This window comes from Microcaecilia unicolor, chromosome 8, assembly GCF_901765095.1.
Source record: "Microcaecilia unicolor chromosome 8, aMicUni1.1, whole genome shotgun sequence".
Lineage (NCBI taxonomy): Eukaryota > Metazoa > Chordata > Amphibia > Gymnophiona > Siphonopidae > Microcaecilia > Microcaecilia unicolor.
This window is the reverse complement of record NC_044038.1, coordinates 201,626,344-201,770,522: the sequence shown is the minus strand read 5'-3', so window position 1 is coordinate 201,770,522 and position 144,179 is coordinate 201,626,344. Positions and strand designations below refer to the sequence as shown.

The window sequence follows — 144,179 nt, the reverse complement described above, 5'->3', positions numbered from 1 at the left end:
CCACTTCCATAATCTCCAATCCTGGTTTCCACAGTCTTCTTGCCCCTTTACACTTCCCAGTTCTTGACTAGCTGCTCCAGATCCTTCATGCCATATTTCCACCCCTCTCTTTAGATACTTCTTCTGTTCTCCTTCGCTCTCTCCAGACACATTGTCCCCTTTTCATCTGTCTTCCAATTACTCTTCCCCGTTTCTCCATCCCCTCCCTCCAGATGCTCTTCCCTGTTCTCAATCCCGCTCCAGACACCATCTCCCCCTTTGCATTTGCTCCCTTCTTCCCAGACACTATTTCTCCTTTACATCATCCTTTCTCTGTATGTTCTTCACTCTTCTGAGCTGCAATTTCTAGATATTTTTCCCCACTTTTTAACTCTCCCTCCTGAAGATGATATCCCATTTTTACCTATTTCTTCTAGAGAGGTTCTTCCTTCCTAATGCTCTTCCTTCGCTCACCTGTCCTCCCTTAAAATCTCTTCCCCCATTTCTCACCCTGACTTGTTCTTCGTTCTTTACCCTTAGTACCTCCTTCCTTCTGTGCTTCAATTCTCCACCCTCCCAGGCATACCCCTCCTACCTCATATCCTTCCAGGCCAGCAGTTAAATCTGAAATTATCTCCTGCTGCCATGAGGTCAGATCTAGAAGCCCTTATCATGAGATTTGGCCCCGAGACAGCAGGAGATGATGTCAGATTAAATGTATCTCCTGCTGCCTGCCTGTATGGATTAGACTGGTTTTCGGTTTCAGTTACAACACCAAAACCAGCCCCAGATCCTTTTTCTGCCCGGTTTTAGTTTTGACAGAAAGGTTATTTTAATTTTCATCCATGTTTTTGGTTTCTGCCAAAAATGACGTGGAGGGGCATAATTGAACGAAAACGCCTATCTCCCATGGGCGTTTATCTCCGAGAACGGGTCAGTGAAGGGGCGGACCCGAACCGTATTTTCGAAAAAAATAGACGCCCATGTTTTATTCAACAATGTGTGAGCTGGGCGTTTTTGTTTTTCAGCGATAATAGAAAATGAAAGCGCCCAGCTCAAAAACGAATAAATCCAAGACATTTATTCGTGGGAGGGGCCAGGATTCGTAGTGCACTGGTCCCCCTCACATGCCAGGACACCAACCGGGCACCCTAGGGGGCACTTTTACAAAAACAAATAAAAAGGTCAAAGAGCTCCCAGGTGCATAGCACCCTTCCCTTGTGTGTTGAGCCCCCAAATCCCCCTCAAAACCCACTGCCCACAAGTCTACACCATTACTATAGCCCTAAGGGGTGAAGGGGGGCACCTACATGTGGGTACAGTGGGTTTGGGGGGGTTGGACGACTAATAAGCATTAAGCAGCACAATTGTAACAGGTAGGGGTGGTGGGCCTGGGTCCACCTGCCTGAAGTCCACTGCACCCCCTAACAACTCCTCCAGTGACCTGCATACTGCTGCCAGGGAGCTGGGTATGACATTTGAGGGTGAAAATGAAAATGTGTGAAACATCATTTTTTTTTGGTGGGAGGGGGTTAGTGACCACTGGGGGAGTCAGGGGAGGTCATCCCCGATTCCCTCCAGTGGTCATCTGGTCATTTAGGGCACTTTTTGGGGCCTTATTCGTGAAAAAACAGGGTCCAGGAAAAGTGTCCTAAATTCTAGGTAAAAACACATACTTTCTTCCCATTATCGGTGAAATGCGCCCATCTTTGTTCGGCAGATAACCACGCCCCAGTTCCGCCTTCGCCACACCTCTGACACGCCCCCATAAACTTTGTCCGCATCCGCGACGGAGTGCAGTTGAAAACGCCCAAAAATCGGCTTTCGATTATACCGCTTTATTCGTTTTTGTGAGATAAACGTCCATTTCCCGATTTAGGTCGGAACTTGGGCGTTTTTCTCGTTCGATTATAAGCTGGATAATGTTTTAAGTGGAAGCTGAAAATTTGTGCTTTATCCCATTGTCTCTCACCCTTCCCCCAAACAGGAGCTCTCTTTCCCCCCATCTGTAGACCCTCCTGGACCTCTTTTACAATTCCTGGTGGTCTAGGGGTAGTTGGGGCAGGAACAGTCCCCAGTTACTCCTGCCCATTCTGGCTCTGCTCTCAAAATGGCTGTAGTGATTGGGACATTGCTTCTGCCCAGACTGCTTAGGTGTTATCATTGATTCCCATCTTAGAGCATAAGAACATAAGAGTAGCCATACTGGGTCAGACCAATGGTCCATCTAGTCCATTATCCTGTTTCTAACAGTGGCCAAGCCAGTTCACAAGTACCTGGCAGAAACCCAAATCTTGGCAACATTCCATGCTACAAATCCCAGGGCAAGCAGTGGCTTCCCCACGTCTGTCTCAATAGCAGACTATGGACTTTTCCTCCAGGAACTTGTCCAACCCTTTTCTAAAACCCAGATACACTAACCGCTATTACCAAATCCTCTGGCAAAGAGTTCCAGAGCTTAACTATTCTTTGAGTGAAAAAATATTTCCTCCTATTTGTTTTAAAAGTATTTCCATGAAACTTCCTTAAGTGTCCACTAGAATTTGTACTTTTGGAACGAGTAAAAAATCGATTCACTTCTACTTGTTCTAGACCACTCAGGATTTTGTAGACCTCAATCATATCTCATATTTGTAGACCTCATTCGTCTCTTTTCCAAACTGAAGAGCCCTAATCTCTTTAGCTTTTCCTCATACGAGAGGAGTTCCATCCCCTTTATCATTTTGGACACTCTTCTTTGAACCTTTTTCTAATGCTGCTATATCTTTTTTCAGATATAGCGACCGGAACTGAACTCAATACTCAAGGTGCAGTCGCACCATGGAACGATACAGAGGCATTATAGTATTTCCGGCCTTATTCACCATCCCTTTCCTAATAATTCCTAGCATCCTGTTTGCTATTTTGGCCACCGCCGCATACTGAGCAGAAGATTTCAGCGTATTATCTACTATGACACTTAGATCTTTTTCTTGAGAGCTGATCCCCAAGTTGGACCCTAGCATCAGGTAACTATGATTCGGATTATTCTTTCCAATGTGCATCACCATGCATTTGTCCATATTAAATTTTATCTGCCATTTGGATGCTCAGTCTTCCGGTTTCCTAAGGTCTTCCTGCAATATTTCACAGTCTGCACGTGTTTTAACAACTTTGAATAATTTTGTGACATCTGCAAATTTAATAACCTCACTCGTTTTTTCCGATTTCCATATCATTCGGAAATATATTAAATAGCACCGGCCCCAGTACTAATCCCTGCGGCACTCCACTGATCACCCTCCTCCATCGAGAGAAAAGACTATTTAACCCTACCTTCTGTTTTCTGTCCAATAACCAGTTCTTAATTCACACCAGAACCTTGCCTCCTATCCCATGACTCTAATTTTCTCAGCAGTCTCTTATGGGGAACTTTATCAAAAACGTCCTGCAAATCTAGATGCACTACATCAACCGGCTCATCTTTATCCACATATTTATTCACGCCTTCAAAGAAATGAAGCAAATTGGTGAAGCAAGACTTCCCTGGGCTGAACCCATGCTGACTCTGTCCCATTAAACCATGTTTGTCTATGTGTTCCTTAATCTTATTCTTTATAATAGTTTCCACTGTTTTGCCCGGCACTGACATCAGGCTTACTGGTCTATAATTTCCCGGATCACCTCTGTAACCCTTTTTAAAAATTGGTGTCACATTGGCCACCCTCCAATCTTCAGATACTACGGACAATTTTCACTATAGGCTACATATTACTAACAGCAGATCAGGAATTTCAAGCTTGAGTTCTTTGAGTACCCTTGAATATATGCCAATCAGTCCAGGTGATTTACTACTCTTTAATTTGTCATTTTGGTTTAGTATATCTTCCACATTCACGGAGATTTCTTTCAGTTCCTCCGCATCATCACCCTTGAAAACCATTTCTGGTACATGCAGATCTCTTACATCTTCTTCCATAAAGACCAAAGCAAAGAATTTATTCAATTTCTCTACTATGGCCTTGTCCTCCCTGAGTGCCCCTTTTGCTCCTTCATGATCTAACGGTCCCACTGATTCTCTCGCAGGCTTTCTGTTTCTGATGTACCTGAAAAAGTTGTTACTGTGAATTTTAGGCTCTGTGGCAAGTTTTTCTTCATATTCTCTTTTAGCCTTCTTTATTAATACTTTGCATCTGACTTGCCCGTGCTTATGTTGCTTCTTATTTTCTTCATTTGGGTCCTTTTTCCATTCTTTGAAGGACAATTCTTTGGCTATAATAGCCTCTTTCACTTAAACTTATAACCACGCTGGCTGTAATTTTCTCTTCTTTCCAACTAGGCAATTACGTGGAATGCATCTGGTCAGGGCTTCCAAGATGGTATTTTTGAATAACGTCCACACCTGATTTAGTGTCCTAACCTTAGCATATGATCTCTTTAGCTTCTTTTTAACCATTTTCCTCCTTTTATTATAGTTGCCCTTTCAAAAATTAAATGCAGCTACAGTAAATTTCCTTTGTGGATTCATCCCAGATAGTAGCTCAACCTTGATCATATTATGATCATTGTTTCCTAGGGGACCGAACACCGTCAGCTCTCACACTATGTCCTGCATGCCACCAAGGACCAGATTTAAATGACTCCCCTTCTCGTCAGTTCCTGGACCAGTTGCTCCAAGAAGCAATCATTTATTACATCTAGAAATTTTATTTCCATGGCACTCCCTGATGTAACATTTATCCAGTCAATATTGGGACAATTGCAATCATCGATTATTATAGTGTTGCCCAAGTCGTCAGCTTCCTAATCTCAGATCTGCACTAATGACTATTGTGTGGTAAAACTCACACTAGTTGCTCAACACTGCTTAGTAAAAGGGCCTTGAAAAGGGATCACATCTCATGCTCAGATGTTCCTGGGTCAGTAAGAAAATAGGTAGCTACCTTCATTTCAAAAAAGTTCAACTTTATGTACTGTATCCGACATTGCTGCCTGGATGTCCAACCGCCACCTGAAACTGAACATGTCCAAGACCTAGCTTATCGTCTTTCCACCAAAACCCACTTCTCCTCTTCCTCCACTTTCTATCTCAGTTGATAACACCCTCATCCTCCCCGTCTCATCTGCCCGCAACCTCGGAGTCATCTTTGACTCCTCTCTCTCCTTCTCTGCGCATATCCAGCAGATAGCCAAGACCTGTCGCTTCTTCCTCTTTAACATCAGCAAAATTTGCCCTTTCCTCTCTGAACACACCACCCGAACTCTCGTCCACGCTCTCATTACCTCTCGCCTGGACTACTGCAACTTACTCCTCACCGGCCTCCCACTTAGCCATCTATCCCCCCTTCAATCTGTTCAGAACTCTGCTGCACGTCTCATATTCCCGCCAGAACCGATATACTCATATCACCCCTCTCCTCAGGTCACTTCACTGGCTTCCGATCAGATACCGCATTCAATTCAAGCTTCTCCTTCTTACCTACAAATGCACTCAGTCTGCTGCTCCTCACTATCTTTCTACCCTCATCTCCCCTTACGTTCCCACCCGTAACCTCCATTCACAGGATAAATCCCTCCTCTCAATACCCTTCTCCACCACCGCCAACTCCAGGCTCCGCTCATTCTGCCTCGCCTCACCCTATGCGTGGAACAACCTTCCTGAGCCCTTACGCCAAGCCCCCTCCCTACCCGTCTTCAAGTCTTTGCTTAAAGCCCACCTCTTCAATGCTGCATTCGGCACCTAACCCTTACCGTTCAGTGAATCCAGACTGCCCCAATTTGACTGCCCCTATCGGACCGACCGTTCACTTGTCTATTAGATTGTAAGCTCTTTGAGCAGGGACTGTCTCTCTTTGTTAAATTGTACAGCGCTGCGTAACCCTAGTAGTGCTCTAGAAATGTTAAGTAGTAGTAGTAGTAAACATTTCTTCATCTGTCTGTTCGTTCTGTCCTGGTGGACAGTAGTACAGCCCTACAAGAATGCTCCTTCCCTTCACACATGGAATTTTTATCCATAATGATTCCTTGCTGCTATCTGTTTCATGTGGAATGTTTATTTTATTAGACTCAATTCCTTCTTTAACATATAGTGCAACCCCCCTCCTATTTGATCCTCTCTATCATTGCGATACAATTTGTACCCTGTTAACACAGTGTCCCGTTGATTGTCCTCTTTACACCAAGTCTCTGAGATGCCTATTATATGTTCCTCATCGTTTAGTGCTATATACTCTAACTCTCCCATCTTATTTTTTAGGCTTCTGGCATTTGTATACAGGCACTTCAGATTGTGTTTTTTTCCTTGGATCTACAAGCTGCTTAGAAGTTGAAGGGGATAATATGCATCCTTTATCCTGCTCTCTCATTAAGCACGCGGCTTACTTTCAGCATTGTTGAAACCTCTCTACTGGGATTCCCTAAATGTCCCATTTCAATAGTATCCTTCAAGAATACTCCACACCGAACCATACGTTCCTGGGTGACTGTCCCCCCCCCCCCCCCCCCAATTTTAGTTTAAGAGCTGTTCTATTTCCTTTTTAAAAGTTAGCAGCAGTAGCCTTGTTCCATCCTGGTTAAGGTAGAGTTCATCCTTTTGGAACAGTCTCCCCCTTTCCCAGACTGGCACCCAGCTCCTAACAAATCAAAATCCCTCATCCCTGCACAATTGTCTCAACCATCGTCTTCCTTTTGTGAAACAGATTTCTTCTGTTCATAAAACGGTTATTTTTTTACTAAGACAATTGTATTCAGTTTGTTCATGTCTCAATTCAAATACATTACATACTCTATATCATGCTTATGTAACTACACGATTAGATTACTGTAATGTAATATATATGCTGATGTACCACAATCTGCTTTAAAGAGGCTTCAGTCCTTACAAAATACAGCTGCTCATTTTCTCTGCCGAGCCAAGCGTAGAGATCATATTACTTCTCTTTTCCTATGTTTACATTGGCTGCCTATTTGGTTCAGGATCCATTTTAACATTTTCTTATTGACTTTCCAAATGTTACTGATGGGTTCTCCAGATTATTTGTCTAACCTTGTCATACTTTATACCCCTATGCAGATTTTGAGGTCATTGAATGACCACTGGTTGGTTCTTCCTTCTCCTCTGCAGGCATGTTGGGAATCGACAAGGTCGAATGTTTTCTTCTATTTAGCATCTTCTCTCTGGAATTCTTTGCCTCTGGGAATTTGTGAGAATTGTCTTATAAACAATTTAAAATAAATTTTAAAACATACCTTTTTACTGAAGCATTTCAGTCCTATTAAGCAGCACTGAAGGAGGTCTGATGGGGGCAATCACTGTGTGTACGTATTATCTTTGATTGTTTTATTGTTGTGTGTTCTGGTTATATTTTGTGTTGGTTTTATTCTTTTGGGTGGTTTTCTTTTATCTGTCCTATTTATATTGGAGATCTTTTCATTCCTTTGATGATTTTATATTATATATTGCCTGGACTTGGCTTGTTCCAAATTTGGCGATTAATCAAGTGTTTATAATAAACATAAACTACACCACTAGATCACCAGGGATTGTAAAGAACTCCGGGGGGGGGGGGGGGGGGGGGGGGGGGGGGGGGGGGGGGGGGGCTACTCTTTATATATATATATATATTTTTTTTTTCACTGTGATTGCAAGTAATGCAGTTATGATCAAATAGAGTGCTCCAATTAAATGCTTTTGTTACAAAATTTTAGCAGGAATTTAAGTCTCTAAGAGGGTCTTTTATTCCTATGGGCCCTGCTGCAGATAACGTACTAATCTTTAGTAAAAGTCACCCTAAATTTGGGATGATAAGCTCCTTGGGAATTAAACTCTCTGTGGAGTTATGACATTAGCTGTGACTCTGAGTGTGGTTCAAAGTCAGCCACTTTAAAAGCACTGTGGATTTTTTAGTTTTAGTTTTCATTAGCTGCAGTCCATGTGTGTGGAGGCTATTTTGCATGGTAGTAAAGTATGGTCTTTCATTATTTAAATGATATTCTGGTTTGGATAACTGTGGGATTAGCAGAGAGATGCAGCCTGCACAGTGACAATCCCCAGCAGCTCTCACTGGGTCACATTCACACAACCAACCTTGAGGTTTTGGTTTGGGCTGCAAGCTTTCAGACAGTTTTGGTTTTGTGGGCAGTCTCATGGTGGCCTGTTCTACCTTGGAGGACAAAAAGGGCAGAGAACTGAGGCACAGAAAGAAGGAGGGACTTAGGATAAAGAGCTTGGAAAACATAAGCCTGAATGAGAAGGGGAAATAATATTTGGAGAGTGGTTGTTTGACACCTGGGCAGCTGCCCCATTAACCTCCCCCCCCACCCAACCCCAACCTCCAGTCTCAGCCCTGGGTCTGACTCTAAATCTTTCATGTGGCTGCATTAAGGTGTTATTTGTTGGAAAAGCCCACCCTGGTTAATTGGATTAACAAAATTGAATGTCTTAAACGAATAAATCTCTGATGCACAGCTGAGATGAAGCCATATCAAAAATGTGCACCAGGTTATATAAGCAGTGTATCAAAAGCAAAAACGCATATGGTGTATGTATGGACATGCCTTTAATATGTCTTTATTTTATCAACTAACTGTTCTGTAAAACATCTCTCTACATATGTCTGCTCATTATATCTTACGCAGGAATGTAAATACAGAACTACTGCGTGCGAGTAGTATGCAAACAGTGAAAGTATGTGAAGGTGAATTTTAACTTGCAAACAAGGCTTATGTTTACATTTTAATTTTGATTTGACTCCAACTTCCTTGTATTTGCTGCCAGTCCATCCTTTAATACTGATTACGCTCCTAGTACTGGAGGCAAACCCTACCATAAGGAATTAAGTAACCCAAGTGGAAGAATTACAATTACAATGTAAAACTACCAGGCTTCAGGCTGAATGCAAAGGGGAACATACACAAAAGAGAGCAGATTCAAATCCAATATATAAAATTATGATTTTATTTAAAATACCCGACATGGTCCACATTCCACCCATGCAAGGGCTGCATCAGGGGTTACAATACACCAGGAAGGAGGGCCTGGGATGCACACTAAGGGCCCTGTTTACTAAGAAGCGTTAGAGGCATGCTAATGTTTTTAACGTGCGCTTACCATATAGGCGCCTATAGTATTCCTATGGGCGCCTACACGGTTAGAGTGCAATAATTCTTAGGGCGCGCTAAAAGCAATAGTGCACCTTAGTAAACAGGGACCTAAATGTGTTAGTCCTTAGCACAATAGCTTGAAGCACAACTAAACAAAAGCTGTTTCCTTCACAGTTGCAGCAGTCAGTGGCGTTCCTAAGGGGGCTGACACCCGGGGCGGATCGCCGATTCGCCCCGCCCCCCGGGTGCAGCGCCCCCCCGGAACAGCACGACCCCCCCTGGTGAAAGAAACCCCGATACCCCGGCGGTGCACGCCGCTGGGGGGGTGGGTGCCGTGCGCCTGCCGGCTCTTCGTTTTCATGCTCCCTCTGCCCCGGAACAGGGAGCATGAAAACGAAGAGCCGACAGGCGCGCGGCACCCCCCCAGCAGCATGCACCCGGGGCGGACCGCCCCCACTGCCCCCCCCTTGGTACGCCACTGGCAGCAGTGCACATACCAGTGTTTGCTCTAACAGCAGAAACTAGTAAGTGCATGGTTGCAGCTGTGAAAGACACAGCCTGTGCTTAGTTGTGCTTCAAGCTGTTGTGCTGAGCGCTGAGGGTCCTTTTACCAAGCTGTGGTGAAAGGACCCCCGAGGTGGCGTCGGTGTATGGGTTTGCCGTGCATGGAGGCCCTCTTTTACCACAGTAAAAAAAGATTAAAAAAAAAAAATAAGGAAATGGCCATGTGGTAAGTTAAGCATTTGCTATGTGGCCGCCCTCAGCATTTAAAAAACTTTTTTTTTCCAAGTGCTGGAAATGGTATGCAGGACACACCAGAACTATCATTGCCACGTAAGCCCTATGAAGGGTCCCTTAGATTGGGAGTGTGCATCCCAGGCACTCCTCCCTGGTGTATTATAACCCCTGAAGCAGCCCATGCATGGGAGGAACATGGACCACATTGGGTATTTTTAAATAAAGGCATGATTTTATATATTGGATTTGGATCTGCTCTCTTTTGTGCCAGCTTTGTCATGGATCTGTGTGGCCTCTTTGTGGACTTCTGCAAAGAGGAACATGCCAGAGCCCACAGAAAGGAAGGGTGAACACATAGGAGCATACTGGATCAGCAGCGGCCAATGCAGGTCACAAGGACGGCTCCCAAGAAGTAGATAGATCTTTTGCTGCTTATGCCCAGGGATAAGCAATGGTTTTCCTTGGGTCTACCTGATTCATAACAGATTATGGACTTTTCCTCTAGGAACTTGCAAAACCTTCTTTTAAACTCAGCTACACATTTTACCACATCCTTCCACAATGAATTCTACACCTTAATTGTGCATTTCATCAAATAATATTTTCTCCATAGTGATTTTTCAAAATAGCAAAAGCTGCACCACATTTCTTCCACAGAAAGTGAGAAATATATATTTATTTTTTAAAAAGTGTTTCTTATCCACTTACCTACTAGGCGGAGAACAAGCATACATTCATAATTAATAAACAATTAAAAAAAAAGATCATAAAACCACCCCATCAAACTCATTAAAGATAATGTTAGCCAAAACCAAAGGCCTGGCCAAACAAATGAGTCTTAAGATATTGAAAATATTGGAGAGTAGGATAAAAAGCACAGAAAAGATACAACAGAACCACAAAATTGGAAACTTCAGACTGTGAGCGGTAGCTTGAGGGAAGAATAGACGCATATATTTTGGGTCTCTGGTAAAACCTTTACACTAAGTTGTAGAGAGGTTTTAGAAGCCATTTTAGTCCTAGACAAAAGTAGATTTCTTTTCAGGTTGTGGCTTCTTTTACTGACCAAATATTAAAATTATCCAAAGAAGCTCTTCTCTAAAACTGCTCAAAAAGGAATTAATGTGGTCCTGAAAACTTATATTCAACTAGTCCAAGAAAAGGTATCAGTTTTGCCTCATTTTAAAAGGGGGAGCTGTGTGTTCAGCAGCAGGAAGAGGAAAATCTTGGTGAGAGAAGCTTTGTGCTATTGTCCTAAAGCATTCTGGGATTTGTAGTGTTGCTTTTCCTATTCTGTAAAACCAGAACTGCAAATCCAAGGATTTATTGTACCAAAATCAGAATCTTTGAAAACTATTTTTTATTTATTTCCAGTACTTGATATACCGCAAAATGTCCATCCATGTCAACTATGTGGCTTACAGCATACTAAAACAGAGAAGCAAAAAAGGGAAAGAAGGGCCAGAGAAATTAGCAAGGGTGGAGACTGAAGGCTTCACAGAAGAGGAAGGCTTTGAGGAGAGATTTGGAGGTAGAGAGGAAGGGAATTCCACAGTTTGGGACCCAGGTTGCTGAAGGTGGTTTCCCTGGAGATCATGAGGTGAAGGGCAGAAAGTGAAGGAAACACAGGAGGTTGACATTGGAAGAACAGAGCGTCCAAGTGGGGACATAAGGAATAAGGAGATTGTAAATATAGGTAGGAGCAGAGGGGAGACAACCCTTGAAGATGAAAACAAGGATTTTGAGCCTGTTGCAAAAGAAAACTTGAACAAGGATTTTGAACCTGATGCGAATGAAGACCAGAACAAGGATTTTGAACTTGATGCAAAAGGAAAGAGAGAGCTAATGTTCAGATAGTAGAAGGGGACCATTAATAATCTCATGGAAAAATCACCCGTTCCTAATCCGAAGAAGAGCTTTATTCTTAATACCATCTAAAAGGAAGCCAGGGAAACTGCTACATCTGCGCTTCTAGGCAATAGCAAGTCCATGCCGTGCTTTTGAAGGTGCAAGAATGTTGCAACATTGTCTATTTGTATTATCAATATTGTATTCATACTCATTGCTGTTTCATAGATAGGGCAAAATGAATTTATAATTAAAAATGACTTTATTTATTTATTTATTTACTGCCTTTTTGAAGGAATTCACTCAAGGTCGTGTTCAGCAAGAATAAGTCAAATATAAGAAATAGACAATTACAGCAGTAAAAATATTCAAATAACAATACAAAGTATGGCGTGGAGGGGCATAATCAAATGGGGCGCCCAAGTTGTCATGAGGGCGTCCTCACAGGACGGCCCCATAAAGGGGCGGGGCAACCTGTATTATCAAAACAAGATGGGCATCCATCTTTCATTTCGATAATACAGTCGGGGATGCCCAAATCATGAAATTTAGGTCGACCTTAGAGATGGTCATCCTTAGGTCGTTTTTGAGATGGTCGTCCCCGGTTTTCGGCAATAATGGAAACCGAGGACACCCATCTCAAAAATGACCAAATCGAAGCTATTTGGTCATGGGAGGAGCCAGTATTCATAGTGCACTGGTCCCCCTCACATGCCAGGACACCAACTGGGAACCCTAGGGGGCACTGCAGTGGACTTCACAAATTGCTCCCAGCTGCATATCTCCCTTACCTTCGGTGCTGAGCCCTCAAAACCCCCCCCAAACCCACTCCCCACAACTGTACACCACTACCATAGCCCTAAGAGGTGAAGAGGGGGCTCCTACATGTGGGTACAGTGGGTTTTGGTGGGGGTTGGAGGGGTCAACATTTGCCACCACAAGTGGAAGAGGTAGGGGGGATGGGCCTGGGTCCACCTGCCTGAAGTGCATTGCATCCACTAAAACTGCTCCAGGGACCTGCATTCTGCTGTGATGGAGCTGGGTATGACATTTAAGGCTGGCATACAGGCTGGAAAAAAATGTTAAAAAAACTTTTTTTTTGGGTGGGAGGGGGTTAGTGACCAGCTTTTTAAAATGTTTTTTAGCATCTGATAATTGCATAAGAGCCTTGAATATCAGCCAACTAATAGGTTCACTTTCAAAATTTTTCCTATGGTCTCAATAAACATCAGTGATGTTACCTTTGTAATTAATACTTTTTATAGACCTTCTCACTTGTGTTGGCATTAAGGCCTACAGCAGGGATTCCAAAACCTACCCTGGGAACCTCATTACAGTGGGGTTTCAGGATAACCATAATGAATATGCATGTAATAAATCTCTGTGAACTGGAAACTGAAGGAAAAAGGTATAAACATGGTCTACCATTAAGACAGGTAATTTTATTGTTAAACTGGGTTATTAGTAACTAGGTCTCATTGCATAAATTGGGACCTGTGTTCAAATAGCACTAGTTGTGGCCTTAATGGTAGCCCACATTGAAACTTCCATCCTCGGTGTATGCAAATTTATCTCATGAATATTCATTGTGGCTATCCTGAAAATCCGATTGGCTGTGGGGTCTCTAGGACAGGTTTGGGAAATCTTGGCCTACAGACCAATAAATCCAAGCTCTTACATTTACTTTACTTTACTTTAAAACATTTCATTGTTCACCTCACCCAAGGCGAGATGCAATGAATAAAAATATGTATAGTTAATTATACCACATAGGTTTTCTTTGGAGGCCATTCTAGTCTGTTGAATGTGCTTGAGACCTTCTAAAATGGTGTTTCCCAAGTCTGGTCCTGAAGTACCCCTTGACAGTCAGGTTTTCAGGATATCCACAATGAATATGCATTAAAGAGATTTGTATATAATGGAAGCAGTGTATGCAAATCAAGTTAATGCATATTCATTATGGATATCCTGAAAACCTGACTGGCAAGGGGTACTCCAGGACTGGACTTGGGAAACACTCTTCTAAAATACACAAATTCTTTCAATTGAAAGGAAATTTTTTTTTCTTAGAACTTGCTCAAAACATATTGAAAAATGTCCACTATATCTGGCACAGTTACCAGATATCAATGAATCAGTCCCTGGCATTTGTCTAAACTTCCAAGCCTGGGCACATTGGGATATGGACTTTGATTTAATTTTTTACCTTTGCTGGATGTTGCATTGTCAAAGTGTTAGATTTTCTCCATTTGATATCCTGTGAACCTTCCTCCAGTACACACAATACTGAATACCTGTCTTTAAAGAACAGTCCAGGCTTCTTAACCAAGAAGTTTTCCTGAGTATTCCTATGGCATTTTGATTTCCTTTACAGTACATTCCTGAATTAATATAATGTTGACCCCATGTGTAAACAGAATACTTCAAGGTTAACCCTTTCTAACGTGGTGTATATGAGAGGATGTTTTAGAGTGAAAGACGGTGAGATGGGCTTTAAGAAACCTAAGACAGTAAAACTGTTGTCTGCACTGCTGTGTGGTGACAGCTAACTCCATTTTTTTCTAACACACTGCACTAGCCCTGGTTTTTATTCCACTACCTGTAAGGTAATATGCTTCAAAGTTTCCCAGGAAAAGCTAGACTGCATTTCCATGCATGCTGTGCTTGAAAACCAAGCCTGGAGCAGCCTTTTCGGGAAAAAATGGATCCTGTTGATGTTTCAAATGGGAATATTTGCAAGGCAGGCTGGTCCTGTGGGGCTGGAGAAAGAGAGCAACCCTATCCTACCTTGCTCTATACTACCCTAGTCTACCCTATTTTACTATCCCCTACCCTCTGTGTCCTTATAGAGCCTCGGCCATGCATAGGGACAGTTGAGATCACTAGCACCCAATTCTACCCTATCCTACCCTACCCTATTCTACCTTACTCAATACTACCCTATCCCATCCTGCCCTACTCTATTTTATTATATCCAAACTTATCAGTGAATGTGTATCTTCCTTTGAATATTGGCCCATTTAGTTCTTACAGTTTGTTTTCTAACCCCCCAAACGTGTCCACCTTGTCTTATGGCCTGATACATTGCTTAGAAAGTACCCCTTTCTCAGTTGTTCACAATTCTATTTCATTGTACAATGTATTGTTGGTTTTTTCAAATTCAACCGTCAAGCATTCAACAACTTGGGTTGCTCAAGGTAACTCAATGACACAAATTAGTCCCATTCTGAGAAGATATACATCTCATGAGTATTCACCGGAGATAGTCTGAAAAAAGCCACTGTTTGCTATGAGTCACTGTGGCCTGCATGAGGTTTTGAGGAGGGTCAATCAGCAACTCTTGGATTTTCATTGGTTTCCAGTAGTGGCCTATGGTAAAAGGGGAGGCACTGAAACACTTTTAATAAACATCAAAATGGAAAACTCAGTGCTGCACAATATTTTTTTCTCTCTCTGACAAATTAACTTGAAAAACTCAGGAAAGGGATCTAAGTGTCATCGTTGATGATACATTGAAGCCCTCTGCTCAGTGTGCAGCGGCGGTGGCTAAGAAAGCAAATAGAATGTTAGGCATTATTAGGAAAGGAATGGAAAACAAAAATGAGGATATTATAATGCTTTGTATCACTCCATGGTGCGACCGCACCTTGAATATTGTGTTAAATTCTGGTCACCGCATTTCAAAAAAGGTACAGAGAAGGGTGACAAAAATGATAAAGGAGATAGGACGACTTCCCTATGAGGAACGGCTAAAGTGGCTAGGGCTCTTCAGCTTGGAGAAAAGAAGGCTGAGGGGAGATATGATAGAGGTCTATAAAATAATGAGTGGACTGGAATGGGTAGACGTGAATCACTTGTTTACTCTTTCCAAAAATACTAGGACTAGGGGGCATGCAATGAAGCTACAAAGTAGTAAACTTAAAATGAATCAGAGAAAGTATTTCTTCACTCAACATGTAATTAAACTCTGGAATTTGTTGCCAGAGAATGTAGTAAAAGCAGTTAGCTTAGTGGGGCTTAAAAAAGGTTTAGATGACTTCCTAAAGGAAAAGTCCATAGACCATTCATTATTAAAATGGACTTAAATCCACTGCTTGTTTCTAAGATAAGCAGCATAAAATGTATTGTACTTTTTTGGGATCTTGCCAGGTACTTGTGACCCGGATTGTCCACTGTTGGAAACAGGATGCAGGGCTTGATGGACCTTTGGTCTGTCCCAGTATGGCAATACTTAAGTACTTATAAACTCTGTACCTAAGTGATCTGCTGCAACATATTGATATAAAACCCAAGTCATCACTCCTGATGTTATATGAAGCTGGTTAGTACATGTTGTTCCCAGAAGCTCTCTGTTATTTCAAGCACTAGGTACACACAGAATACACACCAGCAGGATCTCCAGACGTCTGTAAGACACATTAACCAGGTCTGACGCTGCCGCAGCGTCTCCAGCTTTTTGTATTTGTAACTGATAATGAAGGGAAAAAAACCTCAATGTTTACATTGAAATAATGCAGGGCATGATTAATTATGTTTGGGGGACTGTGAGTAATAATGAAAAATATTACATGCCTCAGCCGTGTCAGAGCTGCTTTCTTTTCAGTTTTCTGTAATCTCGCAGAAGCAAATATCCCAGGGCGTTGTCTCTGAAACCAGTCCTCGCACAGTCAGAGCTGACAGGAGGCCATTTTACCACTTTCTCGGATTTAACGGCTCAATTGTTTCCCAGCAAAGCCTGTGAGAAAATATAAAGTGTTAAATGGGTGTCTGGGTTCAACAAGTACCCCCTCCTTCTTTCAGAAAGTCAAGCAGCCTGTCCAATTTAAAATAATTTTGTGTTATTTGGAAAGATAAAGCAAGAGTACAATAGTCCAACACCTCTGCTCTGCCTGTGGTGTTACCAGTGTACTTCAACCCCCACCTGGCATGCAAATAGCTTTTCAGGGAAGGATTGCTGAGAACAGCTGAGGAGCTTCTGACCTGTAAATGACTCATCTTAAGATGCATAAAAAGGGCATTTGAAGGGCACCTAGATTGGGAAAGCACAAGTTGCCTATTGTATAAAGGCAACTTATGTACCTACTTGTCTTTATGAAATAGTCTACCCAACAGGTCCTGCTCAAGGTTTCATTTGCTCCGAGGCAGGAATAACTGTGTGTACTGGTAGGAATCCGTGCTTAGCACCTAAGAAAATTGGTGCTAATAAAATACCCACATAAACGGTGTTCTATAAGCCATGCCTAAAGTTCAGGTCAGTTTATAGAATACATGCTGAAGTGGAGAGTCACATGTAAATTTAGGTGTGGCCATTTGCACCAACGAAAATGTGATGCAAATGCTCGCACTTAAATGTGCGTGGGGAGCACCATTGTTCTTTAATTATGTGCATAACTCAAAAACCACACCCTCGTTCCACCCTGAAATGCCCATGACCCTCCCAATTCCTCATTCCCTGTTTTGGACCATATGTAAACATTAGGTACGGCCTAAAAAGGTCTTCTTCAGGAGTCTTCTATTGGATATGTGGTGATTCTTAGCTACCCTTAATGAAATACACGTGATGACATAAAAGTATAAAAACGCTTGAACTCTGCAGATTACAAATTAGCAATAGAATGTGAAGATCAACTTGAGGTATCCAGTCTCCGATGTTGCAATAAAGTCAACTGTTTTTGGACATTGTCTGCTGCTCTTTCTTTTGTCACCTTCGCTGTGTTTGACTTGCTTGAGGGAAAGTAATTGCATGGCGTTCATGAAGATGAAAGCCCACCTAATCCTGAATATGAGTTTAGGGTGGGCTATAACATGGAGTAGTTTGCATTTTCAAAACTAAGGGACCTTTGTACTACATTAGGCAGTTACCCCCGGATTCTATAAATGGTACTCAAAATTGCACGTGCAAATTTGAGCGCATGCCTCATTTGCAAATGCAATTTAACAATGAACCAATTAGTGCCAATAATTGGGCATTAAAATTGGCATTAATTGGCAACAATTTGGATTTGTGCTCACATTTTGCTATGTGCTATTCTATAAAGATGCATAAATGTTTAGTGCGTAATTGAAAAGGGGGCATGGCCATGGAAGGGGAATGCGCGGGTCAGGGGCATTCACTAAAGATGTGCACGGTTTTATCAAATTCAGGGGATCCGCACCTAATTTACATGCCAGGATTTACACCAGGTTTCAGTTAGTGTAAATCCTTGCACCCAGATTTTGGTGTGGATCCTGGCACTACATGCTATTCTGTAAGTGGCACACAGCTCGGAACACCGTTTATAGATTAGCGCTCAGACCTCATTTTTTTTTATGCCTACATTTTTGCACCATTTACTGAATCCAGCCCTTAATGCACACATATTAACTGCTACCACACAAGTGCGAGCACAACAACCATTACTGCATTGGATTAACAGTTAGCACCAAATTTGATTGTAAGCTCTGTTGAGCAGGGACTGTCTCTTCATGTTCAAGTGTACAGTGCTGCGTACATCTAGTAGTGCTATAGAAATGATAAGTAGTAGTAGTAGTAAATTCATGGGTTAACAGTATTTTGTGTTCAGGGGTGGTAACTAGGTGGAGCATGTGGAGAATGGGTGTGGAGAGCCACCTGCAGGTAACATGCGGCACATACTTCACGCTAGCTTGCATTTGTGAAGTTAGTACAGATCCATGTAGTGCCTCCAAACTTTAATTCTATCCCAAATGGACTACTGACATAACTCTCTGACATAACTTCCTGTTTCCTCAGAGGCAGACTGCAGTAGAGAGAAGAGGCCTGTGCCAGCAGCAGGGCAACCTATGGAAATTGCTGACATTTGAAAAACAAGAAAAGAAGGTAGATTTGGGGAAGGGGGTTGAGGAAGGAAGGAGGGGTGAGATACCAGACAGTGGCTGGGGGTGGGGGTAGTGGGGAGAGAAAGAGATAGTATGAATGGAAAGATGTTGGATGGGGGGGGGGGGCGGCATCTCATCCCTCGCATTAGATGGCAGATTGCATTGGGCTGCCCCTGTATCCATCTTTAAATGTCTGTGGGTACCATTTCCCTAGGCAATTCTTAAAGGCAAAGTGGATACTTCAACAACAACATTGATACTTCAAGGCAGGCTTTGAAGTATCAATGCTGTTTTTAAAACTGCCTCGAACAGATAGAGAACCCAATTTTATATACAAAGTGAAGATCAGACTTAAGATATCCAGACTGGGATGTATGTAAAACCTTTCTGAAATAACTGCACATGTAGTGGGAGTAGCCATTTTAGAAACATAGACACAAAGAAAATGAAGCTTTGACGTGGACATAGCAAATTAACAACTTCTGTGTCTATATGATGCCACTTCCATGCATAGCTGCTCCATTTTACAAACCTACACATGTAAATGCTGCCAATCAATTAGTGAGGCTGCAATTTTAATTTGGTTTCATGTTGAGGATAGAAAAAAAACAACAACAACGTGGATTAAGAAGAATGACTCCCTTAATCTCTTGTGTAAAGCCCTGACCAAAATGATCACTTTTTAAGAACCTGTGTGTGCCTCTGAGTTGGTTTAAAAACCAACAGTGAAATTTTTTTCCCATGCACATGTATTCCCTACATGTGTAGAGTTTTGTCTCATTCAAGCCTTATCCAAACCCCTTGTGTGACATGGATTTCCATGTGTAAATAATGGCTTTCTGAAATCAGCATTTACATCTGTGTGCAATCTACATATCCAAATGTCACTGTGAAGCCCCTGCTTATATGGACACCCTAATTAACCTGCCGCCTAGGAACTCTCACAAATCAGCTCGCTCGTACCTAAACCTCCATTACCCAGTTTTTTGTGGCCTCAAGTATAAGACCACTTATGCATCCTCCTTCTCCTATCTCAGCACTCAATTGTGGAATGGGCTACCCCAATTGGTCAAACTTACTCCTGATCACCCGACCTTCAAGAAGCGCCTCAAGACCTTCCTTTTTGGTAGAGCATACGGTTCAAACCCGCCTGGCATGTCTTCCTTCTGAATTCCAACTGATGTAGCGACACATTGTTCACCCCTACTCTTTCCCCTTTTCCTTTTACGACATTGATTGTTTGTTGCATTGTTGTATGTCTTTATAGACTGTTGTACGCCACATTGAGCCTGCCCATGGGTGGTAATATTGTGGGATATAAATGCTATAAATAAATAAATAAATAAATATGGAGATACTTGTAAATTAAAAGTCTGTATGCCACAAATACATTTTATCCTTATTATCAGACTCAGATGATCATGAGCTACAAAATAATTCTTGGTTCAAATTCACTCTATGTTTCACCAGTCCTCAGCGATACCACTCCAGCAGCTCACAATCTCATTCTGCCTAAGCTTTATGTGCCACATCATACAGGCAGTGCTGAGATTGTGAGCTCCTGGAGCGGTACCTTTGAGGACTGGTGAAATATAGAGTGAATTTGAACCAAGAATTATTTTGCAATACATGATCAGCCGAGTCTGATAACAAGGACTGTGTTTATTTACTTGGATAAAAAGTTTGAGATTTGCCTATTATTGTGAATCTATGAATCTATATTAGACTCATCTTTCGCATATCTAATCAGCAGGTTGGGAAATCTGACTGATATTAGGACGTGACCTTTTTATTTTTACCTACTATGTGGTTGTTATGTGGCCTCCTTATAAACTTGATTGTGGAATCAAGGATTTTGCCTCCCTCACCTGAATATAGTCGACGCTGCTTGCTGAGAAATACCCTGATTAGTTATTTCTGGATGGAGTTTGGATCGTGAGCAACCCCCACAGTGAAATTCTTCTCCTGGATTGCGTTCCTAAAGAGACTTCTCAGATATTCCACTTAGGAGATGTGCGGCTTTGCTGACAAACACACGGACATTTCCAACTTCATCCAAAGGTTACAAGCAGCCCTCAACATCTGAGTTACATGAAATGCCAAAATAACAGCAGTAATAGCACCTTTTTGATTTAGTACCATTCTCTATTTATAAGTTGCCTGTTTACCAAACAGACAAATGGCACAGGCCAGTTCCTGTCTGTAGCATATTTTTAGTTACCATTGTGTACTCTACAATGTTCTTTTCAGCATACCTATTACTCTGCCTCTAGTCAACCAGGAAACCTTCACATGCAGCAAGCTTTTGAAATTAATAACTTAGGGAGTCCTAAATCTGGTACTGGAAGCCATCCTTCCTCTTTCCTGTTTGTTTGTTTGTTTGTTTTACTTAGAGCATAGTAACATAGGGGCCTTTTTACTAATCCGCTTAGGCGCCTATGCGCATCCAACGCATGCCAATTTGGAGTTACTGCCTGGCTACCACGTGGCCCGGGCGGTAATTTCATTTTTTACGGACGCCCGCTACGTATATCTGAAAAATAATTGATATTTTCTGAGGTGCCGCAAAAGCGGGCAGTAATCGGCATTTGGCACACGTAGACCATTACCACCCAGTTACCATGTGAGACCTTATCGTTAAGTCAATTAGTTGCGGTAAGGTCTCAGACCCAAAACGGAAGCGTGTCAATTTTTATTTTGCCACATGTCCATTTTCGTCCAAATTTTTAAAAAGGCATTTTTTACAGGCACGCTGAAAAGTGGATCTGTGCACACCCAAAACACGCACCTACACTAGCCCAGGCCATTTTTCAGCGCACCTTAGTAAAAGGACCCCATAGTAATTGATGGCAGATAAAGAGCTGTATGGTCCATCCAGTCTGTCCATCAACACACATGACTTTGAATACATTTGTCAGGACCTTAAATGGATGCTGTTATCTGAAAGAATAGACACAGAGGCTGAGGTACTAAACTGTGCTGAATTACATGCAAGGCTGTGATTTTCTGTGTGCTGTTTTCTGATAGGATTTGTGTGGAAATGTGTATAATAAATGAAAGACAACATGCCTCACTAGGCAAAATGTCCTGGGAAGGCCTTTTTGTATGTACATTGGTGTTCATGAGCTGCTTTGCATAAAATTTCAGAAGCATAAACTTACAGGCATATAAAACCAAATGTTTTGCAAAGTCCATGTTTGTTTAGAAGGGGAACTAGTGTGCCCAAGAGCATTGTAGCCAGCCCCTGGCATCTTGTCAAGACTGAAGTCAGTGTACATGTGAAGGTTTAAGGTACTCACTTTTTCTTCCAGGATCATAAGAACATAAGCATTGTCATACTGGGACAGACCAAAGGTCCATCAAGTCCAGTATCCTGTTTCCAACAGTGGCCAATCCAGGTCACAAATATCTGGCAAGATACCAAAAGAGTAAAGCTGACTTTACGCTGCTTATCCTAGAAAAATGCAGTAGATTTTCCAAGACCACGGCTTATGGTCTTTTCCTTTGGAAAAGTATCCAAACCTTTTTTTAAACCCTGCTAAGCTAACACTTTTTACCACATTCTCTGGCAACAAATTCCAGAGTTTAATTACGTCTTGAGTGAAGAAATATTTTCTCTAAATTTATTACTTAGTAGCTTTGTTGTGTGCCCTGTAGTCCTTGTTTATTTGGAAAGAGTAAACAAATGATTCACAACTACCATTTCCATTCCACTCAGTATTTTATAGACCTCTACTCAGCTCAGTGGCGTACCAAGGGGTCTGCCCCGGGTGCACGCCGCTGGGGGGGTGCCGCGCGCCTGTCGGATCTTCATTTTCATGCTCCCTTTGCCCCGGAACAGGAAGTAACCTGTTCCGGGGCAGAGGGAGCATGAAAACGAAGAGCCGGCAGGCACGTGGCACCCCCCCCCCCCAGCGGCATGCACCCGGGGGGGGGGGTGTTCTTTCACCGGGGATTGCGCTGCACCTGGGCGGGGTTCATTCGCTGGGGGGGGGGGCGTCGCGCTGTTCCGGGGGGAGGCGCTGCACCCCGGGTGTCAGCCCCCCAGGAATGCCACTGACTCAGCTGTCTCTTCTCCAAGCTGAAGAGCCCTAGGCTCTTTAGCCTTTCCTCATAGGGAAGTTGTCCCATCCCCTTTCTCATTTTTGTCACCCTTCTCTGTACCTTTTCTAATTCTGCTATATCTTTTTTGAGATGCGGCGACCAAAATTGCACACAATATTTGAGGTGCGGTTGCACCATGGAGTGATATAAAGGCATTATAATAGTGCGAGGGGTAGTAAGGATCACTTTCATGGATACTTTACATCAGGGGCGTAGCCAGACACCCAATTTTGGGTGGGCCTGGGCCCAAGATGGGTGGGCAGAAGAACCCCGCCTCACCCCACAGATGATGTGGTCTCTCCTCTCACCTGCACGCCATATGGTCTCTCAAATATCCTCCCTCTCCTGCATACCTTTTTAAATAGCAGATTTTCACCGGCAACAGGCAGCAACAAATACACACTGTTCATGTTGGCCCCACACCCTTCCCTCTGATGCAACTTCCTGTTTCCGCCTAGGCAAGAATACATCAGAGCGAAGGCTATGGGGCCGGTGTGAGCAGTATGCATCAGTCACTGCTCACTGCAGGCGAAGATCTGCTATTTACAAGGTATGCAGGAGGGACAGTTGTTGGGAGTTCGGCTGGTGGGGCTTGGGGATCCCTGCCAGCCACATTATAGCTATGCTGGTACTAGGTGGGCCTGAGCCCAAAGTGGGTGGGCCAGGGCCCACCCAAGCCCACCCTTGGCTACGCCACTGCTTTACATGGCACTTGGCTGTTGTGTGCTCTCGCTTTCTCTCTTTTTATACTCTCTCCACTAACCCAAATATGATCAGATCCAGTATAGAAAATATAAAATCTTCACTGAATAACTAAGTCAATCAGATAAACTGTTATCATCACAGACAGTGAGGACAAACAGCAAACATATTTAGAGTTTTAGAACTCTTTTTTCTCCTCTCCTCATCCAAGAACCCCTTTCCTCTAGCTTCTAGTACAGAATTCATCCTCTTTCTGATGCCAGGCTCTTCTGACCTACAAGACACTCAAGTTCTTTTCCTATCTCACACCCAGAAATTTGCATATCAGGCCTGCAGTATACCTCACTAAGGGGCCCTTTTACAAAGCAGTGGTAAGCTCAATGCAGGCTTACCGCTTGCTAAAAAGGAAGTACTGTCGGGCTACTGGAGCAGCCTGGTGGTAGTTCCCACCCCCAGCATGCCATCATATCTGGCACTACAAAAATATATTTATTTTTATAGTGCCAGTGTGTATCCAGCAGTAATCAGGCAATGCCATGCACTGCCTGGTTACTGCTGGGTTAGCACGGGAACCCCTAAGGTGGCAGTAAGGGCTCCCCCCCCCCCCAAAAAAAATGGCCATGCAGCAAGTGTTTCTCTTGCCACACAGCCATTTCTGTAAAAGAAGAAAGAGCTACCATTTATCTGCTGTGGTAAAAGGGGGCCTCAGTGTGCATCAAAAACACGTGTCAACGCCAGCACAGGCCCTCTTTTGCTGCAGCTTGGTAAAAGGAGCCCTGAATCTCAACTCTCTTGTGACTTGCTAATTTACCTTCTTCACTGCTACAGGACTTGACTACCTTCACCTGCTCTAGTAGTCTAGCCACTTGACAAAGTTTCAGAACTATTAAGCTCTCCTTCCAAGTCCTGGATCTTCTTCCTTGCTTTGGTTAAAGGAATAGCTTTCTCCTTCCAGTCTAGAACTTCTTCCTTCCTTGACTCCTAGACTGGATTGCTACTTCAGGGCCCATTACCTCAAGGCCTGGAATTTAGTGTTCGTAAAGTTCAGTGCAGATAGACTAATTAGCAGGTACATGCACAACTTCCCTAAGCTGGGATTCTGCAAATTGTGTCTGCAAAATTCATTGGGTGCAATTGCAAGGGAGTGTGGACCTGGGAGGGGCATGCCTAGCCTTTATCCCTCTAATTCTGTAAAAGTTGCCAAAATTGTGCGTGCAAATTTGACATGCACCCAAATTTGCTTGCGCTATTTAATTAAATAACAAGCTAATTAGCACCAATAATTCGCTTTTTGACAAGCAATTATTGGCAATAATTAAATTAAATTGAATTTTGCACACATAAATCTAGACATGGGATCTGCATCTAAATTTTATGCATGAACTGAAAAAGGGGACAGAGAAATGGGAGGGTCATGGGCAGAACGGGGGTATTGCTAAGATTAACGCATGTTGTTATAGAATGTGTATGCCTAACGTAGATGAACACATTTGTTCCAGAAAAATGAAGCAGTAGATCTAAAAAAAAAAAACTTCAAGATATGCAAATTGTACAAAATGTTTAATTTATTCACCACTAAAATAATAAATTCATAAATAATTAAAAGCCCTACACGGTAATGTTTACAGTCATGGTCTGTATTCAAAATTTAAAGATTTTTTTTGATTTTATCATTTATACTAACATGTTTTCGTATGTTTATTGACAGTTCTGTTTCAAGCCCCTGACGCAGCCCTTTGAGAAGGTGAAATGTGGCTGTGTTGGGCTTTTAATTATTTTATTGGTGAATATATAGAACATTTTGCACAATTTGTACATCTTGGAGTTCATTTTTTTTTTTTTAGCTCTACTGCTTCTTTTTACCTTGCTTGATCTTGTAGATCAATTGCCTATTTGTTTTCTCATGCCTAAAGTTAGGCAAGTTTTCCAGATGTAAACTACGCCTAACTTTAAGAGTGGCTTATAGAATATAATGCTTATTTTGATTCCGATTTTTTGGCACCATACATATAATCTAGCCCTATGTACACAGTTACTAGAATACTATCCGTTATGCACCTAACTGCCTACATGTCGTCATAAGCGTTTATTATTATTATTTGTTACATTTGTATCCCACATTTTCCCACCTTTTGCAGGCTCAATGTGGCTTACATATAACCGTTAACGGTATTAGCCGATTACGGTTTGAACAAATACATAGTATGAATGAATACAAAGTGATATTGTGGTATAATGAGGTATATGTACGGTAGGAAACAGTTGGGGGGAACTTAGAGAGGGAAAGGGGGAAGAAGAGTCAGGTAATGTCCGTTGCAGTCTTTGGTTACATTGTGTCGCAAGTGTCCAGGTATTTTTATGTTGGGTCGGTGGGGTATGCTCTTCTGAACAGGTCTGTCTTGAGTGCTTTCCAAAAATTTAGGTGGTTGAGCATAGTTTTTACTGCTTTTGGCAATACATTCTATAGTTGTGCGCTTAGGTAGGAAAAGCTGGTTGCATAGGTGGATTTGTATTTATTTATTTATGGTACGCTTATATCCCACATTTTCCCACTCATGTAGGCACAATGTGGCTTACAGAAAGTTAATTAAAAATTACAAAGTAGGCAACTTAGAGACGTATACAAGGAGGAGACAGGGCAATGGAATCTAACAGTTTGAAACTAAATAGGGCAAGGGTCAGGTGGGTGCATCAATCAGCAGTGACAAGTGGGGAGTAAGAGGCAGATGCACTAAAGCTAAATGAGCCTTTAATGACCCTCCAACGAGGAAAATTTGATCCGTTGCATGCATCAAAGGGCTTTTACCGAGGAAGCCAGCAGCTAACGAAAACGGAATGGAGATGAGCAATTAGTGTGAAAACCCCATTGAAACGACATGCACTAACCTTTTCCGATTGCCTTTACGCAGGAAAAAGGCAGGAAAACTAACGAGAGGTCTGGACCTCTCGTTAGGACATCTCTGTGCCAGGAAAAATAGTAAAGTGAAAAAATAAACAAACTTTGAGCCAATCCCAGCGCATTAGCAGAGCTAAAAGCGCTGTGATTGGTCCAAAGGACGTCAGCAAACACATCAAATAAAAAAAATAAAAAAAGGATCGGGAGGGGGCAAGGGCGCTCATCAGGAGCGTCCTGTATGGACGGCCTTGCCCCCCCCCCCCCGCTGCTCCCCACTTTCCGCCGCTCCCCCCCCCCCCCCCCGAAAAAGCAAAATGCTAGCTGCCCCGGTCCCCCTCCCTTCCTGTTCCTGTGTTCTACAGAGCTAACTCCGCCTCCCGTCATTCTTCTGCCCCATGCCCCGCCCCCGCTGCCCCCCCTGAGGTCGACTACGCCGCTCCCCCCCTCCACCGAGACCCCCCTCCCTATTAACGACCCGAGCAGCGCCTCTCACCTCTTTCAGAAGCGCTGCACGGGCAGGAAGATCTATTGTGTTGGTTGTAGTCTCCATGACGTCTCTTCTTCCCTGGCCCAGGCCCCGCCTCCTTCTGACGTAAGTAACCTACGTCAGAAGGAGGCGGGGCCTGGGCCAGGGAAGAAGAGACGTCATGGAGACTACAACCAACACAATAGATCTTCCTGCCCGTGCAGCGCTTCTGAAAGAGGTGAGAGGCGCTGCTCGGGTCGTTAATAGGGAGGGGGGTCTCGGTGGAGGGGGGGAGCGGCGTAGTCGACCTCAGGGGGGGCAGCGGGGGCGGGGCACGGGGCAGAAGAATGACAGGAGGCGGAGTTAGCTCTGTAGAACACAGGAACAGGAAGGGAGGGGGACCGGGGCAGCTAGCATTTTGCTTTTTCGGGGGGGGGGGAGCGGTGGAAAGTGGGGAGCAGCGGGGGGGGGGGGCAAGGCCGTCCATACAGGACGCTCCTGATGAGCGCCCTTGCCCCCTCCCGATCCTTTGTTTTTGGATTTTGCTGACCGGGTAGCCACGTGTATTTGTTGTGGCTTTTTTTTTGTTTTGTTTTTACGTTTGCAGCATGCGCAGAGCAGCCAGCAAAACGCTTGGCTGCTCTGCGCATGATTTAGGGGCCGATTACCGATGTGTATTGTGATTCTTTGATACATTGTACGTTTGAATACCGATCTGAGCATGTGTGACTTTTTTTTTTGGTGCATTCTTCGTTTTTTAAAAATCGTTAGGGACTTTAACGATTTTGATTTTTTTACGTTTGGTTGCTGCATCTGCCTCTAAGTCCTAGCAAAGAACAAGGTCTTCAACAACTTCTTGAAGAGGGTGTGATCCGCTTCAGTCCTTTGCTGCTTGGGTAGTGGAGGTTTAGGTATGATCGTGCAGATTTTGTAGTGTTTCCGGTTGGCAGGTCATTGAGCTCTGTCATGTATCCCGGTGCTTCGCCGTAATTAATTTTGCGAACAGTTGTGCAGATTTTGTAAGTGATGCGCTCTTTGATTGGTAGCCAATGCAGTTTTTCTCGGAGTGGTTTGGCGCTGTCAAAACGTGTTCATACCAGCATTTGAGCTAGCTTAGGTGCTCACGCCTAAAGTTAAGTATGTAATTACAGAATAACGCTAATATTCTATAATGGCAATTGCACGTGCAATTGCTGTTATAGAATTTGTGCTCATCATGCATCATCCTGGCACTCAACTTTAGGTGAGCTATAGAGAATTACACTCTGTAGAGGGTGGCAATTTTCAGACAAGTTACTCTGCTCAATGCCTTTTCGAATTTGCCTTCTAAAGTGTCTCTTCGTGCACTGAACATCCCCGACGTCTCCTGAAGTGGCTGTAATCTCATTAAGTGCTTTCTTTCTAAAGGATCTTGACCTAGGAAAACATTAACGTTTTGTTTCTACACATTCAGGAAATGCTTTTGTTGGAAAAGGCTAAAATGTTTGTGCTGGGTTGTATTAAATCTTTCAGCAGTAAATCCTGTAGGAAGACGAATATTTGAAGGAGTTCTCTCACTCTGCAGCGTCTTTTGGGGCAGACTCCTGTACTCTCAGGGGAAGACGCCTATTCATCATGTTGGACAAGTGTGGTCTAATGGAAGCTGAAGTCAAAGCAGCAATACTACTAGGAATTAGTATTAATTATTATTATTATTTTAGAAGCAAAAGAAGAGAAGGATATTTGAGAAGCCCCTGATATACTGCTGTTGACCTCACTATAAGCTGGGCTGCAGCTCTCTATTTACCATCAGAAATTTGTGCCACAACCACAGAATGAGAGCAGCATGGCCAACAGAAGAGTTTTACGGAATAGTGAAAATGGGAGGAAAACATGATCTGGAAAAATAAAGGACAAGCAATTGAAATCAGAGACCCTCTATGCAAAGTCTGCCTCTGTTCACACCTACTGCCAAAGTATATGCCATCATGTCATGGCGCATACTTTTACATTGGTCTGTATTTCATAAGAGGCTATTATACAATTGTGACTTGGCATTAAAAAAAAAGGATATATGCAGTCATTACCCAATACTAACCACATAGGTATCTTTGTATGTTTAAATATTAAATTTTGTTTGTGTGTGTATATAGATGATACAAAGGAAATTTCCAAAAGCCATTACTCGGGTACATTTTTGTTTTTTTTGATCTGGTATGATCTTGAAGGAGCAAAAGGGGTGCTCAGGGAGAACAAGGCCATAGTGGAGAAACTGAACTCTTTGCTTTGGTCTTTACGGTAGAAGATGTAAGAAATCTACCTGTACCGGAAATGTTTTTCAAGGGTGATGATGAAGAGGAACTGAGCCAAATCGACAAATTAAAGAGTAGTAACTCACCTGGATTGGATGGCATGCCTCCAAGGGTACTCAAAGAACTCATACATAAAATTGCTGACCTGCTGTTAGTAATCTGTAACCTGTTGTTAATGTCGTCCATAGTACCTGAAGATTGGAGGGTGGCCAATGTGATGCGGATTTTTTTAAATGGTTCCAGGGGAGATCAGGGGATTTACGTACTGGTAAGCCTTACATCAGTACCGGATAAAATACTAGAAACTATTATAAAAAATAAAATTATGGAACACATAAATAAACATGGTTTAATGGGACAGAGTCAGCATGAGTTTCAGCCAAGGGAAGTCTTGACTTACCAATTTGCTTCATGTCTTTGAAAGTGTGAATAGACATGTGAATAATGGTGATTTGGTTGATCAAGGGTTCCTCAGTGGAGGAGGGTGAATAGTGGAGTGCTGCAGGGATCCGTACTGGTGCCAGTGCTATTTAACATATTTATAAATGGTCTGGAAATCAGAACAACGAGTGAGGTGACTAAATTTGCAGATGACACAAAACTATTCAAGGTTGTTAAAAAACATGCAGACTGTGAACAATTGCAGGAAGAACCTTAGAAATTTGGAAGACAGGGCATCCAAATGGCAGATGAAATTTAATGTGGACAAATGCAAAGTGATGCACATTGGGAAGAATAATCTGAATCATAGTTACCTGATGCTAGGGTCCACCTTGGGAGTCAGCCCCCAAGAAAAAGATGTAAGTGTTGTTGAAGACAAATCTTCTCAGTATAGTGTGGAGGCTAAAAAAGAAAACAGGATGCTAGGAATTATTAGGAAAAGGATAGTAAATAAGACCAAGAATAATATAATGGCTCTGTATAGCTCCATGGTGTGACCTCACCTTGAGTATTACATTCAGTTCTGGTCGTCGTATCTCAAAAAAGATATAGCAGTATTAGAAAAGGTTCAAAGAAGAGCGACCAAAATGATAAAGGGGATAGAACTGCTCTCATATGAGGAAAGGCTAAAGAAGTTAGGGCTCTTCAGCTTGGAAAAGAGGCAGCTGAGGGGAGATATGATTGTGATCTACAAAATCCTGAGTGTTGTAGAACATGTAGAAGTGAATCGATTTTTTTATTCTCAAAAAGTACAAAGACCATGGAGTTACAGGGCAATATTTTAAAACAAATAGGAGGAAATATTTTTTCACTCAATTAATAGTTAAGCTCTAGAACTCTTTGCCGGAGGATGTAGTAACAGTGGTTATTCTATTTGGGTTTAAAAAGGTTTGGACAAGTTCCTGGAGGAAAAGTCCATAGTCTGCAATTGAGACATATAGGGAAGCCACTGCTTGCCCTGGGATTTGTAGCATGGAAAGTTGCTATTATTTGGTTTCAACCAGATACTTGTGACCTGGATTGGCCACTGCTGGAAACATGATACTGGGCTAAATGGACCACTGGTCTAACCCAGTATGGTTACTCTTATGCTCTTAAGAAAAGTATTTTCAGTTTCAGGTATTGAACAAGCCACAAGTGGTATTCAGTCATACAAGAGGAAGAGGACCACCTCAGAACCTAATCCAAGGGGCTTGCAAGCACCATAACCTTTGTTGCTTTGCCTGAAGGTTGTCTCTGACCCAGGCTGGCAAACACACCTGTAGTTTTTTGTCTTCTTGCTTGTCTTTGTGCATAGCATTCTGCCACAGAGGTCTATCTTGAACCAATTCACTGCACCCTGTGTGCATCTGCTGTAGCTCTAAACTCCTAATATTACCACACCTCTTGGTCCACCTCCTTCTGTGGAAATTCCCTCTTCTGAGGATTCTAAAGAGCCATTAATCAAAATGGAAAGATCTGAAGGTCAGGGGAAGTTCTAGGATTACAGTATAAAATATAGACTCTACCTTCTGGACAGGTAATAGAGCAGAGAAATGAAAGATTATGTGACTCCATTAACAAGTCTGAAGCCTACAACAATGTCATTCTTACTGGTGTACAGCTGGGACGTAGCTATTGAATAGCAGTTCTCTTGTATGGCAAAAAAAGAGAAAAGAAACTTTGCTGCTTCCCCCTCTCCCTCTCCCCCCCCCCCCCCCCAGGTATTTATGGTTTTACCTCCAAGCAGCTTTATGGCAGCCACTTGAAAGATTATCTTCTAAATTTACAGGGAAGACAGGTCAAGAAACAGGTGGTAGGTTATATTTTTTTTATTTGACTAGCTTAATAAATTTGTGATGAACTTTTGAAGAGCTCTGTTCCCTTTCTCATGTGAGTACAAAGCTTTTCACTGACCAAAGCTCCCTCAGGTATTCTCCATCTTTACTTGCCACAGTTTTTAGCACCAGATTTCTGCCAAGGCTCTTACCGGTGACATTTGAGACCTGCACAGGTGGGGAAAGTTATGATATGTTTCTGCATAGTTTTGCACCAGTTAGGCCTGGGGAGGGGAAAGATTAAAAGGAATTTGGCTATTTTTTTCTGCTTGCTATGAGCGTCCTACCTTCATAAGCTTCTACAACATAATCCTAATGCTCAGTCTCTGACCATTTTCAAAACCAACACCCATACTTACAAAAAAAGCCATTCTCAAAGCCAACAAAACCTATTATACAGCCAGAATAATTAAGGCCTACAATACCACAATCCTTTACAAGAAGGTAAAAACTCTCACCACCTTTCAGATACATACTCCCCTAACAGAACCACCACCCACTCCACAGGCATTAGCCAACTACTTTCAAACCAAAATCACCAATTTAAGACAAACTTTTCAGTCCTTAGCTGAATCGTCAACTAAACTCCTTAATTTCCTACAATCACCTCTTGGCCCCCCTTCTCATTTCAACTAATCCCAATCACCTCCTGGTCCACCTTCTCAATGCAGCTTGTTAACAAAATTCAACTTCCATTCACCCTCAGCGTAAGCAATAAGATCACATCCATGCACATCACTACGTCTCCACAAGATCCAATTCCATATCATCTCCTAAAGAAATTTCTGACCACCTTTCTTCCCTTTATACACACCATGGTCCATAATTGTCTGCTCTACAGTATGGTTCCACATCCATGGAAATCAGCCTCAGTTTATCCGAAATGTAAAGATTCATCACTCTCCATTTCTGACCCTACAAATTATCGTCCCATAGCCAACTTACCATTCATTTCAAACATTTCAAAATCTCTAGTCCATACTCAACTTATGGACTTTATTTCTAAAATTAATACTTCATCCACACCAAACTGGTTTCCAACAGTTCCATAGTATACAAACTGCTCTATTAGGCTTGACAACTTTAATATGCACTCATCTTGACCATGCAAAAAACATATCCCTCCTCTCTTTAGACCTTTCAGTGGCCTTCGACCTTATTGACCATAATATTCTTTTACAACACTTGCAAGACATTGGTCTCGCCAATACAGTCCTGGACTGGTTTTGCTCATACCTCTCTAATAGGCGATATACAGTTTATAATAACTCCATTGCATCACCCCCATTCACTTCTGATTCTGGCATCCCACAAGGATCCATTTTATCACTTACACTGTTCAACATTTTCCTGTCCCCTCTTCTGACTCTGTCCCAGTCATTCAACCTCTATTTCTATACGCAGGTGACATACAGCTTCTTGGTACTCTCAATCATCAGGACCCTCTAGAAATTATGGGGCCCTTTTACTAAGCTGTGTAAGCATCTATGTGCACCCAACGTACGCCAAAATGGTGTTATTGCCTGGCTACCATGTGGCTCTTGCAGTAATTTCATTTTTGGCTCATGTCTGATACACATGTCTGAAAAATAATTTTTATTTTTGGACACACGTATCAGATGCACGCCAAGTGGCATTTGATGCGCATAAGTCATTATCACCCGGTTACCGCGTGAGACTTTACCACTAGGTCAATGGCTGGTGGTAAGGTCTCAGACCAAAAATGGACGCACGTTAATTTTGATTTTGCCCATGTCTATTTTTGGCAATAATTTTAAACAAGCATTTTTTGCAGGTGCGCTGAAAAATGGATCTGCATGCGCCTAAAACATGCGCACCTTAGTAAAAGGACCCCTCAGTCTATCAATCATAAGCTCTCCCAAATCACTCAATGACTGTACATTAAGTTTTGAACCCCTCTAAATCAAAATCCCTCCTCTTTACTAACACCCCACATAAGTCTTTCATTCAGCCCCTTTGTCGTAATGGTATTATAGTTCCACAAACTGCTTCCACTGGATTCTCGGAGTCATAAAAGATTTTGAACTTTCTTTCTAAAGCCAAATAGGCCAAGTTGTCCGCTGCTCATTTTACCAGTTATGTTTTATTTGATTCATTCAAGCCTTGATCCAAGCTACAGCTTTGAACATCCTTATACACTCATTAGTAATTTCACAATTAGATTATTGCAATTCCCTATGTCGTGGCCTTTGCAGTAAAGACATTAGTAGATTATAGTTAATACAAAACACAAAATAAAGTGGGTAAATATGATCACATCACTCCTCTCTTGAAAGCCGCACACTGGTTACCTGTCAGTCATCACATCACCTATAAACTTTTACTTATAGTCTTTAAGACTACAGCTTCGGGAGAACCACCTTATCTTTCTTGACATCTTATACAATATTAACCCACACATTCCTTATGCTCTCTTACTCAAAATTGTTAAAAATATTCCTTTTTACAAAGAGATACTGTAGCTCAGGAGCATACCTGTGTGGCCATCATCTCCATGCCACAATTATGGAATGCGTTACCATCCCATCTTCACTTACTCACTACCACTAATCAAAATGGAACTAAAAATCTTCCTATCCAACGATGCATTTAATTGACTTTTTTTTAGTACTGGACTCACTCAGGGATTCAGAAGTGACAGTAAATTATTTATGAGAAGATTTTAAAGCCTACCTATTGTGTTTTGCCTTTCCCCTATCTATCTTATCAATATTGTAGTTCTCCCTTCTCACCTCACAGACTGTCTGTCTGCACTATGTTTATTTTAAATTTTTATTTTTCCTAGATTGTAAGCCACCTCGAAGGTTTCTTGTAAGGTGGGTTGGAAATATTAATAAACTTGAAACTTGAAGTTGCACTTGATATGGAACTGGAACAAACTGGGGATGATGCCAATGCTGGACAGACTTCTATGATCTGTGTCCCACAAATGGCAGAAGACTGGTGAAGATTTGGCAACTCAAACATTGGGGGAACTAAGGCCGATGCTAGTCAGACTTCTATGGTCTATGTCCCATAAATAGCTATAGACAGGTGAAACTTTGACAACTCTAGTGTTGTAGATCACTTTATTGTCATGTGCTGCATGTGAAGGTGCTGTGCAGCTCAGGGGGGAGGGGAAGACATCTTGACTGGTAAATTAGATACCATGAGCAATACTTGGGGTTGAAATATGGTTATAACCATCATGTTTGGCTGCCTATATATGGTTGGCGTGGTGGAGACATGCCAATCAGTATTTAAGCATAGGTGGCTGTGGCTCGTGTAGAGTGGTGGGTTCAACTCTGGCCACCTGGTTGGGCAGACTGGATGGACCGTATGGGTCTTTATCTGCCGTCATTTACTATATTACTGTGTACCAGGAATGAACTAGGGAAGACTAGGGGTGGGAGTGAGTTGAAGTGGGATTCCAGTTCTTATCAGCCATCACATTTAACCCTTTTTAGCATTCTTCAAGTAAGGATTCCTTAGCACCTACTGTCTGAAAGTGCTGAGGGGTCAATTCAATACAAATCTAAAGCAAACAAATCAAGAATCCTGGAGACTCCACCCCTAACTTCAAACAACCCCAGGTAGCCTCTATTGTTTCACTGTATTAAAAAAAAAGGCAAAACAAATCTTATTTACCCTGTCACTAAAAAAAAAGAATCCTCAGCAAGTTATAACAGTTCTCAAGGTTAGACTTCAGAGAGACATGTTGGTTAGGGATAGGCAACCCAATAATGTTTGTTTCATTTCATTTCCAATGCTTGTTTTGGTTTGTTTGTTTGTTTGTTTGTTTATTTATTGGGATTTATTAACCACCTTTATGAAGAGATTCACCCAACCTTGGAGAAGATGCTCAAAGCAAACTGGGCATTCAATGTTTTAGCCAGTCTAAATGAAACATTAATACTGTGTGCCTTTGGCACTGCTTTTACTGTGAATGGAAGCGGTGATTGAAAGCCCTATGCAAATGAGCTCACTAGTTTTCAAATGAGGCCATTAGCGATTCCCTCCAATGCTCAGAGAAATGGCACACGAAAACTCCATGCCCTACCGATTAAAACCTAGCGACAGCTCTTTTGCTGTCGGTAGGCTTGGAAGAACGATTTGCTTTGAGTTTAAGGTTTGGAAATGTTTGCTCCCCTCATCAGTTTAAACTTGTAGCCATGCCTTCTAACACGAAGGAAGCATGACTGCATGGTGCATCTCCCCGCACCAATTCTGCCACCCTAACATTGCTAAGGAGCATCTGCTCCTCAATCACAGCTTCGATTCCCAGATCCCCCCCCCCCCTCCCCGCCGGGCCATGAGTTAATGAAAAAGTCTCCAGACCTAAGGAAGAGAACAGAGCACAGCCATTGACTGGGCATGCCCACAAGATCTGTGACTTCCACAAAGCTCTTGTGGGCATGCGCAGGAATGTTCCTCCCCCTTTAACCTCTAATGGTCAACACTAACAGTGTGTATAAAGTTTGTGTTGATCATTGGTTGTTATTTCGTTTTCATTGTAACAGGCAGTATTTTCCGGCTCTGTTGCCTACAGTGCTGGAGTCCTGTGCATCTCTCTCTCTCCCCCCCCCCCCCACTTGTCTCTTTTCTTCTGGCATTCCTAAATCCTTCTGGTCTGTGCCGTGAATCTGTTACGACACTTTTCTGAGCCAAATATTTGGCATAAAAGCAGCACCTAATGTTTATCACCATATATCACTAATTATCTCTATTATCTTCTACATATTGTTGTTTAAATGTTTACTATCTTACTTTTACACAGTTTAATTGTGCTTTTCTGTACTGTAGCCTTCCTACAGATTTGTGTAAGCCACATTGAGCCTGCAACTAGCGGTAAAATGTGGGGTATAAATGTGTTAAATAAATAAATAAATACTGTATAGAATTCCCCCGATGGCGCATACTTTCCCTTTGAAAATTGGTATAACATATGTATGTTCTGCTGCATAAATGAGACATTTCTATTATATTACAGCCCTAGTAGTTACCCTGTCTCTAGTCTTTGGAGTTTACAATCGAATACAGAAGAAAGAAATAGAAACACAGAAAATTAAAGCAGATGAAGACCACATGACTTATCTAATCTGCCTATCTACACCGGCTGCTAAGCTCTACGGTCCCTCTCCCTTAGAGATCCTCTCTGCTTGCCCCATGCTTTCATAAATCCATCACCTCTACTGGGAAGTTGTTCCATACTATCCTTTCCATAAAGAAGCATTTCCTTAGATTACTCCTCAGTCTATCCCCTTTCACCCCTTCCCCTGTTCCAGAGCTTCCTATCAGCTAAAAGAGATGTACTTCCTGTCCATTTATGCCACGGAGGTATTTCAATGTCTCTGCCATATCTCCCCTCTCTCACTTTTCTTCCAAAGCTTGGCAGAGTTTAAAAAGGGGTTAGATGGTTTCCTAAAGGACAAGTCCACTACTAAATGGACATGGGGAAAAATCCACAATTCCAGGAATAACATGTATAGAATGTTTGTACGTTTGGGAAGCTTGCCAGGTGCCCTTGGCCTGGATTGGCCGCTGTCGTGGGCAGGATGCTGGTCTCAATGGACCTTTGGTCTTTTCCCAGTGTGGCATTACTTATGTACTTATGTACTTAGTGTAGTGTCAGTACAGTGCTGTCTGAAGAAGCTCAGGAAGGAATTCCAACCCCAGGAGCCCAACTGAAAACCTTTTATATGAGCAAAAAGATTTTAGGAACAAAAGTGACCACAAAGAGATGAGTTTTTAGGCTGCACTTGAACCTGAGCAAGAGGGATCCTGGCACACATGTTTTGAAAGGCTATTCCAGGCATTCAGTGCAGAAAGGTGGAACATTGGGAGCCCAGATTTTGTGATGGGGAGAGGGGCACAGATAAGAGCATTCTGCCTGACAAATGAAGGTGGGAAGGGGAGAAAAAAATGAGATGCTGTGGATACCCAAATAGGCAAGAAGTCTGAATTTTATGCAGTAGTGGACAGGGAGCCAATGTACTTTTTCAGAAGAGGAGTTACACAATCTATAGATGAATTGTGCTGTTGAATTTTGAACAGACTGTTGTAGAGGTAATGGAGCAATACTGTTCCATGTTTACTTTTAGGCAGGTTGGGTGGGGGTTGGAATTAGGAGGGATTCAGAAATAACATATGAACGTTGCATTTTCAAATGTCTGCCTTCTAGTTCCTAGCCAAGCTGAGCCTGCATATCAAGCAGGTGCAAAGTGCCTACCCAGTTGTGCCTGTGGATAATTTGCACCTGGACTTTGCATCTGGAAGGTCAGTTTTCTTAATTGCTTCCACGAAATTAATTTCTATTAAATCTTTACTATTTCTGTGACCTTAAGATTTACACTTGAAGCATCTTAATTTTGAATTTAGATCATGCTCTGACCTGTCACTGCCTGAGATTAGAAGGATCCAGTGGGCAGACATAATCCCCGCATTCTATTTTTCACAAACAAGAGTGAAACTGCTTGAGTATGAAGTAATTTTATTGTGCCATTAATATGACCATAAACAAGAAAAACATGTTTATGGGTTCTGGAACTTCACTGCTGACAATGTGCAAATCACTGTCACCAAGAAGAAAGGGCAGGATGAGGTACTCTGCTCTCATCGTGTTGTAAAATCATCTGGGAAACGTGACCTTTGAACAAGTACAATTGATTGCATAGGAGCAGCTGTATAATAGGAAAGGGAACAGTTTCAGAGGCCGAAGTGTACACAGTAGCACAAACATTATGCATTGGGTTATGGCAAAATTGTCTTGGTCGATAAAACGCTATAGCCTGGACGTGGCGCCAACAGGGAAAAGAGGATGCAGAGTCACCACTAGGGGTGTGCAGACATGACAATACATAGCCTTGGGTGAATCTCTTCATAACTGCGTTTAATAACAGGTGAATTTTCGAAAGATAAGGGCGCCCATCTTCCAACACAAATCGGGAGATGGGTGTCCTTCTCGCAAGGTTGCCCAAATCGGCATAATCGAAAGCCGATTTTGGGCGCCCTCAACTGCTTTTCCGTCGCGGGGACAACCAAATAGTCATCGCAATCCCTAGCAGCAGTGCTGTTGTCCCATCATCCAGTACTCACAAGTTTTGCCTCCTGCATAGAAAGCTGACGGGATCAGGGACCCTTTGAGGCTTGGTGATCCTTGGGTTCACTTGCCGTCTTGTGATAACAATGTTGGAAACAGCTCTCTGAGGTTGGGTCAGTTTGGGACAATTATAGGTCTGCCAAGGGCAGTTCTATAACTGGGCATCTGCATTTACTAACCACTTATGTGCAGAATACCACAATTTTGTGGGTAAGTGTACACATAGATGTGTAAGTGGCAGCAAAGCGAATAAGCGCTATTCTATAAGGGCATGCATAAGTGGCATAGCACAAGGGGATGGCCACATGGGCAGAGTATGGGTGGTATTGCCACTTATATATGCATCTTATGGATGCCTTTACCACTTCTAGGTACCCACCAGTGGCGGCCTATCATTAGCCAACTGAGGCGGGAGCCTCAGGCGGCACTCTTTGTGGAGCGGCATCTTTCCCCCCTTCCTTCTTCAATTCCCCTCCCCAGCATACCTTCTTTTTTAGTTTTTCAGTAGTAAATGGCGTCAACGATCCCCACACGCTGCTCTGTCACTGGCACTGGCACCTCCTCTGTACTGTGGGCTGCCTCTCTGCCATAACTTCCTGTTTTCTCGGAGGCAGGCGCAGTACAGAGAAGATGCTGGTGCCAGCAGCAGGGCAGCATACGGGAATCGCTGCCACTGCCAACTTTTGAAAACAACAAATGAAAGAAGGTAGGCTTGGGGAGGGAGTTGAAAAAGGAAGGGGAAGGGAGGGAGTTGGCCGACAGAGTTTGTAAAGATGTTGGACTCGGGGGGGGGGGGGGGGCGCCATCTCATCCCTGCCTCAGGTGGCAATTTGCCTTGGGCCTCCCCTGGTACCCACTGTTATGTCAGGTCTATGGCTGGTGTAACCCCGGGCACAAAAATGTCAGCTGCACCAATGCTAGGTTACGCTCTTATTCTATACAGAATACAACCAGCTATAGAATTGCCCTATGGTACCCAGGAGTGCCAGAGGACAAAATCCATCAATTGTCATGAAGTGGAGGAGTAGCTTAATAGAAGGTTGCAAGCGACATGACCACATCACAACATTTTGCAAAAACTTCATGGCTACCAGTACAATACAGGGCTAAATTTAAAACTCTATGTCTAATCTTCAAGGCCCTTAAAGGAAATGGCCCTGAGTACCTGAAGAATAGGATGACCCTCTATACACCTCCAAGGACACTAAGGTCCTCTCAAGGACTATTACAAACCACACCCTCTCCAAAAGACATTACAGGATGTGAAACCCACAAGTGACCCTTCTCCAGAGTAGCCCCCACACTCTGGAATGCACTCCCTGAAAGACTCCGCTTAACACAAGACCAGTGTGTTTTTTTCTAGCAAAAAAGGTGCCGGTACTCAAATGCTAGGCCACCCTTCAGGAGTGGGATGATCACTGAGGGACCCACCCCATAATAGCCAGGCCCCCTGTAACCAGTCACAGAATCTATTACAAGACAGAATTGGTGTGTTAAACCTGAGCTCTATCATTAAAACTTGGGGTCCATGGGTCAATTTTAAGAAGCAATGGAAAAGGTGCCGGTACTCAGTACCCCCAAGTACTCCCTCAAAAAAAGCCCTGCACAAGACTATCTCTACTTCAGGAAGCAGGTGAAAGCTTGGCTCTTCAACCAGACTTTTAATGGAAGAAGTAACTAACTTGTTAGTCTCACTCACACACACAAGGAGTGACTCGGGCTGCACATACTGCAGCAGGACATGTTTATCCACTCCAACCCTAGCTGAGATAATATTTAACCATTTCTCTGACCTCATGCACATCTTTCTTTAAATTAGTCACCTTACTTTCTAACTCTTCTTACTCTCTTACCTATCTATATGATCCATCTTTGCTTATACCCTACGCTGTCAATTAAAATGTTCAATTACATATTTTGTTGACATTGTAAGTAGTATACTATGCCATACTTTGTATTGTTATTTGAATATTTTTACTACTGTAATTGTTTAGATTTCTTCTTACTGTACATCGCCTTGAGTGAATTCCTTCAAAAAGGCAGTAAATAAATCGTACTAACTAACTAACTAAATAAATAAAGCATTGCAGGGGCGGACTGATAGTGGTCGAGGCCCCTGAGTAGTAGAGGTCAGTGGGGCCCCCCCAGCCACTGCACCGCTGCCCCTGCTGCACATTACAGTCCCACCCCCACTGCCACAGTTGCTACCCCCTCCCACACACTACAGACCCCTGCAAGTGGTTCCTACCTTAAAGGTCCCTGGTGGTCTAGTGTCTTCGGGGGCAGGAAAAAGTCCCACTTTTTCCTGCCCATTGTTGCTACTGTGCCCAGGGCCGGCGCCACCATGTTTTCAAACTGGCTGCCGAGACTTCCCGAGGTAGTTTTGTGGGTGTCGGCTGTCTTGTGAGACTGCTGCAGGAAGTCTAGGCTGCCAGTCTTTAAAACACGATGGTGACAGGCACAGGCAGAATAGTGGCAGTGGGCAGGAAAGAGTGGGATTCTTTCCTGCTCCTGTAGAGGCCACTAGACTACTAGGGTCTTTCAAGACAGGACCACTGGGGAGGGCTGTAATGTGCGGTGGCAGCGGGCAACCGGGTAGAGCCTTTTTTGGACCCCTAGAGACTCTGGGCCCTTGGGCACTGCCCGTTTGCCTATTCAGTCCACCCCTGATGCAGTGGCTTCAGGTTCAATTCCCATTGCAGCTCCTTTTGACTCTAGGCAAGTCACTTAGCCCTCCATTACCCCAGGTACAAAAAAAAGTACCTGTATGTAATATGTAATCTGCTTTGATTATAACCACTGAAAGGTGACATTTCATGTCCCATCCACTTTCATATTTCAGTCAAAGCATCCTGGTAACTACAAGGATTTTGCTTTTCTCACTGTGGATTCTGCAAGGCATTGAATGTATCCTGTTGTTTCTAATAATGAGTAAATGTAGTTTTATCCCTGACAAGGGGAAGAGTCACTGCAGGAAATCCTCTGCCAGCTGAATGCTAAATTAAGGTCCTTCTCTGAAAGACTTCCTGCCCATAAATAGCTGTTTCAAATGTAATAATTCTTACTGAGAAACACAACATTTATTTAAAACTACCTATTTTCCTGGAATGGGGGGAGGGGGAGGAGGAGGAGGGGGAGGGAGGTACAACCAGGGAAATTGTCCTGTTTCCCCATATTAGAGGGAGACCCAAGAATGCCAAAAACTGGAGGAGAAACACTTTTCCCCAGATTTTTGCCCTAGGCATAATCATGCTTAACACCGGTCCGCATTCACCTCAGATTTCTGAAGTGCTGAGAAATATAAAGAAAGTGGGTTTTAACCCATGATCTGGCTGGGTCTTTTAGACTCAGTTCCAGCTCTTCCAAAACTGCTGTGGAATGAATTAATTTAACAACAATCTCACGTGCCACACACATGCCACGTTTTCAGGATATCCACAATGAATACGCATGAGATAAATGATAAATTTACATGCACTGCCTCCATTGTATGCAATTCTATCTCATGTATATTCTTTGTGGGTATCCTGAAAACCTAACTGGCTGGATGTGTCCTGATCAATGGGTTGAGAACCATCGCTCTAGAGCAGGGATGCAGGGTTTCAGGTCTTGAGTGCCACAAACAGGCCAGTTTTCAGAATATCCCTAATGAATATGCATAGGATAGATTTGCAAACAGTGAAGGTAGTATCCATGCAGACTATCTAATGCGTATTCATTAGGGGTATCCTGAAAACCTGGTCTGTTTGTGGGATGTGAACACGGGTGTCTGTGGTGCTCGGTTCACTGCTCTAAGCACTAGGCCAGTCCTTCACTATCTCTTTCTCTTCACCTTTTCTGCTCTATTCACATGTGCAATGCCAGATGTGCTTTGTCATTTCAGTGTGCATGCACCACTGTATATTCACATTCACTGCCAAATATATGTATAAGGACTATCTGATTCCTCTACTCATATATTTATTTATTTAGATTTTGCTCACACCTTTTTCAGTAGTAGCTCAAGGTGAGTTGCATTCAGGTACACTGGATATTTCTCTGTCCTAGGAGGGTAGGAGGGTTCACAATCTAAGTTTGTACCTGAGGCAATGGAGAATTAAGTGACTTGCCCAAGATAACAAGGAGCAGCAGTGGGATTTGAACCGGCCACCTCTGGATTGCAAGACCAGTGCTCTAACCACTAGGCCACTCCTCCACTATAGCAACATTCCATGTAGACCAACATTCCATGTAGAATCTCAGATATCAACATTCCATATAGAATCTTAAGTAGAGGAGTGTGGTAGCCGTGTTAGTCCACTCTTAAGGTTATCAATAGAAATCAAACAAAATAAAACATGGAAAAGAAAATAAGATGATACCTTTTTTATTGGACATAACTTAATACATTTCTTGATTAGCTTTCGAAGGTTGCCCTTCTTCGTCAGATCGGAAATAAGCAAATGTGCTAGCTGACAGTGTATATAAGTGAAAACATTCAAGCATTACTATGACAGTCTGACAGGGTGGGAGGATGGGGGTTGGTAGGAGGTATGCATGGGGACATCAAAGCATATCATTGATATTCTAACAGGATAGGTGTGGATAGGTGAGGGGAGGGTGATCAACAGAGAGATACAGCTTTATGGTTTATAATGGGCTAGGAACCAAGCTAATCAGAAGTAAACTTCCATCACAGACTGAAAAGGAACAGAAGGGCACACTTCCCTGTAATTTATCCAGTTGCAAACTATGCCAAAACATTTCACAGGACCCCACAGTCATCCACAAAGGAAAGATATTCAACATAAAGGAATCTTTCACTTGCTCATCTTCCAATGTGGTATATATCATTCAGTGTAAAAAATGTAACGAAGGATGCTATATTGGAGAAACAGGCCAGATGCTTAAGACAAGATTCAATTTACATAGACATCACATGAACAATACTGGTGCCAGTAGGGCTCCCACCCCTGTTGGTCAGCATTTTACAGGACCAGGACACTGTACCAGTGACTTCACAGTGAGAATCCTGAAAGGTAACTTTAAAACCATACAAGAACGTAAGACCTTTGAAGTCAGAATGATTGAATATTTTAACACTCAACAGAAAGGACTTAACAAGGACCTGGGGTTAGGGTTAAGGTTAGGGTTAGGGTTCCTAGCCCATTATAAACCATGCTATAAATTCATGCTATCCTCCTTCCAATCCTCCCTATTCCTCGCTAAACAGGACTATTACACCCAACTGACTAATTCCCTCAGCTCTAACCCACGTCATCTCTTCGCCACCCTCAACTCCCTCCTCAAAGTGCCCTCCGCTCCCCCCCCCCCCCCCCCTCACTCTCTCCTCAATCTCTGGCCGACTACTTCCATGACAAGGTCCAGAAGATCAACCTCGAATTCACCACCAAACCTTCTCCTCCTCTTCATCCTATAACCCACTCTCTCAACCAACCTACCCAGGCCTCCTTCTCCTCTTTTCCTGCTATCACCGAAGAGGAAACCGCCCATCTTCTCTCCATCTCGAAATCCACCACCTGTTCCTCAGATCCCATCCCCACCAACCTACTTATCACCATCACTCCTACTATCACCCCCACCATCTGTCATATCCTCAACCTCTCTCTCTCCACTGCAACTGTCCCGGACACCTTCAAGCATGCTGTGGTCACACCACTCCTCAAAAAACCATCACTTGACCCTATCTGTCCCTCCAACTACCGCCCCATTTCCCTCCTACCCTTCCTCTCCAAGATACTTGAATGCGCCATCCACAGCCGCTGCATTGATTTTCTCTCCACTCATGCCATCCTCGATCCGCTTCAATCCGGCTTTTGCCCCCTACACTCGACAGAAACGGCACTATCTAAGGTCTGCAATGACCTGTTCCTCGCCAAATCCAAAGGTCACTACTCCATCCTCATCCTCCTCGACCTATCCGCCGCTTTTGACACTGTCAATCACAACCTACTTCTTGACACACTGTCCTCCTTTGGGTTCCAGGGCTCTGTCCTCTCCTGGTTCTCCTCTTATCTCTCCCATCGTACCTTCAGAGTACACTCTCATGGTTTGTCCTCCTCCCCTATCCCGCTCTCTGTTGGAGTTCCTCAGGGATCTGTCCTTGGGCCCCTTCTTTTTTCAATCTACACCTCTTCCTTAGGCTCCCTGATCTCTTCTCATGGTTTCCACTATCATCTTTATGCTGACGACACCCAGCTTTATCTCTCCACACCAGAAATCACTGCGGAAACCCAGGCCAAGGTATCGACCTGCTTATCCGACATTGCTGCCTGGATGTCCAACCGCCACCTGAAACTGAACATGGCCAAGACTGAACTTATTGTTTTCCCACCCAAACCCACTTCTCCTCTCCCTTCACTCTCTATCTCAGTTGATAACACCCTCATCGTCCCCGTCTCATCTGCCCGCAACCTCGGTGTCATCTTCGATTCCTCCCTCTCCTTCTCTGCGCATATCCAGCAGATAGCCAAGACCTGTCGCTTCTTCCTCTATAACATTAGCAAAATTCGCCCCTTCCTCTCCGAGCACACCACCCGAACTCTCATCCACTCTCTCATTACCTCTCGCCTTGACTACTGCAACCTACTCCTCACCGGCCTCCCACTTAGCCATCTATCCCCCCTTCAGTCCATTCAGAACTCTGCCGCACGTCTTATCTTCCGCCTTAACCGATATACTCATATCACCCCTCTCCTCAAGTCACTTCACTGGCTTCCGATCAGATACCGAATACAGTTCAAGCTTCTCCTACTCACCTACAAATGCACTCAATCTGCAGCCCCTTCTTACCTCTCTACCCTCATCTCCCCTTAAGTCCCTACCTGTAACCTCCGCTCTCAAGACAAATCCCTCCTTTCAGTACCCTTCTCCACCACCGCCAACTCTAGGCTTCGCCCCTTCTGCCTCGCCTCTCCCCATGCTTGGAACAAACTCCCCGAGCCCATACGCCGGGCCCCCTCCCTACCCATCTTCAAATCATTGCTCAAAGCCCACCTCTTCAATGTCGCCTTCGGCACCTAATCCCTACATCTCTTCTCAGGAAATCTCATATACCCCAACTTGACATTTTGTCCTTTAGATTGTAAGCTCTTCTGAGCAGGGACCGTCCTTATTCGTTAATTTGTACAGCGCTGCGTAACCCTAGTAGCGCTCTAGAAATGTTAAGTAGTAGTAGTAGTAGTAGTAGTAAAGCTGTATGTCTCTGTTGATCATCCCACCCCTCACCTATCCACACCCATCCTGTTAGAATATCAATGATATGCTTTGATGTCCCCATGCATACCTCCGACCCACCCCCATCCTCCCACCCTGTCAGACTGTCGTAGTAATGCTTGAATGTTTTTACTTATATACACTGTCAGCTAGCACATTTGCTTATTTCCGATCTGACAAAGAAGGGCAACCTTCGAAAGCTAATCAAGAAATGTATTAAGTTATGTCCAATAAAAAGGTATCATCTTATTTTCTTTTCCATGTTTTATTTTGTTTGATTTCTATTGATAACATATAGAATCTCAAATAGTAGCAACATTCCATGTAAAATCTCAGATAGTAGCAACAGAATCTCAAATAATTTATTTGGATTTTGCTCACACCTTTTTCAGTAGTAGCTCAAGGTGAGTTACATTCAGGTACACTGGATATTTCTCTGTCCCAGGAGGGCTCACAATCTTTCTAAGTTTGTACCTGAGGCAATGGAGATTAAGTGACTTGCCCAAGATCATAAGGAGCAGCAGTGGGATTTGAACTGGCCACCTCTGGATTGCAAGACCAGGGCTCTCACTACTAGGCCACTCCTCCACTACTATATGATCTGAAGTCCTTTTCATTCAATCACTAGCTTACATATTCTGTACCATATATGTATCTAATGAAGACCTCCTAAAATCTATGTATACATTCATATTCAGAAAGAGTTCGATTGCTCATTATCCTGCTCCATCCATCTTGTTGTATTATTTTGAGTGTATCCTGCTGTCTAGTGATACTGAGGCACCCTACAGACCTCTTCATACTTCATAACATAGTGCAAATGAATCAGAAGCCAGTTTTTCTTGGACTGAATGTACACTTTGCTTTTGTTATAAATCAGTTAAGTTGGGTTTTCAATGAAGAAGGAGTTTTTTCCTTGCTTTTCTTATCACCTCATATTTCATATCAGAATAGGGTGTCTTCAGCCTAGCAGCGTATTTCTGGATATCACAAAGGAGAATGAAAGCTGTAGCAGCATGTCTGGGCTATATATTTTGGGAATAATTCTATACAGGGCATCCAAAATTAGGCATCAATTAAGCACCCAACTGTAGTCATGCAAACAGATCACAGTAGTTGAGCGCCAAAACAGCAGGTATGCATGCATTCTATAATTGGGCACTTAATGCTCTCGCACATAATGGCAAAGGGGACGTTCCTATGGGAGAGTCATTTATTTATTTATTTGTTACATTTGTATCCCACATTTTCTCACCTATTTGCAGGCTCAATGTGGCTTACATAATGCCAATAATGTTAGATTTTTATTGTGACTTTCATGCCTACTTATTAGAAACTAGGCTCTCGACAACTGCTCAATTTCATGGGTCATGGGCGTTTCCACTATTTTAGTGCATGCTTTATAGAATACTCCGATTTGCATGTTCAACTGCGGCATGTAGTCATGGCTTAAGTGGTTGTGTCTAAAGTTGAGTGCCTAACAGACTTATTTTTGAAAGAGAAGGACGCCCATCTTTCGACACAAATCGCAAGATGGGTGTCCTTCTCACAGGGTCGCCCAAATCAGCATAATCGAAAGCCGATTTTGGGCGTCCTCAACTGCTTTCCGTCGCGGGGATGACCAAAGTTCACGAGGGCATGTCAGAGGCATAGGAAAGGCGGGACTGGGGCATGCCTAACACAAGGACATCCTCGACCGATAATGGTAAAAAGAAGGGCGTCCCTGACGAACACTTGGACGACTTTACCTGGTCCTTTTTTTCTTATGACCAAGCAACGAAAATGTGCCCTAAATGACCAGATGACCACCAGAGGGAATTGTGGATAAACCTCCCCTTACTTCCCCAGTGGTCACTAACCCCCTCCCACCCTCAAAAACAAATTTTTTAAATATTTTTCCAGCCTCTATGCCAGCCTCAAATATCATACCCAGATCCATGACAGCAGTATGCAGGTCCCTGGAGCAGTTTTAGTGGGTGTAGTGCACTTCAGGCAGGCGGACCTAGGCCCATCCCAAAGTAAAGGAGCTATGTACCTGGGAGCAATTTCTGAAGTCCACTGCAGTGCCCCCTGGGGTGCCCGGTTGGTGTTCTGGCATGTCAGGGGGACCAGTGCACTACAAATGCTGGCTCCTCCCATGACCAAATGGCTTGGATTTGGTTGTTTCTAAGACGGGCATCCTCGGTTTCCATTATCGCTGAAAATCGGGGACAACCATCTCTAAGGATGACCATCTCTAAGGTCAACCTAAATTTTGAAATTTGGGTGACCCCGACCGTATTATCAAAAAGAAAGATGGACATACATCTTTTTCGATAATACGGGTTTCCCCGCCCCTGTCTGGGGATGTCCTGCGAGGACATCCTCAAGAAAACGTGGGCGTCCCTTTCGATTATGCCCCTCTAAATGTCAACTTACGATAGCATTCTATAACAGATTTTTAACTCTTTAGGGCTGGCATTGACAATCCTGTCCTAATGGTGTCTGCTTCTATGAATTTAGAAGCAATGATCCCTCATCCTTCCTTTCCATGACAGAAATCACCCACTTCTTTGGCAATCACCTGCATCATTCTTCTGTCCTGGGATACAGCCTTGTATCTACACAGGCTTTCTTTCCAGAACACACATGGAAAAATGGTTGAACCTTTCCAACACTTCACTAGCCAAAAAATGTTTAAAGTCTCAAAAATTATAGAAAAAAATCATTAGCTAGATATCAAGCATGGTCTCAAAACATACATAATTCTGAAATAAAATGTACAAAATGTGTATTTCAGCAGCCTACCTCTTCCCAATGGATAATAAAATTAAGCTTGCACTTATCCCAAGCCACTGGTGATGGTTTGAGTCAGTCCGACCATCCTTCAGCATTCTGGAATCTGTTGTTCTGTTTCCTGACTTGTGATTCCCAGAATGCTTGGAAAATGGAGCTGAAATACCAGCACTGCAGTTCCTAGATGTTTAGCCGCACTGACCAAGAAAAGAACGCATGCTCCAAAATGGCAACGTGATAGGGACGCTGCAAGGGAGGAGTCCTCTAGCGGTTAGAGTAGCACAAAGGTGAGGAGCAAAGTTGCCAAAATTCAGTTACTGCTTTTTATTACTGAAATTGAACGAGCCACTTCACCCTCCGCTGCCTCTGGTACAACATAGATTTTAAGTCCTCTACTGCATGAAAATAACTGAATCTGGAACTTTTCCTTGAATCCAGTTTTGAGAAAGGGAAAGTAATTAGATTTAAAATGTAAAATCCAAATCCAGAGCTTCTAGAGGTACAGAAAGACATTTTAATCCCCAGGAGGTAGGGTCATTTTAATGTAAGATCATCTTTGGATTTGGAACCCAGGCAGCTCTACACAAAAGAGTAGGCTAAAGTAACACAAAACACAAAAGTTTTGGAAAACTGTATTTTTTTATTTATGCAAATGGTTTCGGCCATTTTGTCATCCGCCCTTCTCTTGAATGATGAGTCCATGTCTTACATCAAACAGGACAGTGGAAGATCAATGGATCAGTTCAACTGTGACTTCTATCTGGTCAGTGTCAAAAGGTACAACTCTAAGGCATGATTTGCTTTCAATTTAAGATGAAAACAGTTGAAAGGTTTAAAATAGAAATATTTTCTGCAAGAACCAATGAACATAAAAACAAAGACACTCTGATTACATTTTAATAAAATTACATTAGAGATGTCATAGGGTAAGGTGTTATTGGAGATGGAAAGAAGCCATTTCAAAGAAGCTATAGGAAGAAATTAGTGTCACCAAACAGAGGCTCTTTGGGAGATTGTTTAAAAAAAAAAATTTCAGAGGGTAGAATGAGGTAAAAATATTTCCAGAGCAAGCTGCTGGTTTCCTATCTGAACTGCACTCCCAATCATAGACAACATCAGGAGATCATCTGAGCCTTAAATTTCATGAATGTGTTTTTGGAACTAATATTGACCATTTCTAATTAGAGCTTGAAAGTTGCAGTGTTAGACTTTAAAAGATATTTGTAAACCTAGGTGAACTGAAAGCTAAATATAAAAGTACGTCTTAGACCTGATTAATAAATGATCTCCTCTTGTCTTCTGACAGTGGAAATGAAAGGCTCTTATATAGCAAAACTTTTGTGAGCCTGTTTATGTCAATGTGACATTGAAAACACCAGCATTTTGGTTTCTCAGCACTCCTCCCACCCTCCTTCTTAAACTCTATCCTCAACCCACCACCCATCCCTGACCTCATATTTCTTCTTCATCTTTTTTTTCTGCCCTCAAATGTTATTCTGTGATTTTATTTTTAATATTGGAATGAACAATCTGCTTGTCTTCAGATTTAAAAATCTTTCTCCCCTGAGGTCTTCAGCTATTGGCTCTTTATTCAGAGCTTGGATGCAGAGGGGGATCCACAAACATCTGATATTAGCCAAAAACACACCAATTCACTCATATTTATAATGATGAAAATGGACGAAGATCAGGAGAGTCTAATTGGTTCTAATATATTCTGATCAAAAGGCAGTAAAACAAAAAGTTGAGTTATTTTTTTGTCATAGAGTTGAATTGTGTTAGAAAATGAACCACATTCATTGGGGAGGTCACACTCATCCATACCATCTACTATCCTTTCCTGGGAAACTAGTTATATGGCTTCAGTAGGGTTTTTGTTGAGTGGAAAGTCTCACAAACTACTAAATGTAATATTTTCTTGCAGATGTTTCATAATTTTCTAATATTTTTAGAGAAATATGTCACATTTAAACAGCCTTGAAATGGGGGCAGCCATCTTTGTTTCTAGGAAGCCCATACTCTGGGTGAAACCTTTAGAAGAGTGTCAAGCACAGAAGAGGGGGTACTGGAGCAATTCATTGTTTTGGTGCAGGAAGGGAGGACTGTAAATATCTTGTAAGAAGGGGAATGATTGATTAGGCTGATGAATACTACAATGATGGCAGTCCACATAGTTCATTTAAAAGTCAGGGCTGGCTCAAGGGACTATAGTGCCCTGAGCCAACTTTCAGTTTGATGCCTTGGGTCAACTTTTGGTTTGATGCCCCTTCCTTATTGGCGCCTGCACCCCCCCCCCCTCTCTCTCTCAGGCCACCTTCCCCCTGGTCTACCTTTAAATGCAATTGTCCCCTCCCAAGTACCAGTAGTGTGTCACCTAATGTATTAGGTAAAATGTTGCCGGTGCTCAGGAAGGGGCAATCACATTTAAACATAGATGAGGTGGGGGGGGGGGGCAGAGTGGCCTGAAAGAGATGGGGGTTGGCAGAACCATGGTTGAGGTTTTGGCCACTGCAGGGGAGCAGGTGAGGCAGGCTTTTGCATCCTGAACCAGAGCCTCACTTGGTCCATGCCTTGACCTAGCCCTGGTTATAGTTAGAGAGAACTGCAGTGATACTCTCACCTTCATTCTCCTCATCCATCTTTCATGCTACTACCCCCTCCACCCTTCACTCTCCATTGCTGACCTGAACTTTAACCCCTCCATTAACCCCTACTATCATCCTTCTCTGTTACTTTTTTGCATCTCTGGCCTCTTAATGTATTTTTGGTGGTGAGATTGCACAATTGGAGTGTGCATGGGAAGAAGATTTGTTTTGTTCATTATTTTTGTACCATTTTAGTGTTGCAGCATGCACTAAATGGCTTTAGCATGCATTTACGACATATGAAGCTGCAAATCCAAACTAAAACAAGACTGTCTATCTGTCATTTCAGGTTATGTAATGAATCAATAACTGTGACTGACATTTTCATGTCATATTAAATGACTGCACATCCTAATTCACCACCAACCCTCCAGATGAGCTGTCTCGGTACAAAATATTCATCTGTGCTGATGAATCAATTATTCTCTCTAAACCAGTTCTCGGGACATACTGTACCTAGCCAAGTCGGGTTTTCAGGATACCCACAATGAATATGCATGAGAGAGGTTTGCATACAGTGGAAGTAGTGCAAGCAAATTTTTCTCATAGTAACCTAGTAGATGACGGCAGAAAAAGACCTGCACGGTCCATCCAGTCTGCCCAACAAGATAAACTCATATGTGCTACTTTTTGTGTATACCCTACCTTGATTTGTATCTGTCATTTTCAGGGCATAGACCATATAAGTCTGCCCAGCACTATCCCCGCCTCCCAACCAGCCCCGCCTCCCACCACTGGCTCATGATAGTCACTGGGATTATCCTGAAAATCTGACTGACTGGATGTGTCCCAAGGACTGGGCTGAGAACCCCTGCTCCAAATTGAAAGAATAGGCCTTCTATGGGCTACTCAAGATAGAGTAAAATAGATACTTTGTTAGAGCTTCCCCTTATTTGTTTTACTTTTTTTTTTAATGAAGTGTAAGTGGGTTAACCAATGCAGAAGCTCATTGATTTAATTAATAGCAATTGTTTACTCAGATCTCTTTTGAAAGGAAATTTGACGATGCACTTTGACTTTAACAACCACGGTTTCTGGGTTTTCCACCCCTCTCTTTCTGGCATTTTACTGCACAAAAACAATGGGCTAAAACGCAGGTTAGGACAGCATTTGAACAAAGAATTCTTGAGTCTATGGAGGTAATTCTATAAAGAGAGTGCCAAAGTTCAGGTTCCAAGAATGTGCTCAATGGACCAAAATGCAGGCATATACACTCACATGTGTGCACCTGCCCGTGTAAATGCAAATATTCCAACTACATACTATTCTTTACAACGGCACTTAAATGTGATGGTGGGTAGTTCAAGGTGGGTGTACAGATGTGCGGACTCTGAGAGGAATGCGGGTAGGACACACAGTTACACATGTAAATTATAGAATACTATAATTTATGCACATTTTTCAGCAATCTAGGTGCAAGGGTTTACACCAGCTGTATGGCTGTTCCTAAAATATAAGGAACAGGAAACAGGAAGAATCTCCACGAGGATCAAACTGAATCAACAAGAGTAGAGGCTGACCGAAAGACAAGTCCAACTCAGGAGGTAGTGCTTTATTGGTTGCTTGATTAAAGGACCCGACACGGTCTGTGTTTCGGCGTGATAAAATGCCCACCTCAGGGGGGGGGGGTCACAAATGGTGTTCACAGAATGCACTGACCAAACAAAATTGCTAATGAGCACGCACTCAGGAAGTAGCAAAAACGTGTGCCTACAAGTGTCCACTTGCTAATTAAGCCAATAAAGCACCTTTCAAGCACTGTCTCCTGAGTTGGACTTGTCTTTCGGTCAGCCTCTGCTATGCTAGTATTCTATAAAAGAGAATAGGCACATACTTTCCTTTATAAAATAAGTTTCCAATAGGTGCCTTCTTGGTGCCTAAAAGTAGACCCCCTCCTTTACAGAACTGTCCTCCACATGAGTGTGTTTGGCATTTCTCTTCATTCCCCTTTATGTCATATGACAGATGACCACACGTATTAAATATAGTACCAATCTGCATCCTCTTTCTTCCTCACTTCCACATCTAGCTAATCAGTCATTTAAAATGGATTCCTTTCCCAAAGCAATGCTAGTAACTCCAAGGCAAAGCTACTTCATAGCCCCTTCAAGACAGTACTTCCTCCACTGCCCTTCTGGAAGGCTAAATCTCTCGCAGAACCCTGTACCACAGAAGAGTCAATAATAATAATAAACTTAATAATGCATTTGTTTGTACTCCATCCGATGCTTTCCAAGCATTCATACGTTGTCCAGGAGAACTCAAGTCTCAGATTTCATTGCAAGCTGATGTGTCTGCCGACTCTGGGCTTATCCATGCTTGTGGAATGAAAGGTAAACGGTTGCTTGAAGGATGTTTCTGGAAAGCTCATGTCTAAGCTAATGCCAATGCACACCAGGAGTCCTGCCTCAGAGGGACACTGAGTCCTGACTGTTGGCTCATAGCAGCTGAAGAAAACGTATAATCTTCTGGCATAAATTTGAGATCAGAGTGGCTGGTCCCCAGATCATCTGAGTGTCCTGGAGCCTAGAAAGGTTCCAATGAGACAAAATGATCAGATGTTAAGATACTGTGTCCTCTGATTCATACGTGGGAGGAAAGACAATGTCAAACTTATACTAAACACTCTCTGGTCATACACAGTAATTAAAGTTTGAAAGAAATAGATATTGGTGTCAAAAGGTGAGATAATTAGAAACCAGAAAATATTTTATATGGAGAGAGAACAAAATCTGACATTAAACATGTAATTAGAGAATTTAGAGAAGTGTGCTCTGGGTTGTGTGAGATTAGATACTGAGTAAGAAAGCTTTGTAGAGCTTACAGGGTAAGGGGGACTTTGTTTTCATGTACCTGCAAATTGCTGTCAAAGGGAGATTCCCTGTGAAATTTCCCTTTGAAGATTCAGGGTTAGTGGGGAAGGGGAAGGATTGGGGGTATGTACATCCACTTTGAAAAGAGAATGTTGGGGGAGTGGGGAGGGAAAAGGGAGATGCTGGATTGTTGGGAGGGGTAGGAAGAAAAAAGAAAGATGCTAGACTGTTGGGGGAGGGGGAAAGAAAAGAGGGATGCTGGACTGTTGGGGAATAGGGAAACAAATGCTGGGCTGTTAGACGTAGGGAGGAAGATGATAGACTGTTGGGGATAGAGACGTAAAAGGTCGATGTTGGACTGTTGGTGGGTAGGGAGGGAAAAGAAAGATGCTAGACTCACTGTTGGGAGTAGGGAGGGAAAAGGGAGATGCTAGGCTGTTGGGGGAGTGGAGAAGTAAAAGGAGATGCTGGACTGTTGGGGGGAGAGGAGTGGAGAGGGAAATGGGATTGATAAAGAAAAAAATGACATTACAATCAGTGGTGAGAGCTAGGGGCAGGGCTTGGCTCCATCAACTAAGGAGGTCTTCTGCTGTCCCTGGTATCTGTCCCTGGTATCTTCACCACTGGTTCTTTAAAAATTAATTTCTGGCTATGTTACTGCCCTGGCTCTAGCTAATTTGGAATGAGGTCCTAAGCTAGAAATTCAACTGGGGCTTTCTGCATGGGGGTATGTGGCACATACTATCTAAACCTCTGGGCTGACCTCACTTTGGGATATTTTTGCTGACAAATATGTAGCACACCTTTAATATATTCCCCTATCCCTCGAGTTATTTTTGATCATTTATCAATAAAAATAATCCTTTAACACTTTAATTATCTGTTTCCCTCATGCTGATTTAATTTAGGTGGCCCCTTTCTCCATCTCTTTCCAAGCATCTGAAACAAGAATCATTTATAAATCTGTTAATAGAATTTATAGAATGCACTCAGAGTATATTGCTTCCTTACCTGGGAGACTGACATTATACTTTGCCCTGGATACTGGGAAGTTGAATTAGATTCTGTTTTTAATATGGTGGAGCTGTCAGAGGCTGTGATAGAGGCTGGGGAGTTGGTTGTGCATGTTGTAGAACCTAACAATGAAAATGAAGCACCAATATAATATATCATAGTTATGAATACTTCTGTACATCCTCCAAAATAGGTAGAGCAGTGGAAGTTCTACCATGATACTGGTAAGAAATAAGGTATAAGCATCCATGTAAGACTCATGAACCCTCAGTTGCTTAAAGTACCATCTTTCCACCAAGTGAGACTTGATATTTTGTATTTACAAATATTTTGTAAAATGTGTTTTCTATTATGAGAATTTTTATTATTTTCTGTATTGGATTTTGAATATTATTTCTGGAACTTAATGTGTTTGGATTTTATTTATTTATTTGGATTTTGCTCACATCTGTTTCAGTAATAGCTCAAGGTGAGTTACATTCAGGTACACTGGGTATTCAAATTGAATGGACTGTGTCGGCATTAGTACAACATAACTGAAGAACGTAATGGACATAACACAACTCTCCTCCAATATGATTCCCTAAGGTGGCTGTGCCACACGAACTTTACCGACCACAACATCACTTTGTATTTGTTCACACCGGTGACGGCAAACGCCTCTCCAGTACTATGTGAGCCACATTGAGCCTACAAATAGGTGGAAAAATGTGGGATACAAATGTAACAAATAATAATAATAATAATATGTATAGGGAGAAAATTTTTACGATTGCAGCAGTTAAATTGGGGCATAGTTTGCCACAGCACCTGTGTGATGCTCAATTGATTCTTCCTTTCAGGAAGCAGTTAAAGGATTTTTTTCCCAGCAAGCTTTCACTACTGTGTAATGTTCATAGGCAGTGATCTGTATGTATTTTCAAGCAATGTGTTGGTTCTATCTTGAATTGTATGTGTTTTTATGTGGAAATGATTATGGATGTGCTTTTGTAAATTACCCAGAAATGTAGATGGTGTGGGTTATAAATTTTATAAATAAATAAATACTCAGGGCCCTGTTTACTAGGGCTAGGGGCGCATTAACGTTTTTAGTGTGCGGTAACTGTGTAGGCACCTATAATATTCCTACGGATGCCTATAAATTTAGCACACACTAAAAACGGTAGCACACCTTAGTAAACAGGGCTTTCAGACTAGACCAATGCCTATGTGCAGCAAGTTCTGCCTCTTTACCACTCCTAAATTTGGAGAAACCATCCCTCTCAATGAGTCTGAACTTTGTCCCTTTTTTGTGTGTGTGTGCATCAGAATTAAGTCACTCAATAGTGGGGAAATATACATAAGTACATAAGTATTGCCATACTGGGACAGACCAAAGGTCCATCAAGCTCAGCATCCTGTTTCCAACAGTGGCCAATCCAGGTCACAAATACCTGGCAAGATCCCCAAAAAGTACAATACATTTTATGCTGCTTATCCTAGAAATAAGCAGTGGATTTTCCCCAAGTTCATTTTAATAATGGTGTATGGACTTTTCCTTTAGGAAGCCGTCTAAACCTTTTTAAAACCCTGCTAAGCTAACCGCCTTTACCACATTCTCTGGCAACGAAATCCAGAGTTTAATTACATGTTGAGTAAAGAAACATTTTCTCCAATTCATTTTAAATTTACTACTTTGTAGCTTCATCACATGCCCCCTAGTCCTAGTATTTTTGGAAAGAGTAATCAGACAATTCAGGTCTACCCATTCCACTCCACTCATTATTTTATAGACCTCCATCATATCTCCCCTCAGCCGTCTTTTCTCCAAGCTGAAGAGCCCTAGCTGCTTCAGCCTTTCCTCATGGGAAGTCGTCTGTCCCATCCCCTTTATCATTTTCGTAACCCTTCTCTATACCTTTTCTAATTCCACTATATCTTTTTTGAGAACTGGTGACCAGAATTTAACACAATATTTGAGGTGCAGTCGCAGCATGGAGCAATAGAAAGGCATTATGACGTCCTCATTTTTGTTTTCCATTCCTTTCCTGTTAATATCTAACATATTAATTACTTGGTGTAATGCCTTATCCAGTTGGTTACATGAACAACAATATGATACTTATCTCTCTATCTTCAAACCTTCCAGGTATCATACAGACTGGTTGGTGCAATGAATATACCTGGGTAGGGTGAAGAGTCTGAGATGATGGTATGACTAATGTTCATGCCGACAGACGTTATCCCTACAGGATATGGCAATATAGACTGGGGATGTGCTTTCATTTTGAACAAAATAGAAAATCTCAAATAAAATTTTCTAATTTCATTTCCTTGTGTTTTAAAAATGAATGAAAATCTTGTTTGTTTGTTTTTTCATTTCACTTTGAAAAGCCAGGCTCCTCCCCTCCCCCCCTCCCCCCATGCTCATACACACTGCCAAAATGTCTAGATAACCCCAGCCGGCACAATTTTTAAAATGACCAGCAGGACAGGGGTGCCTGGTGATCATCACTCCTACACTTTTTGGAGCACCCATGTTGCAGGTAAGCTGTAGGAGAGTCTGGGAAAGGGGTGGTATGTTGAAAGGGCGCCATAGGGCTTTTTGGAAATTCTGTCTAGTACATCCTATTGTAAATCACTAAGGGGCCCTTTTAGTGCTGTGGTAAAATGGCTGTATTTTTCTTTAATGGTCATATGCTAATTTCCCAATTAGTGTGTAGCCATTACTGTGGAAGCCCTTATTGACATCTATTTTCTTGGCGCTAAGGGCTCTCGCGCTAACCCTGTTGTAATCGGGCAGCACGTGGCAATGTGTCTGCGCTACTCGATTAGCACGAGGGATGCCTATTGTCCATAGATAGTCACGCCTCCCACGCTGAAAATTAAAAATATTTTTCGGCACCGGATTAGAGCATGCTGATGAGCACCCCACTTCGGATGCCTCTGCGCATCCTTCAGCAGTGCTTTTAGCCACGTGGTAGGCGCAAAACTCCCCATGAATGAAACAAATTGAAAATGACCTTCTCCTCTTCACATACACATCCTTACAATTCAACTAAAACATGTTTTAAGTGAACGCTTTGAAAACCAGGCATTTGGCCATGACGATGCCTCTCACAAATCTCTTCCTAATGTAACACAGGATCCAAAGTATTTGAATTATATTTCCAAGATCATGTATTTTTGCTAATTACTTTCAACTGCTCATGTTCTTTATTACACCAGAAATATTTTCCTTGCTAATATAATAACAGGATAATCTATATAATAATTTGTATCTCAAGGTTCTCTGGCTGGCTAGGTTTGTAACATGTTGGTGACGTCAGCTGTACTCCAGCGTTCCCTTCCCTTTCATTTTCCTGCCCTCGCGTAGAGACGAAATGACGTCAGAGGAGGGTAGGACCCTGAAAGGGGACGCTGGAGGCAACACGAGCCCAGCCTGCCTGCCACCGCTCCGACCTCCAAGCAGCAAAACTTTCACTGCGCCCAACTTTCCCCTGCTTATCCTGCAGCCCTCTAATTTCGCCACTCGGTCCCTTCCCCAGGGGGCTGTTCGTTTCTTTCCTCAGCGGTGCCTCTGCCCGCCTTAAGCCTCATCAGGAGAAAATGGCAACGGCCAAAGGAGGAAAAGGGAAAGATAGAAGGAAAGACGCGGTCGGGGGAAGAAAAGCCAGTCACTCCCTCTACTCTAAAAAAAAAAACCCTCTGTGCCTTTTCTCTGGCCTCGCCAACAATGCTATTGTATCCCAAGAGAGATCGCAACCTCTTTTAAAAAGTGTGACATTCGTTCTGCAATTTATTTTTAACCGATTTCTTGGCAGAAAAGCTTATCGGTGAACACCGGGTGAAAGAGAGGCCAGGGACATGCAAAGAAAAATAAGCGGAGGTACAGGGGAGGTCAGAATTGCAGGACACGGGAGGGGAGGGGAGGGAAGAATCACGGGACATGGAGGGGAGGGCAGGGGAGAGAGGAGAAATCGCTTAGACGAGAGCCTTCCTAGGGCCCATTTCATTTTTGACAAAACGGGCTTTGTTGCACTAGTGATCAATAATGCAATTAGCTATATAGATATCTTACAAAATGTTAACTGTCAATGCATTTGATTATTTTTGCTTAACTGTAAATTTCTTACAAATGTAGCTCCTGGATGCTTTCCTAGGCTCTCCAGAATTTTCTATAATTTTTTAATGACTAGAGAATGGTACCTGAAGAATTCTTGGCTTTTGTGATGCTTTTGGGTTTCCTTTTCCTTGTCTGAATACTCTCTTTCTTCATTGCCAGGGGTCGTGGAACCTTGATAGTACCAGAAGTTAGAATCATTATTACAGTTCACTGCTTAAAATGTTGTATTCAGGTTTCTTGTGTTTACACAAACTGGGTAGAGTATTCCAGGTGTCTGTCCTTCACTCTTTGACATTTTTCTCCACTGTCTCCTTGGTGGGAAATCAGAAAGCTAGGCTGTTTCACTTCCCATGGTCATTCTAAGTAAAGGCTTTCTGACTTCCCTTTGCACAATCTGCTGAGATGTAGCTGATGCTTACAGTGCAGTTGGATCAAACACAAAAATATTCCCTAAATGATCTGCTGGACTTAGGATAAAATACAACGCTAGACACACTGCATCTGTCTAACCAACAAAGTCAAGATATGCAACTTGGAACAATGGAAGTAGGAATGGAAGAGCTGGGGAATTCACTTCATTCATTTTCAAAATGACAGGGATAGCACAATAGCGCCAAAATAAATGGGGAAAATGTGACTGAAAAAAATTAGGTGAGAAAAAATAAATAAATAAATAAATTCCATTGCATATTCATTCCCATCTAAAACACGGTAACACAAAAATCTTTCAGTGTTGGGAATATTTTTCATTCAATCCATTTAAACAATGCATACCCCCTATTTATGAATGCATTGGGACATGCTCATATGTTTTCAGAGAACAATTACAGATTCAAGGATCTTTTTTTTTTTAATCTTTATTTATACTTTTAATTACAATTCACAAAGATACCTTGTTTTTAGAAATACAGGTAGAGAACAAGATATAAAGAAATTACAAACATTCTCATTTATAACAATTTACCACATTTTCATATATTAAAAAAAATATTGCTTTGGAATGTTTTTACAAATGATTACAACAACCTTCCTTAGACCTCAGTAAGAGCTGGGGAGAAAAGAGTTAGAGAAGTAATATAAGGAATTAAATCAAATTAAATAAGGGAAAAAGGCTGCCTACATCCAGAATCTATTTTATTTCACTTGAATAAAATAGATTCAAGGATCTTCAAAATTGTCCAAGCATATAATCATAGCACGATTTTGTTAATGTTAACAAATGCCTCCAAGTGCTGTATATTTTGTGTATAAACCAGTGTTCAGACACACTTTCACTTAGCTTAAAGTGACCCATTTTCAGTCTTTAAGCTAAGTGAAAGTGTGTGCGAACATTGTTTTTTACACAAAATATACAGTGGAGGCATTTGTTAACATTAACAAAATCGTGCTATGATTATATGCTTGGACAATTTTGAAGATCCTTGAATCTGTAATTGTTCTCTGAAAACATATGAGTATGTCCCAATGCATTCATAAATAGGGGGTATGCATTGTTTAAATGGATTGAATGAAAAATATTCGCAACACTGAAAGATTTTTGTGTTACCGTGTTTTAGATGAGAATTAATATGTAACGGGATAGCACAATGACATTTGCTGTGTCACTTTGTGCTGATTTTCTCAAACGTATTGAGTTTAAACTAGCCTGTTTCGCTTTTAAATCTCTTTTTGGGCAAAATTCGGAGGGTCTTACAGAATTACTTCAGATCCCCTCCTCAGTATATTCTTCTTGTTTTACCCGTACTTTAAAAATGGAACTTCCTTCATTTCTGTTTAAAGTATTATCATTTCAACTATGCTGTGCTGTATGATTTTTATATTCCTCTAACATTGAGACTCTTAGGGCCCTGTTTACAAAGGTGCATTAGTTTTTAGCGTGCTTACACTTAGCATGCACGCTAACCATGTAGGCGCCTATAGGGATATTGTAGGCATGTACATGGTTAACGCACGTTAAAAATGTTAACGTGTTTATAACACTGCTTAGTAAACAGGGCCCTTATATTGTTAACTGCAGCAAACTTTCTGGAGGATGTGAGCAGTATGCAAAAACCTTACAGTATAGTAAACAAGGGTAAAACAACATTTTAAAAAATGTCTCCAGCTGATATTCAAAGTGATTTAAGTGGATAAGGACCTCTCCTGCCTGCTTAAAAATCACTTACCACTGCCTAAGTGGTGATATTCATCGGCAGTTAACCAGACAGTGCAGCAGAATATCACCACAGGCTGCCCAACAAAAAAAGTGGGCAGGTCAGGGCCGGCACTGGGGGCATCGTTAGGGAGGAGTTGGGGGTTATGTAGATGCTGGCAATATTCAGTGCCAGGTCCTAAGTGGGTTAATTTAGGACAGCTCAGTTGGGGCCCACATAACTATTTTCTAACCTGAAAGCGCCTCAAAAATAGCTCCCTCCTTCCTACACACTCCCCTTAGCCCACAAGATTCAAAAACCCTCCCCTCCCCCCCAGAACGAGCCCCCTCACCCCAACTCCCCCAAGCCTACCTAATGTCCTTAGTGGTTCGTGGGGGGCAGGAGCGAAGGCCACTTGTTCCTGCCCCTTGTGGCTTCTCTTAGAAAATGGCTGCCACAACCTGTTGTAGCAGCTTGCGGTACTACACAAAGAGGTGTATTTTCAAAGCACTTAGTCCAACTGCTTTGAAAACAAACCCAAAGTTCCATGAGCTACTACGGCAGCCATTTATAGAGGCTAACTGCAAGGGGCAGGAGTGAGAGGGCTTTGTTCCTGCCCCCAACCCCCCTCCCCCCTCAACGGACCACTAGGGACGTCAGGTAGGCCCAGGGGGACTTACCTAGAGCTTAGGGAGTTGGGGGTGGGGAGGGCTTGTTTCTAGGGAGGAGTGCCTTTGATTCACATGGGCTGGGGGGAGGGGAGCTATTCTGGAGGCTGAGACGGGGATAAAGAGGGCTTTCATATGAAAAAGTAGTTATGTGGGTCTCAGCCGATATTCAGCCGGGGATGCATAACTGCCTTATGTAGGCCCCAGCTGAGTATCGGTCGGGACCTGTATAGGCTCCAGCAACCAGCCCTACAGAAATTAACCCCCAACATTCAGTGACCACCGCCGGCTGAATATCAGGGGAAATGTGTTTTTGCATGCACTAAATGATATCTAATGTGTGCTAAATTATTTAGAACACAGTACAAAGAAGACACAATGAAACAAATGAAATGAAAAACGAAATCCATCAATCGGAGCATAGAGAGATGTCAAAAGTGAACAAAGTTTAGTGGAATTTTATTTTATTTATTTGTTGCATTTGTATCCCACAATTTCCCACCTTTTTGCAGGAATCAGCCTGAAGCCTAGGTCCAAAACCCAAATAAATCAACTAAAATGGGCCCTTCTTCACACATCACAGCACCACTTTTATATAATTGAAAAAGTCAGCCTTTATCCCTTTTATAGCCAGTGCAATAGAAAGACACATTAGAATAAAGTTACAGGAGGTGGGGAAGGTGCTTGGATTGATGTAATATATTGTAAAGAAGTCTGATATTTTCTGGCACCTACCCCATGTAGTTTCATGTACAAGCCACAGGCATTGCAAACTGGTTCTCCTTCTGCGTTCCTTCTCCAAAGAGTAGTGGTAGTTGTGTGGCAGTTGGTACAGCAAAGGCCAGCCCGCCTGGATGAAGACTGAAACAATGAAAATAGGTTACCTTAGAACAAGAACTTGATTTAGGTGCAGCCTTCACAAATCAGTTTCCTAGGGGTCCCTACTAAGGTGCGCCGAAAAGTTGCCTGCACTGGTGTAGACGTGTGTATTGGATACGTGCAGGTCCATTTCTCAGTGCACCTGCGAAAAAGGCCTTTTTTTGACCAAAAATGGACGAGCGGTAAAATAAAAATTGGTGCCTCCATTTTGGGCCTGAGACCTTACTATCACCCATTGACTTAGTGGTAAGGTCTCAAGCATTAACTGGGCGGTAATCGTCAGTGCATGTACAATGCTGATTACCACCCTGTTAGCACTGTGCGCCAGAAAAGAAGAAATATTTTCCAGTGCACGTAGTGGATGTGCATAAAAAATGAAATTACCTCCTGGGCCACGCAGTTGCTGGGTGGTAGTTCCAAATTGGCATAGGTGCCTACGTTGCTTAGTAGAAGGACCCCTTAGCACCTTGGAAAGCTATTATTTTGGGTGAATGCTCTAAAGTGTATATAGTTTCTCATTAGCTGAGCTATTTTCAAGGTTAAATGAGGTAAAACTTGTGGAAAAAAGGCATTTTGCTGGATATATGAAGAGAGTAAATAGTTAACAGGCTGCTTAACTTGTGTGATGAGTTTACACATAAACTACTACTACTACTTATCATTTCTATAGCACTCTTAGACGAACGCAGCGCTGTACACTTGAACATGAAGAGACAGTCCCTGCTCGACAGAGCTTACAATCTAATTAGGACAGACAGAACAAACAAGAGATAAGGCAATATTAAAATGAGGATGATAAAATAAGGGTTCTGAACAAGTGAATAAGGGTTAGGAGTTAAAAGCAGCATCAAAAAGGTGGACTTTTAGCTTAGATTTGAAGACGGCCAGAGATGGAGCTTGACATACCGGCTCAGGAAGTCTATTCCAGGCATATGGTGCAGCAAGATAAAAGGAACGGAGTCTGGAGTTAGCGGTGGAGGAGAAGGGTGCAGATAAGAGAGATTTACCCAGTGAACGGAGTTCCTGGGGAGGAATGTAGGGAGAGATGAGAGTGGAGAGGTACTGAATGGCGCTTAAAGTTGCACATGCAAATTTAGGTGCACACCACATTTGCATGTGCAATTTGAGTAACGAACCAATTAGCATCTACATAAGTACATAAGTATTGCCATACTAGGACAGACCGAGGTCCATCAAGCCCAGCATCCTGTTTCCAGCAGTTGCCAATTCAGGTCACAAGTATCTGGCAAGATCCCAAAACAGTACAATACATTTTATGCTGCTTATCCTAGAAATAATCAAAAAATATAACAAAAAATGGCAACCCTCCACCACTTATAATTTGAACCATACACAACAAACTGTCAGTGGAGCAGCTCACACTTATTTATGTTTTAATGAGGGGATGTCTCATACTGTCACACAGGCACTTCTTTTTTGTGCTTCCTTAAAGCCTCAGCTTTAGTGACTCAGTTATAATCATTGACTACCCCCAACCACCGATAGTGCTGTCAACCACCTCAAAATCCTAGAAATAAGCAGTAGATTTTTCCCAAGTCCATTTTAATAATGGCTTATGGACTTTTCTTTTTGGAAGCTATCCAAACCTTTTTTAAACCCTGCTAAGCTAACTGCTTTTACCATATTCTCTGGCAACGAATTCCAGAGTTTATTTACACGTTGAGTGAAAAAATATTTTCTCTGATTTGTTTTAAATGTACTACGTTTTAGCTTCATTGTGTGCCCCCTAGTCCTAGTCCAATAATTGGGTGCTAACAATAAATCATTGGAGTTAATTGGCTACAATTTGGATTTAAGCATGCATCTTGTTAGGTGATATTCTATAAAGAAGCACATGCAAAATCTTTTAGAGTGCAACTGAAAAGGGGGCAGGGCCATGGGAGGAGCACGGGTGGGTCAGAGGCGCTATCTAAAGATGCGTATATTATTACATAATTCAGGGGATCTGCACTTAATTTACATGTGAGGACTTACACCAGGTTTCAGTTGGTGTAATCCTCACGCCCAAAGTTGGGCGCAGATCCCAGTACTACGCGCTATTCAATAAATGTTGCCCAACTCAGAGTACCATTCATAGACTAGTGCTCAGATCTCATTTTTTTGGCACCCAAATGTGGGCGTCATTTACTGAATCTAGTCCACACACACAAACACGCATTTACACATGTGGAAGCAAATTTTAGAAAGGAAATATAAATTGGAACTGAGACACTAGCATTCTTAGAACAGGATCTGCTGATCTACAGACTGTTCAAAAATACACAGTGACATGAACATTTATGTCTAGTAGCAACATTCATTTTAGAATATAAGCACCTAAAATATAAGCACCTAAAAGAGTCAACGGAGCAGGGGCCTAGGTATGGGGGGCCATGGGGGCCTGCGCCCCCATGAATTTCGTCTGGGCCCCTGGTTTGGCTGGCGGGGGGTCCCCAGGTGCGCTGAAAAAATGGATCTGCACGCATCTATAATATGCGCCTACACTACTGCAGCCCAGTTTTCAACACGCCTTTGTAAATGGACCCCTAAGTTTTTGTACCTGAGGCAATGCAAGATAAATGACTTGCCCAAGGTTACAAGGAGCTGCAGTGGGAATCAAACGCAGGTTTCCAGGATCAAAGCCCACTGTACTAATCATTAGTCATGAGTAGGGTTACCATATTTTGTCCCCCAAAAAGGAGGACACATGCCCCTCCCCGCCCCGTCCACCACACCCCACCCTGCCCCCTTTCATGCCCTCGCTCCACCCCCTGTCACATTTTCCCCTCCTCTTGTCATACACCCCATCAACCCCCTCCCCTTACCTTACTACTGCCCTGGTGGTCTAGTGACCTCTTCGGGGCAGGAAAGAGCCCCCTCTTTCCTGCCCGGAGCGCTGCCCTGCATACATCCTTCCTGTTGCTGATCTCAGCACCGGTTCAAAATGGCCGCTAAGAGTTGAAGTCTCGCGAGATCACTTCAACTTCGGCGGCCATTTTGAATCGGCGCCGAGATCACCAACAGGAAGGATGCATGCAGGGCAGCACTCCAGGCAGGAAAGAGGGGGCTCTTTCCTGCCCCAAAGGTGGAAGAGGTCACTAGACCACCAGGGCAGTAGTAACTAAGGGGAGGGGAGGCTAGCAATCTGCCCGTTTGTCCAGAAATCTGGACAAACGGGCAGATTGGCAAAACCCGCCCGGTTGCACGGACATGTCCTCAAAAAGAGGACATGTCCGGGTAAATCCGGAATGGACATATGGTAACCCTAGTCATGACACACCAGATTTGGAGCTAGAATCCATGCTCACGCCTAAAGTTAGGCACATTACTTCAGACTCACATTAGTGATCCATAACAGCAATTATATGCATAATTGCCAATAGTGCATCATCCCTAGTGCCTAACTTAAGACGACCTTTTGAGAATTACCCCCTATAGTAGCAGTTCCCAAACTGTGCACCGCGGAACCCTGGTGCACCACAGCAAACTCTCAGGGGTGCCGCGTCAAATGCTGACCTCCCTCTTGTATACCTTTTGCTGGCTGGCTGCATTGGTTCAGCAGGCATGCTCATATGGCAATAGGGCATGTGGTGGCTGCCTCCGCCTCCTGAGCTGAGCTTCCCCCGCATGTTGTGGTCTGAAGCGAAGCCGTTGCAGCACTGCAACTTCCACCACCGAGGTCCGAGAGCGACACAAAGACAGAACTTCCCTGAACCCTGACTGTGCCCGGCCCACGGCTTTAGCTAACAAGCTTAGCACAGAGTGCTCATCAGCCATCAGGGATCTCTGGAACAAATCACATGTGTCTGAGGGGGGGGGGGGGGGGGGTGGTGCTGCAAAAGAATTGCTCGGACACTGCCCTATAGGTTTCCCTCACTTGTTCCCAGAGACTACTCCTACTCAGGTTGGATATTTACATGGAAGGTGGCCAATAAATTCACATGCATATAACTTGGGCAAGCTTATCAAAGGCTCTTTATGCATGTAGAATACTACTCCACCTGTGGAAATTAGGAGTTTGGAGCTAGAAAATTATGTTTCATTTCATTTCTGGGAATGCTCATTTTGTTTGAGGGATTTTTCTTTTGCTGTCATGGGAACAATGTTAATAGTGCATGCTTTGCAAAAGAGTGTTCACTATTTGCAAGTGTGAGCAGTTTTCAGAAAGAGTGTGCACTCTTTCCCAATAGTGCATATATGTGCAAAGGTTTACTCTTTGATTATTAACATCAATTTATTGGAAGTTCATGGCTCGTTAGCTAATTAATTTGTGCACGCATCTTTCAACAGTGTGCAAATTGTGGTGCACATTTATTCGGCACCATATAGAGAATCCGGGGGTTTGTGAATAGTGCACACTCGTAGTGAAAGTGCACACTCTGTGAATAGTGCTCATTTTTTCTAAATAGTGTGCAGTATTGATTGCAAACAAAATTTCTAAATATTTCTCTTCATTTTTCATTTGCCAATGACATGAAAAAACATTTCTATGTCATTTCAAACAAATGCACATCCCTAGTGAAAGGAAATGCTTTTTAAAATTACACCACATGCTTATCACAAGTTTCTGTCTTCCCATCAGGCAGACATGTTTTAAGGCTAAGATATTTTGGTTCCTGCATGGAAAGTGATCCTCTCCTAAAGTCAGCTATGCTGCCAAAACCACAAAAGACACAGAGGCGAACTATTGTGCTCAGTTCTCTAGAGTTTATAATTGACCTGCGAGAGAATCAGGGGTTAAACTGTCAGCTCCAGGTCTCACTATAATGTGTAGCAGCAAGAGAAAATGTGTGGTATTTGAACAATTTGAATAGAAGAGTTTTAAGTAGGTGTAAAGTATGGATTCCATGTTTCTGTATTTTGCAGTGTCCTGGTATGCACCAGTCAGGTGTCTGAGAGTTATTTTTCAGCCTTGGGAAAGTTGTCTATGTCTGTCAGTAATGGGGAAGCTGGCAGGTCCACACTTTCACTGTTTGGGATTGAGCCCATTAAAGAATTTCACTCCTGTTTACTTTTCCAGTATTGCTTGATAGTACGATCGTGGCGCTGTGATAAATGGAGTGGAAGAAGTTGGAATGAGAGTGGAAAAGTTTCATAAGGTTAGGTTTAGGGAACACAGACACTTGTGATTGTTTCCCTTTGGTGGATGTAAAAATATTGTATGGGAAAACTTCCCTCCTTCCCCCCATAACTGTGCCAGCAGGAACTGTGCACTTGGACATCCCAAGGCAAAGTCTTTCAAGGCTACTCCAAAGGGACACCAACTGCAGTTTTCATTCCTAATTTCTTTTTTTTTTATATATTTATGCTTTCATAATATTTACACAAGCAAAAAAATAAACTTTTCATTCCTAATTTCAGAATCATTCCCTGTTAGAAGAAAAGACAGCAAGAGAGAGCTCCAGTATTTCTCCTTCATTGCTTTCTGGTTTCTCTTTTGTGTGCTGGGTCTGTTTACAAAATTCTTATTAGATGTAAAGAACATGAAAGCCACAACCTCTATCTTGCTCTCACCCTAGAGAATATAAATCCTAATTTCTATTTCATTCTAATCCATTTTGTTTTATAGTAAACTGCTGTGAAGGTGTGCTGATAGGCGACAAACCGACTCGAAACTGAAAGTGATCACATGAATACTTAACGTGAGTATAGTACACAAATTTACTAGATAACAAAGTTCCCATCCCAGAAGTGCTTACAAAATTATCTTTATCTTTCCCCTCATATATAGGTAGCCCATGTTTCTATAAGTGCCACATGCCAAGTCTGTACTTTTCAACTTATTCTCTACTGTTCCCTCTCAGGGTGTCAACGTGTTCCTCTAGTGACCTCCTTGGCAGGTCATATTTGCTATATAAATATTTAGTACTATGTGTTTCACTTAGCACCTAATTATTGTTGAGAAATATTATGGCCTCTGCTTTCCAAAATACTTTTCACAAACATAGATTACGGAAAAGTATTGTGCAGTTTCATCCAATACTGCGGAATATTTTAACCATGATACTAAAGTTTGCTAAAAAGAAAAAAAAAATAGCCATTTTGCAATAAATCTTGAAAAATTAGACTGCAATTTAACTCTCCTCTTTTCAGTTAGCAAGGACCTGTTTGATTTTACAGATTAATACCTGAGTCCCAAGGCACCCTAAAATAATCCGCACATAAGCACCGCCATACTGGGAAAAGACCAAGGGTCCATCAAGCCTAGCATCTTGTCTCCGACAGCGGCCAATCCAAGCTTCAAGAACCCGGCACCCCCCCCCCCCCCCCCCAAAAAAAAAAAAATTAATAATAATGTTCAATGGACTTTTCCTTCAGGAATCTGTCCAAACCCCCCTTAAACTCCGTAAGGCCAGCTGCTGTCACTACATTCTCCAGCAAGGAGTTCCAGAGTCCAACTACACGCTGAGTAAAGAAAAACTTTCTCCTATTTGTTGTAAATCTACCATATTCTAGCTTCATCTTGTGTCCCCTGGTTTTATTGTTGTTTGAAAGTGTAAACAAACACTTCACATCTGTCCACTCTATTTCGCTCATTATCTTGTAGACTTCTATCATATCACCCCTCAGCCGCCTTTTCTCCAAGCTGAAGAGCCCTAACCTTCTTAACCTTTCCTCATAGGGAAGTCGTTCCATCCCTTTTATCATTTTCGTTGCCCTTCTCTGCACCTTCTCCAATTCCTTTACATCTTTTTTGAGATGCGGCGACCAGAATTGGACACAATATTCGAGGTGCGGTCACACCATGGAGTGATACAACGGCATTATAACATCCTCGTGTTTGTTTTTCATCCCTTTCCTAATAATACTCAACATTCTGTGCGCTTTCATAGCCACCGCAGCACACTGAGCAGAAGTTTTCAATGTCTTATCAACAATGACTCCCAGATCCCTTTCTAGGTCTGTGACTCCTAACACGGAAGCTTACAGAAGAAAGGGGCCCATTTACTAAGTCACGTAAGTGTCTACAGGCTCCCAACGCGCACCAAAATGGAGTTACCGCACAGCTGCCACATGGCTCTTGCGGTAATTTCATTTTTTGGCCCGCGTCCAATATGCGTGGCCGAAAAATATTTTTTATTTTCTACCATGTGTATTGGACGCGTGCCAAGTGGCATTTGACATACATAGGTCATTACCACCTGGTTACCGCGTGAGACTTTACCGCTAGGTCAATGGATGGCGGTAAAGGTCGCAGACCCAAAATGCATGTGCAGCAATTTTCATTTTGCCGCACGTCCATTTTCAGCAAAAATGTTAAAAAGGCCTTTTTTACAGGTGCGCTGAAAAATGATTCTGCGCGCACCCAAAACCCACGCCTAGGACCCCAAAGAATCAGAAGTGCGGGAAAAACCGAAGGAAAATGATGTTTAATGTCCTCCCTGAGGGTTTTCCACCTATTACTAAAACGCAATACATTTCTGGTGCTGGAACGGGAACTTTACCTAATGCTCCTCAGTCTGATCTTAATCTAACAGAATTTCTGGAGAGTTCAATGGAGGTCATAACTGAAAGAACTACACTGCTGGTCACTTTTGCTCTGGAATTAGACCGTAATAATATATTCAAACTTTATTTTCGCCACATGAACTCAAATTTCCTTGGATCAAGGGTACAGATTTTTCCTGACTTTGCCAGAGAAACACAAAAAAGAAGAAAAGAATTTTTGTTGTTGAAGGAGAGAGTTCTCCGCATAGGAGGAACTTTCCTGCTTAGGTTTCCTTGTAAATGTTGTGTTTCCTTAAATTCAACCAATTACATGTTTTTTGACCCAGGGAAATTATTAGAATTTATTACTTCTAAAGAATAATTGTTGTAGAAGTTCTTGATTGTTAGTGCTTTAATCTCGGCTGCGACATCTAGGCTCTCTCAGCTTTAACTATTAAATATTTGAGTTAATTCATTTGAAATTAAGAATTTTCCTAGATCTTGGATCACTATATTGTGGACTAAATATATTAAGATAATATGCCTAATTTTTTTTTTTTTTTTGGTTTAATGTTTATTTCTCAATATGTGAATTTATGAGTAATTTCATAAATGTAATTATAAAACTTATAAATAAATAAATGAAAAAAAAAATGATGTTTAAACCCTTTTTATTATTATTCTTGAACACCAACCAAAGGATCGGACAAAAAATACAGGGGTCCTTTGACTAAGGCATGCTGAAAAGTGGCATGCGGTAGTGTGGGCATGGGTTTTGGGCGCGCACACATCCATTTTTCAGCGCACCTGCAAAAAATGTTAAAATGTTTGCCAAAAATGGACGTGCGGCACAATAAAAATTGGTGCGCGTCCATTTTGGGTCTCAGACCTTACCATCAGCCATTGACTTAGCTGTAAGGTCTGCTGCATTAACCATGCAGCAATTGCCTATGTGCGTGAAGTTGGAGTTACCACCCGATTTTCTCCGCGCGACAGAAATAAAATATATTTTCTGGTATGCATAGCGGACGCGCTTAAAAAATGAAATTACCACACGGGCCACGGGGGTAGCCGGGGGGTAACTCTGAAATGGCGCACATTGAGCGCACGTAGGTGCCTACGCGGCTTAGTAAAAGGGCCCCACAAATGGAGCCAATCAACAACCATAGTAAAGATACCCTATCCCTTCCCCCCCCCCCCCTTAAGCCTCAATGTAAAGAGTGAGTCTGAATTTAACCCCAGTAAATCAGCGGTTCTTAACCCAGTTCTTAGGACACACCTAGCCAGTCAGGTTTTCAGGATAGCCATGATGAATATGCATGAGATACTATGGAAATAGAGCATGCAAATTTATCTCACGCATATTCATTATTGATATTCTAAAAATCTGACTGGCTAGGTGTGTGTCCTGAGGGCTGGGTTGGGAACTGCTGATTTATTAATGAAACAGTTGACTGGAACAGGCTGAGAAGAGCCACAGAAAAGATAAAACATTTACTCTAACCTTCATAGTCCCCTGCATTTTAAATTGCAGTTTTTATTAAAATTGTTTTAGTATTTAATAGAGTTATATCACTTTCATCACTTCCTCCCCCACCCAATCTCTTCTCCTTTTGCTCATCCTATCTTTGTTTACCTCTCCATGATCAATTTACATATCCTCAAAACCCCACTACTACTATGTTTACTACAACTTGTAACATTCTCCTTCAAGACTTTGTAATTCTATTTACTATGTAAGCCGCATTGAACCTGCTATGTGTGGGAAAGCGCGGGGTACAAATGTAATTAATAATAATAATAATAAAATTTAGATCCACCCATTTAGGCCACCTAAAACTACTACTACTACTATAAATCACTTCTATAGCGCTACCAGTCGTACGCAGCGCTTTACAATTGAACATGAAGAAGACAGTCCCTGCTCAAAAGAGCTTACAATCTAAACCAGGCCTAAATACCTGCGCCTAAGTTAGGTGCAGTTCGGGGTATATTCTATAGTAGTGTGCATAGATTTGAAACACCCACAAACCACCCATTCCATGCCCATGGCCATGCCTCCTTTTCAACTGTGTGCATTAGAATTTATGCGCACCACGTTATAGAATATGATTAGAAAGTTGTGTGCATAAATTCTAATTAAAACCAATTAGTGCTGCTAACTGCTTGTTAACATCCAATTATCGGCACTGATTGGCTTGTTAATCAATTAAGTTGTGCGTGCAATTTGGCTGCGCAGTCAAATTAGTGCTCACGACTTAAGGCACCATACATAGAATTTGGGTTTTTTTTTATTTACCCTGTATCTCCAGTTCTATAAATGGTGCCCAAACTTGGGTGCACAGTTATACAATAGGGCTAGTTGTGAGCATAACACAATTAGCTAATTGGCACTAAACTGGTGAAAATACCAATAATTCGCATTTACAAGCACTAAACTCCTAATTCTATAAAAGTCACCAAAACTTTATTAATTGCGTGTGCAATGTAATTAGATAGTGTGCTAATTAATGCCAATAATTGGCATTTTAGCAAGCAATTGACACTAATTAGAATTAATTGGAACTTAGGTATGAACATTTAGGCACAAGATTCACACTGTTTTATGCGCAAGTAAAAAAAAAGGGGGTGCGGAAATGGGAGAGTCATGGGCAAAACGGGGACATTCCTAGCATTTACACACGTTGTTATAGAACACGGGGGAGACGTGCCTAATTTAGGTGCGTACATTTGCACTACATTTTAGATGATGCAAATGGCCATGCCTAAAGTTAGGCATGATTCCCAGGTCTAAGCAATATTCTATAAACTGTACGTATCTATAAGTGCGTCTTATAGAATAGCGCTTTTTCTGTGCCAGTTTTTAGGTGCCATATTTAGAATCTAGCCCTAATTGTGTTAATTTGCAGTTGTGCACCTATTCCAGCGGTTCCTAAACTATGGGCTGTAGCACCCTGGTGCGTCACAGTGAACTCTCAGGGGTTCCATGGCAAGTCTTGACCTCCCTCCCACTGCCCACAATACAGCATCGCTTCCTACTTTCCCCTCCTGCAGGTTCAGAATCTGCTGCTTTCCCCGTTGCCGCTGCAGTGCTTGCAGCTTACATTTTCAGGCCGTCTGCGATTTACACAGGCACTGCAGGGACTTCCCTCTGCCGCATCCAGCCCATGCAACAGGAAGTTGCATCAGAGACTGGTTGGACACAGTAGAGGGAAGACTCCGGAGTGCCTGTGCATTCACTCTGCATCCCTTCACTACCTCTCCGCCCTGCAGCCCCTCACTACCTCTCCACCCTCATCTCTTCCTACACTCCTTCCCTAAAACTCCGTTCACTGGGCAAATCTTTCCTAATTGCACCCTTCTCCTCCATCGCTAACTCCAGACTCCGCTCCTTCTATCTCGCCGCACCTTATGCCTGGAATAGGCTTCCTGAGCCATTACGTCTAGCTCCATCTCTCGGAGCCTTCAAATCCGGGCTAAAGGCCTACCTGTTTGATGCTGCTTTCAACTCCTGACTTGTAACTTTTATCTTATCCTTATGTGTCCTTCTGTCTGTCCTTCCCTTATCCTTCTTGGTCCTGTCTGTTTGTCCTGATTTAGATTGTAAGCTCTTTTGAGCAGGGACTGTCTTTCTTCTTCATGTTCAATTGTAAAGCGCTGCGTACGACTGGTAGCACTATAAAAGTGATTTATAGTAGTAGTAGTAGTACTGTGTTAATTGCTTACAGCCCGAAAAAGCAAACTGCAAGCACTGCAGCGGTGGTGGGGGAAGGAGACGGAAGCAGCAGCGATCCTTGATCTGCGGGAAGGAAGGTAGCGAGCGATATTGGATTTGGGGAAATGGAGAGGTGTGTTGGAGAACCCGGTTCAGTTCCCTCTGTAGCTCTGTGTGACCCTGGGGAAGTCACTTAACCCTATGTTGCCCCAGGTACAACAGTAGTACAATGTACTACTTAGACTGTGAGCCCACCAGTGGCGTAGCCAAGGGTGGGCTGGGGTGGGCCCAGGCCCACCCACTTTAGGTTCAGGCCCACCAAGTAGCAGCACACCTATAATGTGGCTGGCAGGGACCCCAAGCGCCACCAGCCAAAAACTCCCAACAGCTGTTTGCTGCCAGTGAAAATCTGCTATTTAAAAGGTATACGGAGGAGGGAGGATGTTTGAAAGACCATATGGCATGCAGACGAGAGAGGGAGAAACCAAATCACTTGTAGGACAAGGTGGAGTTCTGCCCACCCACTTTGGGTCCAGGCCCACCCAAACTTGGGTGTCTGGCTACGCCCCTGGAGCCCACTAGAGACAGTACCTACTGTGTTTCCCCGAATATAAAACACTGTCTTATATTAATTTTTGCTCCCAAAATGGCGCTAGGTCTTATTTTCAGGGGATGTCTTATTTCGGGGAAACACGGTTGGCCCGCCCACCCTCCCTCCATCACTCCTGCAACTAACCCCCCACCCGAGATGGCCCCCCCCCACCCGAAGTCGCCGGGCCCCCCCTCCATCGCTCCGGAACTAACCTGAAGCCTCCTTTCACTTGCCTTCCAGTTCACATCGCAGCAAGCAGCAGGGCAGGCCTCTCCTTCCTTCCGTGCCCCGCCCTCGCCTGACGTTACGTTACGTCAGGCGAGGGCGGGACGCGGAAGGAAGGAGTGGCCTGCCCTGCTGCTTGCTGCGATGCGAACTGGAAGGCATGTGAAAGAAGGCTTCAGGTTAGTTTCGGAGCGACGGAGGGGGGGGTGGGGCGGCGATCTCGGGTGGGGGGGGCCATCTCGGGGGGGGGGGGGGGTTAGTTGCAGGAGCGACGGAGGTAGGGTGGGCGGACCAACCGTGTTTCCCCGAAATAACACATCCCCTGAAAATAAGACTTTGCTAGGCCTTACTTTCGGGGGAGGCCTTATATTTACTAAGGGCACCAAAACCTGGGTAGGTCTTATTTTCGGGGGATGTCCTATTTTCGGGGAAACATGGTATATAATGAAACTGTGAACTGCTTAGTTCTAAGCAGTATATAAAATGCTAAAACGAATGAATGACTCTGCCAGGCAAAAGGCTGCACACGACTGCACTGCAATGAGGTCTGGGCTCAGCCCATCAGGGCCTGGAAAAGCAGGACTTGCTTAAAACTGAAAATGAAGGCAAAAACTAATGATAATAGGACTTGATATACCACCTTTCTATGGTTTTTCCAACTACATTCAAAGCCGTTTACATACTATATACATGTACCTGAGGCAATGGAGGGTTAAGTAACTTGCCCAGAGTCACAAGGAGCTGCAGGGGGAATCAAGCCCAGCTCCCCAGGAGCAAAGTCTGCTGTACTCACCACTAAGCTGCTACTCCTCCAGTCCACTCCACTGCAGAGGTTTCTTTTGGTTGCTTTATAATCACAGTGGAGGAATAGCCTAATGGTTTGTGCAGTGGGCTGAGATCCTGGGGAACCAGGTTCCATTCCCACGCTCCTTGTGATCCTGGGCAAGCCATTTAACTCTCTATTTCCCCAGGTACCGCAAAAAAAACCCCCCTAAAAAACCCAAAAAGCAATCCAGATTGTAAGCCCTACTAGGGACAGAGAAGGTATCTGAATATACCCCCTAATTCTGTAAAAGTCACCCAAAATTGTGTGCATACAATTTAATTAAATAACAAGCTAATTAGCACTAATAACTGGCTTGTAACAAGCAATTATTGGCACTAATTAAATTTAATTGAACTATATGCCCATAAATTTAGGCGCAGGATTCACGCCTAAATTTTACATGCGATCTGAAAAAAGGGCCACAGAAATGAGAGGGTCATAGGCGGAATGGGGATGTTCCTAAAATTAATGCACATTGTTACAGAATAAAGGGGATAAGCACCTAATATTGGTACATACATTTGCACCATGTTTCAGTTGGTGCAAATGGCTGCACCTAAAGTTAGGCACAATTCACGGGCGTAAGCGCTATTCTATATCCTCCACCTAACTTTAAGCTTGGCTTATAGAATAGCGCTTTTTTCAGCACCAATTTTTTGGGTGCCATATATAGAATCTGCCCCATAGTAACATAGTAACATAGTAGATGACGGCAGAAAAAGACCTGCACGGTCCATCCAGTCTGCCCAACAAGATAACTCATATTTGCTGCTTTTTGTGTATATCCTACTTTGATTTGTACCTATGCTCTTCAGGGCACAGACCGTATAAGTCTGCCCAGCACTATCCTCACCTCCCCAGCCTTGCCTCCCAACCCCGGCTCTGGCACAGACCGTACAAGTCTGTCCAGCACTATCCCCGCCTCCCAACCACCAGTCCCGCTTCCCACCACCGGCTCTGGCACAAACCGTATAAGTCTGCCCAGCCCTATCCCCGCCTCCCAACCTCCAGCCCCGCCTCCCGATCTTGACTAAGCTCCTGAGGATCCATTCCTCAGCGCTATGTACAGCGCTACATATGTCTAGTAGCAACTATAGAAATGGCAAGAGACACATCACGTTCTGAGGGGACAAGGCACTATAGGACAGTAGCTCACCTAACACACATAAGGCTGCTGAATTATTACAGACCAACTCTTAGGGGTTTACAAACACAATACAAATTACCCTTCCCTGGACACCAGGGGCGAAGCCAGACTTGAGCAGGAGGGGGGTCCAGAGCCCGAGGTGAGGGGGCATATATTAGCCTCCCCCCCCCCCCCGGTGCCGCCGCCCCGTGCAGGACGTCAAACTCACAGAAACAGAAGCCTTGCAGATCAGCAATGCGGCTGCGCCGGAGAAGAGGACTTCGGCTGGCGGGGGTTGGTGACCCCGGCCAGCAAAGGTACCCAACGGTGATGGCGGGGGAAGGTTGGCGGCAGGGGGCCCAGGGCCAAATCTATGGGGGCCCATGCCCTCGTGGCCCCACATAGCTACACCCCTGCTGGACACAATGAAGCAGCTTGCTCAGTACTGGGTGTGCTCAGCACCCACTGCTACCCAAAGAGCGGGATTCTATGCCTAGAGTTACCTTATTCCCAGAGACATTTGGTCCATCAACTGGATAACTATCCAGTTAAAGTTAGGACTGCAAAAAGACTGCTCTAACTTTATGCAATTATCTATCCAGATAGTGAGCTACATATCGTCACTCTCTGAATAACTTAAAGGGGCACCACAGAATCTAGATATTGAGCACCGGCCACTATCCGGAAACTAGTGCTGAATTTCTGGATTTAGCTTAGCTGTGGTGGGCCCATTTAAAGAAAACACTGACTATCCTGACTAGATATTGACTAGTTGAATTATGACATGAGGAAAATACGTAGGTTAGGAACAATCTCTTTATTTAAATATACACTCGACTCAACACAGCCGTGTTTTGGCGCTACAGACGCCTTCTTCAGGGGTCTTGTGATATATAGATATACGAATATTAAGCTCAAAGAGAATGAAAGCAAGGCTTCTGCTACAATTGTAACCCTTTACTTTACTTTACTTCTTGTATTCTGCAACTACCCAGAAGATCACAAAAAGCAGCAGGCAGATCCTGTGAACTTATTTCTGGGGGCCAGCGACTGTGCTGGCTTCTCTCTGTGTTTGTGTTAGTCTTGTCTCTAGTCTCTGCACTGACATGAGGAGAATACCCCAAATAACAGACTTTCTAACATTCCCGTACATGGCACGGGAAACAAAATGAAACAATAATGTTCTGGCTTCACACCCCTTGTGGTTAGATTAATGGGCTGAGACCAGGGAAACCAGGGTTCAAATTCAGCACTTGGTAACCTTAGGCAAGTCATTGTACTGTTAACGAGTGGTATAGGCAGGACTGACTTTTGGTGGATTCTGAAGTTAACATTAATGGGTGTCAGGCAAAATATTTACACGTGTTAAATCAATTTTGCACACACTACCTTTTACTAAGCTGCTCTAGGTATAAGCACTATTTTATAAACATGCCTAACTTTAAAGTGTGGTTTATAGAACAGCGCTGAGCGTTATTTTTTTCGGTGTCGATTTTTAGGCACCATATATAGAATCTAGCCCTAAATCTCACAGGTGGCACTACAGAAGATCCAACTAACCCTCCTCTGCCTCCCCTAAAGTGGCATGAAAGCACTTGCCTTGTGCTCAGTCTTAATGTCTTCCGGGCTCTTCACTGGACCTGAATAGCTAATAACTTCATTACCAGTCATTTAATATGCTGTGCCTACATGTGGGTTTGCACAGAATTATCTTCTGTGGAGATACCTCTCTACATCGTGCCCATAAAGTTACACATAAAACGGTAATGGAATTCAAACATGCGTGGGATAAACACAAAGGAATCCTGTTTTGAAGGAATGGATCCACGGAATCTTAGCGGAGATTAGGTGGCGACTCCGGTAATTGGGAAGCAAAACCAGTGCTGGGCAGACTTCTACGGTCTACGCCCTGATTGTGACTGAATAGATATGGAAGGGCTGCTGGAGTGTAAATTTTAAGGGGTTTCAACGTTAGCTTCAGAACTTAGTACAAGAAGAGTGCTGGGCAGACTTCTACAGTCTGTGCCCTGAGAATGGCAAGGACAAATCAAACTCGGGTATACATATAAAGTATCACATACCATGTAAAATAAGTTTATCTTGTTGGGCAGATTGGATACACCATACAGGTCTTTATCTGCCGTCATTTATCATGTTACTATATCTACTAAGCTCTGTGGTCCCTTCCTCTCCCTTAGAGATCCTCTCTGCTTGCCCCATGCTTTCTTAAATCCATCACCTCTACTGGGAAGCTGTTCCACCAATCTACCATTCTTTCCAAAAAGAAGTATTTCCTTAGATTACTCCTTCATCATATGTCCCCTGTTCCAGAGCTTCTTATCAGCTGAAAGAGATGTGCTTCCTGTCCATTTATGCCACTGAGATATTTTAATGTCTCTGTCATATCTCCTCTCTCTCACTTTTCTTCCAAAGCACATATATTTAAATCTTTAAGCAGAACAGCAACAAAATCCCCAAATAACAGGATATAAGTTAGGGCAATGAATGTGTGACTGAGAATGTAGTGTCAGCACAGTGCTGTCTGAAGAAGTTCAGGAAGGAATTCAGTGCCAGGATCCCAACTGAAAACCTCTTATATGAGCAGAAAGATTTTCGGAGCAAAAGTGACCACAAAGAAATGAGTTTTTAGGCTGCACTTGAACCCGAGCAGAGAGGGAGCCTGGCACACATGTTTTGAAAGGCTATTCCAGGTTTTCAGTACAGAAAAGCAGAACACGGGGAGCCCCGATTTTGTGATGGGGAGAGAGGCACAGATAAAAGCATTCTGCATGACGAATGAAGGTAAGAAGGGGAGAAAAAAAATGAGGAGCTGTGGATTGGACACCCAAATAGGCAAGTATAAGAAGTCTGAATTTTATGCAGTAGTGGACAGGGAGCCAATGTACTTTTTCAGAAGAAGAGTTACACAATCTATAGATGAATTGTGCTGTTGAATTTTGAACAGACTGTTGTAGAGGTAATGGAGCAATACTGTTCCATATTTACTTTTAGGCAGGTTGGGAGGTGGTTGGAATTAGGAGGGATTCAGAAATAACATATGTACGTTGCATTTTCAAATGTCTGCCTTCTAGTTCCTAGCCAAGCTGAGCCTGCATACCAAACAGGTGCAAAGTGCCTACCCAGTTGTACCTGTGGATAATTTGCACCTGGACTTTGCAACTAGAATGGATCCACGGAATCTTAGCGGAGATTAGGTGGTGACATCGGTAATTGGGAAGCAAAACCAGTGCTGGGCAGACTTCTACGATCTACGCCCTGATTGTGACTGAATAGATATGGATGGGCTGGAGTGTATATTTTAAGGGGTTTCGACGTTAGATTCAGAACTTAGTACAAGAACAATGATAGGCAGACTTCTATGGTCTGTGCCCTGAGAATGGCAAGCACAATTCAAATTCGGGTGTAAAGTATCATATACCATGTAAAATTAGTTTATCTTGTTGGGCAGACTGGATGGACCATTCAGGTCTTTACCTGCCATCATTTACTATGTTACTATCAGGCTCATTTAAAAGAGAAGGACGCCCATCTTTCGACACAAATCGCAAGATGGGCGTCCTTCTCACAGGGTCGCCCAAATCGGCATAATCGAAAGCCGATTTTTGGCGTCCCCAACTGCTTTCCATCGCGGGGATGACCAAATTTCCCAGGGGCATGTCTGAGACGTAGTGAAGGCGGGACTTGGGCGTGCCTAGCACATGGGCATCCTCGACCCATAATGGGAAAAAAAGGGCATCCCTGACAAGCATTTGGACAACTTTACCTGGTCCAGTTTTTCTTACTACCAAGGCACAAAAAGGTGCCTGAACTGACCAGAGGGACTCGGGGATGACCTCCCCTTACTCCCCCAGTGGTCACTAACCCCCTCCCACCCTCAAAAAAGAACTTTAAAAATATTTTGTGCCAGCCTCAAATGTCATACTCAGGTCCATCGCAGCAGTATGCAGGTCCCTGGAGCAGTTTTAGTGGGTGCAGTGCACTTCAGGCAGGCGGACCCAGGCCCATCCCCCCTACCTGTTACACTTGTGGTGATAAATGTGAGCCCTCTAAAACCCACCACAAACCCACTGTACCCACATCTAGGTGCCCCCCTTCACCTGTAAGGGCTATGGTAGTGGTGTACAGTAGTGGGCTTTGGCGGGTTTGGGGGGGGGGAGCTCAGCACACAAGGTAAGGGAGCTATGTACCTGGGAGCTTTTTCTGAAGTCCACTGCAGTGCCCCCTAGGGTGCCCGGTTGGTGTCCTTCCTGGCATGTCAGAGGGACCAGTGCACTACGAATGCTGGCTCCTTCCATGACCAAAGGGCTTGCATTTGGCTGTTTCTGAGATGGGCGTCCTTAGTTTCCATTATCGCCGAAAATCAGAAATGACCAAGTCTAAGGACGACCATCTCTAGGGACGACCTAAATGTATTATCGAAACGAAAGATGGATGCCCATCTTGTTTCGATAATAAACGTCCTGCGAGGACGTCCTCAGGAAAGCCTGGGCGCCCCTTTCAATTATTTCCCTCCACGTTACATTAACCCTGTTCTAGCATACACACAATCTGCTTCGGCCCCTAAGCTTCCCCACATGTGAATGGCCCCTGTACTGAAATGGCATTTAAAGATCTGGGCTTCTCCAGATGTTTAAATGCTGCCATTTAGACGTGGGGATGCTTCTAAAGGAACTAAACACACATGACATCTTTTTTATTCTGTTTTAAGAGGCATGCATTAGTTTAGACTCTTGTTCTAAAAATGTTGTGTTTAGATACAAATTGAGAGAAAATGGTTGGAAAATAACACTTTTCACTGTCAAAGGAATCTGCCTTTAGAATGGGATGAATTGCAAAGCCATATTTATTGCTGGTTTCGCAGTAGGGGATGGGGGAGTTCTCCTCCTGCATGCTTATATATCGGTCTTTGTCCTAAACAAGAAAACTTAATTGACAAGATTCCTCTATTCTTCAACTTCTGTGTCTCTCTGCCAGGGGCGTAGCTACGGGTGGGCCTGGGTGGGCCCAGGCCCACTCAATCACAACTCAGACCCACCCAGTCAGCGCTCGGAAAATTGGGCATTTAAAAAAGAATATGTGAAGCCGTTTCGCAGGCAGCGCTTCGCGTCTGCCCTGCGTGCATTACAAAAGAAGGAAATCATCTCGTCGGCGTCGGGCCTTCCCTCACTGTGTCCCATCCAATCATTCCTGCCCACTGCCGCTGATCCTCGTCTCGCTGCCATCGCTTGTTTAAAATAGCCACTGAGACTTCAAGCAGTGGTCTCGTAAGACTTCCGCTTGAAGTCTTGGTGGCCATTTTAAACAAAAGGTGGCAGTGAGACAAGGATCAGTGGCAGGAAAGAGTGTGGATCTTTCCTGCTCCAAAGAAGTCACTAGACCACCAGGGTACCTTGAGGTGTGTGCATGGAGGGCACCCTGCAGCTCGGGGAAGGAAAAGCAATGCATGGTTCAAAGGGATCCCTGCAGACCTGGGTCCATCCCCACAGGATCCCTGAGGACCCAGGTCCATCCCTGCGGGATCCCTGTGAACCTGGAAGGTATCCCTGCAGGATTCCCACTATTCCCGTACCCCTGCAGCTCTCTACTCTGCAGTTCTCTGGATAGTTTAATGTAGCTATTTCCTACCCAGTCCTCAGGACACACCTAGTCTCATCGAATTGTCGGAATATTCATAATGAATATTCATGAGTTAGGTTTGCATGGAATTGAAGCAGTGCATGCAAATCTATCTCAAGCATATTCATTTTAGAAATCCTGAAAACCTGATAGGACTAGATGTGCCCTGAGGACTGGGTTGGGAATGGCTGGTCTAATGGAGTAAGGCTTGGCGAGAAAATGACTGAGCCTGCTCTCATCAAGAAGTTTTGCCCCTGGACATATATGAAAAATACATTTGGAAAACGAGGGAGCCTATAGTGACTCTTACCAGCCTTTTCTGGGGTTTGATCAGTGGTCTGTTGATGCCATTCATTTTGTGATAAAGGCCACAGGCATTGCACAGATAATGCCCTGTCCCGTCTCTTCTCCACAAGGGGGTGGACATGGCCCCACAGTTCACACACTCTCTGCTTTCCCCAGGGAATTCTTCCAGAAATTCTGAGACAAAGATATGAAAACAAGACAATTCAAACACACCCTGCTTTATGGCACACAATGTTGTGGGGCTTGGGGAGGGGGGGGGGAGTAGTGATACCATGATTTTTTATGTGAAATAAACCAAGTGTAAGGCCATTTCCAACACAAGTAAATAAATAAATTAACCATGACACTTGGCTTATAAAATCTCTTAATATATTCATATTTTGACTTTAGTGTTGATACAGAAAGGAATAACACTTTAAAATATAAAATACAAGGAATATCTAGTACAATATAAATATAGTCAGAGCTCATGTTGTTTGCCCCAGGTGATACAATGTTACTATGTCACTATGGGGCCCTTTTACGAAGCCGCGATAGGCTCTATGCGCATACAGCATGCAACCAAATGAGACTACCATCAGGCCAGCGCACCCTCCGGGTGGTAATTTCAAATTTGGTGCGCGCCCATAACGCGTGGATTATTTATTTATTTCCTCCTCTGTGCGGTAATCGGCACTTGGCGCGTGCCAACCGGTCACTGCATTTGTAGCGTATGAGCCTTTACCGCTAGATCAATGGGTGGCATTAAGGGCTCAGGCCGGTTTTGGGTGCACGCTGGTTTCATTTTTACCACAGGCCCTTTTCCCGTGTCATTAAAAAAAAGCCCTTTTTTGCAGATGCGGTAAAAAATGGACTAGTGCACGCCCAATACATGCGCCTACACTACCGCAGGCCACTTTTTACCACGGCTTAGTAAAACGGCCCCTCTATTTCTGAGCTTGAATCTAAAGACAATTTTCCTTAGGGGTGGGGGAATTCATCCTTGATGGACTTTGCCATTTTCTGTTTAAGATAAAAAAGAGATCTTCTGATATTCACCCTTTAGATTCTTCAATCATTCATTAATTTGTTGCTTAAATGTGTGGTATGAAAATCAGTTTTAACAGTATTCAATGTTTCTATAATTAGCACCATTAAATCACATGCACATTTATTTCATATGGAATTCCAACATTGCCCAAAATTATGTCTTCAAAAAACAATTTTTATTATATAAAATTGCTTAGCCCTTTTGGTATACATTCCTGTATGCAATATTCAGTTAACGTTGATCCATGCAATTCCATAATTATCAATCTTTTTATGCAAAGACAAAATGTCAGCCCATCAGGAATAAGCAGGACTGTTAGAGGAATCAGACCAAAATTTAAAAAAAAGGTTAAAAGATTTGAAACATTCTTAAGAATAGCTGGAAGCAGCCCTTTATAATGTAGACCCCCATAATCTCAATCAATAAGCATCTCAACTCAAATATCCAGAAGGTACTAGAGATCAAATATCTAAAAATATAAGTATTAATTTTATTTTTAAAAAATTGATATTCCACACAATTTGCAATTCTCAGTGGATAACAAAACACACAGAGTATCAGTTAAAACATCATTCAACTGCAACAAGTGGAGGGAATTTTCGATATGACGTCTAAGTCCGACTTTGAACGTCTTGCAAAAAAACGTCCAAAATGTGAATAGGAAAGGAGGTCATTTTCAAAAAAGAAAAACGTCTTTTTTTTTCCAAAATAGCTTTTTGAACAAGGTTTTGTGATTTGGACGTTTTGTTTTTTGGTCCATTTTTGAAAAAAAAAAAAAAAGATGTCCAAGTACAAAACGCACAAAATCAAGCCATTGGGAAGTAGGAGGTGCCAGCACTTTAGTAGACTGGTCCCCCAGATATCCCAGGAAAGCAATAGGGCACCCTAGTGGGCACTGCAATGGAGTTCATAAAATGCTCCCAGGTACTCATCCCACCATTGCTCCCTTATCTTGTCTGCTGAGCTCCCCAAAACCCACTACCTCCAACTGTTTACCATTACCATAGCCCTTATGGGTGAAGGGGGCACCTATATGTGGGTACAATGGGTTTCTGGTGAGCTTTGGAGGGCTCACAGTTTCCTTCACAAGTATAATAGGTAGGGGGAGGTATGGATCTGGGTTCACCTGTCTACAGTGCACTGCACCCACCACTAGACTAGTCCAGGAACCTGCGTGCTGCTCTAATGAACCGGAATATTACATCTGAGGCTGGCAAGTAATGTTTGAAATCACATTTTTGAGGGGTTGGAGGGGTTAGTGACCACTGGGGGAGTAAGGAGAGGTCATCCCTCATTCCCTCCAGTGGTCATCTGGTCATTTAGGGCACCTTTTTGCGCCTTAATCATTATAAATCTCCAAATCCCAAATTCTTATTGATAAGTATGCAACAATAATAATCAATATGTCAACAGCATACTACTGGAGCTGCTATAGTAGAAAGATTGATTCAATATGGTTCTGGGTGATCCTTTTACTCATTTTATTCATTATAAAAACAGGTCTAGCTCAAAACATCTTCGTTTTAGTCCTGGATGGTTTTGTTTTGTTCCATTATGGCTGAAAAATGTCCAAGTGTTAGGAATGCCCAGATCCCTCCCTTAACATGCCACTGACATACCCCCTTGTGACGTGAATGCACTTCTGATGGACTTGATAGAATAAATTGGTTTTGAAAATACCAATTTGGATGTTTTTGTGAGAAAATTTCCAAATGCAGATTTATGCCACTTTTTTGGACATTTTTCTCTTTTGAAAATGAGCTCCATAATCTACTGGGAGAAAAGCCACCAAGGTGGAGGAACAGAAGAAGCCTTACAGAATATGTAGAGCCAAAGGACAGTAAGGTTAATGAATAAGTCTTCCAACACTTAAAACACTCGTACAACTATTGGCTGCTCAAGTTTGTAGAATCTCAATTTCAGCAAGGAATCTCTTCTAAATGATTTTGTCTAAAGAACTCCTTTGCAAGAAATATTTGCATTTTATTTACATGTGAGCCAATAAAACTTCCACAGGCTGGAACTAGACAAAGATCACTTTTTATTTTTTAGACAACAAAAATAAAGCAAACAATGAAAGCTCTTTTCTATAAAAATTGAAAATAAAAAACATTTTGAGTTCAGACACTCTAGTTTACTAAGCAAACACTCATTTATGCTAATTGTTTTTACCGATAGACCTACAGCACCTTTGTACTTAAACAAATATAAAGTACAACATTAGCTTTAAGAACAACTCATATTTAAGCTTTGCTTATGTTATAGATCAACATTTCCCAATATTTATTGTAGGGCCCCACCCTCTCCCCCAGAAGAAGGGCATTTACTTTCAGAAAGTATTTTGGAGAAAGCTGACTGAAACCATCACACTCACTTATAAGTGCTTAGCCTTGGTGCTAGAGAAAGGACTAGATTTACAACTCAGGACTAACACTGGGGTCCTTTTACCAAGCTGTGGGGAAAAGGGCCCTGGGCTAGCAGCAGGGGCCGTTTTTCCCATGTGCCAGGGCCCTTTTTACGACAACGGGTAAAAAGCCCCCAGGCAAATATGGCCATGAGGTAAGGGAACTCTTACTATGTGGCCATGTGGCAGAAAGCCCTTACCGCCAACTACTGAGGTACCGCCAGGTTACTGCTGTGCAAGCCATTTCCAGAAGTTTTCTTTTTCCCTGGAAATGGCACACCCTTGGGGCGAAACTACCGCTGGCAGCTGCATTGGGCTTACCCAATTTAGCATTCAGTAAGCCTGCGTTGGGCTTACCGATGCTTTGTGGAAGACCCCCCATTGTTCCATCTAGGAACAGAATCTAATGAACAGATTTATGTATTTATTTACTGGGATTTATTAACCGCCTATATAAAGAGATTCACCCAAGGCAGTGTACAGCAGGTGTAGTTTAACAGCATAACAATAGTAAAATAACAAAGTATAAACATAAATTCAACAAATGAGATAAACTTGAAAACAGTAAATTGAAACCTAATAATAGAACTACCGTGAAACAGTATAAAAAATATACACATTTAACCGCACTGGAATTATATTCAGAGATATAATACAATGTTAGCATAATACTAATGATAAACCTAATAAGCGTGCACCTAAGATTGTCACGCATGACCTAATGATACCTGATTGGTACACTACTACTATTAATTAACACTTCTGAAGCACTATCAGGCATACACAGTGGTGCACAGAAACTTATACAAGAGAGAAGAGCCCTGTTCCATGCACCATATATCCTAGCCAAGTATATTAATATTTAATATTAAAATCAAAGGGGGCAGCAACCAGGAAGGCTGCATGGGATCATTTACCAAAAGACTGTCAGGGGCATAATTGAAAGAGAAGGACGCCTGTCTTCCGACACAAATCGGGAGATGGGCGTCCTTCTCTCAAGGTCGCCCAAATCGGCATAATCGAAAGCTGATTTTGGGCGTCCTCAACTGCTTTCCGTCACGGGGACGACCAAAGTTCACAGGGGCGTGTCGGCAGTGTACCAAAGGCGGGGCGAGGGCATGGTTAAGAGATGGGCGTCCTCGCGATGGAAAGCAGTTGAGCACGCCCAAAATCGGCTTTCAATTATGCCAATTTGGGCGACCTTGAGAGAAGGATGCCCATCTCCCGATTTGTGTCGGAAGATGGGCGTCCTTCTCTTTCGATTATGCCCCTGTTAGGGGGGTCTTTTATAAAGCGGCAGTAACCGCTTGCTAAAACAGAAGAACCGCTAGGCTACTGCAGCAGCCCGGCGGTTGTTCCCACCCCCAGCATGCGCCTTTTCCAGTGCTACAAACATATTTTAATTTTTGTAGCGCCGGTGTTTACCCGGCTGTAATCGGCAGTGCCGCGCGCTGCCCGGTTACCACGGGGTTAGCACAGGAGCCCTTAGCGCCACCTCAATGGGTGGCGGTAAGACCTCCCCCCCAAAAAATGGATGCGCGGCTAGTGCTTCACTTGCCACATGGCCAATTCTTAAAAAAAGGACCTGCCTTTTAGCTACTGCGGTAAAAGTGGGCCTCGGCGCACGTCAGAAACACATGCTGAAGCCGGTGCAGGCTCCTTTTTGCTGCAGCTTTGCAAAAGGACCCCTTAGGGAGTCTTTTACTAATCCACACTAACATTTTTTAGCTCATGGTAGAAATCAGTGGATGGTAAACACTGAGACGCATCTTGGTGTTTACCGCCAGCTGATTTCTACTGTGAGTTAAAAATGCTACCGTGGCTTAGTAAAAGACCTTCCAAATATACAACCGCTAGAAAGCAGGAGCAAATTTGTTGGCAATGAAGTAAATATTCTGCCAGTGGCGTTCTTTTGGCTGGCACTATCATTATGCCAGGATACTTAATACCAGGCCATGTCTGGGCACAGATATCGAATATCTGGCTTTATGTGGCCAGATATCTCTTATCCGGTTAAGTACGATAAGTGAAACCGGAAAAAGGTAGGATTGAATTTTATGCAGTCTGAGTTCTCTGGTTAACGTAGGTTGTTAAGGGGCCCTTTTACTAAAGGGTGGAAAGGGTAGCACGGGCTTGACATGCGGCAAATCGGGTCTACAGTCAGGCTCGCACAGGAGCCCAGTGATAGTCCTGTCTTTGCTGTGCACCACTTCCGGTGCTAGAAAATACATTTTTATTTTCTAGCACCGGGGGTGGGGTGGGGGGGAGTGTGCCCAGTGGTAATCGGGCAGTGCCGTGATGATAGAATTTACAGTACAGTAATAACTGGAAATCCCAGTTGAAATAGGCAACTATGCCAGGTTGGATGGCAGACTTTGCTGACAGGATTAACTGGCAGCTGAGTCTTGCAAACTGCATCTACTATAAAAAGTCAACAGAACTGAAGACAACACTGAAGACAGTCAATCCAGCAGGCCAGATGCTTCTCATTTCAACCAGGTCAGTGCAGTAGGCTGGTGATGGTGAGGTACAATGCAGAAAGGCTGTACCCTCCTAGGAGTGTGTGGATGCTCCAGCAACAGCCATGTTAGAATTGGTACATAAGAACATAAGACTAGCCATACTGGGTCAGACCAATGGTCTATCTAGCCCAGTATCCTTTTTCCAACAGTGGCAAAACCAGGTCACAAGTACCTGGCAGAAACCCAAATCATGGCAACACTCCATGCTACCAATCCCAGGGCAAGCAGTTGCTTCCCCATGTCTGTCTCCATAGCAGACTATGGACTTTTCCTCCAGAAACTTGTCCAAACCTTTTTTTAAACCTATATACGCTAACTGCTATTACTAAATCCTCCAGCAAAGAGTTCCAGAGCTTAACTATTCGTTGAGTGAAAAAATATTTCCTCCTATTTGTTTTGAAAGTATTTCCATGTAACTTCCTCGAGTATCCCCAAGTGCTTTTAGAACGAGTAAAAAATGGATTTACTTCTACTTGTTCTACACCACTTAGGATTTTGTAGACCTCAATCATATCTCCCCTCAGCCATATCTTTTCCAAGCTGAAGAACCCTAACCCCTTTAGCCTTTCCTCATATGAGAGAAGTTCCATCTCTTTTATCATTTTGGTCACTCTTCTTTGAACCATGTCTTTTTTGAGATATGGCTACCAGAACTGAATGCAATATTCAAGGTGAGGCAGCACCATGGACCGATACAAAAACATTATAGTATTTTCACTGTTATTCACCATCCCTTCCCTAATAATTCCTAGCATCCTGTTTGCTTTTTTGGCTGCTGCCGCACATGGAGCAGAAGATTTCAGCGTATTGTCTATAATGACACCTAGACTTTTTTTTATGGTTGCTGACCCCCAAGGTGGACCCTAGCATCAGGTAACTATGATTCTGATTATTCTTTCCATTGTGCATGACCTTGCATTTGCTATAGCAACAAACAGGCAGGTGTGGATTAACAAGATAATACAATCAAACCACACTCAAAAATCCACTCGATGAAAAATAACCACTACAACATTGCAAAAAAGGGAAGGAAAAGCCTCAAAGAGCTCAAAATCTAGAAAAAGATTTAAAAAGCTGAAAGGCCCGGGGGGGGGGGGGGGGGGGGGGGGTGTATTGCCTGAACAGTGACAGCTTGGCTCTGATTCAGCACGTCGAATTGGCGCTTTGAAAATAAGTGCTTTACTGTTGGTGCTTCACTTGGATATAGACACAAATTGTCAGAAAATAATGCAATGAGAAGTAGCACATAAAGAACGTAATGATAAATAACATTAAAAACATTTTTTTGAAGGTTTTTGCCAATGATGAATGAATAAGAGATCATAGTGATCCTTTCAGCAAAGGATTCATTTAATCTCTCCGCTATGGCTTTGTCTTCCCTGATTGCCCCTTTTACCCCTCGGTAATCTAGCAGTCCAACCGATTCATTTGCCAGCTTCTTGCTTTTACTATACCTAAAAAAAAATTTTACTATATGTTTTTGTCTCCAACGCAATCTTTTTTTCAAAGTCCCTCTTTGCCTTCCTTATCAGCGCTTTGCATTTGACTTGACGTTCCTTATGCTGTTTCTTATTATTTTCAGTTGGTTCCGTCTTCCATTTTCTGAAGGATTTTCTTTTAGCTCTAATAGCTTCCTTCACCTCACTTTTTAACCATGCCGGCTGTCGTTTGGTCTTCCTTCTTCTTTTTTTAATAGTATCAACTTGCATTTGTCCACATTAAATTTCATCTGCCATTTGGATGCTCAATCTTCCAATTTCCTAAGGTCTTCCTGCAATATTTCACAGTCCGCACGTGTTTTAACAACCTTGAATAGTTTTGTGTCATCTGCAAATTTACTATTCTTTAATTTATCGATTTGACTCAGCGTATCTTCCAGGTTCACCAAGATTTCTTTCCGTTCAACCTTTGAAAACCATTTCCAGTACAGGCAGATCTCTTACATCTTCTTCTGCAAAGACCGAAGCAAAGATTTCATTCCGTTTCTCTGCTCTGGCCTTGTCCTCCCTGAGTGCCCCTGGAAGTTACTTAGTTAAAAATGGAAATCAAGGGTTGCTGGGTGTGAATTAAATTGAGGATACTGCAGGTTCAGCTACCATGGGGTGGAGTACAAATGAGGAAGACTCCGAAATTGTCTTGGATAGGGAGAAATACTTGACAAAGCAATCGCTTCTCTTGCTGACAGCTGGATAATTATTTTATTTATATGGCATTTATTACCCAGTAGCAAAAAGAGAGGGCTTCGCTGACATTAACTACCAAAGACTTGTTTGTTCGAGACGCAGTTTTTAAAATCTTTTTGATATCATCTAAGCGTTTCTATTTGATTCTGTTTGAGAGAGTCTATCTCCGTTTGACTCCTGACACAGGCACATGAGTGCGAAAAAACAGCCCGTGTTGGGTCTTTTGATTAAAGGACTTTTGATTGTTCCGTCCTGAAGGCCCTTTTGTGCTTTTTTTCTGTTTTGTAACATTTTTTACCCACAAATTCAATACATTCATTCACTCGGCAGGTAATAAACGAGCAGGAATAACTGAGCAGACTGGATGGGTCAATTAGTCTTTTCTGCTGGTTACTATGTTGCTGACAGCCTATAGCCTTTAAGAGTGCCATTTTCAAAACATTTTACCGCAAGCAGTGATTTACCCATGCAACCTGGCTGTTTGAAAATTAACCTCATGAATTCCAGTTGAAAGTGTATATGGAGAGACATTTTCGATACGAGTCTGAGTCCAACTTTGGATGTTTTGCTCAAAATGTCCAGAATCCGAACAGCAAATATAGCTATTTTCGAAATAGCAAAATGTCTATCTTTTTTTCTAATGGCTTCTTACTAGATGTTTTTGTGCTCTGTGCATTTATCTTTTTGTTCCACTAAAAAAAAAAAAAAAAAAAAGTCCAAGTGAAAAACGTACAAAATCAAGCCACTGGGTTGTAGGAGGAGTCAGCATTTTTAGTAGCCTGGCCACATAGACATCCCGGCAGGCTGGCACAGAACTGGAGCACCCTAAGGGGCACTGCACTGGACTTCACCTAAAACCTCCCAGGTACACATCTCACCATTGCTCCCTTTTATTGGAGAGTGAGCCCTCCAAAACCCACCAAAAACCTACTGTACCTAACTGTACACCACTACAATTGCAGGTGTCACCTATATATGGGTACGGTAGGTTCTTAGTGTGTTTTGGAGGGCTCACACTTTCCATTATGAGTGTAATAGTTAGAGTGGATTACGGGCCTGGGTCCCTTTCTCTACAGTGCACTGCACTGATCACTAGGCTACTCCAGGGGCCTGCTTGATGCTCTAATAGGACTGGCTATAACATCTAAGGCTGTCATGTAGGCTGGTATATACTGTTTCTTTTACATCTTTGGGAGGTGGGAGGGGGTAAGTGACCACTGGCGGAGTAAGAGGGGGTCATTCCTTTATTCCTTCAGTGGTCATCTGGATATTTAGGGCACTTTTTGTGGCTTAGTCATTGTTAAAATAGGTCTAGCTCAAAACCTTAGTTTTAGTCATGGATGTTTTCGTTTTGTTCCATTATAGTTCCAGGTCTTAGGAATGCTAAAATCCTACCCTTCACATGTCCACTTGAGATTTGGATGCACTGCAGATGAACTGCATAGAAAAACATCTGGAAAATGGGTTTCAAAAACACTGATTTGGACATTTTGGTAAGAAAAAACATCCAAATGCTGCTTTATGCCACTTTTTAGATGTTTTTCCTTTCGAAAATGAGCCCTATAGGTTTTCAGAGTGCAAATATTTTTAGCTGAATTGGAGGAAGGGCTCCTAGAAATATATTTTGGACAGGATTAGGAAATTATTCGTGTGGGTTATATCTCCAAATCTAAGTATGCAAACTTCCACAGAAAAAGTACCCCCACAAAAATAAGGATTTTCTCTTTGAAAGTTAGATGTAAAATCTGGGGGTACACCATCGTCATTCATTTTGTACATAGGTAAACAGTTTCATAATTGATACCTACATCTTTTTAGAAACCAGTGGTAAAAACAAACAAACAAAGCCTACTTTCCCACCGATATCAGCCCCAACAACGTGTAATGAGTGACTCAAAGGTGTTGCTTTATTACATGGAGGGGCATTTTCAAAAAGTCTAAGTCCAAAAAAAATGTCTATCTCATAGCCATGGTCAAACAGGAAAAATGGCTAGATTTCTTGTTTGATTATGGCTCTGAGATGGATGTTTTTCCAGTGGAGGAGTGGCCTAGTGGTTAGGGTGGTAGACTTTGGTCCTGGGGAACTGAGTTCACTTCCCACTTCAGGCACAAATAGCACCTTGTGACTCTGGGTAAATCACTTAACCCTCCCTTGCCCCATGTAAGCTGCATTGAGCCTGCCATGAGTGGGAAAGCGCAGGGTACAAATGTAACAAAAAAAAAAAATCTCCAAAATGAATAGCCATTTTCTGAAGTGAAACATCCAACTTTTGAACGCCTTTCTGGTATGATTATCAAAAATATGGCCACACAGTTATCCCTGCAGAACAGAGGAGTACTAGTGATCAGTGCAGCAGACTGTAAACCAAGGGACTCAGATTCAAACCTCTACTGTAACATTTTTTTTGTAGATGTGATCCCTCCAGGACCTGAAAAATAGCTACTTTACCTGAATGTACACCACTTCAATAGCCTCCAGGCTTGCAGGTGGCTTATATGATTAGGTACAGTAGGTATTTTTCAGTTTCTGGAAAGCTCATAGCTTAAAAAAAGAGTAGAAATGGGACTTGAACCTGGCTCCCTTGGTTCTCAGTCTACTGCACAAACCACTAGGCTACTCTTCTAATTTACTTGCTGTTTTGTTGAGAATGGCTATAATACCTCCAGCTGACATAAGAGCTGGGTTTTCCTTTTCAGTTTCACTTTCACGGGAGAGGGAAGGGGACAGCAACCATTGGGAGATTAAAGAGGGGTCATGCCTTAATCCCACCAGTGGTCAGCTACAGGGCCGCTGAGAGACTGGACCGGGCCCAGGGCAAGGCCGCCCCCGGGGCCCCTCCCCTACCGACCTCGCCGCCCCACCCCTGAGGTCACTGCCACCGCTCCCCCCCTCCATCGCCGCAGCCACTGCTCCCCCCTCCACCCCCCCCGGTCGCCGCCGCTCCCCCCCTCCGTCCTCCACCGGGCCGGGCCCCCCGCATTGAAATTGCGGTCTCACCTCCGTGAAAGCAGTGCTGCAGGCAGCAGAATGCCTCCCTTCAGCCCTCCTTCCCTCTTTGTGTCCCGCCCTCGCGGAAGTTACGTCAGACGAGGGTGGGACACAGGGAGGGAAGGAGGGCCGAAGGGAGGCGTTCTGCTGACTGCAGCGCTCCTTTCATGGAGGGGAGACTGCGATTTCAATGCGGGGGCAGACAGTCGATGACAGAGGGCGGGTGGGACTGCGGCGCCAGGCTCCCTTTGGAGGCCTGGGCCTGGGGAATTTTGTCCCCCCTGCCCCCCCCCCTTTCAGTGGGTCAGCTACTCAATTGGACATGATTGAAACAGGTCTAGATAAAAAGCAACCTTCTTTATTTTTTTTAGATATAGACATTTCTTCCCATTCGAAAATTCCTGTTGGACTCCTACTTTTGGACCCTCCCTAGTCCTGCCCAAAACACGCTCATAACACCCCCGGCCCCTTGCTATTTGGATGACCTGCAATGTGAAACATTCAAATTCTGACTTTACAAAATCAAGATTTGGATGTTTTTAGCAGATGGAATTTTTTTAGGCATTTTAAGATTTCCATCTGCTTTGAAAATAAGCACCTTAGTATCTGTACAGGAACTTGTACCACATTGCATTCCCAGGTACGGTATCAGGTGAGTTCCCACCCAGACAGTTATCACCGGACTGTTCCCACCCACAAATCCCCTCCCCCCCCCGAGACTATTCCCACCGGGATAATTCCCACTTAAGAGGGACAATTCCCACCAAGGACTTTCCCCCTGGTCATTTCCTACCCTCCCTAGCCTTTTTTTTTTTAATATACGAACCGTAGCTTCCTTCTTGCAGTGCTTTTTTTTTAACAGTATCTGAAACAAGGAGGTTAGAGCAGCAGACGGATGTACACAGAGGACGTATAATAACAAAATAACTTTTCATAGGTAGAGTAGTAATTTGTTATAAATCATAATCAGTGTGTCATTTTGAGGAGCTAAATTAGGTTGAAACTTAGTTTGGGGGGTGTGGAGGGCATTGCCCCCCCCCCCCCACATAAACTGCAGTTTGTATTTATCTATTTATGTATTTACTTATTTATGACATTTAGATCTCTGATTAAACATGAATTAGGTTGAAACAGTTTGGGGGGAGTGGGGGGCATAGGTAGAGTAGTATTTTGTTATAAATCATAATCAGTGCATCATTTTGAGGGACTGAATTAGGTTCAAACCTAATTTGGGGGTGGGGGGATTTCCCCTCCCCCCCAACATTAACTAAAGTTTGTATTTATTTATCTATTTATTTATTTACTTATTTATGACATTTAGATCTCTCATTAAACATGAATTAGGTTGAAACAGTTTGGGGGGAGTGGGGGGCATAGGTCGAGTAGTATTTTGTTATAAATCATAATCAGTGCATCATTTTGAGGGACTGAATTAGGTTCAAACCTAATTTGGGGGTGGGGGGATTCCCCCCCCCCAACATTAACTAAAGCTTGTATTTATCTGTTTATTTATTTACTTATTTTTGACATTTAGATCCCAGATTAAACATGAATTAGGTTGAAACCTAGTTTAGGGGGGGGGGGGGGTGTGAGGGGGCATTGCTCCCCCCCCCCCCCCCCCACAAATGAACTGCATGTCTGGAAGGGGAAAGGGACGTGTAAAAGATAATGTTGTGGAGGGAGGTGAGGGGGTACTGGCTCCCCCAAACGATCCTGAAGAGAAAAGGGAGGGAGATTACTTGCCTTGTTTGAAACTTGTTTGAAGTATTTTTTGGGTTATGGGTGAGAATTGACCTCCCTGGTGTAGTGGGAATTGTCCTGGGTGGGAATTGTCCAGATGAGAATTGGTGGGTGGGAACTGTCCAATTGGGAACTGACCTAGAATCCCCAGGTACATATCAACGCTAAATTATAGAGGGGGGTGTCTTTTACTATGCCACGGTAGCATTTTTAGGTCACGGTAGAGGAGTGTGGTAGCCGTGTTAGTCCACTCTTAAGGTTATCAATAGAAATCAAACAAAATAAAACATGGAAAAGAAAATAAGATGATACCTTTTTTATTGGACATAACTTAATAAAAATCAGCTGGCTGTAAATGCCGAAATACCAATGGGCATCATGGAATTTACCACCAGTTGATTTCTACCACGAACTTAAAAAAAACTACCGCAGCTTACCAAAAGATCCCCAGAGCTCAGCATGTCCTAGTAGCTTGATATTGTGGTATCAGTATAGTGTCCTTTTCCACCACAGTTCTGAACGAAAAACTATAATTCTGAGTTCATAAAATCTTACAAGAATAGTGAGCCAGAAGAAGGTGAAAAGGTGAAAAAGTGATGCATTTCATATTAATAATAAAAAAAAAACCCTTAGTTCTCTAGTCCAAAAATAAGTGCAAATTGCAAACAAGTGCTTCAGCCACACATTCTTAAAATTGTTTGAAGCCATTTTTCATCTGGTTGAAGGGAATCCTACATATCTAGAATTAAATGCTATGTTAATGTTTTTTAAATCTCTCTTTTCACAATAAACAAGACATTAAAAGAAGATTAATCCTTTCTCCCATTATTCGCATTGAGAAGTACTCATGCCCTCTGCATTCAGTTCTCTGCCTTTGGTACTGTAGAGCAGGACACAAGAATGTGAGTCCTATCATGAGCACAGTCTTTTGATGCAGAAGTTTCCTGCTGCTCCTTTTCGATTTCCAGCTTGACTGGAACCAGGGCTGGGATCTGGTCCCTTGAGTTTTCATTAATGGCAACCTATGGAGGATTTCTCCTCTACTTTATATCCCTCCATAACTTGTTTTACTGCAGTCAATGTAGTGGCTGTGCTTGGCTGAAGGCCATACATTTGAGATCCTTCCAGAGCAGGAGCGTAGCCAGACCTGTTATTTTGGGAGGGCCCGAAGTTAACCTGGGTGGGCCCTTCCCACCCCCACCCCTGTCCATACATAGTTTGTTTTTGTTAAACTTTCCCTCTGCCCTTGCAATCATCATGTTTCTCTTCCCCCCTCAGCATCCGCTCCTCCTTCCTCCCTCCCTCCCCACCTGACATTCGTTCCTGTCTTCCCCCTCCCCCTCACCATTTGGCATCCATTCCTCTCTTTCCTTCCACCTCCCCCACTGGCATCTGCTCCTCACTCCCTCCCCAGTCTACCTCCAAGCTGTTGCCAGCAGCAATTCCAGTCAACAGCCTGTGCCAGCCCTGCAGGCTTCTCTTTACTGCCTCTGTGCCAGTGAAGAAACAGGAAATTATGTCATCGAGGGCAGGATGCAGTAGAGGGAAGCCTGCAGGGCTGGCACAGGTTGATTACAGGAATCGTTGCCGGTGGTAGCTCAAAGGTAGATGGGGGCGGGGTGGGGATTTAAAGCGCGAGTCGGGCAGCTGCCATGAGGGCAAGAGAAAGAGGCGTGAGGCACCTCCAATGAGGTCCTTGAGGGGCCACTAGACTGGGTGGGCCTGAAGCAAGAATGGGTGGGCTTGTGCCCACCCTGGCCCACCCATAGCTACGCCACTGTTCCAGAGCTCTGCAGTTTTGGGTCAACAGTTTCCCCAGACTTTATTTACAAAGGGCCCTGTTTACTAAGCCGCTCTGTAGGCACGCTAAATTTTTAGCATGCACTAAAAATTAGCACATATAAATGCTAGAGACACTGGGCCATGTTTACTAAGCCGTGCTATAGGTGCGCTTTTAGCACACCCTAACAATGGAGACACCCATTATATTGCTATGGGTGTCTCTAGCATTAGTGCATGCTAATTTTTACCACGTGCTAAAAAGTTTGTGTGCCTATAGTGCGGCTTAGTAAACGGGGCACACCCATATATTCTTATGGGTGTCTTTAGTATTAGCACGTGCTAATTTTTAGAGCATGCTAAAAAGTTAGCATGCCTACAGCACGGCTTAGTAAACAGGGCTCAAAATGTATTACCCTCATTACAGGGGCGTAGCCAGACTTTGGTGGGAGGAGGGTCCAGAGCCTGAGGTGAGGGGGCACATTTTGGCCCCCCGCCACCGCCAACCCCCCTGCCACTATTGACCCCCCTCCCCGGCACTGCTGCCCCTCCTCTGTCCCTTTAGACCACCCCCCCCCCCCACCGCCGCCAACCCTCCCCCACCACCGCCAGGTACCTTTGCTGGTAGGGGTCCCCTTCAGTGCCGGTCTCTGAGTCCAGCGCGTTCGCTGATTTGGATTCTGTTTGTGCGAGTCCTGATGTCCTGCACGTAGGAACATGCAGGACGTCAGGACTCACAGAAACAGAATCCAGATCAGCGAACGTGCTGGACTCTGAGACCGGCGCTGAAGAGGATGTCGGCTGGCGGGGGTTGGGAACCCCCGCCAGCAAAGGTACCTGATAGCAGCGATGCGGGAGGGTTGGCGGCGGCGGGAGGGGGGGGTCAAATTTGTCGGGGGAGGGTCGGCGGTGGGGGGGGGTGAAAGCAGGGGGCAGGGATATAAATCTGCGGGGTCCCATGCCCTTGTGGCCCCACCTATCTATGCCCCTGCCTCATTATCAAATAATGATCAAGGCGGGGTATAATGTGTGATGACTAGAACTCTTAAAAAGACATAACCTCATAAAAAGATATCCCATAGTAGGTTAGACAAAGAGTCTATTGAGCAGCATCCTGTCTCTGAGAATAGCCAATCCAGATCACAAGTACCCTGCAGGATCCTAAAAAAGCTAAACCATTCCTTGCTACTCTTCCACAACTAAGGGGTGGATTTCTCAAATCCATCTGGCTAATAATTATTTAAGGACTTTTTTTCCCATGAACTTGTCCAACAATGATATTTCAGCAGCTTTTGATTCAATGGATCATGAATTATTGTTAAACAGACTGAGTAGTTTAGGACTGACCGGCCCAGTGTTAAATTGGCTTAAGGATTTTCTTTTGAACTGTTCTTATACTGTTTGCAAAGAAGGTGTGATGTCAGGATTTTTGGAGACCTACTTGTGGCGTGCCTCAGGGTTCACCTCTGTCTCCAATGCTCTTGCGAATATTTCATTTTCAGTGCATGTCCAATACGTGCGGCTGAAAAAGAATTTTTATTTTCGGACATGTGTACCTGAATTGCTCCAAGTGGCATTTGACATGTATAGGTCATTACCGCCCAGTTACCGAGTGAGACTTTACCGCTAGGTCAATGGCTGGCGGTAAGGTCGCAGACCGAAAATGGATGAACAGCAATTTTCATTTTGCCGCACGTCCATTTTCGTCAAAAATTTAAAAAGGCCTTTTTTTTACAGGCACACTGAAAAATGGATCGGCGTGCACCCAAAACCCGCACCTACACTACCGCAAGCCGTTTTTCAGCGCACCTTAGTAAAAGGACCCCTTTGGCTTTTAGGCTTATTCTATAAAGCACGCCTAGATTGTGTACTTTATAGAATACACCTAGGTGTATATTTTTTCCACACGCATTTTTCTGGTGCCATATATAGAATCTAGTCTGTTATATGGTAATTCCCAGATTCTATAAATGGTGACTAAAGTTCCATGCACAATCAGCAAGCAGAGCAGATTTATGCATGGAACTTAATTGGTTAACAAGTCAATCAGTGCTGATAATTGGATATTAACAATTATGGCTGCTAATTGGGAAGAGGGCATGGCCATGGGAGGGGCATGGGCGGTCGCGGGAATTTTGAAAATTGACGAGCGCTGTTACAGAATATGCTCGATCCACCCTAGATAAGACAAGGGTATTTACACCAGGTTTTAGTTGGCATAAATGCCTGCGACTACATTTTATTCATGGGACAGCCACTACATGTATTCTATAAACAGTGCCTAATGTTAGGCGAGGTTTAGAGGGTAGCGCTGAACAAGGTTTTTTCAGCAACAATTTTTTACGCAGCATTTATAGAATTTAGTTTTAATTGCATATATGTGTGCACATACACACGTACAAGTTAATATTCTGCCTAGGTGATAGACTGTGAATAGCTGCTTAACCTCATAGCATATATTTGCAAGGGAAGCATACACAGGGGAAGAACATAGGTGGGGCTGCCACTTTCTTATTTATGTAACTTTCATGTGTCCTTGCCACATTTAGACACTTACGAACATAAAGAGTGAAAAATCTCTTCAGTTTTGCCCGTTCTGCACCACTCACAATTTTGTAGCCCTTAATCATATCTCCCTTAGCAACCTCTTTTCTAAGCTTAAGAGCCCTAACCTCTTTTGCCTTTCCTCATATGAAAGGAGTTGCATCCCCTTTATCATTTTGGTCGCTCTTCTTTGAAACTTTCTAATTCAACTTCTATGTATGCCAGCTCTATGGCTGACATAAATGCAGGCAGGATCGCAGTGGAGGAGTGGCCTAGTGGCTAGGGTGGTGGACTTTGGTCCTGGGGAACTGAGGAACTGAGTTCGATTCCCACTTCAGGCACAGGCAGCTCCTTGTGACTCTGGGCAAGTCACTTAACCCTCCTTTGCCCCATGTAAGCCGCATTGAGCCTGCCATGAGTGGGAAAGCACGGGGTACAAATGTAGCAAAAAAAAAATACCTGGTTATGCTAATATTCTATAATGGAAGCTACACTCCTAGGTTCTGTTACAGAATAGGCCCTGTTGGGATGCCTCCATTGTATATCACACTGTAAGAATCCTATTTCCTTTGAAGTTGTGGATATGGTGATTGTAGGTTCTGTAGGTTTTCCTCTCCATGGAAAATTGTTCCTTAGGGATATTTATTAAGGAAAGAAATGGCATGAAAACACATTTTCCCCTGGATTTGATACAGCATGACTGAAATTGCACATGCAAATCTGTTCATATTTTGGATTTGAACGTGCAATTTAATTCCTTAACAAACCAATCAGCATTGATAATTGCCACTTAACAAGAAATTATCGATGCTAATTGGCATTAATTAGAATTCACATCCACAACTTGCTAGGCATATTCTGTAACGTGGTCCATGAAAATCCTGTGTGCGGCCAAAAAGGGGGTGCGACCTTGGACATAGAATGGGCGGACCGTTGGCGTTCTGAAAATCTACGCCCACAGTTATAGAATACACCTGCTCCACGCCTAACTTAGGTACCGGTATTTATACCAAGTTTTACTTGGCATAAATGGACACGCCTAGAGTTAGGTACAGGCCTATTCTATAAACCACACCTAAATCTAGGCATGGTTTAAAGAACAAGCCTAGGCGGAAATATTTTCAGCATCAATTTTTCAGGCGCTGTATAGAGAACCTATTCCTTTATGTGTTTGCTGTGACTGGTATCTCTGCACACAATAGAGACATCCATTATATTGCTATGGGTGTCTCTAGCATTAGAGTGCACATACTGCATTGCTTGGATGGCTATGTACATCTTGTGTCTGACAAGGAAATGGTACGAAAGTATGTATGTGTGCTTTATAGAGTGTATCGGACGAGTGAAGATATATGAGTGCATGTTATTTCCACCATTATTTATGAGGGAGTATTTTTCCACTGGTTACCCATAAACCCTGGGATTCTATATATGGCACCTTAATTTCTGCGTGGAAATCAAAGCATACTCTATAAGAATGAGAGTAACTTAGTTGCTAAACTAGCCAATCAACACTGTTAATTGGATGTTAACAATTATCAGCACTAATTGGCACTAATTAAGATTTATGTGTACAACTCGCTAAGCGTATTTAGTAACATTGTGCGTTTAAATTCTATGTCAAATAGTTAAAAAGGGGGCATGGCTATGGGTGGGGTATTTCTAAAATGTATGGGTGTTGTTATAGAATACACCCATGCTCCCCTGGATTCTATATAGTATGCTTAGATTTAGGTGCTGAAATCGGTGTGGATTTTATAACACCACTCGTAACTGAATTGGCTTAACAAGCTAATGAGCGCTGATAACAGCACTTAACAAACAATAATGAGCACAAATTGGAACTGATTAGATTTTAGGTGCACAACTCGCTAAGCGTATTCTGTATATTTACTAGGTAACTTGCAGAATAATTGACTAGGGACACAGAGGCAGATGTTAGAAACTGGTAATAGTTCTGCTGAAAAGCATATTCTGTACAGATGTGTGCTAAACTTCGGGGCATGGGCAGGGAAATGGGCATTTCATGGGCATTCCAGCCGAGGTCCACTTCTTCCGGCGCAAGGCTTCGTTCTGTTTCTGTGAGTCTGACGTCCTGCACGTACAACGTGCAGGATGTCAGACTCACAGAAACAGAATGAAGCCTTGCAGATCAGCCAGCGGTTGCAGCAGTTGCTAGCTGATCTGCAAGGCTTCGTTCTGTTTCTGTGAGTCTGACGTCCTGCACGTACAACGTGCAGGACGTCAGACTCACAGAAACAGAACAAAGCCTTGTGCCGGAAGAAGAGGAGCTTGGCTGGCGGGGTTTGGGGTCCCCCGCCAGCAAAGGTAGCGGACGGCGGCAGGAGAGGGGTCAAGAGGGTCGTTGGCAGGGGGGTCCAGGGCCAAATCTAAGGGGGCCAAGGCCCCCGTGGCCCCACGTAGCTACGTCACTGCTATATACCATGCAGAAATGTAAGCTTATTCTATAAAATATAGATGTACTTTATAGAATACGCCTAGGCATATTTATTTCAGTGCGGAATTTTCAGGCGCCATATATAGAATCTAGCCCAAAGCTCCTAATTGTAGAAAGTTACACACCCAACGTTGTCACTAGCATACAAGTTATTGAATAAGGTCAGTTGTGTGCATAGCTTAATTTAATAATAAGCTGATAATTTATTCGTTTATTTTTTACACTTATAGCTTGCTAGATTCTATATATCATGCCTAAAAAATCACTGTCAAAAAAAAATACTCCTAGGCATATTCAATAAACCACACCTAAATTTAGGCATGGTTTATAGAATACACCTAAATCTAGGTGTAGTTTATAGAATACACCCAACACCTGTTTTCTGCAGTTATATTTAGTTGTGGCCATTTATGCCAATGGAAGCCTAGTATAAATGCTGATGCTTAAATTATGCACAGAACAGACAGTGCGTGTAAATTCTATGAATGCCCATGACCCACCCACAACCTGCCCATGGCCATGCCCCCTTTTCAGTCCTGCATCTTAGAATTTAAGTGCATCACTTAATAGACTATGCTTAGACATTTGTGCATGTGAATTCTAATTATTGCCAATTAGTGTCAATAATTATTTGTTAAGTTCAATACTCGGCACTGATTGGCTTGGTAAGCTAATTAAGCTGTGCGCTGAAATCCAGAATACGACTAGATCTGCATGCGCAATTCAAGTCATACTATATAGAATGCAGGGGTAAGTGGGTAACAATAAAAACATAAACAATAATAGGCTATAATTAGCCTTAATTGGCACCAATTTGGTTGGTATTTTATAATTTGTGCACTCAAATTCCAGAGCGTGCAACTTCAAGAGATCATAGACCTGGGAGGGGCAAAGGTGGGTCAGAGATGTGTCAGGCAGTTATGCACATGGGTTATTGAATACTAGCCAGCCACTGAGCTGGTGTAAGTGCTCACACTTTAAAGTTAAGCGTGTAAATGCGGACTTATGCTAGCATTCTATAACCGCAGTTGTGTGCAAAATTGCCACTATAGAATTCATGCTTAGTGTGCATCATCACGACACCTGTTGGATCAAACAGCAAAAGTATGAGAATTACCCCCAACATGAGTATATATGGAGTGATAATGTGTAACCCCCCCCCCCCCCCGAAATTGCAGAATGTCCAGATCTCTCTCCTCAGGTGCTCAGGTGTCTCAGGCTGTCTGAGACTGAAGGAATTCCCTCTCTGAGAATACTATGTATCGTATACATATGTACATACATACATATACACATCTGCCTCTGAACTGTCCCTATGCAAATTCAGATTGATGCATTGGAGAGCATTAGGATTGACTTGGAAAGCTGACCCCTTTCCTCCCTGCAAGTCTGTCATTTGTCAGCTGGGAGCTTGAGGTGTGATTGATACTAGGGAGCTGTGCCTGGGCTATAGACATTCCAGCGGTGCTTCTGCAGCCTTCTCGTCGCCACTAGTCAGCAATCCAGGACGACTGATTGAAATCAGGAAAGGCTTCCAATACTCTCCCCCTTTCCTTTTATCATCTTACAATAACATAATCCCACTCATTTATTTTTACAAGCGAGCTGCTCTCTACGCCTCTCCCTCTGTATAGCTATGGGCTGGAGGGTGTCTAGGGGGCACTACCAGGCAAAGCTCTGTCCAGAGCCTGATAAAATCCAGTTGGAGTCCATTATCCTTTCTTCCCCACTGTATAATCAAGAAAAATTCATACGAAAGAAAGTTAAGTAACAAAGAAGCACGTATAGCTTGGCTATTCTGTCACTTCTCTGTGCACAAGCATAAAGAGTGGTCCTGAAGGGGTCCTTTTACTAAGTCACGTTAAAAGGTGGCCTGCAGTAGTGTAGGCACGGGGTATGGGCGCATGCAGAATTATTTTTCAGCGCTCCTGTAAAAAAGGCCTCATTTGCGTGCCAAAAATTAAATTACCGCAAGAGCCACGTGGTAGTGGGGTGGTAAGTCCATTTTGGCGCGCATTGGGCGCGCGTAGACACTTATGCGGATTAGTAAAAGGGCCCCTAAATTTCTGCATGGATTATAGAATACACCGAGTGCACATTTTAATTTAGTCATGGGCAGTTACGCCAAGTAAAATATAGTGTGAATGCTAATGCCTAAATTAGGTGCAGACTGGATGTATTCTATAACCATGTGCAAAGATTTGTGAAACACCCATAACCCGCCCATTCCATGCCCATGGCCATGCCCCCTTTTCAACAGAATTTATGCACATCAAGTTATAGAATACACTTAAACAGTTGTGCGCGTAAATTCTAATTAATGCCAGTGTTAATAATTGATTGTTAATTGGCAATTATCAGCACTGATTGGTTTGTGTGCTCAACTTAAGTCGCGCTATATAGAATCCGGACGAACATGTGTGTAAATGTGAGCACCAACTTTGCCTTACTGTGACCAGCTCAGAACTGTATCTAAGTTTACACACACGTGAGATTTGTAGCTGGGCTTAAAAATTGTTGCATGACTCACTTCCAAGGCTTACGATATAAGAACCATTGCTCTCTGTTCTAGTTGATTATCCTTGTGATATCATTCCCCGCCCTCAGGTTTGAATAGTTTGAAAACATCATGTCTTTCAACCCCTGCCTCCCTCCATATCATCATAAAGTTAAAGACCAAGCATCCATGTTTTGACCCAAACCACCCCAAGGCCTTCATTTGTTAACCTCATCCAAGACATGGGATTTGTTTTAGCAGAAAAAAATGTAATAATTACGAAAAGCTTCAGATAAGGCATTAGTCATGACTCCTTCCTTCTGAAGACGACACTGGTTTAACATCTGTTTTTTCTCTGTGTCATTGTCTCATTTTCATGTGGTTTAGGATTAATGGTGATACCAAGGCTACCCAAGAAATATACTGCTCCATGTCAAGAAAGAGACTAGGAAAGCTTTGCCTTGTCTTGATCATAACTTGCTGTCTTTCTAGTTTTGTTTCTATTATAATTTGTTTTAATTTAAAAAAAGGCTTTTCAACTAGACTCCTATATATACATAAAAAGGCAAGGGCACCATTTAAGAAGAGATCTGGAACTCTAAAGCCACTTCTCAACACTCTCAAATAATGTTACAGGGTTGCCACATTCATCCAACTAAAACCACCCCTGGCTGAGACATTTTGTATTGGACTAACTTCATACAATTGTGACCAGCTCTGCTCTTCTCAGGGTTAATAATGCTGGGGTTTTTTTTTCTGAATTGCCTTTAGTTCACACTACTAATAGCAGGGTCCAAAGGCAAAGAATTAGTCCATTTACAAGGATAAAATGTGTTACTTTTTCTGATTAATATTTTGGTATAATGTTTAATGTTAAGGACATATCAAATTTGACATACTCTATGAGGCTCATTTTCGAAATAGAAAAATGTCCAAAAATGGCACAAAGTGGAGTTTTTTTTCACAAAAACGTCCAAATCACTTACTTTCGAAATTTATTTTTAAGACATTTTTCTATGAAGTTCATCTAAACCTCAAGGAGGCATATTGCAGGCATGTTTTGGGCAGGACTATGGCAGGCTTATAATTTGAATGTTTTTCTGTAATAACGAAACATTGTAAAAATATCCAGGGCAACAAATAAGATGTTTTTGGCTAGACCTTTTTCAAAATGACTAAGTAGCAAAATGGTGCCCTAAATGACCAGATGGCCACTGGAGGGATAGAGGCATGACCCTCCTTAATCCCACAGTAGTGACTGATCCCGTTCCACCCCAAAAACCACAAAGTGCCTACCGAACCCACATATAGGTGACATCTACAGGCATGAGAGTTATTGTCAGGGCTTTTTTTGAGGGGGTACTCGGGGGTACTGAGTACCGGCACCTTTTCCAGTGTCTGCTAAAATTGACCCATGGACCACAAGTTTTTATGAAAGAGCTTATTCTCAGCACACCAATTCTGCCTTGTCATAGATTTTGTGACTGGCTACAGGGGGCCTAGCTATTGTGGGGTGAGTCCCTCACTGACCACCCCACCCCTGAAGGGGGGCCTAGCATTTGAATACCAGCACCTTTTTTACTAGAAAAAATGCACTGGTTATTGTAAAGGTGTACAGTTGGATACAGTACATTTTTGGCTATTCCGGAAGGGAATGGGGTTATGATGTGATGTGTACCTGGGACCATTTATGTGCCCCCTACCCTGTCCCCATTGCTCTGCTAGGATGTCTGTGTGGCCAGTCTAGTCCCAATGGCTTGTTTTTGTGTGCTTTTTCCCTTGGACATTTTTTGTTTGAAAATTGTCCTTCAAGAAAGATGCACTGAGCACAAAAACGTCTAAAACAGGGTAATTTTCAAACCAAAAAGATAGATGTTTTTCTGGTTCAAAAATGACCATATTTGGCACTGGGTTGTTGGATATTTTTTGTAAAACATCCAAAATCGGATTTGGATGTCATATCGAAAATGCCCCTCCATGCTGATGAATTCAACTTTACTTAGAATGTGGGGTCAATTGGTTCTACACCTGGGTATTTTGAGTTTCAGTCCCTTTCACAAAGAGTTTCAACCTACTTTTCTTGATAAAGCTGAGGGATTCCTGGTTAGCTGTAAATGAAAGCCAACGGAGTCTGGAAGCCCAAGGAAGCAAGAGGAAACTATTGCACTCAAAGGTCTGGAATAGTTTCCCCAGTGAGATTTATAAAAGGGAAAGAGCCATAGGAAAATTATTCAGTGCTGAGAATTTACCATCTTTGTAGCACCGTAACTTAACTGGCAGTAATCAGGCAGTGCCACAAGCTGCCCGGTTACCACTGGGTTAGCGCGGGAGCCCTTACTGCCATCTCAATGGGTGGTGATAAGGGCTCCCCACCGAAATGGTCATGCAGTAAGTGGATCACTTACCACAGAGAGAGGGTGACAAAGGAAAAAGCAGCAGATGATATCCAAATTAATATCTTTATTATAGCATCCAGAGATGCTATAATAAAGATATTAATTTGGATATCATCTGCTGCTCTTTCCTTTATTATTATTATTTTTTTTTTTATTGCATTTGTATCCCACATTTTCCCACCTATTTGCAGGCGCAATGTGGCTTACATTGCTCTGCCCTGGCTATTGCCATGGCAGAATAGAAATATAATTAATAATAACACGCTGTGTTTGACTTATTTGCGTGACTGCAAGGGTTACTGTTCTTCTGCTTTGTTGCCGCGTCACTTACCACATAGCCATTTCTTTTTGTCAAAAATGGACAGCCTTTTACTTGCTGTGGTAAAAGGGAGCCTCAGCACGCATCACAAATGCGTGCTGAAGCTAGCACTGGTCTCCTTTTACCGCAGCTTAGTAAAAGGGCCCCTAGATTTTCTACCCCAGCTAGTTACAAGTAGGGACTAAATTAATTCTTTTCAGTGATACCGAATTAACAAAAATTGGGTACAATTCTGGCTGTATTTATAACTCTTCGTTCAGCTCCATGAATTAGAGAACTTATAAGGTTTTCCAAAAGATTTCTAAAAAGATCAAAAATGGGTGTTTTGTTTTTTTTTTAACCTTTGTGACCAGATGGAAATAAAGGCACATAAAGTTCAAATGATAAGAAATTGAACTGTGTGGGGAGGGTAAAACTCATCCTCTTGGTTCTCCATTTACTAAGGTGCACTAAGGTTTTGCAAAATGCCAGTATTTTGGGGGAGGACTGCCATGCAGGTAATGCAGAGAAAAATTCACTGTACATTAAGCTACGTCTTTTCAGGTATAACTAACTGCACCGTCTTATCTGCCGCATTAACAGTTCGCTCAGTGAAGACCTCCACATTAAGGACTAGATTCTATATGTCACGCCTAAAATGGAATTCGCTTAAGCATATTCTATAAAGTACACCTTAATTTTAAATTTCCGCACAGTTTATAGAATATGCCAAGTGCCGATCCAAGTGACTAAATTTAGTCACAACCAATTACGCCAAAATCTGACACCTAAATTATGAGCAGAATGGGTGTATTCTACAACAACGTGCACAGATTTTAGAAACACCTATGATCCGCCCATTCCACGCCCATGACCACAACCATTTTTCAACGTTGTGACTTAGGTCCCTGTTTACTAAGCCACGTTATAGGCGCATTAGCGTTTTCAACATTCGTTAACCATGTACACGAGTTAACCGTGTACGTGCCTACAATATCCCTATAGGCACCTACATGGTTAACGCGTGCGCTAATTGTAGGTGCATTAAAAATGCTAACATGCCTTAGTAACCAGGGCTCATAGAATTTATGCGCAGCATGTTAAGAACATGCTTAGACAGTTCTGTGCCAATCAGTGGTGACAATTGGTTGTTAACATCCAGTTATCAATGCTAATTAGCTTGTTAACCAGTTAACCATGTGACATACAGAATCTCATGGTAACTGCTAACCATCAGTTCTAAGGTATAGATCCTGCTCATTTCCCACCCATTTCTTTCTCCAAAATGGTATTGTTTGCAGTTAACCCTTGCTAACGTTTTAAAAATGCTGTATTAACTGTTAGTCTGGCACCACACTATTATTTATTTATTTGGATTTTGCTCATACCTTTTCAGTAGTTGCTCAAGGTAAGTCACATCCAGGTACACTGGGTATTTTCCCGTCTTCGGAGGACTCACAATCTAATTTTGTACCTGAGGCAATGGAGGGTCATGTGACTTGCCCAAGGTCACAAGGAGCAGTGGCAGGATTTGAACTGGCCACCTGCTGATGGCAAGGCCTGTGTGCTAACCACTAAGTCTCATTCTCCCTGTCTCATCTGCTGGTAACCTTGGGGTCATCTTTGATACCTCTCTCTCCTTCTCCACTCACATTGCCAAAACCTGTCGTTTCTTTCTCTATAACATCAGCAAAATCCGTCCCTTCATCTCTGAGCACTCTACCAGAACCCTTATCCACACGCTTATCACCTCTCATCTTGATTACTGTAACCTGCTTCTCACCGGCCTCCCTCTTAGCCATCTCTCTCCTCTTCAATCAGTCCAAAACTCTGCTGCGCGACTCATTTTCCGCCAAAGTCGCTATGCTCACATTAGCCCTCTTCTTAAGTCACTTCACTGGCTCCCTATCCGTTTCTGCATTCAATTCAAACTTCTCCTATTGACCTATAAGTGCATTCACTCTGCCGCTCCCCAGTACCTCTCCACTCGTCTCTCCCTATGCCCCCCCTCGGGTATTCCGTTCTGTTGATAAATCTCTCTTATCTGTCCCCTTCTCCTCTACTGCTAATTCCAGACTCTGCTCCTTTTATCTTGCTGCACCTCAGACCTGGAATAGACTTCCCGAGCCTGTACGTCTAGCCCCCTCTTTTGGCCCGTTTTCAAGCCCAGACTTAAAGCCCACCTCTTTACCACTGCTTTTGACTCCTAACCACTGCTCACTTGCCCTGTCCTTTCATCCTCACCTCTTTATTCCCTTACCCTTAATTGTTCTGTCTGTTTTCCTGTCTTATCTAGATTGTAAGCTCTTTGAGCAGTGACTGTCTTTTTTGTGTATGGTGTACAGCGCTGCGTATGCCTTGTAGCGCTACAGAAGTGATAAGTAGTAGTAATGTAGAAGCGTGCCGTTGCAGATCAGCAACGCGGCCGCGCAGGCTTCTGTTTCTGTGCAGGACGTATGTGCAGGACGTCAGACTCACAGAAACATGTGCGCGGCCACATTGCTGATCTGCAAGGGCAGGCTTCTACATGGAATGTTGCTAGTGGAGGAGTAGCCTAGTGGTTAGTGCAGTGGAACATGGGATGTTGTTACTATTTGAGATTCTGGAATGTTGCTATTACTTGAAATTCTACATGGAATGTTGCTACTATTGGAGATTCTGTTGCTACTTTTTGAGATTCTACATGGAATGTTGCTATTCCACTAGCAACATTCCATCTTTAGATTGTGAGCTCTTTGAGCAGGGACTGTCTTTTCATGTATGGTGTACAGCGCTGCGTATGCCTTGTAGCGCTATAGAAATGATAAGTAGTAGTAGTAGTAGTAGGTCACTCCTCCACCTCACAGTAATTGTTAGCATGCATAAATTCCCACATTAAACAGCTAATGTAGCTTAGTAAATAAGGACATAAATGTTTAAAAGCTGGAAAAAATTTGGTCAGACTGTTTTAACAAAAATGGGCCTTATTTTAACCAGAAACTTGGCTTGTTTTTCTGAATTATACTGTGAAACGTGTGAGGTTATTTAAATCTATTCTGCATGCTGTTTTAGGTTCTTTAGGGCCCCTTTTACAAAGCGGCAGTATCCTTACTAACACTTTGCCGCTGCTGGGCTACCGCAGGAGCCCATTGGTAGGGCCTGCCCCCAAATGCACGCCATTTCCAGCACTGAAAAAATACTTTAATTCTTTTAGCATGGGGGGGGGGGGCCTTACCCGGCAGTAATTGGGCAGCCATGCATGGTTAGCACAGGAGATTTTACCGCCTCCTAAATAGGTGGTGGTAAGGTCTTCCTGGGAAATGGCTATTCCCCCCCTCCCCCACCAAAAAAAAGACTTTTACTCACTGCAGTAAAAGGGGGCCTTGGCATGTGGCAAATTCACGCACCGATGCTACCGCAGAGCCCCTTTTCCCACAGCTTGATAAAAGGGGATCTTAATTTGTGATTTTTCAAATTGCATTTTGTATTTCTTATCTTTTCATCACTTGTATTCTTTAACTTTTGTAGGGCTGCATTTAAATTAAAATTTTAATTGTGATAAATCATGCGATTAAAGGTATCCCCCCCCCCCCCCCCCCCCCCCCCCCACTGCAGCTCCTTCTGACTCTGGTCAATGGAAGGTTAAGGGACTTGGCCAGTCACAATTAATCGTGATTAAAAAAAATTTTTTAATTTAATTTCTTTTATTGATTTTCAATTCAACCATAAGTAAGAGCTCACAACATAGCAACAAGTAGCATTTCACAAAACATGGCAATACCGGAGCTCACAAAGAAGAGGAAACTATCCATAGCTAAGTACAAAGTGAGTGAAAAAAAGAGAGATAGAAAAGAGAGGGAAAAAGGGAGGGGGGCTGGAGGAAACAAATCATAGAATAAAGCATACATAGGCCATAAGACACATCTAATTTAGTGCTTAATTCTGTACAGAGCCAAAGTAAGATACAAGTGGTAGCCATTTCTCCCTATATATACCTTATTCTCAATTTGTATAATTGTTTTTCTTATACTGTAGCTTGCACTACAGACTTTGAAAGCCACTTTGAGCCTGCGATCAGTGGGAAAATGTGGGATATAAATGTAATAATAAATAAATAAATATAAAGCAAAGCGCGAAGATTTCTTTGTGAGGTGTAATTCGAATTTGTAAATTTGAAGCACTAAGTTCCACCATTCCTGGTAGGTGGCTTAAAATTTTAATTGAAATGCAAATCATCCCTTCAAAGATTTTAACCTGTAGGGTTGAGGCTGCACTGCTGCTATCAATAATTATAGTTCCAGCTTCCTTTAAATAGTACAGCAATTGTGCAGTATGCCATTAATCTGTCACTAGATGTAGCTGGGTGTAAATGTCACAGCTCGTTTAAAATTACATCAAAGCATAGAATTTTGACATTAGAAATATAATGCAATCAAACTCATGCATGGCACACTCTGATCCTGGTAATGTAGAAATCTAGGAGAAAGCCTTAGAGTAGGCGACCGGAAAGACGGGGATATAGAAAACAAAATAAGGGACCTAGTCTTTCACAGTACAGGTGCACTGAAATATATTAACAACACTCAAAGGAAAGGAGAACTAGAAATAAGAATGAAGGCATGGACAGTGCAGAAATAAGCAAGCTGCTTGGTATTTCATTCTAGCAAAGCTAGAAAAAATTGTTGTACAACATCCTAGATTTTTTTTTCCAGGCAAATGTACAAATCTGGAACATTTTACAACTGTTTGCACCATTAAGCTAAGAATGTACTAAAGCAGGTTAATAATAATGCAAGCATTAACGCTGGTTAATAACACTGTTAATACATGTAAACTTGCTGATGATTATGTTAAGACAAAATCTATGCTGATGAGGTAATGAGAAGGAAAAGTATGGAAAATATCTCATTAGCTATTAATCCTGTGAAAAAGAACATGAAATACACAACGCAGATGCAGTAATGCAAAACTGGACAACATCTCTTGGAGGTGTAGTTATGTTTTTCCATCACTGACCACATTAACGAGTCTGTGGTAATTCACCTCATTTTCATCTCATGAACATCGGCCATCCAAACATTAAACTTCAGCCATCCAAACGTTAAACGCTGAGGCCCCCTTTTACCGCAATTGGTAAAAGGCTGTCTTTTTTGCACACTAACAGATGTTTAATGTTTTTGCACACTACAGACAGGGCAAGTCTTAGGCAGCGGCGACGGGGGCAGTCGCACAGGGTCTCGCACTCCTAGGGGCCTCTGTCACGTCTGTCCGCTTGTCTCGGAACACCTCCCTGCTCCATACCTTAATGGGCGTCCACATTTCAGTAGAGAACATCAGGCAAGCGGCAGCGATTTTCATATCCCATCAGTTGCCAAGCCCAGAGCCTCCTCGCTGCTGCGTCCCGCCCCCTTTTGATGTCACTTTCTACTTCCGCAAGGGCGGGACGCAGCAGCGAGGAGGCCCTGGGCTCGGCAGCTGACAGGATATGAAAATTGCTGCCACTGTCTGCCGCGCTCTACTGAAATGTGGTGGATGAACATTGAGGTATGGGGTGAGGTGGGTTCCGAGAACTCTAAACCTTCTTTTAAACTCCGATAAATTAAGGCTTATGGTAGTGAGCACAGGCAGGGGGGTGCAGGTGCGGACAGGGGAGCGCGGGCAGGGGGCACTGACGGGGGCCTCACTGAACTGGTCTGCACAGGGCCCCACAATTACTAAGACTGGCCCTGCTAACAGATTATATCATTGGCCCCTTTGCCAGTATCAGAGGTCAGTTTTCTCTAATATTTCTGCAACAGTACTTCTTGAAGGAGTGTAACTCTAAGGTGATATATTCCATTTGAATCATCCACCAATAGTAACCATGCTCATCAGAGCAGGTGACTGTCAGGAAAAGAGCTGAAATGTATTCACTGTAGAGATCATTCTCCTGAGAGAGCTCGGTGGCGCCACTGAAAGGTTCTCGAAGCAGGGCATGTTCTACAAAACGGGATATGTTTTTCATTTCATTCCCAATAGAAAACGCTTTCAAAAGAGCTATGATTTGATCCAAATACTTCTTAGGCACAGGTGAAGCCCAACTTTGTTCAGGTTGTCTGGGAAGGAAAAAGAATGTCCAGGTCAGGACATTCGTAATTTGCAGTGCATTTTACAAATGGCTCATTAAAGAACCCTTTTACTAAGGAGCAGTAGGTAGGCCTACTTTGCGCTAAAAAGCCACTACCACGGGATGCACTGAGGTGTCCCGCAGTAGTTTCCCACTCAGCGTGCGCTAATCCCACATTAGAAAATATTTTATATTTTTCAGCGTGGGAGGCGTGCCCATAAGCGGAGAGTAGGGTGCCTACGCTAATTGGGTAGTGTATGCACATTACCGAATGCTACTCTGATTAGCATGAGAGTAGTGTGGGAGCCCTTATCGTCTCCTAAATAGGTGGTGTGGTGGTAAGGGTTCCTATGGTAATGGCCATGAATTAATGGGGAAATTAGCGCATGGCCATTACAGAAAAATATGCCAAGGCGGCCATTTTACCGCTGCACTAAATGTGCCTGCAGCGCATGGTGGAAACCCCACATGCTGACAGCAGCGCAGCTACTTTTTAGCACTGCTTGGAAGAAGGACCCCCTGAATGCAGAGGCTTTTGTAAAATATGTATATGGCTGCAGGGGAAAAAGGGAGTTTTTGGCAGCATGTACAGAGGGAACAGCCATTTTCCAACAAGAACAACAACAAAAATTAAAGTAAAAGCAGCATCACTGGGTTTTGTGCATATAAATGCCAGCACTTGTGTAGGTGGTAGATTCTGCAACCTGCATTTGGAAGTGTTGCCATTTACTCAAGTAGCAGATATTATAAAGCCACAAGCCCGGAGGGGGAGGCACTTAAGAAGCCAAGCTACAACCATTTTTGGCTTTTTGGGTCAGTTTTAAATGTGAAAAACATAAGTACAATTATTCCCCCCTCCCAGGGCCGCTGGGGGGGTAAAATTCCCCAGGCCCGGCACTGGCAAGCTTCCTCCTGCCTTCTTTCAGGACGGGGTCTGTCTTCGAAAGAGGTTGGTCTCTCTCCTGCTCCTGCTGCCTGCCGCCCAGGGCTCAGATGATTGTATTAAGGTGATATTGCGTTAATGCAATCTTTCGGGACCTGGGCGGCACACACAGCAGGAGCAGGAGAGGACAGTAGCAGTCGGTAAGGGGGTGGGTGGTGCAAGTTGGTGTGGCGGTGGTCCGAGTGGGGGGACGGGCAGCGGCAACCTGAGTGGGGGGTAGCGCAGTGGTCTGGTCACGGCCCAGCCCCCACCCCAACCACCCCTCCAAATTCCTGGTCCAAGGGGGCAATTTTACAACACAGGCACTAACTTCACATGCATGTTATGCAAGTAAATGTCTAGAATACTTGCATACACGCGTGTAAATATGCACTTACACATGTTTATGCTAGCATGCCTGTACAAATGTGTGTAACTTTCATAGTGCATATGTGCAAGGGGGCGGAGCGTGGACGGGACCCAAACTTTAACTTACAGAATACAGTAAGTATGCACATGTTCCTGCTGCGCTTTTACTAAGTTGATTTAAAAGGAGGCCTGCGCTAGCCTCAACACGTGTTTTCGAAGCACGCTGAGCCCCCCCCCTTTACTGCAATGGGTAAAAGGCTGTCTTTTTGAGGAAAAGAAATGGCTGTGTGGTAAGTGAAACACTTACCGCATGGCCATTTCAGGTGGGAACACTGACTGCCACCCATTGAGATTGCGGTAAGGGCTCCTGCGCTAACCCAGCGGTAACCGGTCAGCGCACGGTGCTGCCCGATTACCACCAGTTAAGTTCAAGCATTACAAAAATAGATCATATTTCTGTACCGCTGGAAATGGCGTGCACTAGGGGTGGGGACTACCGCCGGGCTCCTCGGTAGCCCGGCAGTTGACCCAGATTGGCACATGTAAGCCTGCAGTGAGCTCACTGCTGCTTAGTAAAAAGGCCTCTTAGGCACTAACATATCAGCTCTATGACTGGTGAAAGTGATCAGGCCTAAATGTTAGGTCTGTTACTACGCCGTTAACATTAGTATTTTATAAAGGAATGCAGACACCTATGCTCCAATCAGAGGCCTTCAAATCTAGTCCTCAAGGTCCACAACCCAGCCTGGTGTTCAGGATTTCCACAATGAATATCTATCAAAAAAGTGGGAGCAGTGAATGCAAATAGATCTCATACATATTCATTGTAGAAATCCTGAAAACTAGGCTGGGTTGTGGATCTCAAGTACTGGATTGAAGGGCCCCTTTATGGAATCTGGCTGCCTAATTGTAGGTGCACTGGTATAGAACTGCCCTCGCGTGAGCAGTTGGATAACACTTACGTATGTCTGGGAGCAACAGGGTCACATATCTTTGCAGAACCAGAACCAACTCCCAAATCTTAACATACTAAGGGGTATGTCTACTGAAAGCCCTAATGCGTGCTTACTGCATGTGAAACACCACAAAATGTGTTAAAGCATTTTGTGGTAAATAATTTGTGTGCATTAAGGACATGATATCTATTTTTTTTGGAGGGGACATGTCAGAGAGAATGGGTATGGACATGATGATTACTACATGCTAACTGATTAGCACATCTATCCCCCATCAACCTTTTTCAAGTTAAGTGTGCTAATGGCAACATTAGCCCACAACCTGAAAAAGAAGTACTGAAAACTGCCCTATTTCCTGGGCTTGCTAGAAATGGGCTTAGTTTTGCACACTTTAATAGACATACCCCTAGAAGAAGCTGCTTAAATGTGTATGGTCATTACCTTTAATTGATTTTCCTAAAAGTTATCTTTCTGAAAAATACAGAATAACTTCATGGTCTAACATCCATTTTTAGAAAATGCATTTTACCCCCAATGGGAGAAAGTACAAGGCTCATCCATTAAAGGCTTCTACCAGCATTTTCTCATTTAATCTGGCATAAGTTCTGTAGCAGAGGAAAAGTGTCACAAATCTTTCATGATCAAGAGTTTTCCCATTGTCTATGTTATATTTAATAGACAAACTATAAGGGGCCTAAATTTGACTTCTAAATTGCAGATAACTGTGCAGGAACTACTTATTCTAAACAGAAGAAACATTTTGCCAACCATTCAATGGGCTCCATTTTTAAAATCCATTTCTCCCATATAATAGACTCAGAGAGAATTTCAGACATCTTCCATTTTGTTAGATGTCATCGTTCCTTTATTGTTTCAGGGGTCAAAATAAAGACAAGTACGCCATCTGCATATAAGAAGCTTGTATATTCCCAAATTTGATATCATCATCTTTTTTTCTCCATAGACTAACGTAACTAATGCACCCCAATCCAAGCAGCAGGTTAAACAGGAAAGACCACAGACAGCAGGCAGCCTCTGCTGGCACCCCTTTCACAAAGAGGTGGAGAGAGGGTTATATTATCTGCCATAAGTTGTAGCTTCCAAATTAAGTATTGACTGGACACCTGAAAAATAAAAGGACCCCTTTTACTAAGGCACGCTCACGTTTTTAGCGCACGCTAAAATTGTAGGCGCGTTAAATGTTAGAGACGCCCACAGGAATGCATTGGCATCTCTAAAGTTTAGCGCGCCTGTAATTTTAGCGCGCGCTAAAAACATGAGCGTGCCTTAGTAAAAGGGGGCCAAAATGACCAAAGCTGACTTCTTGCAAAACATATGATATGTGTCATCGATACGCCTTATCCAAATCTTTTTCAACAGGCAGAATAGAGGCTGCTTTCTGTTGTATTATACCGTGCTTTGGACATATTTCATTGAGGCAGCCTAGAAGTTCAATACAAACTAACAAATAATTATAGGTTTCATTCTTATACTTTAATTCCATTAACCCGAGCAGCGATCCTATGCCACTGTTGCTCATGAATCTTTTTTTTTTAATTTAAGATTATCGTCTAAAGGAACTGAAGGCTTATGAAATCCTTATGTCCATGTCCGTGTGTGTGTGTGATTGAGTGAGAGTGCGTTTGTGTTTCCCCAACAATTTTTCTGTTTAGTGCCTTAATCACACCAAAATTGCAAGATAAATTAGAGGTCGATGAGGACGCTGGCAAGGGTGAGTTTATTTTTCAAAGCCATACGTATCCACACTCCGTGGATACACACATGTGTATGTCACAAAAAGTGACTTCTTTATTTCCAAGCGAAATGCCTCGTTCTATCCATGAACAAATAGCTTTATAAACATCATGATTTATCATTTGTACAAAATTCAAATCTGCCATCTGAAAACTTTGCTGTTTAGCATTTATAGTTTCCTGTCATTTTCCCTTTAGAATTCGGAATTTAGACATGTCATTTACCCGACTCAACAAATATTAATAGTCATGTTTGTGAAAGGGGTCATAAATAATTCATTATCTAAACCTCTGTTATTGGCTTCGAAAGATTTGACTTTGTGAATCTGGTAGTTTACAACAACAACAACAACAAAAAAGGCCTCACCTTTATTACAAAGCTCCCCTTTTATTAAATGCACCAAGATATGTTTCAAATTCATGAGCAATCCAAATGTGTGTTTCCCAATTTTGCTTTATTTTCCAAGGCCATATTATTTATAATTTAGCCTCTGTGTATTCGTTCCCATGAATGTTAACTTAATCTAAACAAGGCAGATTCCATTTTGGAGGAACAAAATATATTTACTTCCTTTGCTTTGGACAAACTTGGTAAGTGATGGGTCAGCTGAATATTTTAGATCTAAATTCTTAGGGGATCTTTCACTAAGCCATGGTAGTGTTTATAGCTCATGGTAGAAATCAGCTGGCGGTAAATGCCAATGGGCATCTCGGCATTTACCGCCAGCTGATTTCTACCATGAGCTTAGTAAAAGACTCCCTTAGGGTCACTTTCAGATTGTATTAATTGTCCCACATTTATTTTCTGTTTTCTAGGGGCAAAAAAAAATGATTTCACCTCCTCTAGGAACTTTACATGTTTCCCAAATAAATTACTATTTCATATATATTTTTGTATTTAATTTTAAACATTATTATATTTGTTTTCTCTGCAATTGCAATTGCTACCACACTCCTCTGCAATTGCATAAATTCTTTATTCTAAATTTAAAATAGCCAAATATCTAGCTTGTAATTTCATAGATCAGAGACTACAAAAATTCTGCTGCATGGTTTGTTGAATGTCCCTAGATTAGAGCAGTATTTTTTGAAGAATTTTGAAACACCAGATAAAACTTTGTACTTAGTTATGGCCTGTGCATTCTGGTAAAGAATGTGCCCATTTTTCAAACGGATTTCTAGTATCAGAGAATTCAGAATCATTGATTATTTTACTATCTATTCTTTTGATTAATGAGTGTCCAAGATTACCTCGAATTAGTCTAGAGTCTGATCCAATATTTGATTAAAGTTTACCCCAGCTGTGAACTCTTCTCTCCATGATCTGTACAATCACATCATTTTATTTTTTTTAAACTGAATTTAGGAAATGAGAGAAATCTGAATTAGTTGCAGAAGTATGCGAATACTAGTTATAAATCTACCCTCTGGGTCACTCCAATTATCACATTTTGAGGATAAAGACACATCTAGTTTTGGAATAACAAGGAACTGACTGGTCCACTTTTTTTTTTTTAATGTTTAGAAGTTCAGTGTGGGCTTCTTCCAGAATAGCAGTGCTTATTGGCTTGTTCATCCTATCATGGACTAGTTTGCTTACAGGAATCAATAAGATTATAAAGAAGTGAATAAACAAAAAAGCTTTGCTATTTAGTGTACAACACTGGTGTTAATTAGCCTTTGAGCTGTACTTCTGAATTGCCATCTGTGTGTTTTATTAGTGGCTGCCCTGCAATCCGCTTTTCTTATCTTTTCGGAGAGTTGTGCTCCAGTATTAGGCATGAAAATTCTGACCAAGAAACCAAAAATATAAGCTGGCACCTTTTCATTGGACAAACACGCTTCACCAGCTTTCAGGAACTAACACTTTATAGTTTTTTGTCTCTTGGCCTTTAAGTGGACTAACAAGACTGGATTTAGAATTAACTGACAAGGAGTTGAATTATTTTCCTCTAATGTTTCCTTCCTTCTCCCCTTAACTTTCTTCAGCCCAATTCATCAGGCCCACGGTTTGGGCAACGAGTCAGTTTACATTTTAAGTCACCTTTTTCACCTTTGACTTTTGTAATTTTTAGAAGTCTGAATTCATGCTATGGTCATTCTGTAAAGTATTAACAGTCTGTAATATCCTTGCGAGGACTTGGAATAAATATAATCCGAGCTTTCAAATTAACAGTTACTTCAGTGGGTATATGGTTTTCAAATATTCAGCTGACCAGAATTAATATATTTTGTCAGTAAATTTTAGTTTCAACCATTTAGGGAAATTCCTACAATGTGCAAAATGTTTTCATTTTGTGCTTTGCTTCTTTGTCAAACTCTTGCAGGGAAAGGGTAAAATACTGATCCTCAGATTTCATGGTATCTTGTGCTGAAGTCCCGGAACGGTGGAATTTTAACGTTATTTTTCTCTAGGAATAGTTGATTTTCCCCCCTTGCCTTATGCAGACCCCTTTGTGTAGTGATATTTAAAAACAAAACAAAACAAAACCTTGTTATGGAAAGTGTAGCCTTTTTACTCTAAGGCCGGGTTATGTAGCAGGGGATGGCGAATGCTCACTATTTTTCTAGGCCAGGGCCTTATACCAGGGTATAAGCCAAAGGAGCTGGTTAAAACGTAAAAGTGTCATTTGTCTGCCCCTCTCAGCTCTGCAGCTTCTTGTGACTCTGGGCAAGTCACTTAACCCTCCATTGCCCCAGGTACAAAATAAGTACCTGTATATAATATGTAAACCGCTTTGATTGTAACCACAGAAAGGGGTATATCAAATCCCATCCCCTTTTCAGCAGAACTGACTATTCCCAGCTTCTAACATCTGCCTCTGTGTCCCTAGTTAATTATTCTGCAAGCTACCTAGTAAGTATACAGAGCAGAAATTCACTTATCCGCAGTTGTACCATTTTCTCTGCTTATTTGTTAATTTGTACTCATTTCTACGTTATAAGGACACATAACTCCTCTGAAGCTTCTTCACAGTGGACACATTTTATGTAAATCACACTTTTTCAATTTGAAAAAAAGTCGGAACCATTTTGCTGTTCCAGGTATTATTTTTCTAGAGCCTGCTTTTCCTAAACTAAATCCTGATTTTATAACACTGTCCTTCTGAGCTCAAGGTTAGTGGGAGAGGTCATCTGCTTTTATTTATTTTTTTAAGTTGTTTATTTCAAGTTGCTATGCTGCCTCTATTGGTATATTAAGACTGTTTACAATCTCAATATGAACTTTTCTGCACTTTTGTCTGTGCTTTGTGCTTCCATAATTGGAATTAGTTTCTTGCAGGAAATGTCATTGAGCGGCATGGAAGAGAGCAAAGCTTTACTTTATGTGACCATCTTCCTATATGAGGTCACAGGATACCACAAATACGTGTTAAAAAAAAAAAAACAACAACAACCAGGCACCGCAGCAGAAGTAGACAAATTTCTTGCAGAACTTCATAAACATTTGTTAGGATTAAAGACCACGAACTGGTCTCATTTTGTTTTTACTGTCCCTACAAAGATAATTTGATTCCCTGCAGTAAAGATCTTGCATAAACTGATGCCACTGTCTTATTAGTATCAAGGGTCACTTCTCCTGTAAAACCAACAGAAGAATTTATTTCATTTGTTCCCAGCTGAAAATTGCAACCCTACAAACCTCAGGCTATATTTTATCAAAAAAAGTCTGAAAGTTTCAAAGGCTTCTGAATTCTGCTATCCAGCTTGGAAGGAATCGGTGGTGTGTGTTGGGGGGTGGGGTAGGGCCCAAATTTCATTGCTCTATGCCTGACTGAATTTCCCTGTCTCTTTAGAGTGAACAGATTGATGTTATTGGGGAATTGTTTGGGTGAAGCTGAATTAGGAGACCAAGAGTCTGTTTGAATATAAACTAATTTACTACAATAAATTACTTAAAAGGGACCAGGCTATAAATCTGACAGCCAACTTTAAACATAGTGTGACTCTACAGGCAACCTACAAAGTGCTGCTTGTATAAAGCGGACTCTGAGGTGAAACAGTACCGACTTTTAACCTGTCACCATTGTCGGGCTGTAAAGCATTTGCAGCTCTGATGTTTTCCCCTCAGACTTTTCTCAGTATTGTACACTTCCGAGCTCCATTAGAGTATTTCGTGGAAAATGGCTTAGTAGTTAGCCTCCCCTCACCCTCCCTCCCTCCCAAGATGAATAAAAACCCGAAGAGGCAGAAAGTCTCCCCATGCGAAGCAGCTAAATTTCCACTAACCGAAAAGAAACCAGAAACCAGAAGATCAAGTCAAAGATGAACCTACCTAAGCCGGGTCTCATGCCTGGAAGCATGGCCTGTCTGCTCTGCAGGCTGTGAAACACGCTGCTCTCAAAGGGGCCAGTGTTCCAGGCCGGGGGCAACTCGGGGCTGACATAGGCAGAATAAGGGCTGGAGTAGGACCCGTTGACTGACCGCACCAATGCGCTGCCATATTGCTCCCTGCCAGTGCCACCGATCACCAGGGGACTCTGGTAAGCCGCATCCCGAGCTGTGCTGCTTGTGATCGGAGGACTGTAGGAGAAACCAGAGGGTGTGTGAGGACTGCTGGGATTGAAGGCAGAGGCCTCGCTTCCTGTCTGTGCCCATCCTGGGTGGTTCCCCAAATGGTGGCTCTGATGAGTGGAGTCACAGCCTTGGAGGTAGGGTAAGGTTGACAGCATGGAGGGCACCCTGCTCGTGGGCACGTACACGGGCGAGTTGGCAGAAGAGTGCAAGAAATTAGTAGAGTCATGGGAATAAGCAGATTGCCCATGGTTTGGGGCTAAGGTTATGCTCTGATACATCGTCGTTTCGACTTTTCCAGTCTTCCGAGAGAGGGCCCTGCTGGAGTCTCCAGTGGTGCACAGGTAGACCCGGTTCTTTTCGGCTGCCAAATATAAGGGTTTTGGCTCCTGTTCCGTTCTGTGACTGTTGCTGATTCCCTCCAGGGGGTTAGAAATAGAGGAAACGATAAACACACACCTGAATATAAAAGAAAGGGAAACCCTGTAGTCATTAAAAGACCGATAAACTAATAGTTATGTTTTTCCACTTACAACCCTGCACGTTATAAAAGTTTTACAGCGATCTGTTCAGTGCTACAGTTACTGACACCAGGTTCGAGGCTGCAACACATTTTAGCTTTATACCTGAATTAATAATGTCCACCACCCCCCCCCCCCCCCTCTATCATATGCATCAAACGACAGGAAATAGAGCAAGTCTTCCTGGGTGTTTTGAAGTCCCGTTGGTTTTGTACTTGTGCCATCACTTAATATGTTGCCCCAGGGGCAAGTTTCACAAACTCCGCCTCCAGGTCAATGTTTCTGTGATGAGCAAAGGCTATTATGCCCCCTTTCGGGGCAGCTGCCCCACTTGTCCTGTCCTCTGTGGGTTAATAAGATGTAGTGAGGTATAGACTGAAATGCTTGAATGAAAACAATCCCTAGACGATCAGTTTCTGAAAGATGTTACTTTCTTCTGCCTTTAGGCCCAACAATTTATCAAAGTTTTCATACCAAAACATTATTTTATCAGACAGTGGGGTCATAGAAATCCGAATTGTACTTCAATATAAAGTATGTTTTTGCTGTTTGATTTTTTATTTAAGTTCTGTGTTACATAACATTGCATTTTGATTTTTAAGACTCGGCTCAGATGGGTGCAAAATTAGTTGCAGAATTTTATTCTCATTCCCACAAATAAAGAATTGTGCTTCAGTTCAAAAGCAGAAACTGAGACCTGAAAACAGTTGTACGTAATCCATCCAATATAACTGAAAAGAACATTGAAAATGCATTTGTATAAAACCGATAACATTGTGTACTACAGGGTAAATAAAGCGCACTGCATCAAGGCCAACAGAAAAAAAAAATCCCCTCGTATTTCGGAAAAAAATAGAACTCTAGAAACGCTAAAAAAAAAAAGATCAGAAAATGAATTCTGCCTTGTCTTATAGACTATATTATTTGTTTCATGGTTCCGACCAGAGCTATTTCTGCACAGAAGTATCAGCAGCAGATAACGTCCCTTTGGTTTATCAAGACAGCACGTAAATCACAGAGCACTATCAATACCCGACCCAGCAAAAGTAATATAATTTCATCCGAAAACCCAGAAACCCTCCCCATGTGGCATTATCTCAAAGATAAGGACAGCTGGCAGATAAGTTTGCAAGAGAAGTACTTACAGGTCTGCAGAGTAGAGGCAAAGCTCAAGAGAGTGAGGGGCAGTCACAGAAAGATCGGAGCCGAATCCTCAAGAGAACTCCAGCAAAGCCCCACTCAGACTTCCTCGCGTTTACGGGATCCTTTGAGCAAAAAGTGACTTTTTTTTTTTTTGTAGGAGTGGCGGTGGGGGGTTGGGTGCTTTCTCCTTAATGGAGTGGAAAGTTTCTGATAGGGCTGGATCCAACTCCTATCTGCCTGGCTTTTTTTTTTTTTGCAGGGGGGGGGGGGGTCCTTTCTCGCCTAAGTTCTTCTTTAGAGTGACTCCCTGCTGCTCTGCCTCCGGTTCTTTACGGCAAGGCGAGTGCCTGGCCGGGGTCACGTGACCCGCTCCTAGATAGGACGCTGTGTGCCCTCTACTCAGAGGGGAAACCACTTCACTTCACTCCACTGGTAATAAGAAACAAGTGTAATCAGAACGCGTTTCTGAAGTCAGTTCTACAGAGACTTTTTGCTACGATATTACAAAAACTGGAAGAGACTGGATTCCATGCGTGTTTTGAAAAGCTCACTGTTTAAAAGAAGCATATATTCTATTATTTGTGCAATACTACATATTGTAGTTACGTATATGCGTTGTGCGTAGTTTAAAGTCTGAGGCTGCTGTATAGCTGATGATACTAAAGACAGATACTTTTTAAATATTTTCATAGCTGTTATCTTTAGTTATACCTTTAATTGGTTAAAAAGCTCGTAAAAGCAGTTTGGTTGTGATCAATTCCAGTGCTATAGTTACTTACTACTAATTCTGAGTTTAAGTGTGGATATGGATGAGCTGACTTTAATGGATGTTTACACTGTTGAGAAATTGTGTGTAATCCTCCTATTCACCTTTTTACCTAACCAAGGCGACACTCTGAATATTACAAGCTATAAAATAAAATTTTCACTAACATTGCAAGCTTGTTTTCAGCAATCATTTATAAATGAGTTTTATTTCAAGTATCAAGCGGGACAAATATTTTTCTCAAATTAATATACGTTTTTTCCTTGCTGTGATATAATCAATCTGATTTTTTTTTTTTTTGGGGGGGGGGGAGTTTTATAGACTAGAAATCAGGTACAAATTCAAATGTGTAACATTATTAAATATAATTTGTTTTGAGAGTAGGAATTGTCATGCGTATAACAATCTTTCTGAGGAAATGGAATAAATATGTTTAAAGGCACACGTTAAAGATGGTAATAAATCCTCAGTTCTGACTAGTGTATCTCTTCTTAGCTTTTGCTTGTTTGAAATGGAGTATTTGTTCTACCTTATTTCTGATGCAATACTGTGGTTGAAGAAACGGCACAGGTGAAACCCAATCCTGAGACCCTGAAGCTGAAGATAAGGGCGAGTTCGGCGAGCCAGGTACTTTGTTCCAGCGGAATTTACTTTGAATTTTCCGGCGCCGAGTGATTTGGAATTTTCATGCGACAGACATAAGTAAATATGGCGCTATATTTAATCATGGAATCATTGCAAATAGAAGTATCTTTAAGTAGACAAATAGTTTGAAATCAGGCATCTGCAAGTGCGTTATTCAATATAAACCCATATTTATTCAAATAATTGAAAGCACGATTAATCAATGTGTAATGTCCTAATATCTGAACACTCTCTCTTTATATATATATATATATATATATATATATATATATATATATATATATATATATATATATATATATATATATAATTTAGAAATTAATTATTCAGGACAATGTGTTATACATTCTATATTTGTTTTTTGCATTATGTATCAAATGTGAATAACAAATCTACATATATCATAGCAAATTCGAAAAGACATGTAGAAAATAATCTGCAGTACTAGTTACCCAAAATTTGTTCAAATTAATTCTGTCATACATAGAACTCATCTTTAGTCAAAATAAGCAAATATACTGATAATATTTTATCTAAATAAGATTAATCCGTCAACTTGAAAATATAAATGGGGGCCATTTTGATGATCCACGTGTCATTTTTCTGGATCTTACATTTCCTAAAATAAATCATGGTTTTTGCAACACACAGTTTGCTTTTTAATTTTGACTTCAAGAAAACGATCCCTAGTATGATGACTTAAAAATCCTAATAAATAATGTTTTGATATAACAAGCAAGATGTCCAATTGCCCATAAGGAGCTGTCTCCCAAGGAAATACTAGAGGAATGCCTGCTCCTTGTCAACCCAGGAATCTTGCTAAAAACAGAGGTAGTGTACAGTCTGCAGAACTCATTAGCCCCGGTCTCTCAGCGAAAATGTTCATAATTAGCAGCAATTAAGATCTCACTGGACACCTTGTCTTTTTAACAGAGCCTTGAATCAATGCTTATATTACATTCTTAACACGCCAGTCCCAGTTTCTTGCTTGTCGCTGCTACACCTGGGCTGGGGACGCTGCTTTCTCAGGGACAAAGTTAGCTTCTGGTTAACCATAAATTGAACTTTACATGGTTTTTTAATCAACTAAGGCCATGTTTCCCGTTTTCTTTCTGCCCCATGGACAAATGTCCTGCAAAAGACTCTGAAGTCTGCTCTAGTTACCAAAGTTTCTATATATGATAAAGGAATGAATGCAAAAAAAATGTGAATTATTCATCCATTTGGGATACAAGGTAAATATTATTTGTAACCAACCAAGATTATTGATGAGAAAATGTAGCTTCTAGAGTAAGTTTCAATTTTCAACCATGCAAATAAAAGAAAGCTAAGAGAGCTATTAAAGTTGTGATAACCTTCTAAAATACAGAATGCAGAACACATGTTGAAAATATTCCATTTTTTAGACATTCATCTTCTGGTGATATATTTCTTAGCCCAGTGCTTGAAAAGTTTGAGATATACAAATGTTTGACTACAAACCTTAACTAATTATACACATAGTCAATGGGGTTTTTTTTTTTAGAATATCCAATGAGATAAATTAGCATGCATTGGAACCCAGGATATGCAAATCTATCTCATTTATGTCACTGTACATATACTGAAGACCTGACTAACTGTAAAGTCGCCAGAATAGGTTGGGAAGCCCTGTTGTATGGTCATCTATTCCTGGTGGTAAACAGCCAATGGAGAGAACCCCCCCCCCCCCCCTGTTGAGTAAGGAAGGATATGATACAAGTGCCTCTCAGTAAATAAGTAGACAAGCCTCTGCTAGTCCCAAAAGGATACTTAGAAGGACAAAATAATTTTTATTGAAGAATCAAATATAAAATCAAGCCTGACAGGGCCGTGTTTCATCCGGAGAAGGCTGCCTCAGGTGCTAGATAATATCTTATTAGTGCCCCCCCCCCCCACGTTATGTGGAGGTCCTGTATTGCCTTTTGTGAAGGGAATGACTCACACCACAAGCCACTGTCCAACTTGAAGCAGCCCTGGGGAGGGGGGAGGGAAGGGTGTGAAACTCGGCCCTGTCGGGCTTGATTTTATTCTTCAATTAAAAAAAAAAAAGCAATATTTTATCCTCCATTAAGTGTCTGCTTCTGTAGCTACTGTCCTTTTCAGAGTGGCAGACACTTGCTTACTGGGACTGCTCTGGTAGCATATCCTTCCTTACTCTACCCTTAACAGTTACTCCATACAAGTGCTCAAGCTTCTGCCGTATATATATGGCTGCTGGTGTATGTGCACAAACTGATATGCAACCGTGTTACTTAAGGACTGCAAAAATATTCTCTCTCTGTCTCCGCCTCCCCCACCTGTACAATTTGGTATGTGGGAATGCTGTACCCCGCTAATGAGTAAAAGTATCATTTCCACCTGTAACATTTCAAAATAAAGAAAAGCACGAAAATATTGGGGTGCAAGGGCAATTGCTTTAAAGCTATCAAATCGTAATAATAACTCTGGAACCACGAGAAAGATTTTATAACAAAATACACTGGATATATGTAACATTCCTTTCTGAAAAGTTTCTTTTTATACATGAATAAAGTCATGCCTTAGCTATGTTAGGCCACTTAAATACTTGACCTTACTTTTTATATATGACCTTTGTAATGAACGTGATTGGGGTATGGTTAATATAACACATATCAAGCGAAGACACAAGTGTGGAGTAGAGAAACTGGCACACGGGTAATTATAAATTATTTAGTTGCAGCCAGACACCTTGAAGCTTTAGATGCTCTGTAAGGCTGTTTGTGGATTAGTTCAAAACACTTTAGACAGTCGAAAGCTGATTTATGAACTGTTGGATTGGTGGATGGTTTGCAAATGAAGGGGAACTGAGTTCCACTGAGTTCCATCTCTGTTTAAGTGCTGGATCAGACTGCATTTGGAACCCTGTAGATAAGATAAGACCCTTATTGCGGCTTCTAACATTGCAGATTTTCCCAAAAATATTTATTTGCTTTGTTGAGCAGTTTAAACTTTCATTGGCAAAGAACGTTGGGTTAGAGAGAAATTAGTGCAATGAAGAAAGAGCTGTGAATAACTGAATCACCTCCAGGACGTTTCTTTTTTTTCTAAAAGCAACTATCAGGGTTCTACTAGAGGCTGTTTATAAACCTACAGTTTTGTGTTGGGGGGGGGGGGGGGGGGTGGGGGGGGGGAGCCTAGCTATAGTTACCGCCACAGAGTTTTAGAAGCGAGCGATCATATTATCCTCGACCTTTCAGTTTTACAAGTGTTGCCTACTAGTTTTTGCACGAACAAAATGCATTCTTCGTTAGTGTTAAAGGTGTCAGTCCATGGCAGCCTTCCAATTGTACTGCGGGAATCTCTGTAAACTTTAAAGAGCTGATATGCCAGACTTTATTTACTGTTGGAACTTATTGAACTGGGGGTGCTCTAGATAATAAATAAGTAATAATCAGGGACTGTCGTTTTGTGTATGGTGCACAGCGCTGCGTATGCCTTGTAGCGCTATAGAAATGATAAATAGTAGTAGTAGTAATCGCTAAAAGTTGCGCCTTCCTTGAGGGATCATTTTGTAAAAAAAAAAAAAAGTAATGTGGCTGGTATGGCTGTGTCTACTCTGTAGCTTTCCTTCCGGGTTATACATGATTCATTTATTAAGTAGCAATTATTATACCCACAAAAAAGCTGGAATCTGCGAGCAGTCGTGATTCCCCCATTCTGTACCTAAAAAAAAATAAATAAAATGGAGAAAACTGGTGGAATCTGAGTTATTCGTTTCTCCAAAATAACACCACCGAAAGGACATTACGTTTTAAAAGTTAAATTATTCTCTTAACTGAGCGTTCCATCATTAATAAGAAGCTGCCTTAGGTGTAGTGGAATTCCTTTTATTTCTGTGAATCAATCCTCTTCCATCACATCCGCCCCCAAATCAGTATACAGTAGGTGAAATAATATGATGGGGTTTTTTTCCAAGATGAAATCAATTCGAGTCTCGAGCTAATTAACATATTTCCAATGCAACTAAGCCAGGGGATGAGGACCATCCTCCCTATTAGACTGCTGGATACAGGTAGCTCGATCATATGCTTCGATAACTAGGGAACATTTCTGTATCGACTCCTGAAAAGCACTAACATTACCAAGCACGGAATTATGTTTTCAATTATATGGAAAGATAGATAACGAAATGTCTAGGAGGAGGAGGGATATCAGAGGCTGAAAGGCATTTCAAAACCAATTATATTTATATTTTCAGGGTGTTTATTTATTTATTTTTTCAAACTTTGGAGGAATACCAGACGGTAGGATAAAGTGGTCCGGAACAGAAATAAATATAATTGGTTTTGAAATGCCTTTCAGCCTTATTTAATTTCTTTCCTTGAAAGAGAGGTATTTATGGAATATAATATCATATAATACACTTTATATTTTCAGGGTGTTTATTTATTTATTTTTTCAAACTTTGGAGGAATACCAGACGGTAGGATAAAGTGGTCCGGAACAGAAATAAAGTGTATTATATGATATTATATTCCATAAATACCTCTCTTTCAAGGAAAGAAATTAAATAAGACTATACAATTAGCGTAACTTAGAAAGTCTGTTCTTCTTTGATTAGTAACTAATACGTGCTACGATATACTCTTGATATTTCAATTGTCAGAACCAGAGAAAAACCCTGGGTCCAAAAAGAAAGTAGGTGGGACAATGGCAAATCCACGAGGAGTCAAAAGGACGGTCCAAAGCAAGATATTTATTGATAAAGCCTTGGTACCTTCAGTAAGGTAGCTTTTTCTTCAGCTTTGCAGTGGATACGTTTTGGAATTATACATAGAGCTTCTTCTGATACATAGCACTGAACAATTTGACAGCACTTCATAAGATTCTGTGACCTCCGAGGCAGGCACGTTCCGAAACACAGCTCCCTGTCGGGTCTGTTCGGTTGTGGTGCTTTACCAATAAACCTCTTGTTTTGGGCCTCCCTTTTGGCGTTGCCTTTGATAAAGTTCATAAAGAGCAAGATTTCCTTTATGTAGCCTGAAGAGCAATATACTTCTACTGGAGAGCCTCAGGAGCAGAGGACTGTAATTATTCCACACGAAACATTAAGAAGAAAACCCAGAAAAGAGACCAGAACATAAATCAGAAGTAAGAGACTTTGGAAAAACAAATCATTATGTTTGAAGCACTTGGTTAAGTTATACATAAGCTAACCAGAAATTCAAGTAGCGTCATGGTTGAGGGAAAAGTCGTTGTTTTTTTTTTTTGCTAGAAATGTATGACACATTTGCAGTCCATTAATCACAAAAAGATCTATTCTACGGATTCCAACGAAAATCCACAAGCGGCAACAGATAAGACAAAATAATTACAATATCAGATACTAGATGTATACACTCACGACAGACAGGGCAGTTTATATCTACTCAAAAATGAAATAAATGTATACATTGACTCAGTCCCTTTCTGCCTTAAAGCAGATAATAGGAGTCTTGGGGAGAATAGAGACAAAAGAAAGTCACAAGGGAAGGCGAGTTGTCTATTTTTTTTTTCTTTCCTTCAGAATTTACTAGCGGTTCTGCAGTGCATTTGGACTCATATACATAAATCAATTGCCACCCCAAAATAAATTTTTTTCTTAAATATTTATTAGAACAAAATATGTGTATTTTTAAAACTCTTTTACAGCCTGAGAAACAGACCTGCTTGGACTCGGCAGCGATTTATTGGAAGATTTCTTACTGACTTTTTTTTTTTTTCAAAATTGATTTTGGATATTTTCTTGTTTCTTGGGATTTTTTTAAAAACCGTATTTCCGTTTTTGTGGACTTAGTGGGACGATAAACGGATTACTTATTTCTCCTTCTTGTGTTTATGGGACGGAAATAAATTACATTACTTCAATGCTATGTCACTTTCAGGTTATGAGTCTTGGATATAGTTGTTTACAATTTTAATAAAGAAATAATAATAAAAACAAAATAAAAGTTCATAAACCGTTTTCAGGTGAAATGTGCAAATGCAGACCCCAAATACTAGGGCGCCCCATTTCTCACCTGGATTATATCTGGTTTTGGGTTATTATTATTAGTATTATTTTCTTTCTTTCTTTGCTTTGCTCTTTAGCATGTATTTCACAGTTTGTTATGTAATAACATTCTTATGGAGACACCAACTGTGTTTTCTTACTGTGTAAAATCATGGAATTTGACAGAAATTATATTTACTGTTTATAAAAAATTACAAATGAAAGAATATTATTTACGTCAGAATATTGCACTTTTAACTGAAACCCCTGTTCTAGAGTGGTTTGCTGTATCAGTAGCCCTCAAACTACTTTGCAGCATGTGTCACACGGCCAGTAGTGTCATGCCAGCTTACTCTGCAGGCCTTTACCCACCACTGTGTGAATAAATAAACACAACACATCAATTTCGGCTTGTCTTTTGCTCTTCTGTGTCTTTGTGCTGGATAGAGCCAATTCAAACGGTATGGCTCTTGTCTTATCATCAAACGAGTCCATGAATTTAATTACATGCTATATAAAACGTTTGGAGTTTAAGGATTTTCTTGTGCATATGGGGAAAACGCTTAGTAGCATGTCCCCCCCAAAACCTCTTTCTACCTGACTGCCTCGTTCCAGCCCTTCCTCCCCCCCCCCCCCCCCCCCAAAAAAAAAAGAAATTCTGTTAGGAAACTAAAGAGCAGAACTAATGCCATTCACAGTGCAGGTAGTTGTCAGGAATAACCTCTTTTTAGGATTAGGAACATAGGGGGCCCTTTTACAAGGTCTCAGACCCAAAATGGACGCGCAGCAATTTTCATTTTGCGCACGTCCATTTTCAGCAAAAATTTTTAAAAGGCATTTTATTTTGCAGGTGCGCTGAAAAATTATTCTACCTGCGCCCGAAACATGCGCCTACACTACGGCAGGCCATTTTCAGCGCACCTTAGTAAAAGGACCCCATAATCTTTTAAATAAAGAGAAACTTAACCTTTTATTGGAGCACAAATTTACCAGCTTTTTCTAGGTGAAGTCGTACACCTATTACTTGTGCGCAAAAAAATCTGTGCCATTCCTCATCACTGCCGATTCTTGTCACGTTAATTTTACTTTTTGTGAGGTGCCTCTATTTGCTAATAACCCCTGAGCCCACCCGCATCCTTCATATTATACAGAAAGTGACTGGGCGTGAGAAACCCATTTTGACAACTAATTCAATTTTCCATAAACCATACTTCAAAGTTCTATAATCAGAGTTAAACATGACTGCATAATTCATTCCTGTTATGGCCGAATAGTGAAAATATGATGCAGAGGCTGAAATAAATATAGCGTGTGAAAGATACTGCATTAAAGCATTGCCGCCTACAGACTGTTGTCCTGATAAACTGTACAGAGTTTTCACACTTTCCCTGGCAATAATCAGTTGTTTATTATCAGGCGGCCTCCTCTCTGTCCCCAACAACAAGGGCGGTCTCGGCATTTTACTTTTCCCATTGATTTATGCCATTCAAAGTGGGTGGGAAGAATTACACCCAAATAGTGTGGAAAAGGTATTTCAAAGCAATCCTTTTTGGCCTCTCGCGTTTTCCCTGAGCATAAGCCAGTGTAGGGAATTTACACTTTTGTCAAGGGGTAGGAGAGGAGAATAAATTCAGGGGTATGGAGGAAGCAGGTGAGGTTTTTCATGGATTTGGGACAGACAAAGTGGCGCCCCGGGGCCCCCTCCTCTAATCCCGTCCCTACAACCCCCCCCCCCCCCCCCCCCAGCTTGTGATTTGTAAAACATTTTCAGAGCATAGACAAAGGGGGCATATGTGGGTCATGACGATATAGAGAAAACCAGGTTAGAATGTCTGGGGAGAGCTCAGCTCCCAGCAGGGACTTAAGATAATGTAAAGACCTTGCTATGTCTTTGGAAATAAACGCCTGCGTGAATTACAGTGGGAAAAAAAAAGTGAACGGGAACATTAATTTTACAAAAAAAAAAAAAAACATTACAGCATTTTAATTTTTCTGCAAGCACCCCTCCCCCAGCAAGCCAGCTTTCAGCATGTTTAATCTTTTGCAGATAAATCTTAATATTAAAAGAAAAAATTCAGACCTGGTAAACAGAGACCTGCATTACTCCCTCTGTTAAACCCTGACTATTTGTGCATTTGGATTTAGCTCGCTCCTTTTCAGTAATAGCTAGACGGGAGGTATTTCACTATTCCTGGAAAGCTTAGGTTTGTACCTGAAATCTTTTACATGACACCTGTACATTCCCTTTCATTTTACTAGTCATGTACAGTGCCATATGCATCCTCTGCTGGAAATCTTATGTAGCTGACAGGGACACACACAAGCCTGAAACACACAAATGCCACTGTCCGCAGGGCTACTGGATATGATTCATTCCTGCATCTTTGGCTTCCCAGAGGCGTTACCTCTCCAGTATCTTGTACCTGGCTCCTGTAATCCTTCACCGCAGTGCAATGTGGAAAAGTAGCCTAGTGCTTAGAGTACCAGGCTGACAACCAGGGGAGCCAGCTTCAAATGCCACTGCTATTCCTTATGATCTTGGACACAGCCAGGTACAGTAGGTATTTTTCTGTCTCCGGAGGGCTCACAATCTGAATTTGTACCTGAGGCAATGGACGGTTAAGGAAGGATTCTATAAATGGTGCTCAAAGTGGTTCTTTTACTGAAGGGTTGGCGTGCAGCAAAAAGGCTTGCCGCACGCCAATCCATAACTACCGCAGGAGCCCTGTGGTGTTTTCCAGGGCCGCCGAGAGACTAGGCCGGGCCCAGGGCATGGACGCCCTGCCTCAACCCCCCCCCCCCCGCCGCTGCCGCCCCCCATCGCTGCCCCCGCTGCTGCCGCCCCCCCGTCGCACCCCCACCACTGCAGTCCCCGCTCTCACCTGCCTGCCTCCATGGCTCCGGGCCCCCTGCATTCAAAGCGGCAGTCGCAGATCGCCTCTCTTCTGGCCTTCCCTCCCTATGTCCCGCCCTCATCTGATGTAACTTCCGGTTTCTGTGAGGGCAGGACACAGGGAGGGAAGGCCCGAAGGGAGGTGATCTGTGACTGCCACTTCGAATGCAGGGGGTCTGGAGCCGTGGAGGCAGGCAGGTGAGACCGGGAACTGCAGCGCTGACAGCCTGACCCCAGCGCCGGGCCCCCCTTGGAAATTTGCCCCCCCCTCTCGGTGGCCCTGGTGTTTTCCACCCCCAGCATGTGTCATTTCTAGTGCTATAAAATATTCTCTATTTTTGTAGCACCGGTGCTTACCCAGCGGTAATCGGGCAGTGCTGCATGCCTGCCTGGTCACTGCCAAGTTAGCACGGGAACCCTTACCGCCATCTCAGTGGGTGGCAGTAAGTGCTTCCCCTTGAAATGGCCACACAGCAAGTGGTTAACGTACCATATGACCATTTCTTTTCAGTAAAAAAAGATGGCCTTTTACCTGCTGTGGTAAAAGGGGGCCTCAGCACACGTCAAAAACACATGCTGACGCTAGCGCAGTCCCCTTTTCACCGCAGCTTAGTAAAAGGACCCCAGAATTAGGTGCCAGTAAGATCCACACTAAGCGCCAATTCTATGAAAGTCGCTTAAGCACTTAGCAACCTTTATAGAATAGCACTGAGCGTGGATTTTCACGCCCAACTTTGGCTACAAGGACTTACACCTACTGAAACCTGGTTGTAAAATGGCAGTTGAATGCGTAAATGACCCTATTCTATAACACTGCACCTAAACTTTTAGAATGACCCTGACCCACCCATGCCCCTCCCAGACACACCCCCTTTTCAGTTGTCACAAGACAATTTAGGCACACAGAATTATAGAAGAGCACATAGGCAGATGACACAAGTCCTATTTAGTGCCAATTAATGTCAATAATTGTTAATGGCTCATTAACTAATTAGCCTTGCATTCAGTTCTGGGATCCACCCCCAAATTTGGATGATCTTTATAGAATCTGGGGGTATGTGACTAAGAGTTGCAGTGGAATTTGAATCAGAGTCCTGTTGTTCTCAATCCACTGCTCTAACCATTAGGCTATTCCTTCACTCTGCTCTATCTATCTATCTATCTATCTATCTATCTATCTATCTATCTATCTATCTATCTATCTATCTATCTATCTATCTATCTATCTATCTATCACAGTTTTTGACTGGTTGTGTCCTTCACACATTTAAATCCTAGCTGAGAATTGTACAGGTATTGTCATAGAATATATATGATTATAAATAATACTAGTTGGTAAGGTGGTAGTCCTTCCAGGTTAAGCACTTATAAGTTATTTATGAGACTCCATGGTATTGCTCAGAAAGCTCCCAATTGTTATTGATACAACCATTGATTTCTTTTTTCAAATACTTCCAATTTCAGTTTGTAAATCCAAGCACACACGTGATCTTTTCCAATTCAGTTCACCAACTAAACAATATTATTTTGGTTCTATTCCAGTTATACCTGGTGTATTGTAATATAACTGGATTCTAACACCCCACAATATTTTGCACTTTCATTTTCCTTAATTCTTGATTTTAATTACAGTAAATGGACATTTATTTTATAATAAGTACCAGTATGTTCATATGTCTTTATAAATTAGGCAATAGGCATCCATAACCAGCCCCAGTAGTGCATGCACTGATGCACAGATTTACATCTGCCTGCTCTAATCAAAATGTGAAAATCTGCCTGCACTCTGCATATGTAGTCGTGTAGTTTACAAAATATGCTTATGCACTGCAGTTCTTCCTCCATTCCGCCAAAACTATGAAAATGTGCACATGCAGATCACTTAAAAGTAGGTACACATTTTCATGCGATTTTATAAAAGTCTTTTTCTGTGTCAGCTGCAGAAAATGTGCAATAAAATGATCTCCGATGTAAAAAATGGCAAAAGTTCCTATGAATATTTTATAAGCAATTGCTCTAAAAGGTAGAAATCTGTTCATCCTTTAATTTAGATTGTAAAAGTCTTTGCTGCTCCGTTCTATTGTACATCAATGGGATAACAAGGACAGTTGAGATAACAGTCCTGGGAAGAAGACCAGGCAATGTACCAACCCTAGTAGTATATAGTGTATGCCTAGAAAGAGGTTTAAGCCTCTAAGGAGTGGGATGGCTATTGGAGGGGGAGGGGGATGAGGAGGGGGAAGGGAATGGAAGGAAGACAGAGGGGAGGGGAGGTGGAGAAGAGGGCATGCCTGGCATTTACTTAAGAGGAACCTCTCCAAAGGGTTAAATAAACAAAGCACTCAAAGCAGAAAAAATATTTATGTGAAATACATTATAATGACAAAATTTATACTGCAACATTTGTATTGAAAAAGTGTGTGTGCATGTGTGTATAATGATGATGGGGGTGGGGGGGAGTAAGAGGTGGAAAGGGGATTTATAATATTTTGCTAAGAAAAAAAACCACAGAAATCTATTATTACAGGGTGAGTTATATATTGCGAATGAAAAAAGTGACCTCTAGAACATTATGGATTTGTAAGTTAGTATCAGTAGTAAGCGTTCATGATATCGTTTCTAGGGATGGGCAGCCAGTAAATTTTAATTTCATGTCGTTTCCTGTGTGCACTATTGTTAGCAAACAATAAAACATTAATTTTCATGTTTTTTCTGCTCTTTTTCATTTGATAATGACATGTAACGACATAGAATACGCCAATACCATTTCACTGCAAATTAATGCCTATCCCTAATTATTTATAAAAAATATAATTCTAAACATAAGAGATAGGGGAAATATACAATACAATCCCTATTTGTTGTTTGATTGATCAGAGAAATTGTTGAATTTTTTTTGATCAGACAAATAATAAATAGAAATAAATCAAAACATAGGAAAGAAAATAAGATAATACCTTTTTTTATTGGACTAACTTAATACATCTTTTCATTAGCTTATTTTCTTTTCTCTGTTTTGATTTATTTCTATTTATTACCTTTAAAAGTGGACTAAGACGGGTACCACACCACTTTGATCAGACAGAGAAATTGTTGAATTTATTGCTTTGTGAGACATATTTGATGGTGGGTGGGACAGAACAATTAGGAGGAAAATTATTATTATGGGCTACCATTAAAACAAGTTATTTTACATTTAATCCCAGTTATTAGTAACTAGGTCTCATTGCATAAAATGGAACCTGAGCTAAAAAAGCATGAGTTAGTGATAAAATAACATGCCTTAATAGTAGCCCACATTAATAAATACTCCCCTTAATCTAGAGCCAGCTGTGCACTGTCACAAGAGGATATGAGATTGATTCCTGGATCAGACCGTCTACTCTCAGGCTGCCCAAGGTTACAGAAACTGGCGGGGTGGCACTCACTGTCCCTGAAGGATGGGGAAAAGATTCATGGCCCTTTTTACTCAGCTGTGCTATAGGCACGCTAGCGTTTTTAGTGCGTGCTAATGCTAAAGACACCCATAGGAATATATAGGTGTCTCTAGCATTAGCACACGCTAAAGACGCTAGCACATCTTAGTAATCAGGGCTCTCAGAGTCACTGCACAATGTCGACACTTGGTGTTTAGATTTAGAACTCATGAACTCAGGGTTCAAAGGGAGCACTGGTGTGTAGCTGCAGGCTGAGGACTTTTGCCAGAAAGGATATAAAATCAATGGAAAATCTCTGGTGTCAAATCCCAGTCCTGGTTCTGATTGAGCTAGAAGCCCAAAGAAGATTGAGGCCACTATACTGTTCCTATAGATAAAAAGAAAAAAGAAATAAAATCTGGCACACAGCTTGCTTAGAAACCTTGTGTGCATCCCCCCTCCTCACTCAATTTAATAGTTTGGACTCAGTGTAAAGGTTACTAATTTCACACTGTGTCCAAGAATTAAGGAGTCCTTTTACTAAGGTGTGCCGAAAAATGGCCTGCGCTGTTGTAGACGCTTGTATTGGATGTGCACAAGTCTATTTTTCAGCACGTCTGCAAAGAAAGGTTTTTTGGGGGGCCAAAAATGGATGTGCGGCAAAATGAAAATTGCGCGTGTCCATTTTGGGCCTGAGACCTTACTGCCACCCATTCACTTAGTGGTAAGGTCTCATACATTAACCAGGTGGTAATCGTCAGCATGCGTACAATGCCGATTACCACCTGGTTAGCACCACACACTGGAAAATTTCTGGCACGCCGGGTGGTAGTTCTGAATTGGCGCACATAGGCGCCTATGCGGCTTAGTAAAAGGGCCCCTATTTGTTACCCCGGGTGAGAAACTGAAATAGAAAAGCCAGTCAAGAGAACTGCTGTCAGCTTGGGAAAGGTTTTCTGCAAAGTTAAAATATTGGCTCATGATTTTCATTATTAAATATATATTAAATACTCAGAAAACATTTGATAGTTGACTATATTTTGATTGTAATTGCATGCATGATACTTTCTAGGCAGGTCTGTGCCCATATGTGCTGGGGCCCAGGGCATCAACTTGGAAGGTGCCCCAAAACCTGCCAATAGGGTGTGCTTCCTTCAAGTCTGAGCACAATTAGCCCCCCCCCCCCCCCATGGAATGAGGGACCCAGGACAATTGCCCTGGTTTCCCTCCCCCCCCCCCCCCCCCGCTCCCCTCGACGCTGGCCCTAATTTCCAGGTTATATTTTCTTTCTGACAAGGGTCCATCTACCACCCAGCAATGAATGTGAAAAAGTCCACTTTCCTTTGGTGACCTTCTTGTGACCAGTCAAAGGCTTTATTGATGTGATTTACAGAAGACTGTGCTCTCTTGCTAGGATTTTGGGGAATGCGGAGGGCTCCAACAGAGGAGTCTGAGTAATCTTTAAGGGAGGTAGCCAGACTCCTGTCTGACTGCTGCAGCCCCTCCACCTCTGGGTTTTGTTTCACACTCTCACTGCCCTATCTCTGAGCTCCAGCTCTCCTCTAAGGTTTATGTATGGACAAACTCCATTGTCCTGGAGATAGCAGGCGCCTGAGAGCTCACTTCAGCAAGATTTTTCTGTCCCCTAACATACGTGGAACAGCCAGAGAGTGTCTGTCTGTGTTGTTCTGGTGTAATATAAATAGAGCTTTTAGGTCTTGTGAGTGGTTTTTCCTTCTCTAGTCCTTAAAATTCTCAGGTTTATTATCAACCACCTGAAAATATATAACCAGATACACTGTGCTAGGGATTACTTTTCTGTATCTGCCACCTAAGCAGAAGAAAGCGGGCGTCACAACTTCCAGATACATTAAAACGGTGTGGACCATCATCTTGGTCATTTTCATTTGCTTGATACATTACTAAAAACCTCCCTCTATACATACAAGAATTCATATAAGATTCCTGTCATTGTGATGAGAAGCAGTGCAATGCCTGGATTGTATCTAATTATTTGATAGCATTTTTCAGAAGGAGTCTGGCCACTACAATCATTGATAAGAAATACATTTTTGTGAATCTCATTCTCTTTCTATAACTTCCTTCCTTGTCAAGTGCAGAGAAAACACATAAAATGACGAGAAGAAGAATAACTTATCTTTAAACATTTTTGTAGATTCATAGAAGATAAAGAATTTTTTGACAGTGTGGAGTGATTTACATTCAGGTATTTCCTTGTTCCCAGAGGACGTACAGTATATGGGGAAAGTGCAGGAAGGTTTTGTACTTTACCGCACTATAACAGTATAATTTAGGTGGAAGTTCATCAAACAACGTTAGGGGCTTCGGTCGCTTTATTTGGGCCCTAACGCTGCTTGATTAAAAATACTGCAGCAATATTTAAATAGCTGTAGTTTAGGAAGTAATGAGATACAAAATATGCAAATGCATGTTTTGCATCTCTTTACTATGCAAGCACCCTAACACAGTGATATCCGCAAGTCACATTAGATTACTTTACAATCTTGGAGAATCAGACTGCAAAGCCATGGCCTGCTGCTCCTGGGCTACCAGATCAGGCCCCCCAAGCTTCTAGCCCCCCAAATTAACTCCCCCAGCACAAGGCCTACCACCCCCAAAAACACAAGCTCCCCACTCCCCACATTGGTGGTCCAGGAGGAGTCCAGGGGGGTCTTCAGGCAGGAAGGTGCCCAGTCATATATGATCCCTAGTAGCAGTTGTACAAGACTACCACTAGGGGCACCTTGATTCCTCGCAGGTTGCTGAATCCCGCGGGGAAACAAGGTGCAGTAAAAGGCAATCTTTTACCGCACCTTGAAGAATTCCCCCATTTACCCCCTAATTCTATAAAAGTTTAATAGAATAATGAGGCAATTAGTGGCAGTAATTGGCTTTTTAACAAGCAATTATTGACACTAATTAGAGTTAATTTGGACTTATGTGTATAAATTTAGGCACAGGATCTGCACCTAAACTTACACATGGCCCAAAAAAGGGGGCATGGAAATAGGAAAGTCATGGGCATTTCGGGGTGGAGCAGGGGTGTGGTTTTGAGTTATGCAAGTTATTAAAGAATATGGGTACTCTGTACGTAAATTTGGGAGCGGGCATTTGCACCACATTTTCATTGGTGCAAATGGTAGCGCCTTAATTTACATATGACATCCCTGCTTACGTCTCATTCTATAAATTTTGCCCACCTTTAGGCGCCGTTTATAGAATATTTATTTATTATTTATTTAGATTTTGCTCACACCTTTTTCAGTAGTAGCTCAAGGTGAGTTACATTCAGGTACTCTGGAATAGCACTTAAGCAAGTTTTTTTTGGCGACAATATTTTAGTCACCATTTATAGAATCTAGCCCTTAATGTGTAGTAAGTGCAAAGAGTATACGGGAACTTTTACCTGCAGTTACTATGCAGAAAAGTTATCTTTTTTAAATTTCATTTTTATTTTTTTTTACTTATGCAAATATATTCAAATTCACTTCAAAGAGCAAATGAAAAAGGTAATCGAAAAACAATTATCCAAAGCAATATCAATAATCCAGGAAACAATAAAATGCATAATTGTAGCCCACAACAAGTAGTTAAAGGGAGGGACAATTAATCCATGAAATAACAGAAAAGGAAATATTTTTAATTTTAACAAATTTCACAAAATATCCAGCACCATAAATGTTGTCAGGAATCAGAAATACAATTCTTGATAATAATCATTTTGGAAGAAAATAAACTATGAAACCTATAGAAATTAAAATCCTTATTAATAAGGAGTGGAGAATGAGCCAAAAAGGAAATTAAAAAAAACCCAAAGAAGGAAAAATAGCAGCAGACAGGCATCCAACATTATTATAAGCCATACTGATATCTAATCAATCATTCCCCAATCAGAGTCAAGATACATTTGAAACCAACTGCTCTATGGTTCACAAAAGAAAAGGAAATTTGAGCCAAATGAATAATACATCTAGGGGCCCTTTTACTAAGCTGCGGTAAAAAGGCCCTGCGCTAACAGCAGGGCTTTTTTGCCGCACACTGAGGTTCCTTTTACCACAGCGGGTAAAAAGGCCAAAAAAAGACATGGCCATTTATTTAGATTTTGCTCACACCTTTTTCAGTAGTAGCTCAAGGTGAGTTACATTCAGGTGCTTGGGATATTTCTCTGTCCCAGGAGGACTCACAATCTAAGTTTGTACCTGAGGAAATAGAGAGTTAAGTGACTTGCCCAAGATCACAAGGAGCAGCAGTGGGATTTGAACTGGCCATTTCTGGATTGCAAGATTGGTGCTCTAACCGCTACACCACTGCTCCTATTGCATGGCCATGTGTGGGGGAAGAGAGCACTTACAGTGGTGGAAATAAGTATTTTGCTGATTTTGTAAGTTTGCCCACTGACAAAGACATGAGCAGCCCATAATTGAAGGGTAGGTTATTGGTAACAGTGAGAGATAGCACATCACAAATTAAATCCGGAAAATCACATTGTGGAAAGTATATGAATTTATTTGCATTCTGCAGAGGGAAATAAGTATTTGATCCCCCACCAACCAGTAAGAGATCTGGCCCCTACAGACCAGGTAGATGCTCCAAATCAACTCGTTACCTGCATGACAGACAGCTGTCGGCAATGGTCACCTGTATGAAAGACACCTGTCCACAGACTCAGTGAATCAGTCAGACTCTAACCTCTACAAAATGGCCAAGAGCAAGGAGCTGTCTAAGGATGTCAGGGACAAGATCATACACCTGCACAAGGCTGGAATGGGCTACAAAACCATCAGTAAGACGCTGGGCGAGAAGGAGACAACTGTTGGTGCCATAGTAAGAAAATGGAAGAAGTACAAAATGACTGTCAATCGAGAAAGATCTGGGGCTCCACGCAAAATCTCACCTCGTGGGGTATCCTTGATCATGAGGAAGGTTAGAAATCAGCCTACAACTACAAGGGGGGAACTTGTCAATGATCTCAAGGCAGCTGGGACCACTGTCACCACGAAAACCATTGGTAACACATTACGACATAACGGATTGCAATCCTGCAGTGCCCGCAAGGTCCCCCTGCTCCGGAAGGCACATGTGACGGCCCGTCTGAAGTTTGCCAGTGAACACCTGGATGATGCCGAGAGTGATTGGGAGAAGGTGCTGTGGTCAGATGAGACAAAAATTGAGCTCTTTGGCATGAACTCAACTCGCCGTGTTGGAGGAAGAGAAATGCTGCCTATGACCCAAAGAACACCGTCCCCACTGTCAAGCATGGAGGTGGAAATGTTATGTTTTGGGGGTGTTTCTCTGCTAAGGGCACAGGACTACTTCACCGCATCAATGGGAGAATGGATGGGGCCATGTACCGTACAATTCTGAGTGACAACCTCCTTCCCTCCGCCAGGGCCTTAAAAATGGGTCGTGGCTGGGTCTTCCAGCACGACAATGACCCAAAACATACAGCCAAGGCAACAAAGGAGTGGCTCAGGAAGAAGCACATTAGGGTCATGGAGTGGCCTAGCCAGTCACCAGACCTTAATCCCATTGAAAACTTATGGAGGGAGCTGAAGCTGCGAGTTGCCAAGCGACAGCCCAGAACTCTTAATGATTTAGAGATGATCTGCAAAGAGGAGTGGACCAAAATTCCTCCTGACATGTGTGCAAACCTCATCATCAACTACAGAAGACGTCTGACCGCTGTGCTTGCCAACAAGGGTTTTGCCACCAAGTATTAGGTCTTGTTTGCCAGAGGGATTAAATACTTATTTCCCTCTGCAGAATGCAAATAAATTCATATACTTTCCACAATGTGATTTCCGGATTTAATTTGTGATGTGCTATCTCTCACTGTTACCAATAACCTACCCTTCAATTATGGGCTGCTCATGTCTTTGTCAGTGGGCAAACTTACAAAATCAGCAAGGGATCAAATACTTATTTCCACCACTGTATCACCACCCAATGAGGTGGCGGTAAGGACTCCCACACTAAGCTGGTAGTAACCGGGTAGCACGTAGCACTGCCCAGTTACCACCGGGTAGCCCCTTGCAGAAATATGTTTTAAAATATTTCCATTAGCACCAGAAATGCTGCATTCTGGGGGGTGGAACTACCACCGACACCCGCATAGATCCACCAACCAATAAATGGACTGCCACCACTCCAGCTGCTTGTTTCTAGCTCTGAGCAGCATGCTGGGACTTCTCGTGCATGCACGAGAAGTCCCAGCCTGTTGCTCAGCGCTAGAAACAAGGACCAGGGAGCAGCAAAAGTTTATTTACTTGGCTGGTAGGGTTCAGCATCCCCACCAGAAAAGTAAAAAAGAATTCAGGAAAGGGCCCGAGCCCATGTTTTGGGAGCAAGTTGTTAAAGTGGAGTAGAGGAGTGGCCTAGTGGTTAGAGCAGTGGCATAGGAAGGGGGGGCGGTGGGGCGGTCCGTCCTGGGTGCACGCCGCTGGGGGGGGGGGGGGTGTCGTCTCCGTTGGTTCCTTGCTCCCTCTGCCCCGGAACAGGTTACTTCCTGTTCCAGGGCAGAGAGAGCAAGGAACCAATGGAGCCGACGCAGCTCCCAGCGACGTGGGCTCGGGGGCGGATCGGTCCTCCTGCCCACCCCTTGCTGCCAAAGTAAGGTAGAATGCGCTCCGGGGGGGAGGGTGCGCGCTGGAGGAGGGGGGCGCGCGCCGAGGGGGTGCGCCGTGCTGCACCCGGGGGGGGGGGGGGTGCACGGCGGCAACCCGCCATGGGTGCCAGCCGCCCCCGCTACGGCACTGGGTTAGAGCACTGGTCTTGCAGTCCAGAGGTGACCAATTCAAACCCCACTGCTGCTCCTTGTGATCTTGGGCAAGCCACTTAACCCTCCATTGCCTCAGGTACAAACTTAGATTGTGAGCCCTCCTGGACAGAGAAATATCCAGTACACCTGAATGTAACTCACC

At 42.6% G+C, this 144,179-nt stretch overlaps 1 protein-coding gene across 1 annotated transcript; it reads right to left on the bottom strand.

Annotated features, from left to right (window-relative positions):
- Positions 1 to 51,678: 51,678 nt before the first annotated feature.
- On the bottom strand, positions 51,679 to 123,723 carry GATA5 (GATA binding protein 5). The gene is made up of 7 exons (XM_030213203.1): positions 123,508 to 123,723; positions 121,603 to 122,300; positions 82,405 to 82,574; positions 62,402 to 62,527; positions 58,950 to 59,037; positions 54,759 to 54,883; positions 51,679 to 53,460 (listed from the first exon to the last, which is right to left on the bottom strand). Exons 2-7 carry the CDS (start codon positions 122,120 to 122,122, stop codon positions 53,308 to 53,310), a joined length of 1,182 nt encoding a protein of 393 aa, XP_030069063.1. The 5' UTR covers positions 122,123 to 122,300; positions 123,508 to 123,723; the 3' UTR covers positions 51,679 to 53,307.
- Between the last annotated feature and the right edge of the window lie 20,456 nt (positions 123,724 to 144,179).

Bases quoted from the DNA above. Each gene is read 5' to 3' on its own strand.
- GATA5 (XM_030213203.1), bottom strand. From the start codon at position 122,122: ATGTATCAGAGCATAACCTTAGCCCCAAACCATGGGCAATCTGCTTAT. The intron at 82,575-121,602 runs GTAGGTTCATCT...TCTTTGTCTCAG, and splicing joins AGGCATGAGACCCGGCTTAG to AATTTCTGGAAGAATTCCCT. The intron at 53,461-54,758 runs GTAAGGAAGCAA...GAACCTTTCTAG, and splicing joins GTATAATGTCAGTCTCCCAG to GCTCCAGGACACTCAGATGA.